Source organism: Talpa europaea (assembly GCF_964194135.1).
Source record: "Talpa europaea genome assembly, chromosome: 7".
NCBI lineage: Eukaryota > Metazoa > Chordata > Mammalia > Eulipotyphla > Talpidae > Talpa > Talpa europaea.
The window spans coordinates 83,744,497-83,885,830 of NC_140074.1; the positions used below are offsets into that span (position 1 = coordinate 83,744,497).

The 141,334-nt window shown below is 48.2% G+C and overlaps 8 protein-coding genes and 1 pseudogene across 13 annotated transcripts; 5 read left to right on the top strand and 4 right to left on the bottom strand.

The window, feature by feature from the left end:
* Positions 1-9,908: 9,908 nt before the first annotated feature.
* Positions 9,909-35,023, top strand: SUPT6H (SPT6 homolog, histone chaperone and transcription elongation factor; the record flags this gene model as incomplete). Its single annotated transcript, XM_084239055.1, has 36 exons — positions 9,909-10,017; positions 10,779-10,937; positions 11,026-11,102; positions 11,423-11,615; positions 11,857-11,941; positions 12,555-12,828; positions 13,208-13,309; positions 13,548-13,664; positions 14,002-14,091; positions 14,280-14,422; positions 16,139-16,287; positions 16,436-16,534; positions 17,024-17,153; positions 17,239-17,389; positions 17,567-17,721; positions 17,911-18,106; positions 18,524-18,663; positions 18,763-18,880; positions 20,915-20,991; positions 21,196-21,331; positions 21,618-21,755; positions 21,834-22,001; positions 23,473-23,600; positions 24,721-24,928; positions 25,418-25,565; positions 25,921-26,063; positions 26,892-27,032; positions 29,468-29,663; positions 30,055-30,293; positions 31,125-31,238; positions 31,398-31,522; positions 33,182-33,294; positions 33,548-33,625; positions 33,718-33,884; positions 34,340-34,527; positions 34,837-35,023. 36 exons carry the CDS (start codon positions 9,909-9,911, stop codon positions 35,021-35,023), a joined length of 5,181 nt encoding a protein of 1,726 aa, XP_084095181.1.
* A 1,880-nt stretch (positions 35,024-36,903) lies between these two features.
* PROCA1 (protein interacting with cyclin A1) lies at positions 36,904-45,469 on the bottom strand (the record flags this gene model as incomplete). Its single annotated transcript, XM_084236406.1, has 5 exons — positions 36,904-37,633; positions 37,746-37,904; positions 38,179-38,314; positions 40,807-40,890; positions 45,382-45,469. 5 exons carry the CDS (start codon positions 45,467-45,469, stop codon positions 36,904-36,906), a joined length of 1,197 nt encoding a protein of 398 aa, XP_084092532.1.
* A 1,773-nt stretch (positions 45,470-47,242) lies between these two features.
* Positions 47,243-50,781, bottom strand: RAB34 (RAB34, member RAS oncogene family; the record flags this gene model as incomplete). 4 transcript variants are annotated; one of them, XM_084236816.1, is made up of 11 exons in its annotated part: positions 47,243-47,310; positions 47,392-47,499; positions 47,621-47,711; positions 47,814-47,871; positions 48,061-48,112; positions 48,199-48,263; positions 48,363-48,464; positions 48,568-48,633; positions 49,450-49,541; positions 49,765-49,843; positions 50,636-50,781. In XM_084236816.1, 11 exons carry the CDS (start codon positions 50,779-50,781, stop codon positions 47,243-47,245), a joined length of 927 nt encoding a protein of 308 aa, XP_084092942.1. The 4 variants fall into 4 exon arrangements, with proteins under 4 accessions (XP_084092942.1, XP_084092941.1, XP_084092940.1 ...); XM_084236815.1 differs by having other exon boundaries at positions 47,790-47,871; XM_084236814.1 differs by having other exon boundaries at positions 47,790-47,871; positions 48,568-48,636.
* A 1,286-nt stretch (positions 50,782-52,067) lies between these two features.
* RPL23A (ribosomal protein L23a) lies at positions 52,068-54,960 on the top strand (the record flags this gene model as incomplete). 2 transcript variants are annotated; one of them, XM_084236987.1, is made up of 5 exons in its annotated part: positions 52,068-52,092; positions 52,609-52,792; positions 53,956-54,132; positions 54,616-54,685; positions 54,909-54,960. In XM_084236987.1, 5 exons carry the CDS (start codon positions 52,068-52,070, stop codon positions 54,921-54,923), a joined length of 471 nt encoding a protein of 156 aa, XP_084093113.1. The 2 variants fall into 2 exon arrangements, with proteins under 2 accessions (XP_084093113.1, XP_084093112.1); XM_084236986.1 differs by lacking the exon at positions 54,909-54,960 and having other exon boundaries at positions 54,616-54,703.
* Positions 54,961-55,495: 535 nt separating this feature from the next.
* TLCD1 (TLC domain containing 1) lies at positions 55,496-57,037 on the bottom strand (the record flags this gene model as incomplete). Its single annotated transcript, XM_084237185.1, has 4 exons — positions 55,496-55,879; positions 56,270-56,352; positions 56,436-56,518; positions 56,844-57,037. The coding sequence occupies 4 exons, from the start codon at positions 57,035-57,037 to the stop codon at positions 55,496-55,498; spliced, it is 744 nt and encodes a 247-aa protein (XP_084093311.1).
* A 2,738-nt stretch (positions 57,038-59,775) lies between these two features.
* NEK8 (NIMA related kinase 8) lies at positions 59,776-70,270 on the top strand (the record flags this gene model as incomplete). Its single annotated transcript, XM_084238502.1, has 15 exons — positions 59,776-59,822; positions 61,479-61,684; positions 63,265-63,497; positions 63,788-63,919; positions 64,438-64,646; positions 64,816-64,892; positions 64,975-65,156; positions 65,252-65,402; positions 65,774-65,850; positions 66,159-66,276; positions 68,740-68,890; positions 69,111-69,274; positions 69,371-69,529; positions 69,698-69,856; positions 70,242-70,270. The coding sequence occupies 15 exons, from the start codon at positions 59,776-59,778 to the stop codon at positions 70,268-70,270; spliced, it is 2,094 nt and encodes a 697-aa protein (XP_084094628.1).
* Positions 70,271-71,674: 1,404 nt separating this feature from the next.
* TRAF4 (TNF receptor associated factor 4) lies at positions 71,675-77,009 on the top strand (the record flags this gene model as incomplete). Its single annotated transcript, XM_084239250.1, has 7 exons — positions 71,675-71,817; positions 74,740-74,791; positions 75,360-75,464; positions 75,530-75,691; positions 75,779-75,940; positions 76,019-76,174; positions 76,377-77,009. The coding sequence occupies 7 exons, from the start codon at positions 71,675-71,677 to the stop codon at positions 77,007-77,009; spliced, it is 1,413 nt and encodes a 470-aa protein (XP_084095376.1).
* A 4,828-nt stretch (positions 77,010-81,837) lies between these two features.
* Positions 81,838-90,218, bottom strand: FAM222B (family with sequence similarity 222 member B; the record flags this gene model as incomplete). The annotated part of the gene is made up of 2 exons (XM_084236818.1): positions 81,838-83,444; positions 90,137-90,218. 2 exons carry the CDS (start codon positions 90,216-90,218, stop codon positions 81,838-81,840), a joined length of 1,689 nt encoding a protein of 562 aa, XP_084092944.1.
* Positions 90,219-104,740: 14,522 nt separating this feature from the next.
* LOC311172869 (midkine-like) lies at positions 104,741-105,170 on the top strand (annotated as a pseudogene). The gene has a single exon. The product of its transcript is annotated as a midkine-like (transcript).
* Positions 105,171-141,334: the final 36,164 nt, after the last annotated feature.

Here is a 141,334-nt window from a genome sequence, read left to right on the forward strand (position 1 = left end):
GTCAAATTCGAACTTTTTGTAGATTGCTACATCCATCAAACGCCTACCACAAACATCAGAATAGGCCATTAAGTCAAAACTATATTCTTCCAATTTCTGCCTTTCCTAGCACTCCCCTGAACCAGCTGGAACTCTTCATTTACCTGGGTTGTTGCAAGAAGTAATATTTTTCTTTACGAGGAGGCCTAAGCGCTCTGAAAATATATCCATGGAAATTCACTATAATATCCAAAGTAGTAAGGAAATAGTAAATTGTACCTGTGCCATTAATGAACACGGAGAGTATAAACAATATTGAATTTGATTTCTTCAGAAAACTTAGTTCTGTTGCTTATCTTAGAGTTAACATTTTTTAAGTTACCAGTGTATTGTTTACAAAAGTGCGATTGCTATCCCATCAACATTGAATTTAGAGTCATTTTCTATGACTTATGTCTCTTCAGCCAGTTTAAGTCCATTCTTACCCAGTTTTGCTTGTGTGACTACCAGGTTAGATTAGCTTGGTATTGTTACTCCCTAAAAGATTTAAACCTCTTCAAGAGATTAAACACATCAGGAAATGGTGGAACCTAGAGAGGCTCAGTTGCATTTTACAGTTCTCACTCAGTAGACCTTCCCATGAAGGAAATTTACCTAGTCTGGTGGAAATATGGTTTTTGGAGACAAATTTGCCCTAACAACTGTTGATGGTTTCGGTAAGATTGTACAGTCAGAATCCTGTGTATAATCCTCAGATTCTTTGTCTCCATTGTCCCCCAGTAATATCAGTCACCAAATCCTGTTTTGTCTCCTTAAAAATCTATTCTCATCAACATACAAGTTATGTTCTGGTATCTTCCAAATCCCCCTTCCTTAGGTTCTACTTTCTAGAAAAATTTTTTTCCCATAGATTTCTTTTTTTTTTTTTTTAAAGATTTATTTATTTATTTACACAAGCACCGGGCACAGTCAGAAGCGCGGGAGGGTGAGAGGATTCACCAGAGCCAGAGCGGGGAGCAGAGCCGGCAGAAGGACCAAAGGACACTGCTGAGGGCAGCAGCGGGCGGCAGGAGAGGTCTGCGCGCCATGCGGGACCCTCCTCCGGTGGCCGGGGAGCAGCCGGGGATCGAACCGGCGCTGCAGAGGCTGCGGGCAGCTTCGCAACCCAGTGCTCAACCGCTGCGCCACCGGGGAGGCCCTCCCATAGATTTCTAACTGTGCCAACTCAGCTTTCTCAACTTTGATTCATTCTTTAGGCTGCACCAGTTTGTTGCCTCTGTTCTGATCACTTTGATAATGCTTTTGTCAAGTCCATTCCTGTGGATACTTTGTTCTCATCTTCCTCAGCCTCTGCAATATTTAGCAGTTTACTCCTTCCTTTGAAACTCTCTTTTGACTTCATTGATACCTCCTGGATTTTCTTCATATCTCTGTTCCTTGGTCACCTTTGCTAGTATTTTGCTCTCTACCTTCATCTAAAGGTTGAATTACTTTTGGGATGTAATCCTTGGTTTTCTGCATGTTCCCTTTATATTTTTTTTGAAGATTTGTTTCTTGTTTATGCATAGAAGAACTGGGGTACAGGCCAGAGGTGCGGGGGGGTGAGAGGATTCACCAGAGACAGAGTGGGGAACAGAACAGGAGGATTGACAGAAATACACTGCTGAGGGGAGAAGCAGGCAAGACCGGAGAGGTCTGCTGAGCCATGTGGGTAGCTCCCTGGCTGGGGATCGAACTCGTTCTGCAGAGGCTGCAGATAGCTTCATAGTTTGCGTCTTAACCCCTTGAGCCTCCAGGGAGGCCCTGCATGTTTCCTTTAAGTGATCCAGTCCATGGCTTTAAAATACCATCAGTAAATGGTCAACTCCCAAATTTAAATTTATAGCCCGGCCTCCTCTTGTCTGTGTTCCAGAATCAAACATCAGAATACCTGTTCAGTAGCTTCTTTTGGATGTCTTGGACACCCTAAAACCAACATAACAAATTTTGGGTTTTCCCATCGTCCAAATCTGGTCTTGTCCATCTCACTAACTGGTACTGTCATCAACTTGGTTATCAAAGTCTGACCTCTGAGAATCATCTTGCAGTATTCTCCCTTACTACTCTCTCTCCCAAATCTTTCAGTAAGTTCTGTCACTCAAGTATATTTTAGATCTGTCTTATCTCAGTCTCCACTGCTTCCACCTTGTCCTAAGCCACCATTACCTTTGACCTAGGCTACCACAGTATAGTAGCCTGTGTTTTCCGTGCTTCCAGTCAGATTCTCCTCGTGTCCATTTTCCATGTAGCAAGATCAAATCAAATCAGATTGTGTCATTTTCCTTCCTTAAATGCTCTAGTTACCTTCCATGGCCCTTGTGGCCCAATTTGAATGCACCTTTCCTCCCTCTCACATTCTGCTACCTTTACCACTCCCTGGTCACACTGACTTTAGGACATCACCTACCTTATGCCAAATTTCTACCTAGCTTTCTACCAGCAACCCCTTTCCCTTGCTTTGCATACCATATCCTACCTATCTCATACCAGGCCATTCTTGTCAGTCTAAACTCACTCTCTGAGAGGTAGGGATGTTTATTTCCTTCTTAGCACTATAGCAAGGTTTGTTTTGTTTATGGCCTGTATCCAGTACCAGTATTCAGGTATCCTCGGAGCAAGGACTTTGTTCATACATGCCTAGCATGTAGTAGGCACTCATTAAATATTTATTGAATTAGCAAGTAAATGAAGTCAATTCTATGTTTAAAACCCTGCAATGGCAGTGGCTTCCCAGCACCTTTGGGATGGAGTTCAAATCCTTAACTTGTCCTACAAAGATTCGTATGACTTCACCTCCAACTCATCATGAACACCTCTCTCTTCCCCAGTCAAACTAACCCTTGCTGTTTTCTGCCACAGAGCTCCCTGGCCTTTGTGCTGGGAGTGCTCGTCTCTAAGATCACCACTCCCCATGCCAGCTCTTCCGCTTAGCTGATTCCTCTTCTCTCTTAATATCTTTAAGGTCAGTGCCTCAAAACCAAATGAGATCTCCTATGGCAGGCTCCCGTGGTACCTTTGTCATCTTCAAAGACCTTCTGTACTTCTAAATCAGAGATCACCAAACTAAGGCTCCTGGGCCAAATTAGACTACTCCCATTCACTAATATATTGTCTATGTCTGCTTTTGTGCTACAGTGGTATATCTGGCCCTCTGCTAGAGCAGAACTATATATTGCTAAAGCAGGAACTATATATTGCCCATTGAATATGGCACAATATTCAATAACGGTTACTCCCTCCCTGTGTTGCGGATGCTAGATCTGGTTGCATAGAGTAAGTCATTGATGTTGATAGGTTATTGCAACTTTGAGTGAAAACAGAATATAATGATGCCAGATCTTGAAAACGTCTTTATTTCTAAGTTGACTGGGATTTCTTTTTCTCATCAATGTTATAATGAAACATTGAGATATGTTATATAACAACCAGCTGTGTTTCCGTTGCTTCCTTTTTTGTCTTAGCACCTTACTGTAAGTGCTAAGAAGGAAATAAACATCCTTATCTCTCAGAGAATGTAGTAAGTACTTTAGAAGTACTTATTATATTAACCATTATTAATAATAATGCTTTTTATACCCTGGCATTAAGATTCTAAGACTTAGTTCTTGTTATATATTTTGCATGTTAAAGTGATTGGTAAAATAATTAACTTTTTCTATATTTCTAGCATCTTGATTTCTTGTGATTAGGATTTTTCAATAAGACCTCTTAATCCCAGATTTAAAAGAAATTATCTTAAGTGGATGCTGAGTACTTCTATTTATTTAACTTTTTTAGTTTTGGGATTCCAAATTGGGTAGTCGCTCCTGAACACCTTTGGATAGTTCTAGGCTCATAGAGTACCAAATGTCTTGTAATTAAACTCCACATTAGATTCTGGGGCAATTCCCCAAACGACTAGGTCCTTTCAAACCTAAGCCTTTGCTCATGCTGCCTTTTTCCAGACTGTTGTTTAACTCTTCTCAACTGAGGCATAACCTTTTATGAGGCATTCTGTAGCTTCTCTTCATATTGTTCCCATAGTCCTGGTATGTAACTGTAATAGAACATTTATTGTGCTTTGCCATACTTTATAAGTTTTTTGAGATGGGTTGTGAACTTCACCAGGGTAAAAAGCATGTCATTCATTTTTGTGTACCCAAATCCCACACAGCTTGACCCTTGAAAAACAACAGCAAAACAGTACATGTTAATTGAAGCTACCAGTGGAGGGAATTAACAGACTTTACTTTTTTTGCTCTGGTCTCCTTTTAATTGCCTCCTACATCATTTTGTTCAAAGGGAGGGACTGCGAAGCACCTCCCCTGTGGCAATCTGATCCCAGTTCCATTCCTCTTCTGGAGAATGTCATGGTAACCGCCAGCCTCTTCCTTTGAACCACATCTTGCGCAGCAGCTGTGTTTCTGCCTGAAGAACTTTCTCCATTCACCAGCCCACTCCCTTTCTAGACCTGTTCACTAGCAAATTTAACTTAAAGTCTGAATATGGGGAAACTTTTTAAAAATAAGTACTAAAAACACTTTATCAGGCTCATCTCAGATTTCATGTGTTAATAATAATCTTGTAAACAATGGTTTTGTTCTGGAATAGTTGGGTTTGCCAACCTCAGCAACAGCCTCTCTACATCTAGCTCCCACAGGTTACAGCAAGTCAGAATTGCTTCTGGCGTACATCTTTTTAACTTGTAGTTTTGGCAGGCTTGAGCTGGATTGGAGGCATTCCCCAGCTATAACACAGTGTGCATTTTATTGCTAACCCAGGGAATGAGAGGCGAGCTACATACAGCACAGAGCACCAGCTGCCCCTGGGACAGAAGAAAGCTGTTGTTCCCATCAGGTAGGCTGGCTGTTTCTTTGTAAAGTAGGCTGTTGGGCATCTGGTCTGCAAGAGCTGGCATTTCTGTGAAGATGTTGAGGCCTTAAAAGACCGAATTTGTGGGTCTGATAGCCTAATTAAAGCAGGCTATATGTGGGGGTTGCTGTACCCAAATGCATTTTTAATGGCTTAGTTCAAAGGTGGGAAGAGCAGTATCAACATTAAAATTAGAACTCCTCATTTAATTGACAGAAGTTTTAAATACTCACTTTTGGCAAAGCTAAATGGCCTTGAGGATATCGATCTTGAGGGGCGGGCATCACTATAACCCCAAGAGAGACATAGTAGAGTTGCTTTCAAACTTCTTGATTTCTGGGCCCTTTTACACTTTAAAAATAATGATTCCAGATATTTCCTTTATGTGAGTTATGTTTATACAAGTTTATCAGATTTATACATTTTTTTTAAGAATTATTTATGCATACAAGAACTGGGGTACAGGCCAAAAGTGCAGGGTAAGATTCACCAGAGACAGAGTGGGGAACAGGAAAGGCAGATCTACTGAAATACACTGCTGAGGGGAGTAGCAGGTGAGACAGGAGAGGTCTGCTGCGCCATGTGGGTCAGCTCCCTGGCTGGAGATCGAACTCATGCTAGAGTGGCTGCCAATAGCTTGATAGTGCTGAGATGTAATCCCTTGTGCCACCAGGGAGATCCCAGGCCCACGACATTTTAATATAAATAAAATTAACTTTTTATGAAAAGTAACTACAGTCTTCAAGAAAAACTAGTGGGGCCTATCTTGTGACGCAGGGGTTAAAGACACAGCTCTGTCAAGCTATTGCTGGCCCACATGGCACAGCAGACCTCTCCTGTCTCACCCACTGCTCCCCTCAGCAGTGTATTTCAGTGGATCCACCTGTTCTGCTCCCCACTCTGTCTGGCGAATCCTTTCACCTCCTGCACCTCTGGCCTACACCCCAGTTCTTGTTTGCATAAATGAATAAATCTTAAAAAAAAAAACTAGTGAGAAGAGTAGCATATTTTACTTTGTTGTTGGCAAATCTTGTTTTTGGTTTGGTTTGTTTGGCAAATCTCAACCTTACAAGATTCTCATCTGCTTCTGCATTCATATTGTTGTGATGCAACATACAGCATAATCTCTGGAAAACACCTCTGTACAGCCGTGAGAGAAAGGAGGAATGGCCCCTGGACCGTGCTTTGAGAAGTATTGCTGTAGTAGAAGCAGTTGTGACTTTGGAATCAGACAGACCGTAACTCAGATCTCAGCTCGTGCAGTTGTCAGTTGTCTCTTTCAACAAGTGGCTTCATCTGTTTTTCCTCCTTTGTTGATGGAGCGAGAACTGTGCTGTAGCTCAGGATAGTGTGGAGGTTTGTAGGCTATTTAAGTGAAATTTGATAGGTGCACAATATATTATACATTATTCCTTTTCTTTTTCTCTCTTTTTTTAAAAAGATTTATTTATTTATTTTATATAAGAACCTGGGTACAGGCCAGATGCGTGGGAGGGTGAGAGGATTCACCAGAGACAGAGCGGGGAACAGAACAGGCAGACTGATGAAATACACTGCTGAGGGGAGCAGCAGGCAAGACAGGAGAGGTCTGCCACACCGTGTGGGACCCTCGCCGGCCGGCCGGGATCAAACCAGTGCTGCAGAGGCTGCGGACAGCTTCACAGCGCAGCGCCCAACCGCCTGCGCCACCAGGGGAGGCCCTATACGTTATTCCTTAGGGTACTTTTTTTTTTTTAAGACTTGTTTATTTATGCATACAAGAGCTGGGGTGCAGGCCAGAGGTGTGGTGGGTGAGAGGATTCACCAGAGACAGAGTGGGGAGCAGAACAGGCGGATGTACTGAAATACACTGCTGGGGGGGAGCAGCAGGCAAGACAGGAGAGGTCTGCACTATGTGGGTTAGCTTCCTGGGCGGGGATCTAATTTGTGCTGCAGTGGCTGCAAATAGCTTCACAGTGCTGCGTAACCCCTTGCACCACCAGGGAGGTCCCCAGGGTACTTTTTTTTTTTTAATTGCTTAAACTACCCAGTTTGGTTTTAGTTAGGTTTTGTGTAAATGTTGCTTCTAGTTCTCTTCCTGCTCTGTACATAAAATACAGAAATTTATTTTGTAATCCTTGTTTTCATCTTTCCCTGTGCTAAACGGTCAACTCCTTGAAAGTAAATAATCTGCTGTTCTTCAGATCTCCAGGTCCTAAGAGTGTGATGCCTACATGGTAGGCGTTTAATAAACTTTGAAAAGATTGGCTTCTGAAACCTCAGCCTAAAATTGAACATAAAACCACATCAGAGCACCACTCTTTCCACCAAAACTCAGTACCTTCATTTTTTTCTTCGAGTTCAGTGTTTGTGTTGTCAGTTGACATCAGTAAGGTAATTTTCAGGAGAATCAGAATCACAGATACCTTCTAGAGCTTACCTCATTTTAGGTAGCCATTAGCCATCCTCTTCTCTCCTGTCCCATGTTTAACTGGGAAATGGCAACAAAATGAAAATGTACATAATGTATTTAACATACACTTAACAACTCCTGTTTTGTACAGAGCACCTAAAAGGAGGTAGCTTATCTGGTACAGAATCACAGAGTGCCTTGTAATAGCTCTCATACTGCCATTTATGTTTTCATGGTTTTTATTAGCCTTTTGATTGGATGTGGTCTCTGTCTTCCAGAAATTTATCTCTAAGTGGGGAAAATGGGCATTATACACAGCAGACAATAACTCAGGGTGAAGAGTGATACTTGAGTCAGCAGCCAACTTCAGGATTCTAGAATAGGATTTTGATGTTATGATTTGTGTGCTGTGTGCTGTTTTCTTAAATCCTGCTTGAGGCCCAGGAAAATATTGCATATAGCGTAACCTCTGGAAAACGCCTGTGTACAGCTGTGAGAGAAAAGAGGGATGGCTCTCCTTCTGGTTCTGGGCATCCCACTGCCATTTCCAGATTTTTTTTTAAAGATTTGTTTATTTATGCATACAAGAACTGGGGTACAAGCCAGAGGTGCGGGGGTGAGCGGATTCACCAGAGACAGAGTGGGGAGCAGAACAGGCAGATTCACTGAAATACACTGCTGACGGGAGCAGCGGGCAAGCCAGGAGAGGTCTGCTGTGCCATCTGGGTAGCTCCCTGGCCAGCTGAGGGGGTCAAACTCATGCTGCAGAGGCTGCAGACAGCTTCATAGTGCTATGCTTGACCCCTTGCACCACCAGGGAGGCCCCATTTCTAGATTTTTGATGGGTCTGAAAAGCAGGGAAGTCGAAGATAATGTTGGGTTGCTAGGTGTATAAAATTGCAGAATGCTAAGGAAAATTAGAATTCAAATTCAAACTCAGTTAACACATATTAAAACAGTAAATGAGGTTCTTTTTACTTTGTCTTGTAATGTTTTCAAGATAGGAAGTGCTGTTACTGCTTTTCAAATGAAGAAAGAAACTGATACTCCGCTACATTCAATAATTTTAGTTTATATACCTCCTAGATTATGGGAGCAGGATTTGATCTCTACTCTCAAGCTGAGCAATCTTTACGTTTGATTTTCAAGGTTATCTATTTTTACCTGGAAGTTAAATGATAGAGTTGTTTAATCTGTTGAAAAAGAATTTTCACTCTCCTAGTAGCTTAGTGTATGTGAAAATACCTATCATTAAGTTGGCACTTACTATTTCCCACACTTCCTAGCAATGAGTCACATAATCTCACTGTTACAATATTGCCGTCTATATAATTATTCCTACACTAATTTTTCCCTTTATATGCCATTCCTGTCTCCAAATGGTGAGATAAAACTCTCTGGGAAAGAGAGATGATATAGATAGAGAAGTCAAATGTAATTGCCTTTTTTTTTTCTTTTTTTTTTTTTAAGATTTATTTATTTATACAAGCACTGGGTACAGTCAGAAGCACGGAGGGTGAGAGAATTAACCAGAGCCAGAGCAGGGAACAGAACAGGCAGACTGACGAAGTACACTGCTAAGGGGAGCAGCGGGCGCAGCAGGAGAGGTCTGCATGCCATGTGGAACCTTCACTGGCGGCCAGGGATCCAACTGGCGCTGCAGAGGCTGCAGGCAGCTTCGCAGCCCATCGCTCAACTGCTGCACCACCAGGGGAGGCCTATATTTTTTCATTCTTGTTTCAACCTGTTTATTCTAGTTCAGGGTTGAAGGTAACCAGAACCTATTCCAGCAGTTCAGGGTGCAAGACAGGATCCAACTTTGAACAGGACACCCATCCATCACAAGGTACACTGTCACACTCTCTGACTGAGACAACTGACACATTCCAGGGAACCTCACATGCACATCTTTGAAATGTGGGAGGAAATTAGAGTACTGGAAGACCTGGGGAGAATGTGCAAACTCCACGCACGATTCTCCCACAGATATCGATTTTTTTTCTCATTAACATAATGAAATGATAATAAAAATATAATCAAGGATCTGCTGTATCCTGCCTCCAAAAATTAAGCAGTCCCACCAAGTCTCTTTCTTAGTGACTGGAAGTCTAAGTGCAGTAACCTTTTTTATTTTAGAGAATGCCCTGCAATGCCACAGTCCATTGGATCCCTAAAACATCATCCGTGTAGCAGGACCCTCTTCCTCACCGTTTTCTCTCCCACCCTGTGGCATAGACTTGTCCTGCTAGGGCTTACAAGATACCTTAGTTCAAAATTTCCTTGGGGGAGTTCTTTGACTCCCTAGCTAGGACGGGGCATCGGGATCTTCCTATGAGTAAATACTTCTTTTGATTGTTTTTAAGGGAGAGGGTGGTGCAACCTCTCTGTTCTGCCATGTAGTAGGTGGAGCCCTAATCGCCTTTTTTAAAGATAGACATGAGAGGAGCAACCTGGGAGGAATAGCAAATGGAAGAAATGGAGCCATCTGATTCTTAACTCTCTCCTTTCCATGTGGAAATGACTGAGTGGACAGAGCAGTGTCTGAAAGACTGTTGTGGGAAAGTTTAAATTATGTATGTCATTTTGATCCTCATCCCTTTTCCTTCCCTAGTAGTGGTCTTCAGACAGACTGTGAGAAGCTGCAGCAATGTCTGATTTTGTGGAAAGTGAGGCAGAGGAATCTGAGGAAGAATACAACGATGACGGCGAGGTGGTGCCCCGAGTCACCAAGAAATTTGTGGAAGAGGAGGATGATGGTAAGGGGTTCCAGCCTCGAGCTTCTCCCTGCTGTTGCTAATCTTTGGATGGTTAGATTCTTGCTAATGAGAGGCTCAGACTGAGTCCAGGATTTAATCACACCTGAGGTACCAGCTTGAGAATTTTCAGTCATTCATAAAAAATATTTACTGAGCATGTGTCTGCTGTATGCTCTGTGCCTAGAATTAGAAATACAAAATAAAACCCAGCTATCATAGAGTTAACATTAGTGGGAGGGGAAGAGTCAGTAAACCAATGAGTAAGTACCTATGTAATCTTTTTGGTCTTTTAGAGATCTAAGAATGTTGGTATTTATAACGCTAGTTTCATATTTCTCTGGCCAAACCCAACCATTGTCAACAGAATAGAGCCATGAAATAGCCTTAAAAGCAGGAGGGGAAATAGAAGTTTTATCAAAACAACAATTATGGGTGAAAGAAGGAATATAGCTGCTGAGTTTATAAACTCAGAGGAAAACAACAGTTATTGGTGGCTGTAAAGCCTCCGGTAATGATGGTAAAGAGCCAAAGGAAAATCATCCTAAAGACAGATTGTTATTATAAAAGAAGACCTTCCTCTCCACATACAGCTGCTCTATGTCAGTGATCATGTTTTTGCACATTTAGGTGAGGCAGAGGAGTTAACATAGCAGCCAGGTTGCTAGGCTCAGAACAAAAAGGAAATCTCAGTTCATCTAGTGACCCTGCCCTAACCCCAGTTTGTTTCCCAACTCCATGCCTCAGACATGTTTGCTTTCCAGATGAGGAGGAAGAGGAGGAGAACCTAGATGATCAGGATGAGCAAGGCAACCTGAAAGGCTTTATCAATGACGACGATGACGAAGATGAAGGGGAGGAGGATGAGGGTAGTGATTCTGGCGATTCGGAAGATGACGTTGGCCATAAGAAGAGAAAACGCAGTGAGTGGTGTCTCCTCAGGTCAAGTGAGACTGGGGTGGAAGTTGCAGTGGAGAAGGATAACCATGGGTAACATTTTTATTTCTCTAGCATCTTTTGACGACCGCCTGGAGGATGATGATTTTGACCTCATTGAAGAGAATTTGGGTGTCAAAGTGAAAAGAGGAGTAAGTGTCATTCATTATTGCTGTCACTGGAGGTGAAGAAAAAAGTCCTTGAAATTCAGAACAGTTTGAGGGACATCAGAGAAAAGAAAGTTGCTCAGTTTCACTGTTCTGTCCAAGCTAGCTTTAGATCCCAAATCTGGGTACCTATTAGAGAAAGACCAGAGTATCATTGGTGGGACTTGAGGCTGAAGCTTCACTCCACATGCTCTTTCCCTTATTCCTTGATCGGGGTAACTGGTAGGAAGGTGGGAGAGTGGAAAGCAGGTGTCCTAATGCCTGTCCCCTCAGGCCCTGACAAGGTAAGTTTTTCGCACCCTTAGCAAAAGTATCGTCGTGTCAAAAAAATGTCAGATGACGAGGACGATGATGAGGAGGAATATGGCAAGGAGGAACATGAAAAAGAGGCTATTGCAGAGGAAATCTTTCAAGATGGGGAAGGGGAAGAAGGGCAAGAGGCTGTGGAAGCTCCCCTGGCTCCTCCAGAGGAGGAGGAGGAAGATGATGAAGAGTCAGGTATGTGGCATCAGACAGGGAAGCCAGTGTTTGGGTGAGTGTGAGAATATCCCGGTAACTAGATGTAGGGTGGGAAACCATTCTTCAGTTGCAGCTCCTGGCATTTGACATAGGAAGTTCCTTTTGGGGAATCTCCCTACTTTTTTTTTAATCACTGGCCACTCACACAGTAGAAACTGAATTTATTTAGTCTTGGCTCATCCACTGCTTCTGAACACTGACCCCTCCCTTCCCTACTCAGACATTGACGACTTCATTGTGGATGATGATGGACAGCCTCTGAAAAAACCTAAGTGGCGGAAAAAACTTCCCGGATACACAGATGCGTGAGTGGGGTCTGAAATAGGGTGGTGCTAAAGACTGAGTGGAGTTAGTCAGGAAGAAGAAGGAGGTCAGAGAGCTCTGCCAAAAATGGGATATTCCCAACTCTCAACCATTTTGCCTCCCTGCCTCAAATAACCTTTATGAGGCAGTGGTTTCAGACTGCTCCTAGAAGCCCTGAAAGCACTCTCTGCAGGCTAGTTCCTCTGTTGGTGTGAGGTGGAGTCATACTTCGACAAACTTCCAGCCTTCCTCTCCTACCTGTAGTTCCCTATTTATTCACTTACATATTCTGAGTATAATTTTGTTAGAAGAAAGCTTTTGCTCTAAGGGAATATTAAAATGTGGAAGATGGATCCACCAAGCAGGATATGAACCCATCTGCTCTGTGCTGTTTGATCCCTGTCACTGAATGTGCCAAAATGGACTTTTTATCCTCTAATAAATAAGTTTTCCCACAACAATCCCCCAGCTAAGTCCTTATTCCATGGTGAATACATTTCCTTTATTTACCTTCCTCTTAACCTTAGTTCCCTTGAGTCAAGTAAAGGATATGTAGGGGCTGTATTTCTTTTCTCACCAGAATCTGAGCCCACTGCACCTTGCTCTCACCCACAGGGCACTGCAAGAAGCCCAGGAGATTTTTGGTGTAGACTTTGACTATGACGAATTTGAGAAGTACAATGAGTATGATGAAGAACTGGAGGAAGAATATGAGTATGAGGATGATGAAGCTGAGGGTGAAATCCGAGTGCGCCCCAAGAAGACCACCAAGAAACGTGTGAGTCGTAGGAGCATCTTTGAGATGTATGAGCCCAGTGAGCTGGAAAGCAGCCACCTCACAGATCAGGACAATGAAATCCGAGCCACTGACCTGCCTGAGAGGTTCCAGGTAAGAAACCAGCAACCCATCTGCCATCACCTGCCCTCAGCACCCTTACTACTGGGGTTATAGTGGGGAAACAGTATAGCAACAATCTGACAAAAAGCATATCTAGGAAGTTGGCTTTGAACCCCATCTGACCGTGGTTACAAGGCATCCAGCTCATCAAGGAGGAAAGATTGCCTCTAGCACTGCTTATGGGTATTGAAATGTCTCTTTAGAAAGTCTGTGATATGCCCATTTCTAGCCAGGAGGATGCTCTGGATGCTGTTCTGATGAATGTTAAGATACTGTGCCTGGGAAACACATTTTTGTCCAGAAGTATTGTATGTGTTTTCCTATATGTGATATGAAACAAAGTCTCATTCTATTTTCCTGTCCCCCACAGCTTCGCTCCATCCCAGTCAAGGGGGCTGAAGATGATGAACTAGAAGAAGAAGCTGACTGGATCTACAGGAATGCCTTTGCTACACCAACCATTTCTTTGCAGGTACCTAAAAGATCTTTATGTTTCGACATGAAACAGAAGCTACGTCATCAAAATGAGAAGTTGCTTGACCCTGCCCTAAGTATCTGTATGTTTAGTACAGAACTGTATGTGGGCAAGTGTGTGACAAAAATCTTTCTAGATTTCAGCTGAAAGTATATCCTGTAACATGAAGCAGTGTTGTGTGTAAGACAAAACAAGTAACAGTGGTGTTGCTGTTTCTTTTTTCTATTTACCATAGGAAAGTTGTGATTACCTGGACCGAGGGCAGCCAAGCAGTAGCTTCAGCCGAAAAGGGCCCAGCACAATTCAGAAGATCAAAGAGGCCCTGGGCTTCATGCGAAATCAGCATTTTGAGGTAGCTCCTCAAGTTCCAGTGGCCCATTGGTTAAAATTCAGCGAGGGGACAAAGAAAAGGCTAGCTACCTAAGTCAGGTGGGGAGCCCCCTTCTGTCCTCAGCAGTGCTCACTTGACTTGAAGTGTAAGACCAAAAGAGAGACACTAGTGATCAAGAGAACAATGCTAACTTGTCTGCAGCAGTATCTTCCCCTGTAGGGGACAGCATATATCCTAGATGGGCCTATGAGGAAGGCTAAGCTTCTGACTATTGAATTTCCTGGAGCTGCTTACCCCTCCGGCAAAGTGGATCCTTGCATCTTTTCTCTGGTTGACTACAATCTCCTTGCCACCCTAGGTGCCTTTTATTGCCTTCTACCGAAAAGAATACGTCGAGCCTGAGTTACACATCAATGACCTGTGGAGGGTGTGGCAGTGGGATGAAAAGGTAATGTGGATCCATGTTCCCAAGAACAGTGGGCTGGATTGGGCGCCACCACTACCAGGCCATCCTATACATACCAAGTGGCAGTGCAACACCCTCAATCCTTTCAAGCTTTCCCAGGGTAAGGAACAGACAGCCTTGGATCTCTAAGGCTGAATACCAGTCCTCTCTCCTATCCTGCCCTGTCCTAGTGGACCCAGCTGAGGATCCGCAAAGAGAACCTAACACGACTATTTGAGAAGATGCAGGCTTATCAGTATGAACAAATTTCTGCTGACCCTGATAAACCTCTCGCTGATGGCATCCGTGCTCTGGACACCACTGACATGGAGAGGTAAGGATATCAGGGTTTATTCCAAAAGAGTGAGCCCTCAGATCAAAACTAACCCACTTGGCGCAGCAGACCTCTCCTGTCTGGCCTGCTGCTCCCCTCAGCAGTGTATTTCAGTCAATCCACCTGTTCTGCTCCCCACACTGTCTCTGGTGAATCCTCTCACCCTACCCCACCCCGCATCTCTTTCCTACACCCCACTTCTTGTATGCATAAATAAATAAAAGTAGGACCTCGCCAGTGATGCAGCAGGTTGAGCACAGCGCTGTAAAGCTGTCCACAGCCTCTGCAGTGTGTGTTTGATTCCTGCCCGGTCAGGGAGATTCCCACATGGCACAGCAGACCTCTCCTGTCATGCCCGCTGCTCCCCTCAGCAATGCATTTTGGTCGCCTGCCTGTTCTACTCTCCGCTCTGTCTCTGGTGAATCCTCTCACCCTCCCATGCCGCTGGCCTGTGCCCCAGCTCTTGTATAAAAATAAATAAATAAATAAATAAGCTCGAAGCTATTAAAAAAAAAAACAATAATGATAAGTTTAAAAAAAAGTCTCTTCTGGGCCTCCCCGTTGGCGCAGCGGTTGAGCGCTGGGTTGCGAAGCTGCCCACAGCCTCTGCAGCACCGGTTCTATCCCGGGCTGCTTCCCGGCCACCGGAGGAGGGTCCCACATGGCATGCAGACCTCTCCTGCAGCCCGCTGCTCCCCTCAGCAGTGTGCTTTGGTCCTTCTGCCTGCTCTGCTCCCCGCTCTGGCTCTGGTGAATTCTCTCACCCTCCCACGCTTCTGACTGTACCCAGTGTGTGTGTGTGTGTGTGTGTGTACAAATAAATAAATAAATAAATAAATAAAAATCTTAAAAAAAAAAGTCTCTTCTGATGTGACCTGAAAGGCCTACAGCTGGACGGTGTTATCTGTGCAGGACTGATGTATATTGTTGGAATCACTTTAACAAAAGTGAGTAACAAAAGCAAATGCAAAAACAAACAGAACAGCCCCTTGCCTGAGAAAGCTGTTCACTCATCACTCCAGGCTCTCCCAGTACCTGCTGAGTGCAGGACAAGCATCATGCCACTCTCTGTGCTTACTCACACTGTTCTCTCACCATTGAGGGCCTTACCCTCCATGAAGGCCTTTCTTTCCAAGGGTGGGCCCATAGACCCCTTCTCATGGGCTGTTCCAAAACTTATTTGTAAATAAAATTGGTCTCACCTCCCCCCATCCCCCGAAAAAAAACAATTTGTTAATACATCCAATGGGATTTTTCTGACAAATTCATGATATCTGTTTCGGTATATAAAAGACACTGATTTATTTGCCAATAAGCCAAGAGGACTGAATGTTCTTGTTTGCTGATTTGTACATTTATTCCATGTAGATAAGGCTACAATTATGAGAAAGTAGCTGGTAAGCCTAGAATCAGGGTGGGGTGTGGAAAGAGGAGCAGGAGGAACACGACCTGTGTCAAGGACTTGGAACTTTGCTAGAGATATGCTGCCTCAGTTGCATCTCCCTTTTTGTTTTCACTTCTAACAAATGTCGACCGCCATTTCTGTTTAGAGGATAATCAAGTCATGGTCTGGGCCGTTCTATGTGTCTAATAATTGCGGGGTACATCTACCCATTCTAGTTGGGATCTCGCCTTGTGAGAATTGGTTTTCTTATAGCAGAACTAGGTTACACTCTTCTCTGGTGACATTTGAGGTCTTATATTCCTTCCCTCCAGGCTCAAGGATGTACAGTCAATGGATGAGCTGAAAGATGTCTACAACCATTTCTTGCTTTATTATGGTCGTGATATCCCCAAGATGCAAAATGCTGCCAAGGCCAGTCGAAAGAAGCTGAAGCGTGTCAGGGAAGAGGGAGATGAGGAAGGTGAGTGCTGGAAGAGAAAACTAAGGAGACTTGATGTTTGTGGCACCTCCAGGGATGCCCCGGGATATGCCCTTTGGGGCTTCTCCATATATCAGATCTAAATCAGAGTGACTAGAAACTAGAGCACTAACTTGTGTTTTCTTCTCAGGTGAAGGTGAGGAGGCAGAAGATGAGGAGCAGAGGGGGCCAGAGCTCAAGCAGGCTTCACGGCGAGACATGTACACCATCTGCCAGAGTGCTGGGCTAGGTAACAACTGGCTTTCTAATGACCAGGGCATTCTAACCTTGAGCAAAGGGAGTTGCCTGGTAGTCCCTTGTGGGCGGGAAGAGGACTTAAAGGACAGCTGAGTAAATTGCCAGTACCATTCTAACCACGTTCTTATGACCCACACCCTCCCACAATAGTGGGCTAGCTTATCCCTAAATTCCTAAAGGAACAGGAAAGTCACATGATTGAAAAAAGAGAATCTAGCCTATCTTGGCAAAGTTCTTTTATTATGCTGTGGTTTTCACCATAATTTTTGAGCACAGAAATTACATGGAAAATATCTGAATCATCTGACTCATAATAGCCCACCAGGTATTTAAGGTAATTTCGTTGTTCTATAGGACATCTTGGTCCTGCTCCTCCATGACCCCCTTAAAGTATAGTACCCTGATTACTGCTTCAGACTTGGAGCTGAGAGATTTGTTGGCCCAGCTGTTGCCTTACCTTTCACTCTCCGGTTTCCTTTAGATGGCCTGGCCAAAAAGTTTGGGCTTACTCCTGAGCAATTTGGGGAAAATCTCCGGGACAGCTACCAGCGGCATGAAACAGAGCAGTTTCCTGCAGAGCCATTGGAATTGGCCAAGGATTATATTTGCAGGTAGGACTGCAGTTGGTGGTTGGCAGGAGGAGGATCCTGAAGGCAAAGACACCCTCATCCTGCAGCTCCCCCATTTTCCCCACAGCCAGTTCCCTACACCAGAAGCTGTGCTAGAAGGTGCCCGCTACATGGTAGCCTTGCAGATTGCCCGAGAACCCCTTGTCCGGCAGGTGCTGAGGCAGACTTTTCAAGAGAGAGCCAAGCTAAATATAATCCCCACCAAGAAAGGTAGAAAGGTGAGCTGGGTGATGGGCTTTCATCCAACATGTGGCCCATTTCTCTATCTGATTCAACTGAGTTTCTTGCCTGTATGCCTAGCTGAATTATCTGCCTCAGAGCAGAGCAGTGGACTTTTCTCCTAGAATCAAGCCCCACCTCTGTGTAAGCTGATGATTCCTTCTTGGTGTGTACAGGATGTGGACGAAGCCCACTACGCTTATTCTTTCAAGTACTTAAAGAATAAGCCTGTCAAAGAACTAAGGGATGACCAGTTTCTCAAGATATGCCTGGCTGAAGATGAAGGGCTGCTCACCATTGACATCAGCATAGATATGAAGGGAGTAGAAGGGTAAGCAAAGCTCTGGGCTGGGGGCTCTTTTGGGAGGACCTGATGCGGCGTCTGCTGGAGGCAAAAGTCTCACAAGAATATGAACCACATTTCACAATTGAGCAAGCCATTGTCCCTGCTTCCCCCACAGTAGTCACATCTAGGTGTCACCTTTTCTCCATCCCTGACACTAGTGTTGTCTCTCCTCAGCTATGGCAATGATCAGACATATTTTGAAGAGATCAAACAGTTTTACTACCGAGATGAGTTCAGCCACCAGGTGCAAGAGTGGAACCGGCAGCGCACCATGGCCATTGAGCGAGCGTTGCAGCAGTTCCTCTATGTGCAGATGGCCAAGGAACTCAAGCACAAGCTGATGGCTGAAGCCAAAGAGTATGTGATAAAGGTGAGGACAACCTCATGATTTCAGTCCTGTTGCTTACCCCAACTAGACTGAGAATGAAGGAACCCACTCTTATTGGGGTTTTTTGAGTAATCTGATTCTCAGTGGAGAAGCACCGGGGGCAGCAGAGCACGTTCTGAAAAGGCACGAGACATGGCCTTGGTGATACCAAGACCTCCCCACTTTTCTGTGCCTCTTCCCTCCCACTCCACACCACCCCAGTCTATATACCTTTTCTTTAATTGCTATCCTCTGTGTACTCTTCTGATTCCAAAACCAAAGTACACCTTCAGGTTGTAAGCCTGCCAGGGCTTACAGTGTGCACATGTGAATACAACCTTTTCACATACGTGTGCCTGTGTCTGTTTCCTTAACACACTAGGTGAGTCTGATGGTCATAGAGTGCTATTTCCTCCCCAGGCCTGTAGTCGAAAGCTCTACTACTGGCTGAGGGTGGCACCGTACCGGCCAGATCAACAAGTAGAGGAAGATGATGATTTTATGGATGAGAACCAAGGGAAGGGCATCCGAGTCCTTGGCATCGCTTTCTCCTCTGCCAGGTAATTACCTGTTTCTGCCTGCCTGTCTTCCTAATCTAATCTCATCAATATCCTCTCATTGCTGATTATTGTACTATTCTTTTTCTGTACGACTGTCAGAGATCACCCTGTGTTCTGTGCCCTGGTCAACGGTGAAGGAGAAGTGACAGACTTCCTCCGGCTGCCCCATTTTACCAAACGGCGTACTGCATGGAGAGAGGAAGAACGAGAAAAGAAGGCAAGCAGCTGTGACGGGCTACTGGGCATACATCTTATAGTTCAAGGGGATGGGGCGAGTGATATGTTTATGATCTCAACAAGACCCTTATTATCTCTGACCTAGTTACTAACCCCCCTAGTCTCACTTCCAGGGGCAGTAGATGGCACTCAAGTTCTGGTGCAGAACTGACATCTGGCTTGGGGTCAGTTCCTAAGCCTGTGTGCTTCTGGGAAGTGCCATTACTGCCTCTGTTCTTACCAGCATTTGGGTCAGCCTGTTCCAGGAGCTGAAAGCCACAGAGGCATTAAGCCAATCTTTTCTGTGGTAGCCTTTCAGTGTCTCTCTCTCTGAGGAAAGAGGAATTTGGATTCATCTCATGTATAATTCTGATTTTTTTAATGGAATCTCCCAATTTTGTTGTGAGAGCCCCATTCCAAAAAGTATTTTTTAACAACTACTAAAAAACAAAACGCATGAAACTATGTCCTAAATTACATTTAGTGTCATAAACCAATGTTACCTGAGTTTTAAAAATTGCTTTTTTGCTTTTTTTTTTTTTTTTTTTTTTAAGAAAGATAAATCTCAAAATGGAGATCAGGATTATCCTAACTACTAGGCAGTGGCTTATATAAAAAGTGACACAAGTATGTTTAGTAAACCATAACCAAGTATGATCTTTGAAATATTAACAGATGTGTAATATTCAAACATTGTCCCTTTGTTTAGTATTTTTTTTAGCCTGATGCTTTTTTTTTAAAGATTTATTTATTTATGCATACAAGAACTGGGGTACAGGCCAGAGGTGTGGAGGGTGAGAGGATTCACCAGAGACAGAAAGGGAAACAACAGGCTGATTGACTGAAATACACTTTTGAGGGGAGCAGCGGGCAAGTCAGGAGAGGTCTGCTACACCATGTGGGTTGCTCCCTGGCCGGGATCGAACTTGCGCAGTAATGGCAGCGGACAGCTTCATAGGTTGTGTCTTAACCCCGTGTGCCACCAGGAAGGCCCCCCCTTGGTTAGTATTTATTTAGACAAAGTGTGATGATCATGTCTAACTCAGAGGATCCTGTTTAAAGACGGGCTCTACGAGGCATTTTTATGCAGAAGGCCACCTTTACATAACCCTGCTGGATTTGGGGGAGCACAGAGGGATAGAATCCTACTTATGAAATTACCAAGGGAGTGACATGCAGAATTTCTAGGAAGGAGGAAAGTGACAGCATAATGTGGAGGTTCAGGAACTTAATGGGATGTCACCAGTGAGAACTTTCCTGTGACCTCAATAAGGCAAATGACTTATCTTAATTATGTGCCATGCTCTGTTCTTTTGTAACACTATTGTCTCCCTCACTTTATTATACTCTAGTTTTCAGCAGACGTTAACACCAGAAATGAAATAGACATCAACAAACTATAGAAGAACATCCAGTTGTGTGAAGCACTGGAAATTGTGTCATAAAGAATATAGTAAGGGGCCTCCGCACTGGCGCAGGGGCTGTCCATAGCCTCTGCAGCACTGGTTCAATTCCTGGCCAGCCAGGGAGATGCCCACAGGGCACGGCAGACCTCTCCTATCTCGCTCACTGCTCCCCTCAGCAGTGTTTTCGGTCCGTCTGCCTGTTTTGCTCCCTGCTATATATCTGGTAGTTCTCTTGCCCTCCCGCGCCTCTGACCTACACCCCAGTTCTTGTATAAATTTAAAAAAAAAAAAAAAAAGAATTGTAGTAAAACCTAATTAAGCATCTTTAAGCTAAAGAAGTCTTTGGCTACGTTAGCCTTTTTGAAGGACCCTCGCTGAAAAGAGCATAGGGACCATTTTTTTGTTTTACATGATCAAACCAGAACCAGTGGCTATTACAGGCAGACCAATCTTGATTCACAATAAAAAAAAGAATGTTTTCCTTAAGAGTTCTTTCTTCAGATCTGGCTACAAGTATTACTTGGACCAGATACCCTAACTTTTATTAGTCTCCGGTCTCATCAGTCATCAGGTCTCGAGCTACTTAGGGAGCAACAGACCCATTCAACTTCAGTTTTCTTTCAACCCAGACTCAAGACATGGATACCCTAAAGAAATTTCTTCTGAACAAAAAGCCTCATGTGGTGACAATTGCAGGAGAAAACAGGTAGGAACACCAGGGCATTGCACGAGGCCTGTTTTTAAGTCATCATCCCTTATTGTTCAGCTGGTGTTTGTAACAGCGGGCATGTCCCTGTGTGAAGCCTCAATAATACCCCTATCCCCAGTCCCCATCCCAGCCATGAGACTGTACATCCCTGAGAAGCTATCCCGAAATAGCCCTGACCACCATGACCCCTCATCCCTCCAGGGACGCCCAGATGTTGATTGAGGATGTGAAGCGCATTGTGCATGATCTGGACCAAGGCCAACAGCTTTCCTCTATTGGCGTGGAGCTAGTTGACAATGAGTTGGCCATTCTCTACATGAACAGCAAGAAATCGGAGGTAATGCTGGAGCCCCACCTTCCACTAGGAGAGCTATCAATCCTAGGGAAAAATCCTAGGGGAAAAGGGTTAACAGGGGCACAGGACTGCACCTGTGCACTTACCTTGCCCAGGTTCTCCATTTTGCCAGTCATGGTTCAGATTGGGAGCCCCAGAGATTTTATTATTCCCAGAAAAAGGGACCCACAGGAGACCAGAAGGTGACTTAAGCTTAAAGAGTTGGGTTTCCTCCTGATGTTGGAGCTGAGGAGACTTTATGGCCCTGTTGACCCTTGTTTGACCCTAGGCAGAGTTCCGGGATTACCCTCCAGTGTTGAGACAGGCCGTCTCCCTGGCCCGACGTATACAGGATCCTTTGATTGAGTTTGCCCAGGTGTGCAGCTCTGATGAAGACATCCTGTGTCTCAAGTTTCACCCCTTGCAGGTAAGTAGTATTTGACTGGCAGTCCTAAGTGGGCATAATGGCACAGTAACCTTATCCCTGCCTGCTATATGTTAACAGGAACACGTGGTGAAAGAGGAGCTGCTCAACGCCTTGTACTGTGAATTTATCAACCGAGTCAATGAAGTTGGGGTTGATGTCAATCGTGCCATTGCCCACCCTTACAGCCAGGCCTTAATCCAATATGTCTGTGGTCTAGGACCTCGAAAAGGGACCCATCTCTTGAAGGTAGGATCGGGTTGAATCAGAAATAAGAAAAATTTTCATTTCATTGAGCCTTTACATTATGTCAGTGTGATTTGACAAAATGTCCAGGGTCAGAGAGGTAAAGTGGCTTGTGCAGAGTCATCCAGCCAGTGAGAGTTAAAGTTAGACTTCAGACTCAGGTTGTGGCAGCTATGCTTTTCACTACTGTACTGTCTGAGGCTCATGGTAAAGATAGCCTTACGCCATGATTTAAACAGATGAAGAAGAATGAGAGGATGCTAGACAGAAACTTCAGGAAGAGAAAGGATTCCAATCAGAGAGGGGTCATACAAGGATTGTCAAAAGTATCGATAATACTTTTTCCTTTTTTTTTTAGTTTTTATTTATGCATACAAGAACTGGGGTGTACGGGGTGGGGAGGGGTGAGAGGATTCACCAGAGACAGAGTGGGGAGCAAAACAGGCAGATAGACTGAAATACACTGATGAGGGGAGCAGGCAGCGGGCGAGACAGGAGAGGCCCGCTGTGCCATGTGGGTAGCTCCCTAGCTGGGGATCGAACTCATGCTGCAGTGACTGCAGATTGCTTCATAGTGCTGCTTAACCCCTTGCGCCACCAGGGAGGCCCCAATATTCTTTTTTTTTTTTTTTTAATAGAGGCTTTTTTTTTACTTATTTATTTGTTTGTTTGTTTGTTTATACATGCACTGGGTACAGTCAGAAGCGCGGGAGGGTGAGAGAAGTCACCAGAGCCAGAGCAGGGAGCAGAGCAGGCAGAAGGACCGAAGCACACTGCTGAGGGGAGCAGCGGGCGGCAGGAGAGGTCTGCGCGCCATGTGGGACCCTCCTCCGGTGGCTGGGGAGCAGCCGGGGATCGAACCGGTGCTGCAGAGGCCGCGGGCAGCTTTGCAACCCAGCGCTCAACCGCTGCGCCACCAGGGAGGCCCCCAATATTCTTTTTCTTAGCATGTATGGTGGGTACTTCAATGTCCATTTTATCATTAACTTTTAAGCTCAGTATTAGGTATAGTTATTTTTGGTAAACATGTATAGTTTATTAAAAATAATTTTTAGGGCCTCCCCGGTGGCGCAGTGGTTGAGCACTGGGTTGCAAAGCTGCCCGCAGCCTCTGCAGCACTGGTTCGATCCCCGGCCGCCAGGAGAGGGTCCCACATGGCGCGCAGACCTCTCCTGCTGCCCGCTGCTCCCCTCAGCAGTGTACCTCATCAGTCTGCCTGTTCTCTTCTCTGCTCTGGTTCTGGTGAATTCTCTCATCCTCCCACACTTCTGACTGTACCCAGTGTTTGTATAAATAAATAAATAAATCTTTAATAATAATAATTTTTAGATCCAGAAAGTATGGTGTAGTACTCAATTAGATATTGGGGCCTGGTACCAGAGTTTCCATCATGGAAGGCTTTCCAGAAATCTGAAAGCAGGCTGGAATGTGGGGACTTCCTACTGCTTTGACTCACTCCAGGCCTCTCCCCTAGATCCTGAAGCAGAACAACACCAGACTCGAGAGCCGGACCCAGCTGGTCACCATGTGCCACATGGGTCCCAAAGTCTTCATGAATTGTGCTGGCTTCCTTAAGATCGACACTGCCTCCCTGGGGGACAGGTGATACCCTCTGCCTGGGTGGGCCAAGAGGAATTTTCCTTAGGTTTCACTTTGGGATTCAGGGGATTAGGGCTGTCTCAAAGGGCCACAAACTATTTAAATTAGGAAATGTTTTAAAGTAAAATGCAGGAACCTTTATTTGGTCAAGAGCCTCTGACCTATGGAAAAGATCAGTTCAACTCTGCAAAGCTTTTTTTGTGTGAGAAAAAGAACCAACTTAGTTTAAACATTTAGGGCAGAAAACACAAGACTTCATTCAATAAGAAAAAACTTTTCTGTTACTTTGGTTTGTTGTGGCAAGGTAAGGGTGGGAATAGTGGGAGTAATGAGAAAAGAAATGTGGGGTATAAGGAGATAGGAAGGGGGAAAGATTTTTAATATGTTTTGAGATGATGTTATTGAGAGAAAGTTATATTCACTTCAACTTTGCACTTCACTATTGACCTCTTCCTCTCCAGAAGTTATCAACTCAGTCTTTGGAGGATCTTTTCCACGGGCACATAGCTGCTCATTCAGTAATGGAAATCAGTGGGGAAATAGGCTTCAAGTTCTAAAACTTCATTTTCCACCCAGCTTTGCTGTAACACTCCACGAATAACATAGGTCCATGTGAGTGCACGGGCAAGACCAGCCTGGGAAGGCTTTATGGGGGAAAATAGCTGTCAGCAAATTCTCAAAGGTCTTTTTCCCCCTGCTTGTTTTATTATAAGACTCATACATTCATGATATAAAATTCAACATACAGAAATATTATGCAGAAAGTGGAAGTGTCCCCCATAATCCCACCCCCCAGAGATAACTACCATAACAATTTGATGTATACTACAACTTTTTTAAATTTTATTTTTTGCTATGCATTTACTAACTACCCATTTACTACAAAAAATGGGATCATATGATTCATAGTGTTTTGCAGTGCATTTTTCACTTATCAATATATCGTGGCCATCTTTCCATGTCAGCACACGTAGATCTACGTCATTCTTTTTAATTGACTGTATGGTATTCCATTGTATGGAAGTACCCTAATTTATTTAACTAGTTCCCCATTGGTGAACAGTTGGGTTGTTACCAGAAGTATCTCGTTCTATATCCTGCCCCTTTTCTGCCTTTCCTCTAGCACTGACTCATACATTGAAGTCCTTGATGGCTCCCGAGTCCATCCAGAGACCTACGAATGGGCCAGGAAAATGGCAGTGGATGCTCTGGAATATGATGAATCAGCTGAGGATGCCAACCCTGCAGGAGCCCTTGAAGAGATCTTAGAAAACCCAGAGAGACTCAAGGACCTAGACCTTGATGCCTTTGCAGAAGAACTGGAGAGGCAGGTGGGTGACAGTGTAAAAGGCCTGACACAGAAGCCATCCCTAGTGGCTTAGTAGGGAGAAGACACAGGCAGCATGTCTCTAGAGAAAGCCCCAATACTGCTGGTGTGGGAGATCTGAGCCTCTCTTTTCCTGTCCATGCTGTGCCAGGTTTCTCAAGGAAGTTTTCCATCTGCTTAAGAGGCCAAGGAGTCTGAGAGACTACTCTAGTTATTGCAAGCAGCGGGAGGGCATAGGAGGGTCAGTAGCAGAGTTTCCTTCTGGGCCCTTTTTCCTCCTTTCCAACAGTGTGTTTTACAAATTGGAGTTCTATGATGCATTTTTGTTATAGAAGAGTGTTACATGCAAAGAAGTTTGAAAATTTCCTTTAGTAAATATTTAGGGGGAAAATAGCCCTGACAGGAGCCAGCGGACCTACTCCTTTTATTGAAACACCTCATGACTCGGGCTGGGGAGAGGTTTCAAGGCTCTTCTAATGGGCTTCTTCCCCAGGGCTATGGTGACAAACACATCACCCTGTACGACATCCGGGCGGAGCTGAGCTGTCGGTATAAAGACCTCCGGACGGCCTACCGCTCTCCCAACACAGAGGAAATTTTCAATATGTTAACCAAAGAAACACCAGAGACCTTCTACATTGGTAAATTCTGAATCTGTTTTTAAGTTGGTGGAGGATATGTAGAGGTGGAGGGTACATTTACTGTAACAGTCACACCAGGCAGTAATTGCAACAGAATGAGTCAGGTTTGTATTGGGAGTTTTTTTGAAAAGATAATAGAGCTCTGGACTGGAAGTCAAAGCTGAATTCAAGGTGAAATTATTTGTTGAACCTGCTGCAGAATCCTCTTGTATGTCTCTTTTCCCCATCATTAAATCAGAGGAAAAGCTCCCTTCCCAATGATGTGAAGGAAATCAGTGGAGAGTCACATCTCCAATACTTGTAGCTTCTTCCTCATTCTTTTCCCTGCTCTGTCCTCCTCTCGCCCTTCTTCCAGGAAAACTCATCATCTGCAACGTCACTGGCATTGCTCACAGGCGTCCACAGGGTGAGAGCTATGATCAGGCAATCCGCAATGACGAGACAGGGCTATGGCAATGCCCCTTCTGTCAGCAGGACAATTTCCCTGAACTCAGTGAGGTATGTGCTACAGTGTTACCATGGTCGGTAATCTTTTTAATCGATGGTCTCAGTGCCCTAGAAAAGAGTTAGGTCATGCTCTTACACAAAGAAGGTAAATACACAAAGAAGGAAGAGGGCTAAAACACGTATAGGTCTAAAGTGAAGTCCATCTGTATGTCTGTCAGGAATTATCTGCATGCTTGCTTTTATTCTGGCTCATTCCCTGGTGATCGAGCTCAAACGTTTTAGAGACATGCGGACATACATTTCTCACCTAGGGAGTCGGAACAGGGTCCCTATATATTCTAGTTAGAAGATATCTATAGGCTCCCTTTTTCATTCTCACATTTTAATTTTTCCCACATTCTAGACATCGTCCTTTCTGATGGTCAGAAATCATTAAAGCTACCCTTTAAGATTTTTCTTGGTTTTCCAAATGTTGTTATGAAGACTGAAAGAAACCCTTTTTCCACTTTACCCACTAAAAGAAGCTGATGCTATTTGTTCAGAATATAAGAAAGCTTGAGGGGCTCCCAGATCATTGAAATGAGTTATTCCAAGGAGAGTGACACAGATATACCCACTGGTCAGAACAAAACGATAGTGTGGAGCCTCATTTGCTGCTGGAGGGACACACAGATTAAATTAACATAAAAGATGGTATCGATGACCTGTGGTGTTATCAGTTATGAGTCAAGGAACGTTGGGAATGTTCAAATTCAGTGTTGTTGGGTGACTGAGTCATTGGGTTTTCACACATCATACCAGATGTCTGTGGTAAGATAAATTGCATGTGTGATCTCCATAATCTTAATGATCAAGCTCCTCTCTTAATGCTCTCTTCAGGTCTGGAACCACTTTGATAGTGGTTCATGCCCAGGCCAGGCCATCGGTGTCAAAACACGGCTAGACAATGGTGTCACCGGCTTCATCCCCACCAAATTCCTCAGTGACAAAGTGGTAAAGCGGCCAGAGGAACGAGTGAAGGTAGTTGAATAACTGGACTAAAGGATTGAGAGCAGTTTTTAGCTGCCCAAGTCCAACTCTCTTCAATTTTGAATTTTCCCCAGTTAGGGCCAGTTCCCAGTGACTGCTGGTGGGGAGAATTTCAGGGAGGATTTATAATCAGTGAAAGAAGCCGGGATGAGAAGCATCTAAATGAGTAGCAGCTTTTGTTCACTGCCTTTGTGAAATTTCATCACGGTATCAGCCCTTTGCTAGAGGGCTCTCTTCCTGTGTGGTAAGCTGTGGTTCAGCCCAGCAGGCAGGAAGCAGAGCCCAGCATTACATGCTGTGAACCAGAAAAGCTAAGCTCCCTTTCTGTTCTAGTGTTGTGCTGTAGCTACCATTTATCATGAAGCCTGTAGATACCAACACTTGGCATTTATGATATATTGTTTCCAATCTCACAACCTGATAGGAAAAGAAACCTTACCTTCGTATTTTCAGGGAAATCCAGGTGCCTTTTCAAGGTATCATTTAGTGAATGCCAGCTCTGCCAAATTTTCTGGGTTTTTTTTTTTTTGTTTGTTTGTTTTTAAGATTTATTTAATTAGGACCTCCCAGGTGGCATAAGGATTAAGACACAACCTGTATGAAACTGTCCACAGCCTCTGCAGCATGAGTTTGATCCCTGGCAGCCAGGGAGCAACCCACATGGCACAGTAGACTTCTGACTCACCAGCTGCTCCCCTCAGCCGTGCACTTCGGTCGATCTGCCTGTTCTGTTCCCCGCTCTGTCTCTGGTGAACCTCTCACACACACACCCCCAACACACACACACACACACCCCTCTGGTCTGTACCCCAGCTCTTGTATGTATAATAAATCTTTAAAAAAAAAAAGATTTATTTATGCATACAAGAACTGGGGTACAGGCCAGAGGTGCGGGGGATGAGAGGATTCACCAGAGACAGTGGGGAGCAGAACAGGTGGATTTATCGAATATACTGCTGAGGGGAGCAGCGGGCAAGCCAGGAGAGGTCTGCTGTGCCATGTGGGTAGCTCCCTGGCTGGGGATCAAACTCATACTGTGGCTAGCTTCATAGGTTGTCTCTCAACCCCTTGTGCCACCAGGGAGGCCCGCTCTGATTTTTTTTTTTTTTTTAAAGATTTATTTTTATTTGTTTATGGGGTGTAGACCAGAGAGGTGCGGGGGGCGGAAGTGTCAAAGGATTCACCAGAGACAGAGTGGGGAGCAGAACAGGCAGATTTTTTTTTTTTTTTAAGATTCATTTATTTATACAAGAGCTGGGGGTACAGGCCAGTGGTGTGGGAAGGTGAGAGGATTCACCAAAGTGGGGAAGCAGAACAGGCAGACGGGCCAAAAACATTGCTGAGGGGAGCAGCGGGAGAGGCAGGAGAGGTCTGCCGCACCATGTGGGTCTCTCCCTGGCCGGCCTAGAATCAAACCCACGCTACCAAGGCTGCAGACAGCTTCACAGTGCTATGCTCAACCTGCTGCGCCACTGGGGAGGCCCAGAACAGGCAGATCTACTGAAACATACTGCTGAGGGGAGCAGCAGGCGAGACAGGAGAGGTCTGCTACACCATGTGGGTCACCTCCCTGGCCGGAGATCATGCTGCAGTGGCTGGTGATGGTTTGATAGCGCTGCAACTTTAATCCCTGTGCCACCAGGGAGGCCCCAAATTCTCTGATTTTTTTTTTTTTTTGTAAGACTTTATGCATACAAGAGCTGTGGTGCAGGCCAGAGATGTGGGAGGTTGGTGGACTCACCAGAGACAGAGTGGGGAGCAGAACAGGCTGATGTGCTAAAATACACTGCTGAGGGTAGCAGCGGGCAAGATATGAGAGGTCTGCTGGGCCAAGGCCAGGGATTAAACTCATGCTGCTTTGGCTGTGGCTAGCTTCATAGTGTGGTGTATTAACCCCTTGCGCCACCAGAGAGGCCCCTTTGAATCTTAAGTGCTGTGAACCCCTGAGAACTGTGGACTCAGGAAGGCTAGGGAAAGACATCTTGTTAAGTGAAGCAAGGAGATTTTCTAAAGGAAAGTCATGGGAGTAACTAACTAACTATTGCCACTGTTTAGACAGAAGGGTTTGCATCAGGGGTGAGTTCAAAAAATTACTATTTTGCTTTCCCTCCAAACCTCCAGAAAGAGCAGCCAGATGCTGATTGCTCCCTGGGGGCAGTTATCAGGCAACTTTATAGAAAAGAGTAGTGCCGATGGTAGGGTAAGTCCCAGTAGACTATAGTTGGTTTTCATGCCTAGGGTGGGAGACATCAGTGGGGGTGCCACCTGCAGTCTGTAGGTAAGTCTCAAGTCCGAATTTCTAATCGGCTGGCTGACTTTGGGCAAGTGACTCCACCTTTCTGCCTGGACTTTGGTTTCTCATATAAAATAGGGCATCGGGCTAGATCATCTTTGTCCCTTCCAGCTCAAATGTTCTGTGGATCTAGGTGGGAATGACTGTTCACTGCCGTATCATGAAGATTGACATCGAGAAGTTTAGCGCAGATCTGACCTGCCGCACCTCAGATCTCATGGACAGGAACAATGAGTGGAAGCTGCCCAAGGATACCTACTATGATTTTGATGCCGAAGCAGCAGACCACAAGCAGGAGGAGGACATGAAGCGGAAGCAGCAGCGGACCAGTGAGTCTGCCCACCTCCATGCCTGTGCACCCCAACCTTGCCAGCTCTCCCTCTGTAGAATGTGTGTGCTCAAGGCTGTATCCCTGCTCAGCCTCTTGGTGGAGGCACATACTCTTTTTTGAGGTGCTGAGGCCCATAGACATCATGAAAGGGAATCATTGGCAGAACTGAAAGCCAGGGTGTCCTTGGGTCACATTTTCTTGACTAAAGAACTTGTGACTCTCAACACCCTAGGAAACCAGGTTACCACATTCTTCACATCAGAGAATCCAGCCCCAGAGAGGGTGAAAGAGTCGCAGGATTTGATAGAGGGTCAGAAATTAAGCCATGGTTTATGTCATTGCCGTCAGCTCCTATCACCTAACCTGTACTTCTTTCCTGCCCTTTTCAGCATACATCAAGCGAGTGATCGCACACCCATCCTTCCATAATATAAATTTCAAGCAAGCAGAAAAGATGATGGAGACCATGGACCAGGGTGATGTGATCATTCGACCGAGCAGCAAGGGGGAGAATCACCTAACCGTGACCTGGAAGGTCAGTGACGGTATCTACCAGCATGTGGACGTACGGGAAGAGGGCAAGGAAAATGCCTTCAGCCTGGGAGCCACCCTATGGATCAACAGTGAGGTGAGAGGCAGCCCCTGCCCACTTTCCATCCTCAGGCCTTCCAGAAACAAGCCATTTCTGACTGCTTTCACCTGACGGTAGTAACTTGTATGCATTGCATATGTTTTAGCTACACTAGCAAGGAAGCTGGAAGTTATTTATGAAATGAGTCGTTTGATAACAATTTTGTTTATTTTGCCCCTCTTTGCTTCTCCTCCAAATTTTAAAATACACTCCTTAGAGCCAGTTAAGGAAGAGGAGAAATGCACACACAGGTACACATGAAGCACATCAAGTTTTTCTGGCCTGTTTCCAGTGGGCATAAATTTGGGAAGTTCCCTACTGTTCTCAGCACCAAGGAAGAATTGAGGTTATAATTTAAAGTATTTTGTTCCCTATAAGATAATAAATTAGGGGAGCCTCCCTGATGGCGCGAGGGGTTAAGTCGCAGCACTATCAAGCTGTCGGCAGCCACTGCAGCAGGAGTTCGATTCCCGGCCAGGGAGCCAATCCACATGGTGCAGCAGACCTCTGCTGTCTCACCTGCTGCTCCTCTCAGCAGTGTATTTCAGTAGATCTGCCTGCTCTGCTCCCCACTCTGTCTCTGGTTAATCTTCTCACCCCCTACACCTATGGCCTGCACCCTAGTTCTTATATGCATAAATAAATACATCTTTTTTATAAAAAAAAAAGGTAATAAATTAGAACATAATTCAAACAGATCAATCAGTTGGGGGGACTTTGCAATGGAGTGAGGCTACAGCAGGATTCTATTTCAGGTAAATTTTAAGTCATATCCAGGAATCTCAGCTCTGGACAAGACGTGGGTCTTTACCTTACTTACTCCCATAGGAATTTGAAGACTTGGATGAGATTGTTGCCCGATATGTCCAACCCATGGCATCCTTTGCCCGGGACCTTCTGAACCACAAGTATTATCAGGACTGCAGTGGTGGGGACCGTAAGGTAAGCCCAGGGCCCTGCAAGGAAGGACATCTCTTGGTCACTTAGGGGTGTATGGTTTTGGATGCTAAGCTGGTGAAGCAAGTGCACGTCATGTGTGCCCCAGACATTGTCTACCAAGCATGCTACTATCCCAATCTTTCCCCATTATTCTACCCCCAGAAATTAGAGGAGCTGCTCATCAAAACTAAGAAGGAGAAACCCACCTTCATCCCTTATTTCATCTGTGCCTGCAAGGAACTGCCCGGCAAGTTCCTGCTGGGATACCAGCCCCGGGGTAAGCCCAGGTGAGCACTAGTGCTGAAAAAGTGCTGGATTCCACAGAGATGGTAGCAGGGGCGTTAGAGGTCCCCGGAACAATACTCTCTCTGGGTCTGCTTGACTGCTCTTGTCTGTTTAGAACAGAAGTGGAGATTGGAGATGTGGGAAAGAGTGATAATTCAGAGGCAAAAGGCAGAGATTTACTAAGAAAGGCGCTGTCGTCAATCCTGTGAAAAGGAGTTCCCCGCACCTCTTCTCTCCTCCAGGGAGTGGTGGAAATCACCAGACACTCTCATCATGTGGGCGGAGATGGGGCCAGCACTCCAGTGTCTCCTCTCCCCTCTGCTTCGCCCTCACGGGGGCTTTCAGCACATGGAGGGGCACTGTTATGTAGCATGCTGGCTTCTGCCTGTGAGTTAGGGCTGGGCCAGGACAGCATCTCTTCTACCTCCATCATCCTGATCTACTATTTTCTATGTACGACCGGCCTTCCTATGTCCTCCTTTATCTGGGTCTCTGCAATGCTCACAAATTCCAGTTTCCTTAGACTTGCTTTCTTTGTGCCTGTCACCCAGGCTGATAACCATCCCTATCTCTCTGCCCCCGTTCTCTCTCTGGCCCTTGGCCAAGGCCTTTGTATTTCTGCTCTTATCCCAATGCTGCCTGCATATGATGGCATCTCTTAGACTATATTAGGACCCATTGGCCAGATGACAAGCAGCGCTAGACTCTGCACCCCACACCATCTTGGGCACATCTAGAATATTGTGCTCATTTCTGAGAATCCTTTTCTGACTCACCAATATGTATCCAGAAGATGGCAGTCAGGGCAGGGGTGGAGAGTTGTCCCCTGAGGAACAATTGACAATTGAGCAAACGGGAAGACCTTTAACCAGGAGCTGAGCAACACAATACAGCTTCCCTTTGAAAAAGGGGTACAGACTCCTTGTGTTGCAGAATATATAACATTTGAGAAGATTTAAGAAGCAGGTGTAATATAAATGAGAATTTTGCCATATTTAGTATTGTTTGTAGGCTGTTGTTAGCTGTCCTTTACTGAGCACAGCCTTGTTTTAGGCGTTGCTGTGTTCTGTGTGTACTTAATTTCTCACATCCATCTATAGACTTGAGTTCTGTTATCCTCATTTTACCTGTGAAGCTGAGATTCAGGTTTAGTGATTTGGCACAGTGTCACATAGTGGTGAGTGGCAAAGCCAAGAGGAACTAGAACTGGGTCTGAACTCAGGCCATCCTCTTAGCCACTCTCTGTTCTGCAGTGTTGAATAGGGTAGACTAACACCTTCCAGGGGCACTTCCCAATTCTAGCTCAAGGGGCCTTATGTTTTGCTGCCCCCGGGAGACCCTTTAACCCTGATATTGTATGACCTCAGTCTCACATGTACCTGTAGTGTGTTCCCATCGTGAAGAGCCCAGAATGGTAGCCCAGCACCAGTAAGCCTTCCTCCAGCAGCCTGTACATGGCACGGCAGGAGCTGCTGACTCCTGGCGTTGGCTGGGGACACTCAGTCAGAGAGCATCTTCCTTTTCTGAGTCAGGGACTGGCTGGCTCCTCGCCTTTCCCCAGGCACCCTATATGGCTACTGCATAGAGTGAAGCTCTGTTCTAGTCACTCTCACAGCTAGACCCACAGGGTATCTGATGCCCATTTCCTTCCAAAATCTCAGGATAGAATATGTAACGGTGACTCCTGAAGGATTCCGGTACCGGGGCCAAATCTTCCCAACTGTAAATGGACTTTTCAGATGGTTTAAGGATCATTACCAGGATCCTGTACCAGGTAAGTGCTGCTCTCCCTGACTTCTGGGGTATAGTTGGGAAGACACCAAAAGGCCCAAGGCAAGGTAATCCCAGGCCTTCTGTGGGAGGCAGTTGCCACAGCTGGCTCACTCATTCTCTTAAATTCTCAGCATTAGGGAGCTTGTGCAGTTTCCCTTCCTCAGTATCCATCTCATTACTTCCTTCAACCTCCTAATTGGAAACCCAAAGTAGGCTTCTGGTGGGACATAACCAACTCTGGCCATTTCGTACAGGCATCACCCCCAGTAGCAGCAGCAGAACCAGGACACCTGCTTCTATCAATGCTACTCCAGCCAACATCAATCTTGCTGGTGAGGAGCTCATACCAGGGACTGTTGTTCAGAGGGTGGAACTAGAAAGACCGTCTCCTTTAATGTGCCCATCCTTCCCTGTGTGCTTACAGACCTGACACGGGCTGTGAACGCTTTGCCCCAGAACATGACCTCGCAGATGTTCAGTGCCATTGCTGCTGTGACAGGCCAAGGACAGAACCCTAACACCACCCCAGCCCAGTGGGCCTCCAGCCAGTATGGCTATGGCGGCAGTGGAGGGGGTAGCAGTGCTTACCACGTACGTTGCTTGTCGGGGCAGGGTGGGAGGCGGCGGGAGGTAAAAAGGGAACAGTCCTCTCTTCCCAGCCCATGTCCACCCCACTATGCTCTGGCAGTGCCCACCACAGAGGACTTCACATACACAATCAGGGCTGCCATGCCCTTGGGCACCATCTCCCACAGATGTTCCTTTCCCTTGGACCTGCCTGAGGGGGCAGGGAATAAGACCTTTCTACAGAGTCTTTTGGGGTCTTTGGAGCCCTAACCCACTAAAATCCTCGAGTGGACAGGGCTAGTAGGCTCTGTTGTGCCAGGTCTCATCCCACTGGCCTCCCTTTATGCTCAGAACCACACACTGTCAGGGAGTTCAGCCAGAAAACTCTGCTGGACCCAAATTTTGAATTTGCCAGAAATTCACATCATGGCCAGATAAGCCCAGAAGCAATCCCCATTTAACTGTTCACCCATCTCCAGGTGTTCCCAACGCCAGCCCAGCAGCCAGTGGCCACCCCACTAATGACTCCCAGCTACTCCTACACCACCCCAAGCCAACCCATCACCACACCCCAGTACCACCAGCTCCAGGCCAGCACCACCCCGCAATCTGCCCAGGCCCAGCCCCAACCCTCCTCCAGCTCCCGGCAACGGCAGCAACAGCCAAAGTAAGTATATTTATGGGGCTCAAAACAGGTTCTTAGTGGGCGCAAGTTGTCAGAAGACCACGGGGCTTAGCATAGGTGGGGGCTCTGGATCTTCTGAGAGTCACAATCCAGGGGCTGTCCCTAGGACGAATGCTTTCTGGGGGAAGATGGAAGACAGCAGTGTGGCAGCAGGCCCACCCAGCGAGAGGGGCTGCTGCCCATAGGTGTGAGGGCCACTGCTACAGGGGTGGGTACTTAACAATTACTGGTGGGAAGGCTTTCTTCTGGTAAACCCCTGGAGAGTCCCTATCTCAAAGACCTCCCTTCCAGGTCCAACAGCCACGCAGCCATCGACTGGGGGAAAATGGCAGAACAGTGGCTGCAGGAGAAGGAGGCAGAACGGCGGAAACAGAAGCAGCGGCTGACGCCTCGGCCCTCCCCCAGCCCCATGATCGAGAGCACCCCCATGTCCATTGCTGGCGATGCCACCCCACTCCTGGACGAGATGGATCGGTAGGGGTCTTGCTTCTAGGACTCTGGTCACCTCTGTGGCTGGGAGAGGCCCGGCCACCCACTGCCTCACTCCCTGCCCCTCCCTTTCTGTCCATAAAGTGGAGTGAATTGACGTTCTCTGGTAGTCGGCCTGGATGGGTGACAGGCTAGATGGCCTTTCGAACTCAAGCTCAGTTTACACTAGGCGACAATTCTCCCGCTCTGGGTCCTCACCGGCTGCCTGTCCTGGGACCAGGCTGAGAGGGGAGTGTGACAGGGAGGAAGGAGAGAGAAATGAAAATGAGAGTGGAACTGTTTTGTATTTTACTCCCTACAAGCCATTTTGAGCTTCTGCCCTCACCTGACTTTGGGCTGTAACAGGGGCACCAAGCTCAGCACAATGAGTCTCCCCCGACTCCTGTGGGGAGAGGGATGCTATTTATTCAGTTAGGGGCAGGAGGGAGAGGAGGGAAAGTATTTCTGATCCTGATGCCAACAGCTTGGGTGGCTGTCAAAGCAGGACAAAGGGGACAAAGGGGAGCAGTGCTAACCTGCCCAGCCCCCATCTGACCACTCTTCACCCACCTGCAGCCACCGCTTCCTGCCTGTCATTTGAATAAACAGTGTTTCCTACAGAGCACTTGGCAAAGCCTCTCTGTTCAACTCTCTGGCTCTTAGGGGTGGCTTTCAAGGCGGTATTTGAATGGAGGGCTCCCCTGGCTCCCTTTCCAGACCAATGTGAAGCAGTGACTCGGAAGAAATGGTTTCTGCAAGATATAGCGGGTTGCGTGCCTGCTCCATTCCCCAGCCCTGTGACCCTGAGCAAGCCCCTGTTGTCTCTCAGCCAGCTGCTGAACTGTGGAAGGGAGCTGGTGATACCTACCCCGTCGGGCTGCTGTGAGGACTCAGATTGAGTGTGTGAAGTGCTTAGTAAATGCTAGCCGTTTCTGTCACACAGCACCCCCACCCCCTCTGCCTACTTGTCTTTCTCCACCATGTTGGAGAAAGACCACAAGTAAACCGGGGTTTCGCAACTTCAGCCCCTGTAACTCCCCACTTGGTGCGGCCTGGGCCTTGGTCTCTGACGATACCTCTACGCTTATCTAGTGCATCTAGCTCAGGACAGACCCCTTGCTTGCCTGCTTCCACACAAACACTGGCCTCGTAAAGGGAAGCTGGGATGTTGCAGGGAAGTCCTCTGCCCTGGTCCCTTTCCCCAGCCCATTTGTATCTTTTGTTCTGGACTCCTGCTCTCCCAACGTCTCATCTGAGCTTTGCAAATCTGCCAGGAAAGTGAGGCTATCCCCCTTTTCTTCATTCAAGATCTCTGGCTATTTGTTGGCAAGAGTTAGGGGAGAGGGGTTGGCCTTATGCCAGGAATTTGGTTCCATTCCCTTCAGCACACACAAGTCTAGAAGGGCCGAGCAGGAGCCACGCCACACCAGTTGGGACAATCATACTCCCTTTGCTGCCACCAGCACCTTCCCCAGGGCTGGCCACCAGAAGAGGAAAGGCCAGGCACAGTGGCACAAAGTGGGTTAAAAGGTTCAGTTTATTAGGGGTATCACTGCAGACGTACTGCCCGTCCCGGGGTGGATATCACACGGACCAGTCTCCCAGCAGATGGGAAGCCGCCTTCCTACCCCACCCTCTTCTGCCCCAGGCCTAGGATGTTACAGAGAAATAGGCTGTGCCTCACCCCTGCCATCCACCTACCTTCCCACCTACTTCTCTTGGAAGACAGATTGCCCTTCAGGAACCCCCGCAGCCCCCAGCGCCTTGGCTCCAGCAATACCCAGAGCAACCACCCACCCCCAGAGGGGGCAGATAAGAGGGAGAGAGAACAGCAGCAGGGGTTCAGCTACAGACTTGATTGAATTTATTCTTCACCTGCTCCCCCTGGCCTCAACTGAGATTGGGGTTTGATCCTGGGGGAGATTTCCTCTTGTTGACCTTCTTGATTGGTGAGGGCTTCGCCCCAGGCTTCTTGGCCTGGATCATGTTCTTCTCTCTCTTCCTGGGTGATGAAGATTCCACAATTTCCTCACTGGAGGGGGGCTCCTCACGCTTGGGGTCACTGTAACTGTCCTCGCTCTCCAGTTCTCCCCGGCTCTCTGGGCTGGACTCTGACATCCTAGTCAGCTCTCTTGGGCTTAGTGTTCGAATCAAGTCTGGGGGTGACGATTCCGATTTAACCGGGCTTTTCTTTTTCGTCAACTTGGTCTTCTTGACTTTTTTCTTTAGCTTTGTCTTCTCATCTGTCTCCTCATCCTTTTCTTTTTCCTTTTTCTTCTTGACCTTCTTGCTCACCTTGCTGCCCTGGGACTTCCCAGTGGGACTCTCAGAGCGCCAGATGGTGATGGGAGCTGCTGAGTCAGGGGCGCCTGTGACAGGACCCACGCCTGGGCCTGTGTCAGTGGGTGTGGGTGTGGGTGTGGCGGTCGGCCCCACCTGGGCTGGGATGAGGGGCTTGCTTTCCTCCTCTTCCTCCTCCTCTTCCTCCTCCTCCTCCTCCTCCTCCTCCTCTTCCTCCTCCTCCTCCTCTGCCTCGTCTTCATTTAGGTCATCTGCCCTACACTCGTGGTGGATGGGATGGTGGATCACTGCCACAGAGACAGGCCTGTAGCTTTTGCACCTCAGAGGGAGAGGAACAGGATAAGAAAGTTGTCAGGGAATGGGGGCCAGTGACTCACAGAGAAGAGCCTCCTGTTCCCTCCCAGCCACCCCGTCAGCCTGCTGGCACTCACCAGCCATACCAGAAGCGCTCTACACACTCTTCCTCTGGGATGAACTCAAAGCACGGGGTCTGAATGATGTTGTAACAGGTTGAGCCCCCATCTCTGGAGCAGGTTGGGCCACCATTTCGGGAGGTGATGCTATTTGTCTTCTCTGAGCAGTCCTTCAGCCTGACACAGAGGGGACTCAGCCTAGCTCCTCCATGGCCCCCCAGCGGCCCAGAGCAAGAAGGCTGAGGGACAGTAGGCTTGCACGGGGCCCAGCCCAGGCTTCCAAAAGACCTCCCCATTGCGCTCGGAGCACAGCCAGGTTTACAAAGCAGGGCAGGGCTGGCAGTGCCTGGTCAAAGGTTGGAGGGGGACCACAGTGACGTTTAGACCTAGTTCAGCTCAGGGAGACCCCCTAGGGCTTGCGCTGCCGCACCCCCGTGAAGTGTACCCTTACCTACAGTCACAGTCACAGCAGCTGATGGTGTGCACGTGCAAGTTGTGGTGGCCGTAGTCAGAAGGGAAGGGGCGGATGATGTGCCCGCTGCATGGCTTATGTTGCCAGCAGCATCTGTCAGTGTCCTTGAGTTCACCTGAGGAGGTAGGTCAGGGTCTAGGTCACACTGCTGGCCACAACCGCAGCCCTCTGGTCTCAGTCTAAAAGCCTCACCAACTGCCACGCCACTGGCACTCCTGCAGTCAGCAGCAGTAACTCAGCCCCGTAGGAACTCCAGACCCAGCACTCTATCCACGGCATGAACCTCCTGCCCACCCCCGGGCTTCCAGGAAAATGTCAGATGCAGGTTCTTTCCTCAGCAAGTCCCCCTTGCTGTCCTGTGACACCAGCCTCTTCTCTTCCCTCCCTTCTGCGGGGGCCGGCCCTCCACTGATGCCCGCTGCCCCTCACCCAGCTGTTCCAAATGACAACTACCCCACTCTACAGGGTGCCTGGAGGGGAAGGCCCTCCTTGCTGTGGCACATTGCTGAGCTGCTTGGAGACCGGCACACCACTGCAGTCCCAGCGATTAGAGCTGGCAGGTGCCGCACCCTCAGTTTCCATGGCTGCCCGCACGGGCCTGGGAGACCCGCGTCAGACCCTCACAGAGGCCAATCTAGCACCAAGGTCTGCTATGGGCATCCGTGGCTCAAGCCTTTCCCTTTTCCCTTCCTCTCTTCTCCAAGCCCTGTTATCTCCCACCTGCCCCCCCACTTTCTCACGTCTCTCTCTCCCCATACTCTTTCAATTCTTTCCCAGCTCTACTCACCTAGTTCTTTGAGTCACAGTTAAGCCACCCCAACCCAAGCCCTCCACCCCTGTCGGCAGAACAGATACCAACGAAATACACTGCTGAGGGGAGCAGCGGGGGTGGCAGGAGAGGTCTGCACGCCATGTGGGATCCTAGCCCGGCGGCCGGGGATCGAACCGGTGGCGCTGCAGAGGCTGTAGGCAGCTTCGCAGCCCAGCACTCAACAGCTGCGCCACCAGGGAGGCTCTCCCACTTCTTTTGTTCAGCTAAACGCAAGCCCTGGACAGAACACTGAAGTCTCCCAGCTTCCACCCCCACTGCCTCGCCACTAGTAGTGCTGGAATCACCAATCTACCAATGGCTCTGCCTAGGGGCACTGTCGTCTAAAAGATAAACCCATGAAGTGAGTCCAGGTGCCCAAGGACTCACACCAGGGCTGAGGACAAGACACCTTCCTGAAGCTCTCCCCTTCACTCTAGTTCTGCTCACCCCCACTTCCTTGGCAGTCTAGCATGGGTTGCTATGACTCCACTCCAAATAGGCTGGGTGCGGAGGGGCCGCAGAGATTAAGTGTCAGCTCTATCACCACAATGGCCCACCTCTACTGCCTGGGTTCAGTCCCCAGCCAGGGAGCTGAGCCACATGGCGCAGTCTTGCCCACTGCTCCCCTCAGCAGTGTATTTCAGTGGATCTACCTGCTCTGCTCCCCACTCTGTCTCTGGTGAATCCTCTCACCCCCTGTACCTCTAGTCTAAACCCCAGTTCTTCTATGCATAAAGAAATCTTTAAAAAAAAAATAGTCTGGGAGGACTGTGCCTTTATCTGGCCCCATGAGATGTAGAACGGGGCAAGAGGGCCTCCCCTGGTGGCGCAAGCAGTTAAGTGCAGCACTGTGAAGCTGTCTGCAGCCTCTGCAGCGCTGGTGAGAATCCCACATGGTGCGGCAGACCTCTCCTGTCTCGCCCCACTGCTCCCCTCAGCAGTGTATTTCATCAGTCTGCCTGTTGTGTTCCCCACTCTGTCTCTGGTGGATACTCTCACCCTCCTGTGCATCTGGCCTGTACCCTGGTTCTTGTATAATAAATAAATATTAAAAAAAAAAGGGGGGGCCTCCCTAGTGGCGCAGCGGTTGAGTGCTGGGTTGCGAAGCAGCCCGCAGCCTCTGCAGCGCTGGTTCAATCCCCGGCTGCTCCCCGGCCACCGGAGGAGGGTCCCACATGGCGCGCAGACCTCTCCGCCCGCTGCTCCCCTCAGCAGTGTACTTTGTCAGTCTGCCTATTCTTCTCCCCACTCTGGCTCTGGTGAATTCTCTCACCCTCCGTGCTTCTGACTGTACCCAGTGCTTGTATAAATAAATAAAAAAAATTTTTAAAAAAGTTACTGCCAGCCACTGCAGCACTTTTGAGTTCAGAGCTCCCCAGCTGGCCAGGGAGCAACCCACCTGGCACAGCAGACCTCTCCTGCCTCACCGGCTGCTCCCCTCAGCAATGTGTTTCAGTACATCTGCCTGTTCTCCCCACTCTCTGGTAAATCCTCTCATCACCTCCACCTGCCCCCCCCCAACACACACACCTCTGGCTTACACCCCAGTTCTTGTATGCATAAATAAATAAATCTTTTAAAAAAATAAAGTGCTACGCAGAAGAAAAAGGGTGATTGTGGCCACTAGGAAAGGGCCCCTCCCTGTGTAGCCTGATTAGGGGACGGGTGAGAGTGAGGGGACTCAAACACTGTCCTCCCTCCTGCCTGCCACCAGGGGTCCACTTCCCAAGGAGGGATGAGAAGATGGGAGTGGGGGTTGGGGGGAGCCCTGGGGCGGGAGATTCCCCGGAACCCACCTTCAGAGAAGATAGAGGTATCGGTGCTAGAAGCCACGCTAGCCAGCAGATGTCCTCGCTCCCAGCTGGGTAACCTGTTTATATCTGAGAGAGGACAGAGTAGCAGCAGCAGCCCCCTCCCCATGCCATTCATTCACCAAACAACTCCTGAGAAGCTCCAGGTGTCAGGCCCCAGCTGCACCTGCACCCCAAGATGCAGAGATTAAAAAACAGCACAGCTAGCCCTCCCCCTGGGGGAGGTAGGGAGGGGAGGTATGTGAACAGGTCACCACAGGGTGTGAGGCAGACATGACAGGAAGGGAAAGGGTGGGGAGGAAGGCTGTGAGAGAGCACACAAGGACACCCACTGAGATGGTGGGGGTGAGGGCGAAGTCTGGAAACAAGCTCAGCAGAAACTGACTCTGGGGTAATGAAGAGGAGTGAGCCCGACTCTAGGCAAAGAGGGCCTGTGCCAGGAACTGTCCCAGGGCTGCGGAGTCTGGTCAGAGGGTGTCCGCGAGCACAATTCCAACTGGGTCACAGCTCCATCAGCAACCAGGGTAGAGCCTGCCCTTTTCCTTTCCCACAATTAGTTTCGTCCTTTGGGCACTGGAACTGAAGTTAGGAAGGGAAGCCGGTTGCTTAGGGACTTCAGCTGCGCCTTCAGTGGCACTTGGCCCTAGTCAGTTCCTTCTGTTTTCCACAGCACAGAAAGTACTCCAAATGTATTGAATGAATGAAAATTCAAGCACTTCCTGGAAACTCCTCTCCTGCTACTGTTCCTCGCAGCAGATCATTTCAGCAGCATTTTCTGTGGCTGCTCCCACCCTCATCAACTCACCTCCAGCCTTCCAAAGTATTCCTCCTCCTGCCCAAAACACCTGAACTCCAGGTTCTAGCCCGAATTTTCACCTTCTACAGCTTTAATTTTTTTTTTTTGCATAGAAGAATTGGGGTGTAGGCCAGAGGTGCAGTGGGTGAGAGGATTCACCAGAGAGTGGGGAGCAGAACAGGCAGACTGACTGAAATACACTGCTGAGGGGAGCAGCAGGCAAGACAGGAGAGGTCTGCTGCGCCATGTGGGTAGCTCCCTGGCCGGGGACAGAACTCAGCCTGTAGAGGTGGGTGATTGCGGTGATAGCGCTGAGACTTAACCACTAGGCCACCAGGGAGGCCCCCCTCTCCCTTTAATGGCTTTTTCTCTCTACAAAAGTTTGAAAAGCCCACCCCTTTCCCTCTTCAAGTTTCTTCATTCACATTTCTAACAGACATGGGATAGCTTCACTAGGTATCAGTGAAGGAGGCCCAGCACGGAGCTCAGTTTCCCCCTCTCTCCTTCTCCAGCCACTTGCAACATAGCAGTAATCTGGGTCCCTCTATTAGAAAAGCCCAGGGAAAGACCACCGATGATTTTCCCAAGAGCCAAATCCGATAGCTTTATTTCACCTCATTTGACCCTATTGACCTATCACTCTCTTCTGCAAGTTCTGTGCCTCTGGCTCCTATGACAGACTTCTCTCATCTTTCTTCTCTGAGTAGTCCTTTAGTTCTTTCCTGACTCCTTTGCTATCTCCTCTTCCTCTGCCTTAAACTGACGATTACCAGGGTTCTGCTTTGGCTTCTTCAGAACATACTAAAGGCTATCTTGGATAATGATATCTACTTACGGGCCTCCCTGGTGGCACAAGGGGTTAAGACACAACCTGTGAAGCTGCCCACAGCCACCACAGCACAAGTTCTATCCCCAGCCAGGGAGCTACCCACATGGCACAGGAGACCTCTCCTGACTGGCCTGCTGCCCCCCCTCAGCAGTATATTTACAGCAGTGTATTTCAGTAAATACAGCAGTGTATTTCAGTCACTCTGCCTGTTCTTTCCCCACTCTGTCTCTGGTGAATCCTCTCACCTCCAATGTCTCTGGCCTGTACCCCAGTTCTTGTATGCATAAATAAAGAAATCTTTAAAAATGATATCTACTTCCATGGTTTCAACATTCACCAGTAAAATGACATACATCTGGGTCATTAATCCAGACCGCTTTCCTGAACACATAGCCAGTATCTTCTTTTGTGTCCGCAAAACATCTTAGACCAGCAAATCCCACATAAACCCCCCAGCTTGTCCCTACCCTACATCTTCCACTTCAGAGCACCCAACACCTCAGCTAGAAATCTAGGGATCATTCTTTCCCTCACTTCTGCACCAACTTGATGACCAAGTTTCTTGCCAAGCCTACCTGACCCTTCACTTGCCTGTCTTGTTTTGGATCTTCATTATCTCTGACCAAGAGAGTCCCAGCAGCCCCTTCCTGTCTTAACCCACTTGGCTCCAGTCTCACTACCTTGGTCCAATCCTCTCCAATCCTCGCTTAAGCCAGACTTAAGTTTTCCAGAAAGAATGCCAGCCACTCCTTCACATTCCTCTTCTTTAATAGCACTCCACTGCCCTTACGGTGAGATGTCACAATGTAACTGACCTCCCCCCACCCCCCCACATACCAGGAACAAGGTTCTGGTTCCTTCCTCCATTACAGGTTCTTCCTTGCACCCCTCCTTCCTCCACTCTTCTTTTCCTGCCTCTCACGCCCCACAAACACCTGCTCATCTTGGAAAGAACAATGCTGATTAAGTAGAATTGGTCACATAAATCTTCTGGTCCTTTACTATGCCAGCTTACTTCATATATTTACTCTGTAGTAACTTGAGAATAGGCCTGTATTTTATCTGCCTACCTATATATCCAGGGATGTGGAAATTGCTCAGTAAATGCTGACTGAATACATGAATAGAGCAGAATAAAGCCACTGCTGGAAACAGAGTTTATGACATTGGAGATTATGCCCAGGGTTCAAACATGGAGACTTTCTAGGAAAAGAGAGTTGGCCAAGGATGAGTATCTTCCCGATGTCAGGCACTGCTCTGAGCTTTTAAAATCTGATTATTCTACATCCTTGCCCCAGCCCATTTTATGGCTGGGGTCACAGAGATTCACAATAAGTAACTTGCCCAAAGACACAAGTTAATAGATGGCAGATGCAGGACTCAAAACCAGACTTCTGGCCTCCATAGCCTGTGTTCTTTCAGATGTGTCTACTTAGGGTTCCTGTCCCAAACTTGCCCTGCCTAGCACACCAGCTTTTCAACTCAAGCACAGCCAATTTCTCGTCTGGTTTTACATAGTCCTGACTTCACAGCCTTCCTTATCCTGCCTGGACTCAAGGTCAGGCCAGAGGGGCCTGAGTGAGGGTCAGAATTCAAACTCTAGGGGCCTCCCTGGTGGCACAAGGGGTTGAGCACAGCGGTGTGGGACTGTCTGCAGCCTCTGCAGTTCAATCCTGGGCCCTCCAGGGAGCAACCCATATGGCGCAGCAGACCTCTCCTGTCTCCCCCGCTGCTCCCCTCAGCAGTGTGTTTCAGTCAGCCTGCCTGTTCTGTTCCCCACTCTGTCTCTTGTGAATCCTCTCACCCCCTGCACCACTGGCCTGTACCCCAGTTCTTGTATGCATAAATAATTAAATCTTTAAAAAAAAAAAAAAAAGGATTCAAACTCTGCTTTGTCTGACTCCACAGTCCTTGCTCTCTCCGGAGTTACCATAAAAGAAGCCCATATGCAGGGTGCACTGACTATCTCCCCCAAGCCCCTAAGTAGCCCTAACAATCACAACTCTGCCAAGGAGACGATTTAATAACTCTCTTCAGATCTGAGGAAGAAAATCTGCTCTCTAGTTTCACAGAAGCCCCGTCCAGAGCTCCTGCCGCAGAAGTGACTGGGGTTAGATTTAGGGGAACATAATGAATGAGGATGAAAGTTTGAAAGGAAGAGGGTCTCTGGTCTCTCACTAGGTTAGGCAGTAATCAGGGCAGAGGCCTAATTTGAAACTCACAGGTGATGCTCATTTGTACAGAATCCTCCCGGTCCTGCGGGCTGAGCTGCTCAAGCCGCCCTTGAGGCACGGGGGATGGGGTCCAAGCTGAGCGAGAGCAGCTGGATGCGGAGGGAGAGGAGAGGTAGGAGCGCGGGAGGGAAGGAGGAGGGGAGGACGGGGGAAGGAGGGGAGAGGGCGCTGGGCGGGCGTCTCCAGGGAAATGCCGCCCCAGCCCCGCCCCACGTGGAGGCGGCTGTGATTGTGATGTCACACGTGGAACCGCCAGAATTCTTGCCCGCAGAGTGATGGAACCTGCCGCCCCAGCCCAGGCGACGGGGTGGGCCCTGGACCATGGGCTCGGGTCAGGCCCCGCACTTCTTGGTGAGCGCCCAGCGCTCCCCCTGCCCCCTGCCCCCCTCCCTCCCCCCGCCTCCCCGCGGCGGCACAACACAGCCTTCCGGCCCTAAATCCTGTCGTTTGCAGCTCTGGCACCAGCCAGACTGCCAGGCCCGGCCCGACCCGCAAACGATTCTCCAGGTCCCCGGACCCCTGTCCTCCATCCCTGCTCACGGCTCGAGGTGAGCCCGCCCCAGGCCCTGACTCCGCCCCCGCCGGCACCCGGCCCCGCCCCCGGCAGGCGCCCCTCGGGCTACACCCTCGGGCACCCCGCGGCCAGCCCGTGCCACGCCCCCAGCTCGAAGCCCACCCCTCCGCCGCCCCGCCCCCCTCACCAGGGTCGCTCTCATCCCAGCTGCTGGCATCATCCTCGGCCTTTTCCTTAGTCCACCTTTCGATCCTTAGAGTCGTCCTGACCCACATTGCTCAGCCCAGCTCTCGTCCCTTAGACTCTTCCTCACACAAGCCTAGCCCTGAGCCTCCACCAGTTGTAGACTGCACAGCCTCAGCCAGTTGTGGACCCCAATCTCTGCTTGGCCCCAGTTCAGTCCTTAACTCCGCCTCATGCTTGCCCGAACCCGCCACCCGCCTCCCCCGCTCTAGGCTGCGTGGTCTTATCAGCCCAAGTCTAAGCTTCGGTCGCGCTTTTCATCCGGGCCTCCCGGCTTCCTCCAGGCCACTCGAGCAACACCCCTTTTATCTCAGGCCTAAATCTTAGCTTGGCCGCTCAGGCCCAGCCCGCAGTCCCATCCCTAGCTCCTCTCCAGACCCCCCTCCCAGCTCAGTCCACCCCCAGGCCCTGGCCCCGCCCCCGTTCTTAGCCCCGCCCCAACCATTCACACTTCGGGGCGCTGTGCGCCTCGCAACCCTTCCGAACCCGGCCGCGTGGCCCTAGCCCCGCCCCCAATCTACACTCGCTCGCGGGAGAAGGGAAACCAGAAGAGGAAGTGTAAAAAAAGTCAGCCCTTCCAGGACAAAGTGACAGGATAAGATCGGATAAGCACGGAACCAGGCATGGAATGGACAGAGAGCACTTGCTCCTGGGAGCCAGGACCTGTGTTTTAATCTCGGGCCTCCATGACCTGCCAGGATGGCACCCGGCCACCTGTCCCTCTGTTCCGAGATACTTCCTATAGCACTGAGCTACAATCTATGGCTGTAGGACAGATGTCAACAGTGGCCAAGTTCTTGGTCACTCTTTTCTTTTATATAAATTAAGGTTTTGAACGTTTCCTACTTAGTGTGACTTCGTGTTTTATCTTATTTCATCCATGATATCGCATCATGTATTTTATAGATGAGGAAACTGAGGCAGAGAAGATAAATGATCTGCCTTAGTGCCCCAGGATGAACAGTAAGAATTCAAAAACAGATCCTCTTAATTCAGAACACATCTTTTTTTCTTTGTAGAGGGAAAATATTTTACTTTTTACTCAATTTAGTTCTTTAGTCATGTTTTAAAATGCAAAAAGATACTACTCAATTTTATGTTTACATTACTAATACGGTTTGATGTTAATAGCACAGATGGTAAGAGCTTGGTTCATGCCCACCCTGAGCCTTTCAATTAGCCCAAAAAGCATCCAAAACTCAGTCATTTCTCAATATATTCCCCTCACAGAAGCATATTTTAAGGGAAGGCAAAGAAAAGGTAAAAAAAGAAAAAGAAATACCCAATTTTTTGATGAAGGGACAAAAGGACTTTCAAAGTCAATGTTCAGTTGTCACCGAGTGTCCAGTGCAGCCCCCCGCGCCCCAAAAAAAACCCTGGTCCCAAGCTGCCCTACCCAGGATGGTCAGAATTCCAGTTGGAGACTCCAATTCCAAGACAATCAGGTAGCACTACCCATTCTATATCCCACATCTCCAACAAAGGACTCTAGCCTCCAAACTGCTAATAACAGATTTTAATGCATAAGGCACAGTGTGAGGCTGGAATCATTAAGTATCCTCATACCCAAAGAGCCTCCTCAATGAAGGGCACCTTGGAGGAGGGGGGCATCCAGTCTCTAGCAGGGTACCTGGGAACAAGAAATGACTAGCATGGTCCTGTGACCCCTCTGGGGTACTGCCACAAGGGGCAGCTCTTTGGTCTGAAAAAAGACTCAGTGCAAATGTCCAAGGGTTGAGCTCTGGGGGAGTCAAGGCAGCTCAGTAGCCTAGGGCTGGGGAATCTCTGGACAGTCCTCTCAGGTCTCACGGGCAACACGTGGGTTTCTTCTTGTTGGCAGTTAGATAGAGGTTGCTGTCATCACTGTTGATGCCTGAAGAAGGGTGGGAAACATGTGAAGAGGGACTGGAGGTTCCCTGTGCTCTCTGCCACCCTCATCCAGGTGGGCACTCACGGACAACATCTCCAATGCGCCGAGCCCCCGATTTCTCCAGCTCAGCCAGCACATTAGCCTCAAAGGTCAGTGCTGCCACACGGAAGAAGAATTCCCGGACATTTTCACCTGGCACAGAGAGCAGATGGGTGCTAGGGCAGTGTCAGGCCTGGGGTCACTGTGCACAGTTGGAGGTACAGCAGCGGGAGGCAAGGTAGGCCGGAATGCCACAGCAGAAGGCCTGACTCACCAGTGAGAGATGAGACTGCCCAGTACTCAGCCTTCATCTCTTGGGCCACTTTGAGCGCATCTTTCTCCATTAGTACATACTGAGCGGGAGTCTGAGGGAAAGTCAGTCAGGTTGGAAGGGGGAGGGGTTCCCCTCACCCAGTTGGAAGTCTCCCTACTGACACACTCACACTCAGGTCCTTCTTGGCACCCACAAGGAAGAGAAGCACACTGGAAGGGTCATTCTCCTTGAGCGCATCAGCTAGCCACTGCCTGTCATAGACGGTGGACAGCGAGGGATCAGCAAGCTGGGCAGGCTGCTCCTAGTGATACTCATTTGCCCGAATATCCTGTCTCTGTTCCTAGGCGTAGTCTTCTCCTCTCCTCCCGTGCCCCTGACTACCCCTTTTTTCTGAGCCCTTGTTCTCAGAGTGCCCATTACATTTCAGCATCCCCACATACTTGGTATGTTCCAGGGAGGCCACATCATTCAGGTTGAAGACAATAATGATGGCTGGCGGAAGGCAGAAAAAAAAACCGAGGTTGACTCTACTATCTCATTTCAGATACACCCACCTACCCATTCACCCGGCCTCTTACCTTGAGCTCCTCGGTAGTAGGTGGAGGCAATGCATTTGAACCTCTCCTGTCCAGCAGTATCCCAGCTGGAAGTAGTGAAACATAGGTGTGGGGGTGGGGGGAGAGCAAGGTGTGGTATAGGTGCTGGGAGAAGGAAAGGCGGGAGGGGTGGTGGAAGCACTCACAGTTGCAGACTGAAGGGGACACCCAGCACCTCAAATCGTTCCATCTCAAAGTCCACGCCAATGGTGGCCTTATAATTCTTATCAAAGGTATCTTTGCAGAACCTGAGGGTGTCACCAGATGCTCTCACCTTGAGCCCGTCCAGCTGGCTAGGTGTGTCCCACCCTGCCCAGCTCAACAACCAGCTCGGCTCCAGCACCCTCTTACCTATTAATGAGACAAGTCTTCCCCACCGACAGGTCCCCAACCACAATGACCTTGGAGATCTTAAATCTGCTAGATACAAAAATAGACAAGAGGAGTGGGCACTTTCACCCTCCAGAGTCCCAATGTGTGTGTGTGTGTGTGTGTTTAGGCTCAGAAAAGGTAGCTGCACCTAGGCTGAGGTTACCATAGACACCAGGCTTCCCAGGCAGCTTGGGAAGGAGTGTATTGTCCTTCAGTGTCAGGAAGACATGAATTTGAATTCCAGTACTCATACTTACTAGCTGTGTGACTCTGGAGAAGTTACTTAGCTTCTCAGTACCTCAGTTTGAAGAGCTTCTAAGTGTAGGCTTAGTACATATTTTACTGGGTAGTAGGAAAGTTTTATGAGAGAAATGTCCTCTATTCTGAGGCCTATTCCTCCCCCCCACATCTATTTTAACATCTCTGAAATGAGAATACATCTCAAAGAGATGGTGTTTTCCATTTAATTAAGGACTCTTGAGTGTAATCAACACACAGTATATGCTCAGTTACTAATGGCAATGGTTATCAATATTACCTTTTTTTTATCCACAAAGGGACCTATCCCTGTAGGCACGGTCTAGGGTTCACATAGCTGGTCCGTGGGAAGCAGAGCTAGTGGCCACCTCTTCATGTTAGACAACTTCTCTGTGTCAAGAATTCAACTGCCACCTTTCTAACCCACCCCGTCTCACAGTGCTCGCCACAACATTGCAGTTAAGAAAGGGGGAAACACAGGCGCATACAAAGCCACAGCTGGCAGAGGCTGAAAAGGAGCTCCAAGGAGGGTGCTTGTGCACCCTTGTTTTGATTAGAGGGGTTTCCTGGGATTCCCTTTCTTTGTTATTGCCTCTAACTCACCCCACGGTGCCTGTCCGGTGCTCCAGGCAAGCGCAGGTGACCCGGGGGTGGAAGTCTTTGTGCACGTGCAAAGCGGCCTCCTTCCTCAGGCACTAAGAGGGAGGCAAGAGACTGGGACTCACCCATTCCCGGACCTACTCGCGGACCTAGTCGCGCAGCCAAGCAGCCTGGGGCTGGGGTGCACCGGGGAAGGGGACCACCCAAAGCGGCAGGCCTAGCTGGGAGGCAGGGCTGGGCCCTGCTGCAGATTAAAGCCGCCTCCTTCCCGCCCACAGCCCACCGCTGCCAGAAACCCGACGTGGCCTTGGCGCCTACCTGGGGCAGCTCCGCCAGGACGCGGTCCCTCCGCACCGGCGCCAGAATGTTCATCTTGCCTGCGGCCTTGCGGAGCGCCCTGAGAAGGCGCGGAGGCCTGATCCGTCCCAACGACCCGAGCCCGTGGAGACCCAACAATCACCCGCGACCGAGATGTTCCGACTATAACTCGGGGCCACGGGGAACCTGAGGGAGCCCGCGGCCTCGAAGATCCTACGACCACCGCGGGCCACGGGGATGAGACTATCACCCGGGGCCGGGGCGAACCCACAATCACCCGGGCCCGGGGCGCCCCGAAGACTACTCGAGGTCGAGGAGATCCCTCCCGCGCCAGATGGGGGCGAGGGATCCCGTCCCGGGGGGCTCGGGTCCGCGCAGACCCTACAATAACGCGCGGCCGGATAGTTCCTACAATAACTCGGGGCCGCGGAGACCCGACGACAGCTCGAGGTTGAGGCGGCCCGACCATAACAGAGCGGCCCAGGGGCGCGGAGCGGCCCGGCCACACGGGGTCAGTGTGGGCAGCGACGGCGCCGCAAGGCCAGCGGACTGCTGGAGAGGGCGAGGGGCCCAGTCAGCTGCAGGGCCTCTCGTCCCTCTGGGCTCTACTTCGGCAAGCGCTGTAACTTGATCCCCGGAAATTCCAGAAGAAGGGCCGCCCCCCGCCCCTCTCCAGGCAGCTCCGGCCTCGCTGCTCGCCCCGGCCTCCCCTCCTCTCCTCCCCTCTGTGCGGCTCCTGCTGGGGCTCCCCAGACGCCTCACTCGGCATCTGCACCGCCCCCACCCAGGCTGGAATCTTCCCAGACCCGCATTCCCCAGGTCGCTCTCCTCCACACCTCTGTCGGGGCTGCACCGCCGCAGAGACCCTTACCACGCCGAATTGGTGATGGGGAATCGGTGATTGCTGCGCAGCATCTGGCTGCGCCAGGAACCGGTCGGGAGGGGAAAGGGGGAGAGAAGGGGCCCAAGAAGAGGCGGCGCTATCCTCCTCAACTCCAGGCCCAGATCGTGACTCATAGATTCTGCCCCCGCTCGCCCTCTGGCCTGGGAGGTGGGGGGGGATGAGGAAGGTGGTGGTGGGAGAAATGTAGAGGGGATGCCAGGCTCGGGACGGTGCCCACCGAAGGGAGAGACGCCGGACGTCTGTTCTTTTCTTCCAAGACTGCAGTATAGACGAGGGGAGGGGGGGCGAGGGTTAGGGGCTGAAAATCAAGATGCCTCCTTCAAAGGAGCATAAAGGAGGGGGTAATGGATCGGGAACTCCACCCTTTGGGGAGGATACTGTCGCGAGATGGGGGGACTCCCCTCGGGTAGGGACGCGCTCCTCTCTTTTTCTCCCAAGGACTTTTCCTTTTTGCAGTTCTCTGAGAAATAGATGAGGGGGTCGTGTTACAGGGCAACCCCGATATTGCGTTCCCCCTAATAGTAGCATGTAACAAATCCCACCGTCAAAGGGGAAATCGGGTTTCAAGAGGAGAGGGATGACAGGGCGAGGTGGAGGGCGAGTAGAGAGACCCTCAGAGAACAAACCTGAGATATTTAATAAATTTTGCGTGTCAGGAACTGAGTTTGAGAACGCAAAGGTGACTGGGGCAAAGATGACTTAAAGAGAGGAGGCCGTAATTATTCACAACCAGTGAATCCTGGAGAAACCTGCGTGCTGCGTGTTTGGAATACTGGGAGATTCCGCAAGCGCCTTACCGGGAACACGCATGAAACCTGCCACAGGTAAAGGGCAGATGTGGCCATCCCCTACCTCTCCTGACACTATGCCCCGCCCCTCTACACGACTTTTTCTGCCACCAAATCACTCTGTTACGGATAAGCCACGTCTCCTCTCTGGACCTCAATTATCACTTCTGTGGTCTGAGGAGGTGAGCCCGGACACATTGCTCAGACGTTCTAGAGCTTTGTTTGCTTCACTCTCCCTGAGTCGGTCTGGTTGATTAATTCCAATACGTAGCGTTACTGTTTCCCTGAACTGCGATCCTGTTGCCTGAGACTGGAAGTCGCTCAGACAGAGAGCGCTTGGGACCAGCCCAGAGCTGCAGGCAGCCGCACCACCCGCCCGCTACCGCGAATAAACACGTGTCGCCACGAAAACTACAAGCCCCGACATCCGTGCGCGTCCTAGGAGGAGGGGTGGCGCATGCGCGCGAGGTGAGCGCGTCTAACTACTATTCCCGGCGGCCGCCACGTTACAGATGGTCCAATCAACTTTCAGCAGAAAACATCGCGAGACTTAGGTGGGCCTTGACGCTATAAGCCCGTGAGACCGGGCTTCGGAAACCCTTTTCACGAAGATGGCGCCGAAAGCTAAGAAGGAAGGTGTGTGCCGAGCCAGGGGAGCACGGCTGACTGGCCTGAGGTCCCCGCCGCGTTAACGAGCTGGGGGGACGGTTGCTGGCCTAAGCCCTGGGGTGTTTGCTCCGCGGAGCTGCTTTTCGCGCCTCGGTCACGATGCGGCGCGCGTGGGCCTAACCGCATGGGCTGGGTTGCAGGGAAGGGGGTTGGGGAGCCCGGACCGGCAGGCGCGGGCATAGTCAGGTAATTGGCCCTGGGAATTTAACATTTAAGTACAGAGCGAAAGGTTACAGACATGTCTTCAGACCTCTAAAGGCTCTGTGCCTAGAACTTTATCTTCTTTAACTTTAAAATGTAAGGCAGCAGTGTCTATCTCTGCCTTAGCGTGCATATGATGGAAAAATTTTAATAGCCTGAGACTTGTGATGTCTCCAAAGGAACCGCTGATGCACGTGTAGCACAGTGCGCCCACTGCTGGTCTTCAGGCAGGAAATGATGCATTTCTGTATTCTGTACTCTAAATTTCTTTATTTCTCTAAGCCCCTGCCCCTCCCAAAGCCGAGGCCAAGGCAAAAGCTTTGAAGGCCAAGAAAGCAGTGCTGAAAGGCGTCCACAGCCATAAGAAAAAGAAGATCCGCACTTCACCCACTTTTCGGAGGCCCAAGACATTGCGACTCCGAAGGCAACCCAAATATCCGCGGAAGAGTGCTCCCAGGAGAAACAAGTTAGTACTGCCCCATACCCTTGAAAAGGTTCGCTAATTGTAGTGTGAGGTTAATTTTCTGTTAAGAGTATTGGCAGGAATTATTTAGGCCAGACCAGTCACTGTCAAGGTTAATGGGTTAATTTTTACTTTATGTGTGGTCAGTTTTGTAGTTAACTTTCTTTGGGGGTATAACATGGGCTTAGATATTCTTTGTCTTGCATTGTCAAACTTAGTTGATTCCTCATTGCACCGTTGCTATAGGGAAGTTGAAGATAAGGCATGAATCTAGATTGATCAGGAGATTTGTTGCACCAGTGTGTGGAAATTTCATTCTCAAATTTTTATACTCAAGGAATAATTAGAGGGAAATTGATAAAATGTTGGATTCTTGAGTATTTAGGTATCACACTACTGGTAATACTGACTTTAGGGACCACTGATTAAAGCTGGTGTAAGTCAGCAATGGGTTTCTGCTAATCCTACCGCTAACCAAGAAAAAGGCCAGGATTGTGAGTTTTGTCTATGAAGGAAAGCACTTGACAGACTTTGTGCCCCCATTTGCTCCAAGAATATAGTGTGATTGAGAACTGGCCTCTAGCTTCAAAATCAGAAAAATTTTGAACAGAACCATGCTTTGAATATTAGGAAGAAAGCTATATTGTAGGTATGTTAAAGCCATTGGTAAGTTAGCCTGAGCTGTAGATAACATGAGTTAAACAGGGCATCAAGCCAGTTTGAGCAACCCAAGGGGACAGAAATAGTTCACCCAACCCCATAGTAAAATGACAATCTTTGTAACCTTAGCCTAGGTTTCAGGTTTTCATTGTCTAGCTTTGTGCTCTTGGGGTGAAGTCAAGCTTCTTCCAGAAATAGGCTCTTCCAAAAGGTTGAGGTAAAATAAAAATAGAGGGGGCTGGAACTCAAGGATGATTGAATCATTTAAGGGATAAATGCTGTTTGTGTGAATGTGCCCAAGTGTAAGGGTTCAGCCCCCAGACTGAGAGACTTCAGGTCCTTAGTTTCAGGGTGCAGATGATGACACTGTTAAGCGACCAAAGTCTGACACTAAAATGATTTGCTACCTAATTGTCTGATGCACCTGGACCTTAAGCTCCAAAAGAGGGCTTATCCTTTGTTCTGCTGGGTCAAGACCAGGAGACCCCAATTTGCCTCTCCCCTAGGCTTGACCACTATGCCATCATCAAGTTCCCTCTTACCACTGAGTCAGCCATGAAGAAAATAGAAGACAACAACACACTTGTGTTCATTGTGGATGTCAAGGCCAACAAGCACCAGATCAAACAGGCTGTGAAGAAGCTCTATGACATTGATGTGGCAAAGGTCAATACCCTGATCAGGTGAGTGGGGCCTTGGGAGGTAGGAAACCTGACTGGCGTAAAATTCCTTAGTGCCACTTTTGGTAACAGAAGTGGGTGTTGCAGTGTACAAGGCTTGAGAGATGAGCAGCCCCTGCTGGAACTACAGTTTTTTGTATTAAGTATGGAATTTTGAGGGAACATGGGTTGTCCTGCCTATGGGACTTGATTTACATGGGGTGGTGCTTATGCTCTTGATTGCTGCCTTTAGATTGAGGCAGGCCCCGAAATAAAATAAAAATTATCTCAGACTATCCGGATTTACGTCTCTGTGGTATTTCCTATAAGAGAATTGACTTTGTGGGTAAATGGCTTCCATACTCCCTTCTGTGCACAAATGATCGAAAAATCACTATTTGGAAAAGAATGACATGAACAAAGGAACCACTGATGTGCAGTAAGATGGGAGAAAGGACATGGGGGCAATGAGGACAGCAGTGACTAAGGCTTCCTTCTCCTCCCTAGACCTGATGGAGAAAAGAAGGCCTATGTTCGACTGGCTCCTGACTATGATGCTTTGGATGTTGCCAACAAAGTAAGCTTCCTCTGCTAGGAATTTCTTAACCCTTAGCCCCTGGGTGTAAATGATGTGTGTGTTAGTGACCAAAGCCTGACTTGCTGATTAGTCTTAACTCACTGATTGCACCCTAGTCATTAGGCTCAATCTACCATGTACCTAGTTTCTGCTTTTTAACCATTATTTCAGCTTAATAGTCCCATTTCAGCTCCCAGTAACCAAGCCCCCTTTTGTTTTTCAGATTGGGATCATCTAAACTGACTCCAGCTGGCTAATTCTAAATACAATTTTTCACCATATATATGCTTCTTGTCTTTATGTCAATTTCTGCTTGAGCTGGTGGGAGTTGATACTGTGAGGCTTTACACACTTAAATAACAGGGCTTGGGCAGAACTTTTGGTCTACTTACCCGGTTGGAATACACATCCCTATCACCTCACCATACTTGTTATAATCCTCAGGGGGTGGAGCTTGGGTAGTAGAGATAATTGTGGCCCAGGCTAGAGTTTTAGTTGTCCTATGAGAAGCAGAACATGCCTTCAACATACCAATACCAGTTTTCATTAGCATCCATTACAGGGCAGTGTGGGTTGGCTGGCTTTCCAGAAGCACCTCTTCTCCCCACACCCATCTACCATGTCCAACCGGTCCGTCTGCTTCCCGTACCTCTTGCCCAAGAAAGGACAAGGACTTCAGAGGAATGCTTTCATTAGTGTTTTCAATTGTGGGTGCAGACTTGAAAGATGGAGAGGATGCCCCAGGCTTGGGCCAAGTCTCCTTCCATTGTTTGCTGTCCTTGCTGAGTCCTATTCCAGGCTCTGTGCCTCTCACTCCGTTAAGAATTTGTCTTTGTGTTGCCGGCGGCCAGAGCGCCCGGGGCAGAAGTCCGAGCGGAGGAGACGGGAAAAGTAGATGAGGATCATGACATCCAGCATTAACAGAATACTCAGCAGGAAGGTGCCCAGGGTCCTCTGGCCAGCATAACGCAGGAAGAAATGGGTGAGGTAGGCCTGAGGGGCCAGGCGGAAAAGAAAGTACATGACCAAGTTGACATACTTGTTGATGTGGTAGAGGAGGAGATCCTGGGCATTGTTGATCTTCATCATCATGCGAATGGTGAGGAAGATGTTGCTCACCTCCACCAGTAATGTGAGGACTCCCCCACCAACAAAGCGGCTATAAAATATGCCTGAAAAGAATGCACCCATGGCCTTGAAAGCAAGGGAGAGAAAAAAGGTTAGGGAAACCAAGGCTTTTCTAAAAGTTAGTGGGAGTGTCAAGGCTACCAGATAGAGGGCCAGAAAATCCTCCCTTGTTTGCTTCCTGATAAGAGTATGTGTATTTCAACACCTTTAAATTTTAATCCCTGACCACTCTATTTGAAGCATACTGAGTGAGGCCATGGATTAGTGTGGCCTCAGTCAACTAAGGGCACAGAGGGTGCCAGCTCCCAGCACCCTAGTATGTATGAGAGGTAGGACTGGACGTGACTAGGGTTAAGAAAGGAGTCCTCCCCCTATAAGTTTGAGGGAGACAGTCAGGGTTGCTGGCCCCAAGCCTACACCACATCCCAGCCCCACACCACATCCCCTGACGCTCACCATGACGTGATGGACCAGGTACTCCCAAGAAGCACGAGCCTGATGGCTAACCACGATGTCTACCGTGTCGTGGATGAAATACCCTAGTGGAGGAGGGAGAAGGGGGAGAAGTCACGAGGTGGGCTATACAGTAAGAACCAACAATGTTTTTCTGGGCAAGACCTACCAGCGGAAAAGCAAACGAGCAAGTAGCCAGAAAGCGACCACGCCGTCTCAATCTCCACCAGCATCTCGGGGGTCTGCCACAGGCTGGAAGGGAGGGAAGAAGTCGCGATCTCGTGTCAGCTTCCGCGAGGACCCTCAACTCCCTCACCACCCTGGTCAGCCCCAGAGGAGTCTGGGCTCGCGCTATTGGCTCGCTGGGGACTGAGGAGGGGCTTGGCGGAAACCCAGGTGTCTCCCGTTTCCCCGATGAGCTCCCCCTCTCCAGGGGCCGCTGCCGCTCCGGGCTGAACAGCGTTCCAAACAGGGAATCAGGTGAGACAGCTTGGCCTCAGTCGGCCCGCGAGTAATGGGCAAAGCAAGTAATGAGGGATCCCCTGGTCATCTTCGCAACCCCCAGTCCTTCACTCACCACAGCAGCGCCCAGATCCCTGACACAATGGAATGGGCGAAGGAGACGAGCAAGTTGTGCCAGCGCCAGGTGCGCAGGGGGTCGGCGCGCACGTGCGCGGGCAGGGGCAGGCGACTGAGCGCGCGCCGGAGCGCCCGGAAGGTCAGCGTGGCGCCCAGGAGCAGCGGCAGGGCGGGGTGCAACAGTGGGGGCATGCTGGCCCTCCCGGCCGTCTGTTTGTCCGCCCTCTAGGCGGCCTCTTCGGGCTGTTCAGGGAACGGGGCTCCCTCTCGGACCACTCCGCCCCGGACGCCTCTCCCGCCGACGCCAGCCTCACACAGTTTTCGCGGAGCCCTCTAGGCCCCTTCGCTCCTCCCGTCCCCTCCCCGCCGGCTTCTGCCCCCGCCCCTAGCCGCCCGCGCCCCGGCCCCGCCCCGGCCGCCAGCCCCCGCCTCTCCGGCGCCTCTGCCGCTCCGAGGGCGCGGGCTCCATGTCCCGCGGGCCTCCCCGCCCCGCCTGGTTCCCGCCGACTTCGGGAGAAAAGGCCGTCCTGGGGGCGCCGCCGCCGAGACCCCCTCGCTGGCGCCTCCCGACTGCCGACGGAGTGCCGCCTCGCGCGCTTGGTCTCTTTACCCCGCGTCCCCACATTCTCCGCGGCCCACGGCTCCCCCGCCTGGGCGGGTACTCCGAGATCGCACTCTCCGCCCTCAACTCCTTTCTGGTCAGAGCTGGGCGGGACCAGTCACACACCCACGTCCTTTCAGCCAGGCCGGCTGGGGGTGTCGGAGCCCGCCGCGGACCCTGCTCTCCGCCTGGGCGCTGTCCACCGAGCGCCGGCGTCGGGCCAGGCGAGGACACCAGGACCTGTTTACCTGCCCGTGCCGTGCCCCGCGCGGGGTCCGCGCCCGGAAACTGCTGACTAACCTCTCCCCACCCCGCCTCCCTGCCCGCTCCAGGGTTCCTGGGGCCAAGCGGTTGTCACAGTCCTCCCTCAGACAGTCCCCGCTCTCTTCTCCCGGCTCCCTGGAGACTGGGGCGGGGAGACGGCCGATTTGCCCGAGCGGCTGGGGTGACCCTCGCGCCTCAGGCGGCAGCCCGGAGCAGTTCAAGCTCGCGGCCACTAGGTGTCAGCCTGTCCTCACCGTGGCGCGGCATCCCCTCCCGCCCCCGGAGCAGAGGGTTACTTTTCGCGGAGAGTTAGGTAGCCCGGCGCCTGGACGAGGAGAGGCGATGAGAGCGGGAGAGGAGCTTGCGAGGACTGGGGAAGGGTGGGGAGTGAGCGGGTGTGCGAGTGGCGAGGAGCGGTGGCGTGCCTAGGCAAATGGTCCAGCGAGTGGGAGAAAAGGCCAGAAGCCTGAGGCGCCAGCGACCCAGGGACCAAGTCGTGTGGATGTTTGCTCTGCCTCCTCTGATGGCACCAAGGTTACATATTAACCCCTGTGGGGCTCCCGGGTCAACGAAGGCCCGGTTGGTTTCTAGGCGAGAGCACGAATGTCCCGGGTGAGCGGCTCTCCACACCCACCCTCCCGCCCCTGCTCCCCTTAGCTCACAGGGCAGCTTTGAACGCCAGCCAACTCGGGCCTGAGCCAGAGACCAGGCTGAGCCCGGGCCCTCGAGGGGTCCGTCCAGGGGTCATTCCAAGAGGGCAGGTTCGGGTACTTTTCCAAGGATCTGGCTGGGAGTAGAAGATTAACACCCTTTCCTTACCTTCTCACCCGCTCAGAAATAGGGACACGAACCCTGTTAATCACCACTCTTCCCCCCACTTTTCTTTCTCCCCCCCCCCACCCTTTTATGGAATTCCATAGAGCAGGAGGCTCTAGGGACACAACTGGAATTCAAACTCCCTCTGGGGGCCTCCCCAATGGCGCAAGGGGTTAAGACGCAGCACTATGAAGCTATCTGCAGCCACTCCAGGAAGAGTTCAAGCCCCAGCCGGGAGCTACCCACATGGCACAGCAGACCTCTCCTGACTCGCCCGCTGCTCCCCTCAGCAGTGTATTTCAGTAGATCAGCCTGTTCTGTTCCCCGCTGTCTCTGGTGAATCTTCTCACCCGCCACCCCCTCTCTGGCCTGCACCCCAGCTTTTAAATGCATAAATAAATAAATCTTTAAAGAAAAAAAACCTCACTTCTGGTCGAGACACAGACGATCCTACAAACCAGCTCGCTACCTCTGGGCAGAAGCCTTGAATTCATATCTGACAAACGGCTGTCTGTCCTCCTAGCCCTGGCACTTTCAGATAATGGCCTACTTCCCGCTCATCTTCCCCCAAGGAGGTTCTCCATAGTTGAACATTGGAGGCAGATTAGCCTGCGGTAGTGTCGTGTGTGCAAGACACACGTGGGGAGTTGAGTGTTGACGAACGCAGTGCTCACTGTCTGACAGTCTGGAGATCGGGTCACGTCCTCCTCACGTGAATCAACGTGCGCAGATCGGGGTTTCCCCGGCCCCTCCCTAGGCAAACACGAAACTAACCTTGCTCCTGCCCCACAGATAAAGTGCTCAGACCCTGAGTTCAGTTTTGGTAGTGCTGATCACTGCTCTCTCCTTTCTAAATCGCGTCACCAGTATGCCAAAGGGCGGGGGCAGAGAGAAATGGGTTTCCCTTCCCGCCCTCGCTGGGCTTGCGCGCCCCACACCCCCAGCCTAAGGGAGCTTTTCTAAGGACCAGATGCGGCCACATGTGTGGGAAGTAACTGGTATAGTGCTGGCCACTGCGGAGCCCGCCAAGAAACGGCATAACGCCCTATTCCTTGGGCGCCTGAAGACGCCACGGCAGGTCGGGGCTGCAGGGGCGGTGGAAACCCGCCGACAGACGCGAGCTGCACCCACACTCAGCGCCCCGGGCCCCGCCCCGCGGGCCCTGCGGGGGGCGTGGCTCCGGGGGGCGGGGCCGCGCAAGCGCCGCTTCTGCCTACACGGCGTTCCGGACGCGTGACTGAGAAACGGGATGGAGAAGTACGAGCGGATTCGAGTGGTGGGCAGAGGTGCCTTCGGGTGAGCCAGGGCTCTGGGGGGGAAACCACGCGGGGAAAGGGAAAATCAGCCTCAACTCCGATCGTGAAACCCCGCCCGGCTCGCCACTCCCCGAAGCGCGAGCGCCCGCTCTGGGCAGCCCCGCCCCGTTTCCGGTCCCAGCCCCGGTCCCGGCGGCAGGCCCCGCCCCCAGGGAGGCCCCGCCCCCAGGGAGGCCCCGCCCCGGCCCGCCCCGCGCCCCGGCCCGCTCTGCGCTTTCGTCTGACTCGTTCATTGAGCAAATACTGCGCGCCCGCTGGGGTGTGTAGTCGGGCTCCGCGCGCTGGGTGTGCAGCTCAGAGCGCAGACAGGCGCGACCCTGCCCCTCTCCGGCTGCACAGACCGTTGGAAAATTATACAATAAATAAGACACTGTTAAAATAGTTTTTGACAACCTGCAAAAATAGAATACAGCACCAGGGAGCACTTATTTGAGGTGGTCAAGGAAAATTTCTCTGAGAGGTGAAATTTAAAGCCGAAGCTTGAGGAATGAGGACCTACAGTAGTTTGAAGGTGAAGGCAGAGGAAACAAGATATGCAGAGGGAAAGAGTTCAGAGTATTCAAGGGAAATGAGAAAAAGACTAGTGGAGTTGGAAGGTAGTGGGCAAGAATGGCATAAAATATGATCGTTAGGGAGGGCGGGACCAGATTATGGCTTTATAGGCTGAAGTAAAGGGGCTGAATTACTTGCAGTGTAAGGGAAAGAGGAATCGTCTTGATATGCATTTTTTAAATGCCAGAGTGCTGGCTGTTGTGTGGAATTTAGATTTGGGGGTGATCAGAGTGAAAGGGACTGTTTGAGATACTTGGGCAGCAAAGAAAGGAACAGGAAATATTCTGGCATGATTTTCAGATCTCTGACTTTAGTAACTGAGGTGTCATTTACCCAAGTGGAAGAGACTAAGGAAGGAAAGATTTCCAGCACAAGCATCAAATTTTATTTCCAACTTGCTGAAATTTCAGATGCTTGCACACCAGTCGGGTAGCGATGCAAAGATGGTAGATGGATTTGTAAGTCTGGGGCTCAGAGAGATCTGAGCTGGAGATACACACTTGAGACTTAGATGATCATTTCAGAGTCCATTCATCAGCAGATATGTGTTGAGGGGCTAAATACTGAGCTCGGAACTGGGGATAGAGTGGTGAGCAAGAAAGAACAAGACATTGACCTGAAATACAACAATAATGTGAATAGCTTCCACTCACTATTTGCAGTGCACCAGTTGCTGTACTATGTTACATGCATTTTTCTCATTTGATCTTTTCAACAACTGTGAAATCAATTTCATTTCCATATAATGAAGCCACATAATCCCACACTAGATAACTATTAAGAGAAGGACCCAAGATTTGAACCCAGTTAACTCCAGAGTCTGGAAACTTAGAGACATGAAGATTGACTATCTCGTTGTGTTTTGGTGAAACTGAGTCTCATGATAGATTAAATGACTTGCCCAAAGTCTGGCAGAGTTGTAATCAGTTCTCCTCATTCCTAAACTCTGTCTTCTGTGGACTAGTTAGATGATCTCTTGCTCTGAGTGCTCATTTCCCTCTTCTAAGGAACATCTGGTCACCAGGTCCTGCCAGCCTGAGATGTGGCTGGGGCCTCAGTTGGTGCCCACCTTTGTACTGTCCAGGATTGTGCACCTGTGCCTACGCAAGGCTGACCAGAAACTGGTGATCATCAAACAGATCCCAGTGGAGCAGATGACCAAGGAAGAGCGGCAGGCAGCCCAAAATGAGTGCCAGGTACTCAAGCTGCTTAACCATCCCAATGTCATTGAGTACTATGAGAACTTCCTAGAAGACAAGGCCCTCATGATTGCCATGGAATATGCACCAGGTGGGCCAGCCTCTTTGCATTGCCTGGTTCTTTTGTTTGTTTGTTTGTTTGTTTGTTTGTTTGTTTTTAGAGATTTATGTATGCATACAAGAGCTGTGGTACAGGCCAGAGGTGCTGGGGTGAAAGGATTCACCAGAGACAGAGTGGGGAACAGGTCAGATCCCCTGAACACACTACTGAGGGAGCAGTGGGTGAGACAGGAGAGGTCTTCTGTGCCATGTAGGTATCTCCTTGGCTGGTTGGGGATTGAACTCATGCCACAGTGGCTGTGGATAGCTTTAAGTTGCTGTGCTTAACTCCTTGCACCACCAGGAAGACCCAGATTCTTTTTTTTTTTTTTAAGATTTTATTTATTGTATAGAAGAACTGGGGTGTAAGACAGAGGTGCCGGGTGGGTGAGAGGATTCACCAAAGATAGAGTGGGGAGCAGAACAGGCAGATTTACTGGACTACACTGACTGCTAAGGAGAACAGTGAGAGAGACAGGAGAGGTCTCCTGTGCCATATGTGGGTTAGCTTCCTGGCTGGGGTTCGAACCCAGGCTGTAGTAGTGATAATGCTGAGATTTAACCCCTGGGCCACCAGGGAGGCCCTGGCCTAATTCTTTTTTTTTTTTTTTTTTTAAGATTTATTTATTATTTATTTATTTACTTATTTTTAAGATTTATTTTATTTACTCATACAAGCACTGGGTACATTCATAAGCACGGGAGGGTGAGAGAATTCACCAGAGCCAGAGCAGAGAGCAGAACAGGCAGACCGACGAAACACACTGCTAAGGGGAGCAGCGGGTGCGGCAGGAGAGAGGTCTGAGCGCCATGTGGGACCCTTGCCTGGCAGCCGGGGATCAAACTGGAGCTGCAGAGGCTGCAGGCAGCTTCGCAACCCAGCTGTGCCACCAGGGAGGCCCAAGATTTGTTTATTTATGCATACAAGAGCTGGGGTACAGGCAGGAGGTGTGTGTGGGGGTGAGAGGATTCACCACAGACAGAGTGGGGAGTAGAGAGGCAGATCTACTGAAATACACTGCTGAGGGGAGTAGCAGGCAAAGCAGGAGAGGCCTGCTGTCCCTGGCCTGATTCTTTTTTTTTTTTTTAAAGATTTATTTATTTTATTTATGCATACAAGAACTGGGATACAGGCCAGATGTGCAGGAGGGTGAGAGGATTCACCAGAGACAGAGCGGGGAACAGAACAGGCAGACTGACTGAAATACACTGCTGAGGGGAGCAGTGGGTGAAACAGGAGAGGTCTGCAGTGCCATGTGGGCATCTCCCAGCCGGCTGGGATCGAATTTGCACTGCAGAGGCTGCACAGCTTCATAGCGCCGCGCTCAACTGCCTGCACCACCAGGCAGGCTCCCTGGCCTGATTCTTAAGGGCCTTTCATCTCTAGGATACAGATCAATAGATTTCCTTCCTTGGAAAGGCCATGGATGAGGGTCATGGATGAGTGAGGATGTGGAGTTCTGACCCCGATTGTGACACTCTGGCTCGCTCTTGCCTTGTCTTAACCTTTAGTTTTATAAAAGGAGGGAGGTTGTTCCGGCCAGGATCCTGACTTGTCCCTTGTGGCTGCAGGAGGCACTCTGGCTGAGTTCATCCAAAAACGCTGTAATTCCCTGCTGGAGGAAGAGACCATCCTGCACTTCTTTGTGCAGATCCTGCTTGCACTGCATCACGTGCACACCCACCTCATCCTGCACCGAGACCTCAAGACCCAAAACATTCTTCTTGATAAACACCGAATGGTTGTCAAGATCGGTGACTTTGGCATCTCCAAGATCCTTAGCAGCAAGAGCAAGGCCTACACGGTGCCTGGGGAGGGAGAGGGTGGAAGGGACCTCAAGGGTGCTGGAGATTTTGGAGGCCAAGGTCCACTGTGCATCTATTTTCACATCTGACCCCCCCTACACACACACTCACACACGCACCCATACACCCACACACACCATGGTCCCTTTTCGCCTTCCTGGCTGAGCAGTCCTGCATGAGGGAGCACTTTGACCGGCGCTGGGGGGAAGCAGCTATCTTCACTTGGGCCTGGGGTAGAACCCTTGCTCTTCACTCCTCCAGGACTATAATATCAGCAACCCTCCTGCAGGTGGTGGGTACTCCATGCTACATCTCCCCTGAACTGTGTGAGGGCAAGCCCTACAACCAGAAGAGTGACATCTGGGCCCTGGGGTGTGTCCTCTATGAGCTGGCTAGCCTCAAGAGGGCCTTTGAGGCTGCAGTGAGTATAAACACCCCCAAAGGACAACTGGGGATAAACAGGAAATCTCTATACTCCCCTGACCCCACCTCCCACCCCAGTCCTTGGTCCCAACAACCTTTCTGTTTTTCCTCTTGTGACTAAGTCATGTCTCCCTCATTAGACTGGTAGATTACCCCAGGTCAGGGCTGTGGCTGCTTTCAGACTGTATGTTTCTGAGAATAGAGGTTGGGTCCCCCCACTAAAACGAGAGCTCCTGATGGCAGGACTCCCTTATCAGATTATGTACTGCCATAAGGACAAGACCTGATTTTCACCAACAACTCAGGATTTCTGAGAACAGAGCTGCTCCCCTGTTAGACTAGGGGCTCTTGAAAGCAGAGTTTAGCTCCCCTGTCATGCTGGGACTCCCCTCATCAGTCTGAAGACCCCAAAGGGCAGGCCTGTTACCACCCCCATCAGACCAGGGCGTGTGTGCTTTACCACCTAAGAACGCCACCTGAGGTTTTAACCAACCCCACAACTTGGTGCCTTCACAGAATCTGCCAGCCTTGGTGCTGAAGATTATGAGCGGCACCTTTGCACCCATCTCTGACCGATACAGCCCCGAGCTGCGCCAGCTCGTCCTGAGTCTGCTCAGCCTGGAGCCCACGCAGCGGCCACCGCTTAGTCACATCATGGCACAGCCCCTCTGCATCCGTGCCCTCCTCAACCTACACACAGACTTGGGCAGCGTCCGCATGCGAAGGCCTGTGCAGGGAGTAGGGGAGGGGGCCTGGGCCGCATGGGGAGCAGCCTGTGGGAGCACAGTTAAGTCTGGGGCAGAGGGGCACTCAAGGCGAGTCCTCCATTCCTGTATGTCAGAATGCTGTGGGATGCTGGGGTGTCCATGAACTAAGGCCCCCATCTGTCCTCAGAGCAGAGAAGCCCCTGGCCACTGGGCCACCCATGGTCCCCGGCAGCACAGGGAACAGGATCACTGGGCGCTGCAGGGGTAAGTCGGGGCAGGGCATCAGGTCCCAGGGACGCCATTCCATTCCCATCAGTCTAATAGGTCTGATGCACTGTCCCCACAGGCATCCCCCGGGCGCCTGTGCGACCTGCCATCCCACCTCCACTGTCGTCGGTGTATACATGGGGTGGTGGGCTCAGCGCCCCGCTGCGGCTGCCCATGCTCAACACAGAAGTGGTCCAGGTGGCAGCTGGGCGCACGCAGAAGGCCGGCGTCACGCGGTCTGGGCGCCTCATCTTGTGGGAGGTGAGCAGCAGGGTGCAGGGCTTGGAACCTAGGGCGCTGTGGGGGTGTCAGCAAGGAGGGTGTGGGGTACTCAGGCCCCTCCCGGTCCCCTACAGGCCCCACCCCTAGGTGCAGGAGGTGGCGCCCTCCTCCCCGGGGCTGTGGAGCAGCAGCAGCCCCAGTTTGTCTCCAGGTTCCTGGAGGGCCAGTCCGGTGTGACCATCAAGCATGTAGCCTGCGGGGACCTCTTCACAGCTTGCCTGACCGGTGAGCCAGTGGGGTTACCCTGTGAACAACTATGAGAAGGCCCCCCTGGAGCAAATCCCCTCATTCCCTGTTATTTGCAAACTGCTCAATGAATGCTTCTAGTTTCTCCTTACTGTGTACCCAGTGCTTTCCTCCCCCAGTCTCCTTACTCTTCATCACAGGCCTGGCAAGGTCGTTCTCTGACAGATCTAGAAACTAAAGCTCAGATGCTAGGTCACCAGTCCAGAGTCACATGCCTGAAAGAGAGCCCCGTCCTTTTTCTACCCTGTCCCATTTTTCCAGCCCTGGCCGCCAACCCTAGATGGGACTGGCCCATCTGAAAGAACAGCCTAGCTTTTCTCACTTCCCTTTTCTCACTACCCCCTCACCAGACCGAGGCATCATCATGACCTTTGGCAGTGGGAGCAACGGCTGCCTGGGCCACGGGAGCCTCAATGACATCAGCCAGGTGGGTGTCGGCGTATATTGAGAAAGGAAGTAGGGAGCTGGCCAGGAGCCCACAACTGAGAGCTGATACCCAAGTTGGGGCCAGGGGGATCTCCAGCAGCCACAGGTCCCTCCAGCTTCCAGGCTGCACCTGTTCTGGGCCGCTTCAGGGCACGTATGGAAAGACCAGCCTTCCCCAGTGATTATGGTGTGGGTTGGGGGAGTTAAAGAGAGCAGCCTCATGAGAATTCATAGTGTGCAACTTCGTCCCTAGGCCAGGCGGCAAGTTCCAGGTCCCTTGCCCACTGCCTCCCCTTGCTTCCTCTCTAGCCCACCATTGTAGAGGCCCTGCTGGGGTATGAGATGGTGCAGGTGGCCTGCGGGGCCTCTCATGTGCTGGCCCTGTCTACTGAGCGAGAACTATTTGCCTGGGGCCGCGGCGATGGTGGTAAGTGCTCTAGCCTGTTCCAGCCTCTGGGATCCCTTCTCACAGCACTCCCAGCCCTGGTGATTGGTTTCCCTTCATACCCACATTGCACCATGGCCTATTTTCCTTTCTTTCTTTCTTTTTTTAAAGATTTATTTATTTATGCATACAAGACCTGGGGTATAAGCCAGAGGTGCGGAGGTGGGGGGGGGGAGGGGGTGAGAGGATTTACCAGAGACAGAGTGGGGAGCAGAACAGTCAGACTGACTGAAATACACTGCTGAGGGGAGCAGTGGGCCAAACAGGAGAGGTCTGCTGCGCCATGTGTGTAGCTCCCTGTCCGGGGATTGAACTTGTGCTGCAGCGGCTGTGGATAGCTTCATAAGGTTGTGTCTTAACCCCTTGCACCACCAGGGAGGCCCCATGGCCCGTTTTTCTTGCTCTCCTCTCTCTAATTTCATTCATTTATTCACTTAGCAAACCTTTATGTATACCCACTGTATTTGTCCACTCTGCTGGGTGCTGTGAAAAGATGAACATGATATCACTTCCTTCAGGTACTTTGGATATAATGAGGGAGATTAGATTTTATTCATTCAATAGTATTTCTTCTGGCCTTTTCCGGGTCAGGGATCAGGCTGGGCATTAAATTTAGAGATAGCTGGGCCTCCCCAGAGGTACAGCAGGTTGAGTGCTGCTCTGTGAAGCTGTCCACAGCCTCTGCAGTGTGGGTTCGATCCCGGCCGGCTGGTGAGAATCCCACATGGTGCCGCAGACCTGTCCTGCCATGCCTGCTGCTCCCCTCAGCAGTGTATTTCTGTCGTCTGCCTGTTCTGTTCCCTGCTCTGTCTCTGGTAAATCCTCTCACCCTCCTGTACCCCAGCTCTTGTATGAAAATAAATAAATCTTAAAAAAAAAATTAGAGATAGCTTACACAGCTCTCCTGCCCATTTTGCCTATGTAGGCATTTCTTCTCACAAACCTTTTCCTGAGGGCCTTCCTGGTGGCCTAGGGGTTAAGTCGCAGTGTGTAACCACCTATGGCCTGAATTCGACCCCTAGCCAGGGAGTTAACCCACATAAGGCCCAGCAGACCTCTCCTGACTTGCTCACAGCTCGCCTCAGCAGTGTAAATAAGTAGATCTGCGTGTTCTGCATCCCACTCTGTCTCTGGTGAGTCCTCTCACCCCTGTACCTCTGGCCTACACCCTAGTTCTTCTATGCAAAAAAAAAAAAAACCCTTTTCCCTTTGTAAAGCAGCAGCAGCAGCTCACTGCCCACCTAAGATGATGCAGATGCCTGTTTTTTCCCTTTCTCCTTTTCCTAATAAACCTATACTTCTAAAATGAAAAAGAAAGAAAGAAAGAGAGAGAGAGAGAGAGAGAGAGAGAGAGAGAGAGAGAGAGAGAGAGAGAGAGAGAAAGAAAGAAAGAAAGAAAGAAAGAAAGAAAGAAAGAGGAAGGAAGGAAGGAAGGAAGGAAGGAAGGAAGGAAGGAAGGAAGGAAGGAAGGAAGGAAGGAAGGAAGGAAGGAAGGAAGGAAGGAAGGAAGGAAGGAAGGAAGGAAGGAAGGAAGGAAGGAAGGAAGGAAGGAAGGAAGGAAGGAAGGAAGGAAACAATAACTTATATGAAGTTCTTGTCCTCTTGCAGAGCTCAGTTTAGTTGGGGGAGGGAAGACACCTCCAGAGTGATAGAGGACTGACAGCAATGGGGTTCCACACAGGTTCAGAGTTGTGGGAGTCCAAGGAATGGCAAGGGACACCATCTGGGGGAGACAAAGGTGGCATCTGAACAGGATCCTAAAGAAGGAGTAGGATTTTTTTTTCTTAAAGATTTTTTTAGTTATTTATACAAGAACCGGGGTACAGGCCAGGTGCGCAGAAGGGTGAGAGGATTCACCAGAGACAGAGTGGGGAACAGAACAGGCAGAATGACTGAAATACACTCTTTTCTTTTTTCATATATTTTTTTTAAGATTTATTTATTTATTTATACAAGAACCATGGTACAGGCCAGATGCACAGGAAGGTGAGGGGATTTACCAGAGACAGAGCGGGGAACAGAACAGGCAGACTGACGAAATACACTACTGAGGGGAGCAGCGGGCACAGCAGGAGAGGTCTACTGGGACATGTGGGATCCTAGCCTGCCGGCCGGGTTCGAACCACCACTGCAGAGGCTGCGGACAGTTTCACAGCGCGGCGCTCAACCGCCTGCGCCACCAGGGGAGGCCCTGAAATACACTCTTGAGGGGAGCAGCGGGTGAGACAGGAGAGGTCTGCTGCGCCAGGTGGGTTTTTTCTTGGCCAGCCAGGGATCGAACTCCCGCAGTAGCTGCAGACAGCTTCACAGGTTGGGTCTTAACCCCTTGCACCACCAGGGAGGCCCTTCCCTCATGCTCTTTTACCTGTTTTCTGTGGGCCCTCCTCATCCTGGCATCACCAACTCTAAATCTCAAATTAGGCCCATCTTGGCTTCTCCTTGTAGGCCGGCTGGGACTGGGCACGAGGGAGTCCCACAGCTGTCCCCAGCAGGTATCCATACCTTCAGGACAGGAAGCCCAGCGGGTTGTATGTGGCATTGACTCTTCCATGATCCTCACTGTGCCTGGCCAAGCCCTGGCCTGTGGGAGTAACAGGTAAATAGGAGTGCCAGGATGACTAACCTGTCCCTCACCCTCCCTGGCTGTTAATGCTGCATCTGTCACTCTCTACCTCCCGCCGAGGACCGGAAATAAAGGGGGTTGAGGGTGCTGCTATGTTCAGCCCAGTGTGGGAGCTGCCCCCTTGGGCACCAGCTCCTGTCCACACCAGTGGGGGCAGGGCAGTCTGTACAAACTGTCACTGGTTCCGCTTCAGGTTCAACAAGCTAGGCCTGGACCACCTTTCCCTGGGGGAGGAGCCTGGCCCCCTTCAGCAAGTGGAGGAGGCCCTGAACTTCACACCTCTAGGTTCTGCACCACTGGACCAGGAGCCCCTGCTGAGTGTGGACCTGGGTACTGCTCATTCAGCTGCTGTGACTGGTAAGTAGGACCCGAGTACAGGAGGCCAGAGGTGAACTCTCCTGCCCCCTTGGGACCTCAGTTGAGGTCCTTGCTTTCCTCTCTCCTTCCCTGTAGCCTCTGGTGACTGCTACACTTTCGGTAGCAATCAACATGGACAGTTGGGTACCAACGCTCGCCGGGTCAGCCGGGCACCTTGTCAAGTCCAAGGCCTTCAGGGCATCAAGATCACGATGGTAGCCTGTGGGGATGCCTTCACTGTGGCCATTGGGGCAGGTGATTAGTGGGCACTATGGGGGCAAGTAGGGGCACGGGCAGGTCCATGGGCAGTGAGGGCTTATCACACTCACAACTGCTGGGCTTAGCAACTTCACGTTGGGGCCAGTCAGGGAGTAGTGCTCCTTGCTAACCCCAGGAATCCTTCCTTGGGATTCTCTTTGGCAGAGGGCGAGGTGTACTCTTGGGGCAAAGGGGCCCGAGGGCGACTAGGAAGGAGGGATGAGGATGCTGGGCTCCCCCGGCCAGTGCAGCTGGAGGAGACACACCCCTACACTGTGACGTCTGTGTCCTGTTGCCATGGAAATACTCTCCTGGCTGTTCGACGTGAGTATGATTTTTCCCTCCTCACCCACACAAGGATTAACCCAGCTGGTCCCTGCTGACACTTTCATTCCCGTGTTCATGGCCCAAATCACTGAAAGCGTCTTTAGGCCCCAGATAAATGAAAGCAGAAGTTGGGGGGTGAAACGGTGTTTCCTGCCTGGGGTGGGTAAGGGTGGGTGCTCCTTTGGCCTCATTGAAGGGTTGCTTCCACTGTTCCCCAGGGCCCAGATACATTCTTCTCCTACTCTAGAGAACAGTTACGTGTGAACCTCTGTTTCTCACCTGGCCAGGTCTAGAGTCCTAGGCCCTGTGAGTGGAGCTAGTTGGTGGTTGCTGGAGGCACTGCCCTCTGGGAAGTTACAGTGGTTTCTCTTGTACTCTCCAGCTGTCACAGATGAGCCCGTCCCCCCGTGAGGCACCTGGATACCTCTGGACCACTCTGATACTGCTTCTCTGAATGTTCTTGAAAAGTACAAGTGCCTGTGGCTTAACTGTCTCCACCAGACCCCTGGATTGTGTCATTAGTGGGGTGTAAGAGCCAGCAAAGCCCCTGTAGTGCTTTTGGCCCTGGATAAACTTCAATCTACTCTGTCTCCCCAGCATAGGTCTTTTCCTTCCCCACCCCATCTTCTCTTAAGTCAGTGTTTCCAGGGTCCAGCCTGGCTAGATTTGGAAGCCAGACTTAACCTTCAGAGCCTTGGAAAAAAAAAGCTGGAGGTGATTGTGACAATACCCATACTCTGCCTCCTTCCCCCAGCCCAGTTAGAAAGTAAGTCTCTGGTGCCCACTGGGAGAGCCACTCAGTGTTGGGGGTGGGGTGGGGGTGCAAGCCAGGACCTGCCTGGACTGGCCATTCTGGCTGCCTAGCCTCTCTGCATTGCCTGGGGCTGGGAGATGCCAGGGAGCTGTCACCCGCCCCATATCTATATCCTGAAGCAAGGATTTGCACCACCTCTGAGGCCTCCCATTCCCTGAGGGAGTGCATCAGCCCTTTCTGCAACATATTTCGACAATGACAATGGGGATCCCTGCTGAAGGATGCCCCTCACCCCAAGTCATTCCCAGCAAAGCAGGTAGGAGGAAAGTATAGCTGGACCAAACCAGTTTCTCAGTTGACTGGGAAAGTAGCGCCAATAAAAACATCAGCTGCCTGCCTAGAGTGTGGTCTCTTCAGGGTGGGGGTGGTGGCCCGACACCCAAGGGTTGGGCCAGGCCTGATCTCGGCTGCAAGGCCGCGGTCGAGGAAGGAATGTGGGCGCACCCTGAGGCTGGGGCCGAGGTTTCTTTGGCCCAGCGCCCAGCCCGGCCTCCCGGCCCCAGCCGTGCTCCCCGGATCTGGTTGCCAGGCTTCGGCTGCCTAGCACCTGGAAGCTGGAGCCCCAGGCCCCTAGGCGACTAGAGCCCCGGAGACCCGGGCTGTTGACTCCGGAGAAGCGGACCTTTGTGGCGCGGTTCAGCCCGGCCCCCAGGGCCCTCCGCCCCAGCCAGCGTAAGGACCTCCCCGGTTTGGAGGAGAAGCGGAGCTACAGCCTCCCTTCCCAAGGGGACTGCGGAGTCCCTGCCCTGTGCCGGGGGCGCGCCTGGTCATGTGCCGCCCCCGAAACCGTGCGCTCGCGGGGCGGGGGGGCAGCCCGGGGGCGGCGGGCGCTAGGACCGCGCGGGCGCGGCGCCGCCCCCTCTTCCGGGGGGCGGGCCGTGGGGCCGGGCGCGGGGCTCGGCCGCCAGTCGGCGCCGCCGGGAGCCGGGAGCGCGGCCGGAGCGAGGCGCGGGCTGTGGGGCCGCCGCGTGCCCGGCCCCGCTCGCCCGGGCCCGCCCGCCATGCCCGGCTTCGACTACAAGTTCCTGGAGAAGCCCAAGCGGCGCCTGCTCTGCCCGCTGTGCGGGAAGCCCATGCGCGAGCCCGTGCAAGTCTCCACCTGCGGCCACCGCTTCTGCGACACCTGCCTGCAGGAGTTTCTCAGGTGCGGGCCGGGCGGCGGGGCGCGGGGCCGGGGGGCTCCGCGCGGGGGGCCGGGCCCGAGGCCCGCCGCGCCTTTGTCTGCGCCGCGGCCGGTGACCTCAGGGGTGCCCGCCCTGACGTCACGGGGCGACAGTGACGTCAGACTGCGAGGGAGGACCCCACGTACTAATCCCGAGGGTCCGGGGTCCCGCTGGCGCCCGCGCTGGGGCCCGAGAATTCGGCTCCTTCTCGCCGGGCGGCGGCGGGGAGGGCGCCCTGCCCGACCTCGGCCGCCTGCCCTCACCTGAGGCGGCCTCGGGCTTGAACTTTGCGTCCTGCGGGGAGACCCGCCGGCCCCGGCCCCGGCCCGCTCGCCTCCGGAGTGTGCGCGCGAGAGGCCTCTGGTGCCGCCAGCACGGCGGGGCCCGCGGCTATTGTTCTCCCATTTCGCAGATGATGGAGCACGCGGCTCCGAGCTGGGCTGCGCGCCGGTGCGCACAGGTCCTCACGGGCTCCCCGCGACCGCGCCGGGCTGGGCAGCACAATGGCGGGGGGCTGTGCGCGGCCCGGCTCCCGCCCCAAGCCGAGCCTTGAGGTGTCTCTCCCTTCCCCTGGGGGTCTCGAGTACTGCGGGTGGTCTGGACACCGTTAGGGAGGTGGGGGGTCGCACCCGGAGTGTTTCTGAACCCCTGTCCACTCAGGCCCAGGTCACCCTTTCACTCGGGGCTAGCCTGGAATTCGGGGCGCCCCGCGGTGTCTTGAATCTCCTGCCTGTGCTGGGAACTGCTCGGCTGGTGTGGGGAGGCCAGATGCGGGACCCCCACGCTCGGCGGGGTCGTGGCCCACGAGCACAGGGGAAGGCAGGGTCCCCCACCGTCCTGTCCGGAGGCTGGCTGCTGAGGGGCGAGGGCACGGGCGGGGAGCGCACCTTCCGGGCTCCTGTCCCCAGTGCTCCTTCCCTCCCTCTGTCCCCCGCAGCCCCTGGCTGGCGGAAATCTCAGCAGGCCCTTTGTCTTCTGTTGCCTCCCAGCCTGGGCCGGCTCCTGCCCTCACATATGCTCCTGCACGAGCTGCCGTGCTGCCCCCTCCTCCTTTTCCCTTTCCCTCCTCCCCCTCCCCGCAGAGTACACACACACTCCCCTGCAGACACACGGCCCATTGTCTTCTCTGCTGCCCTTCCTCGGCCCTCTGGTTTCCAGATGAGGCCAGCTGAGGCCTCCCCCACCCCCCAGCTGACCCACCCCGAGTGCCTGGGGGAAGAAGGGGGGCTGTCAGGCCCAGTTCCTTGCAACTCCTCTGCCCCTCCCCCTCCCGGAAATCCCCTCTTCCTCCCCCCCACCCCCATCCTGTCTTCTCCCCTGGGCCTGGGCCTCCACTGCACAGCCTGGAGCAGTCTCTGCCCCTGCCCCCCACCCCCCTTCTCTGGGCGCCTGAGCTTGCTGCTGAGGCCCTTGGGAGGGGCGAGTAGATTGGACAGACTTTCCACCACCCTCTACCCTGCGAGCCAGGGGTATCCATACCTCTGGGGGAACCTTTGCCCCGGCTGGGCCCCAAGCTGCCCAGACTAATCTGCCTGAAGCTTGGGGACTGGCTTCAGTCCCCTCCCTGTCTCCAAAGCCACAAGTCAGCGCATTCCTGAAGCAGCCAGGCAGACCCCTCCTCCCCCTTGGCCCACCCCTCTTTCCCCACTCCGCCTAGGGCCATTATTCAGGTTGGTCCAGGAAGACTGGTTGCCCTGTGGGTATGGACACACCCCTTCAGTGCCTGGGCATGTATTCTTGGTCTTGGCAGCATGGCCCACGGTAACTGTAGGGTCAGGGGGAAGAAATAGTGTAAGAAATCCTTTGGATACTTGAGGCATGAACTCTCCAGGCCCTGGAAAGGGCCATCCTGGCCAGGGCTGCTGTGTGGCATCTGCTTCTGCCTTGCTCCCTGCCTGCCTCCCACCTACCTGACTCAGATCTGACAGAAATGCTGTGCCCTAGGGCCTTCAGTCCTGCTTAGTGAGCCCTTACCCTACCTAGGTCATGCCGAGCATGTGTGACTGGTCTTGCTGAGGTCAGCAAGGCCGTGTTGGTGTCAGGAAGGAGGCATGCCAGCATGTCTCTTAAGTGCTAGCAACCTGGTGGGGATTGGTGGAGCCTGAGGGCAGCTGGCAGGGTCAGCAGGCTTCGGGTGCCTGCCGTGTAGCGGCCAGAGCCCTGGCTCTGTTTGCTTGGGGACAGTTTTCCTTGCCGCCGCCTGTCTTCTGGGTGCCGTACAGTACAGTGTACAGTAGTGTGGAATCAGATGTATCCAGATGCTACTTCACCTGTGCGCCTCAGCTCTTTCATCTGCAGAATGGGGGCAGTCAGCCTCTCCCCGGTGGCAGTTAGGAGGACGGCATGGGAGTGTAGACATGGTGCCTTGCAGTGAGCCCAGCCTTCTCTTTACCTAGGAGACACGCCCTCTTAGGAGGAGGGATGGGATGGACAGAGTGACGTGGCCCCAAACTGACCTTTGCTCTGGGTTTTTGGCCTGGCATTTTCCTGGGGGCTGGGCAACCCTGGTGCTTAATTTCTGCCCTCCCCGTTTACCCTACCCATCAGCTTTCAGCCAATGAAAGCTAACCTGGGGGGAGGGCTTGGCTGGGGAGCCTATTCCTCTCCCAGTCCAGCTGCACTCCTGGGGGGAGGGGTGCAGCTGCCACCTGTTGGCCAAATGCTGTCTCAGGCAGCTGTTGCTGCCTCCACTGGGCCCTGAACCCTCCTTTCAGGAGATGAGCTGAGATCTGGGGTCCTGGGGAGGTGGGTACCTTCGTGTCTCTGCCTGCCCGCTCAGCTGGAGCTGGTTGGGAAACGATCTGGTGAGGAAGGGAGGCTGCCCTGGTTGAGGGGGTGAGGCCTGAAGTTCTTCCTTCCCATAGACTGGAGCCTTGACCCATTCATTCCCTCCCCCTTCACAGTGAAGGAGTCTTCAAATGCCCTGAGGACCAGCTTCCTCTGGACTATGCCAAGGTGAGTCCGCAGTGCCAGGCACAGAGGTCCAGGTATAGGCTGTTGCCCTTAGTGGAGGCTGGCGCTGCTGGCAGCCACTGGGCTCAGGGCCAATGTCAACACAGTGCGGTGGAATCATGCGCCCCCACAAAGGTGGCCTGTTCCCTCCCACCAGGCCAGTTTGCAAATTAGGCCTGTGTTTGCCCTGGAGGGCAGGCACAATGCCCAGCCTGTGGGGGTGCACAGAGCTGCTCTGTGCCCATAAGAAGTGTTCCCCTCCCCTTTGGGTGGGCAACCAGACTATGGCTGAGGGCCAGGGTCCCTCTACCAGGGGGGAGGAAGCAGAGGGTGTGGGGCTGCTGGGAATGAGCAGGCTGGTTGGCTTCCACTCCAGAGGCACGTGAGGGACCCTGGGATCCAGTGTTGGAGCAGATACCACCTGTGCCCTTCACCACTGGGTACAGAGGGATGAATAGCCCAAGAGACTGTTACTGGATCTAAGGCTGAGCCAGCCTACTTGGAAGCGGATGGGTTGAGAGGCGGGAGCAATAGCGCAGGCTCTGACTGGTATCCCCCTCCTTGTCCCCAGATCTATCCAGACCCAGAGCTGGAGGTTCTGGTGTTGAGCCTGTCCATTCGCTGCATCCACAGTGAGGAAGGCTGCCGCTGGAGTGGGGCGCTGTGCCACCTACAGGTGAGTCTGATGGGGGTGGGCACTACGCCTCCCTTGCAGGGACTAACGGCAGCCTTCTTCCCCAGAGCCACCTGAACACCTGCAGCTTCAATGTCGTCCCCTGCCCCAATCGCTGCCCCACCAAGCTGAGCCGCAGGGACCTCCCTGCACACCTGCAGCACGACTGTCCCAAGCGGCGTCTCAAGTGCGAGTTCTGTGGCTGTGACTTCAGCGGGGAGGCCTTTGAGGTGAGTGGAGCCTAACTGAGGGTGGAGGGAGACTGGGACACCTGGTGGCGTGGGGAGCCCTTCACAGGGCCCCTCTGGCATTTTCAGAGCCACGAGGGCGTGTGCCCCCAAGAGAGTGTGTACTGTGAGAACAAGTGTGGTGCTCGCATGATGCGCCGGCTGCTTGCCCAGCATGCCACCTCCGAGTGCCCCAAGCGCACGCAGCCCTGTGCCTACTGCACCAAGGAGTTCGTTTTCGACACCATCCAGGTGAGGCCCTTCCTCCACTGTGGACTGTGGGGCAGGTAGCAGGGAGGCAGGCTACTGACTGCTCTCTTTCGGCCCTAGAGCCACCAGTACCAGTGTCCAAGGCTGCCTGTGCCCTGCCCCAACCAGTGTGGTGTGGGAACTGTGGCTCGGGAGGATCTGCCGGGCCACCTGAAGGACAGCTGTAGCACTGCCCTGGTGCTGTGCCCATTCAAAGACTCCGGCTGCAAGCACAGGGTGAGCTGCCCCTCCTCCTCTGTCAGCCCCCCTTGGTCCTTGAAGCCTCAGGTGTAGATAGGCCTTTGGTGGTCCCTGGTATGCCGTTTTGAAGCCTTCGGTCCCCCTGCTGCCAGCCTGTACCCACTCCTCCCCTCTCTCCTGGGCCTGCCTGTACTGATAACTCTCCTTCTTCCCCCGTGGCCTGGGGCTTTGCCAACAGTGCCCTAAGCTGGCAATGGCACGACATGTGGAGGAGAGTGTGAAGCCACATCTGGCCATGATGTGCGCCCTGGTGAGCCGGCAACGGCAGGAGCTGCAGGAGCTGCGGCGAGAGCTGGAAGAACTGTCGGTGGGCAGTGACGGCGTGCTCATCTGGAAGATTGGCAGCTATGGACGGCGACTACAGGAGGCCAAAGCCAAGCCCAACCTTGAGTGCTTCAGCCCAGCCTTCTACACCCACAAGTACGGCTACAAGCTGCAGGTGTCAGCATTCCTCAATGGCAACGGCAGTGGTGAGGGCACACACCTCTCTCTCTACATCCGCGTGCTGCCGGGTGCCTTTGACAATCTCCTTGAGTGGCCCTTTGCTCGCCGTGTCACCTTCTCCCTGCTGGATCAGAGCGACCCTGGGCTGGCCAAGCCACAACATGTCACTGAGACCTTTCACCCTGACCCAAACTGGAAGAATTTCCAAAAACCAGGCACTTGGCGGGGCTCCCTGGATGAGAGTTCTCTGGGCTTTGGTTACCCCAAGTTCATCTCCCACCAGGACATCCGCAAGCGCAACTACGTGCGGGATGATGCAGTCTTCATCCGTGCCTCTGTTGAACTGCCCCGGAAGATCCTCAGCTGAGGGCAGACGCGCGGCTCCAGGAGAAAGGGTTGGGGGGTGGGGGACATGACCTCAGTCGGGCACTGGCTGAGCCTGGAGAGGGGGCCGGAACCCCTTTCAGCTGCCTGTGCTGTCCAGGTTCTGTTACCCTGTTTCTCCCTCCCACTCTCCGCCTCCCTGCCACCCTCAGGTGCCTCCTGCCTCCTATTGGTGCTTCAATCCTGACCCTGGCGGGGGAGCAGGCCTTGGGGTCATCAAGGGCTTGGAAACAAGTGATCCCAGCGTCTGTCTCCTCTTCTGAGCAGGGCAGACATGCCTTGGTGCCGGCCACTCTCTACCCAGGACTGAGGTGCCTGCTGGTGCTACGTCCCAAGAGCCATAGGGGGTGGGAGGGCTTGGGAAAGTGAAGGGTAGTTAAAGAATCTGTTTCGAGATCTTACTTCTCTTCCCCTCTCCCCAGCTGTGCCCCTCTGGTTATTTATTTACTTAGTGCCAGGAGAGCACAGCAGGGGAGCCCTGATTTTTAATAAATCCTGAATTGTATTTATTAACTTCGTGCCAGTCTGACTTTTCTGGGTCGGTTAGGGCCCGGGAAAGCTGGGCCCAACTGTGAAGGCAAAGGCCCACTCAAGAGATTGGCTGCCGCCACTCCCGCCCCTGGGATCATCCCAGGCAGAAACCACATCAGGCTGTGTGCGGAACAGGCGCCTGCCGATGCCCTCTGGCGGCTAATGAGAGTGGTGCAGGGGCTGGACCATTTAGAACCCTGTTTCAAGCCCTGCCAGGCTAGTGCTGCTGCCCTGGATGGTTCTGGCTTTAATGAGACTAGCTGTCACTTATCGCATACTTCCATGTGGCAGATACTGCTAAGCACATATGCATTATTTCATTTAATACGACTCATTTCACTTGACAAAGGTCCCACCTTAGCGAAGATTTAATGAGACAATGCATGTTCCCGCTACAAAATAAATACTTGATGAAGGTTTCTCTGACTCCAAAGCCCAGCCCACACCCAGGACTAAAATGAGCAAAAGGGCCTTCAAGGTATCTAAGACTCTTGGATTTTCATAATAAGCCTCAGTGGGTTGGTGCCTTATCCACATTTAACCAATGAAAGGAACAGAATGAACTGACTTCTCAGTGATCTTTAAGCTGGTGTAGGGTAGGGGCTGGATTGTTTTCTAAACTCCTCCAACAATCCCTACAAAGTATCTTTAATTTTTGCAGATTGGGGTTTGGACCCTTACTGTACTTTCTTTTTTGGGCAAGTTAGATACTGGGGGCAGTTAATCGTTGCTAAAATGAGTGATCCTGCTCACCTCTGCACTTACTGTAAAGATTAGTAAGCCTTAAGTGTTATACAACTTAGCCCTGAGGAAAGACAAGAGGCCCAAGGCATGAGAACTATTACCTTGTAAGGAGAAGGTGCTAGGGCTTTAGTTCTTGCCATATCCACTCTGCCACACGCGGAAGTGCCGAGTTCTCACGAAGGTTGATAGGAAAGGACTGACCCTGAAATTAAACCGAGGACCAAGGAAGAGCAGAGCCCTCAAAAGGTGAAAGTCGCTGTTCTAGGGGTAGATGGGCCCCTGGCTGCCTGCTAAGTAATGACAGTACCCTTGGCCAGGAACGCCGTCTTGGCATATTAAGCCCAGAAAGCTTCCGGCTCTCGCAGAAGCACCTTCACTCACGCTCTTGCTTCCTGTGGGTCGGCCAACAGAAGGGTCCAGCTCACGCTCCCCGTTGGCAGGACTATGCCACTGCATGCATTTCCAGACCAGTGCCTTGTAGACTTGCAGAGCACCTTCACAAAATGCCCCCTCCCCCTCAGAAAAGGGCATGCCTGGGAGAGAAGAGTGCTTTCCACGCCAGCACCGCCCAGATTCCACCCCCACTGAACCCCGCCGCCTGTGGAATCCATCCTTCCTTCCTTCCACCACATCTTCCGTCCAACGCAAAGTCAACAGAAAGGGAGGGGATAAATGGGAACCGGCTCTTGTGGATTTGCCTCCCTGCAGACAAAAAAGGGGCAAGTTCTCCACTACACATTAGATTCAGATTGCAAGAGGGCCAGTGTTCATGTCAATAGCACCTATTACCTTCAAGGTCTCTGTCAGAGGTCTTCATAAATTCCGAAGTGTTACCAGAGGGAGAAGGGGAAGCTTAATTTTGTTAGGAAACCATTCCTCAATAGCGGTCCTTAGAATCAAAGTGGCAGTTCACTCTGGGCCTCCAGTGACCAGCAGCAAGCCATACTTACCCACCAAATCCCAACCAAGCTTGGAGCAGCTCCAGGGCGGGCCAGTTGGGGCCCCCACAGGGACTGATGAACTATCTACTCCATGCTCTGCAATCACAACAGCAGCCTCGTCTAAAGAACGGGCTAAGGCTTCTGAGTGGGATATATTGGGGTCATCCTCTTTAAAATGAGGAACTACTTCCCTTCTAGTAAATGACACCTGTTAGAAACCATTGTAAGAAAAATCGCCTCAGACATTCACAGCATTAAACGAATAGGACAAGGTCAAAAGGTGTTTTTTCTTTTTACTGGTTTATAATAATTTTAAAAACCCCATCACACCCAGAAACCACCACAGGTGAGGAGGTGAGGGAGATGGAGAATGGATGCTACAGTATGTGGACAGTGTGGGGAATCCAGGTATTCCCTAGGGGCAGTGTGGGATGGAGACAGGGAGTGTGGATAGGAGGCCCTGGCTTGGACCCTTATTGCTGGTTGGGGGTTGGCTGGCAGAGGGGATCAGGGTGAACAAGGAAACATCTCACCGAGGTGAGGGGAGCTGGGGATTAAGGAAGGGGGGGGGTCACAGTACATTTTCCATGCAGACTAGGGGTGGGAGTGAGAGCTTCAGAGACTTACACCCCTACACAGGAAGAGATGGGTTTGAGGTTGTTTGATTTAAAGCCCCCAAGTTGGTGTCTGGTCCAATTTCTTAAAAATGGTAGCTCACCTTCTGGGGAGAGGCAATGGAAAAAATGATCTGGTTTGGAGATCAAGCAAGGGGTAAGGGGAGACAGTGGTCCTCTTAAATTTAACTCAGAGAAGTAAGAACTGGAAGGAGGCCTGGGTGAGCTGGTGACCAACACCTTGGGAGAAGGCATGGCACCAGAAGCTGCAGGTGCTCCTGAGGGCTCCAGGACAGGGAGGTACCAGTGTTCACAGGAAAACAATCAGGAACAATAAATTAGAACTTCATGTTGCTATCATTTGGCATAACACAATCAGGCTTTTTTTTTTTTTCTTTTTTTCTTTTCTTTTTTCTCTTTAAATATAAGGCAACTTGCCAACACATAATTTAAAAACTGGTCTTCAGTCACATTGCTTCAGATGACTAGAGAATTTCTGGCTAAAGAACAGTGGATAGTATAGTAAACAAAACCCAAAAGTTTAAATAAGAACATCAGCTCACATTCCCCAGAGACAAGAGGAAAGGTAAGGGCTTATTTGGTTTGGAAGGAAAAAAAAAAAAAATCAGAGCCCAACTATGCGTCTTTAACAGAAGATGGGTGTAAAACATCACAACAGAACATAATCTAAGTTTAAAATTACAGAAAGGTTTTACATTTCTAGCCAACTAATTGTTACTTGCGAATGAGACACACCGAGCACGGAGCGGATGGGCGTCTGTGCAGAGAAGAGGCACAGGAGGGGCTGTTCCCGATGGAGGCCCATCTCCAGCTACCAGAACCATGCTCATTTGGTAAAGGAAGAATTCAAAGAGCTTAAGGCTTTGTGTTTTTTTTTTCTTCTTTCTTTCTTCATTAAACTGAGGGGCTATGAAAGGAGGTGACTAGGGGGTGAATGCACCTGTGGGGCCACTCACACACAATGCTACTCAAACCCACGCTACATTCATACGGAAACATGACATTTAAAACTTACAGTGTAGAGCAATATTCTTAGCCAGTGTAGAGAGAACCAAATGTATTTTTTTCTTTTTTTCTTTTTTTTGGTGTTTTTAATTCCAAACTCCAATGTGATCATCCCTTACCTACCTAATGGCTCAAGTGAAGAGCTTTTTTTGTTTTTTCTTTTTCTTTTTTAAGGAGTGAGGGATGAGGGCAGCAGATGAGTCAGGAAAGAGGCAACAGTCAGAAAGAGATCTTGGGTATACTAGGTGGTCACTGCATTTCTCTACGTCTGGAAAGGGGACTTAGAGACCAAGAGACCAATACAAAGACAGATTCTTCCCCCCATCTCAAGGCTATGGTCAAGTGCCTGCAGATGCCCTTAAGGAAGGTGGCAAGGACAAGTGCAGTGGCTCTGGGATCAATGTAGATATAAAACAAAGCCTTGAGGAATGGAGAGATGAAGACTGGGCCAGTTTTGATTTGAGGTCTTTGGGTAAAGGAGGATTTCCAGAGCACTTAGAAAGTCTGGCTTTTTAGTCCCAAAGCGAGACACACACAGACAGACAGAGGCCTAAGCCAGGCGGTGGGCACCTACAGCCACCTCACCTAGGGCCTTCCTTTAGCCCACACCTTAGTCCTAAAGGAAGCAGGCAGAGATGCCAGACAGACAGGGGGCTGGTGAAAAATGGCCACGGTGGAGGGACTGACAGAGAAGCAGGCAGCAGAATGAAAAGCCTGACATTGGGGCTAGGTCCCAACATAGACCCCAAAGTTGCTGGGGCTGGTGGAGGGGAGGACGAGGGCACAGAGGACATCCTTCTGTCTTCAATTAGATCCCACCAAATCCCTTTCTTAGACATCTAAGAATGATCACATTGGAGCAGTGAAACTTTGAAACTATCCAATTCCTCAAAGTAAGACTAAACCTAGGAGGGTGATGTATGATGTAGCTTGCGGAGGGGGGCACCGGAGCTACCTATCTATACCCAGGGTGCTGAATATGAAGACTTCGACTATCTGTGGGATCAGGGGCTCGATTGCCAGGGGCTCGATGGGCCTTGCTCAGCATGGCCAGGCTCTGTTCACGGAAGCAGGCCTGCTGGAAATCCCCACTTAGGTAATCCACTGTTTGCATCAAGCTGTTTTGGCTGGCCACTGGACCGCCCCCGGTTCCTGCTCGGTAGTGGGCCCCAGCAGCCGCCGCACAGTCGAGGGGTGCACCTGTGGACTGCCCTCCGTGGAACGGCATGGCGAGGTCCTGAGACCCCGAGCTGTCGCTATTGGGAGTGGGCAGAATGTTGTTCCAGAGGGGCTGGAAGTAGTGACCATTGGGGTAGGCCAGTGGGGCTGCCAAGCCGTTGACTGGTGGGGATGGGGTTGGTTTCTCCAGGGGTGGTTTCAGATGGAAGGACTGTGCCAGGCAGAGTTCCTGCGGGTAGGCAGGGGCCTTGCCCACAAAGCCAGGCCCTGCCAACTCGCGTCCCACCGCATGCTTGCCTGTCAGGCCAGGGGCTGGCGTCCCACCAGCCTCACTGCACATCTGTTGTAGGTGGGCCAGCTGGTGCTGGTTCCAGGCGACTGGTTTGAGGTCGCTAGGGTAGCCAGTGGGGGCTCGAGAGATGCCTGTGGGCAGGTTGACAGGCCCAGCAGCAGGCAAAGCGGCTGTGGCCGCATGGGTGTGCTCCATGGGATTGACCACACAAGAAGGCATTGGTGTGGGGACGCTGTGGGTCGACACCCGGGTGCTTGCATTGATGAGCAGACTGCGACTAATGGGGCTGGGGTTGGCGATCTGGCCCTCACACACTGAGGTAGTGCTGATGCCTGCCCTCGTCTGGCAAAACTGGTTGATCTGGTGCACGATGCTGCTCAGGTCCGGGGGCTGGCTGTGCTGCAGGGTGGCCGCCATTGAAAGGGGGATAGTTGAGGTAGACACGGTCACATTCGGGGGGGCATCTGAGTCTGGCATCTTCCGGCCTCCGTGCAGCAAGGGATTGGGCGGGTGCTGGAGACCCTGGTGAGACAGGGCCTGAGGATGGACCAAGCCCTGGGTTTGGGCTATCGGCTGAGGGTGGCCCAGGCCCTGAGACTGCTGGAGGCTCTGAGGGTGGGACAGTGCCTGGGGTGGCGGGATACCCTGAGGGTGCTGCAGCGTCTGGGGAGGGGCATGGGCCAGGGTCTGTGCATGCTGCAGGGCCTGCTGGCGGGCCAGAGCCTGGGCCTGGGGATGGGTTAAAGTGCTGGGTGCCACAGTAGCATAGGGTGCCACTGGGGGGTTCATGATGGCCTCAGGGAGCAACCGGGCTCGGGTGCCGTCAAAGTCCTTGAGTATGCTTTTGGCTGGCACTTTGACAATGGCAAGCAGGCCTGCCTTGGTGGCAGCCTGAGTCGGGTAGGGGCTGTAGCGCTGGGCTGATGTGTCGAGGCCGTTCACAGTACGACGAACGTGTTTCCGCTGGGGAACCTTCACACTGTTGGGGAAGATTTTTATAGTCAGTGGGTTGTTTGCGACCTTCTTAGCATACGCGTCCAATTCGGCTGGGGTGGGATAGTGAGCAGTTCTCATTTTCTGTGTAGTGTCCCCTAGAGAGAGAGAGAGAAGGGGAAGGAGAGCAAAGAAGGAGAGGGAGCTCATCAGTGCCAAGGCAACCAGCCCTTCTAGATTCCTCTTTTGAGGGCCTAGGCTAGTGCAGGGGTTGGGGGAGTAACTCGGTTGTCACTCCTAGTCTTCACTTTAGACCTAGCCTCGGCCCCCAAATAACAAGCACTACTAACATTTAGTGGGTGCTTGTAATGGGCCAGACCTTGTGCTAAGCACAATCTCAGTGAATCCTCCTTCAGGAGGCAGGTACTATTGTGATTCCCACTTTGCGGAATGAGGTCCCTAAAGATCAAACAGCAGGGCAACTTTCCAAGCCCTGTATCTATAAGAGCTGAGCTCAGTCAATTCTCAGAGATAATCAAGAGCTCTTCTTCCTCTGCATGGAACAGTTTCTCCAAGTTTCTATCAGATCGTGTTGGCCTGGGGGTTGAGGGATCTAAGCAGAAGTGCTTGTCATGGCCCTCTGGTAAAGAGGGTACCCAGAGTTGACCACTCTGCAGTCTGCAGGGGCAGTGACACTTTCTATTTTGCCTTGGCAGCTGGGGCACCATGCCTATTGGGTGGGCACCCTGGCACAGTAGACAAGGTGCTTTTTTTTCAGGAGCACAGGATTAAGATGCTAATATCACTCCCCATGTCACAAGTTCACTTTTATTTATCGCTTACTTTATGCCTGACTGGGTGAAGATCAAAAGGCTTTATTTATTGCCATGTGAGGGTGACAATAATGACAGGGCAGCAGGGAGGGAATTAAGAAGAAAGGATTCAGAGAATCTTTAAGTCCCCGAGAGCCAAAAATAGTCTGTATTTGGCCCTTGTCAGCTGTCAACTTTCCGAAATGAAAGAGGAAAAACCTGTCTTCCTTTGGAGACTACGGAAATACCCACTCAATGTGCCTCATTAATGTTAACAGTTTCTTTGTTCCCATCTCCAGTTGCCTCCCATCAGGGGGCTCCAGCGGATGTCGCGTTTCCAGTCAAAGAGGAAAAGGTTCAGAGAACAAGAGCTCTTTAAGGATGCCAGGCTCCTGAAAGGGGTCTCTGCTCTGTTTTCCCTTTCTCTGAGGAAGGCTCTCCCCTAAGTATACACAGAAGGTGCTTAATAAAGGCTTGCTGACTAAGTACACATGAACTTCCCAAAGCAGAAGGAAAGGGGCTTGGTTCGGAGCCCAGGCTCAGCTAGCAGACTCCCTCCCTACTTCCTCCCTGTGCAGAAGGCAGCCGGGACAGACCAAGGACTAATCTGAACTGAATGCCAGGCTTGTGGCCTCAGCTGGCTTGGCCCAAAGGGGACCCCATTCAAAGTCATGTCACTGGGCATCAACTGGAACAGAAGTGGCCTAATGAGTGTACTAGAAGGAAAAGGGCACAGCTGCCTTCATTTTGCTGTTTAGCTGGCATCAACTCCTTAGAGACAGCTACTCTTGGAAGCAGTAATGAAAGCTCAAGTCAGGAGGGGCAGCGAGATTGGTCCCACGCTCAACATAGAGCTTAGCTAGAGAAAAAAAGGAAAGGGGTTTGTGGTTTCAAATACTGGTACAGTGCCTTGAACTTCGTAGGGCTCCATCATATTTAAGGATCTGCTTCATTTACTGAGTATAGAACAGATGCTCCACCCATATATGAAATGTTTATAAGATGCCTGATTCCAGGAAGATACTGAAAGGATAAAATCTATATAAAGTGGGGTAATCTTCTGACCTTTTTTCTTTTTAAGATTTATTTATTTATGCATACGAGAACTGGGGTGTAAGTCAGAGATGTGGGGAGTGAGAGGATTCACCAGAGAGTGGGGAGCAGAACAGGCAGATTTACTGAAACACAATGCTGAGGGGAGCAGTGGGCAAAGTCGGAGAGGTCTGCTGAGCCATGTGGGTTGCTCCCTGCTAGCCCGGGGGATAGAACTCATGCTGCAGTGGCTGGCAATAGCTTGATAGCGCTGTCTTTAACCCCTGTGCCACCAGAGAGGCCCCAACCTTTTTTTTTTTAAAAAAGATTTATTTATTTATGCATACAAGAACTGGGGTATAGGCCAGAAGTGCAGGGGTGTGTGTGTGTGTGTGTGTGTGTGTGTGTGAGAGAGAGAGAGAGAGAGAGAGAGAGAGAGAGAGAGAGAGAGAGAGAGAAGATTCACTAGAGACAGAGTGGGGAGAACAGGTGAGACAGTGGGCAAGACAGGAGAGGTCTGCTGAGCCATGTGGGTAGCTACCCGGCCAGGGATCGAACTCATGCTGCAGTGGCTGCTGATAGCTTCATAGTGCTGAGACTTAACCCCTTGCACCACCAGGAAAGCCCCATTTTCTGACCCTTTTTACATTCTCCTAAACAAGGAAAAAACACAAGCAAATCCTGGGATCACTGAGAAACAGTCCCTAAACTCAAAGCACTAGAATTCCTGCTAGAAGTTGCTCTGGTCAGTCACTGTACTTAGGTGTATGTGATTGGTCAAAATCATGTTAACGCTCCTAACATAGGCCAGCGCCTTGCCTAGAACAGATTAGTAGTGAATACTCGGTATCTACTCAGTATAGGTACCAAGTCCAAAGCTATTGGTTTTAGTTCAGATAGGAAATCAGGTCTGACCCTGGGATTTCCCCCATACTGGTGGGCTTCTCTACTTGAAGGCCAAACAAGAACAATAAAGTGGTATGCTGAGTAACAAGTTTCTTTGTTCCAAGTCAACACCAACTATCACATTGGTTTTTCTTCCAAAGCAAGAGTAGTAGCTTGGCCTCATTCTGGATTATGGAAGGGACACTCCACCGACACTGACATGAGGGCAGTCAAAGGAATCATAATCAAAGGGAGGTGACAGTGGACACAAGGCTACAGTATATTTGTTAAGGAAGAATCCCAAGGATGAGATGAGTATACCAGACAAAAGATCACATTCTGGGAATCTAACACCACCCACCTCACATACCAGAGTTAAGTCCAACCCTTAAAAAACAGCTATGTTTTTCTCACACTTTCATACCTCAATCCCTTATTTCTGAGTTTATCCAGTGAGCGGGCCAATTCACCATTTCCAGGCCCTTCCACTAGGGGGCAGATAGTTATACAAAGAAGCAGTAAAAGAAGTTAATTTTTTTTTTTTTTTGAACAGGCATAATTTACTTTCTTTTCTGGTATAAAAATTATGTGGTGGCCATGGCTGAAGCCTAGGCTCTCTGCACAGAGACTGTTTTTTGGGTCTTCACCAGGTGGTCAGTGACCTGGCAGGGAAACTTGGTGAACATGGCCTAAAAGAGGGTAATTTTGACACTTGTCCCAGGCCCTGAGACTCTATCATGAAGCAAGTCAAAATTATTATGTGAAAGATGGTTTGAAGACCAAGGATGTTTGGTAATTTCAGTCACTCACCCAGAAATATTCACTACTATATACCTGACAACGAACTAGGGAAATAGGAACAGAAGGCTTGGGGCTAATGAAGAAAAAAATATTCAAAAATACATTTTCTGGGGGATTGTGAGATGAAGGGTCAGAGGAAAATTGATTTTGCAAGTACAGAGTTCCAAAATAACTGAGGATGATGTCTCAAAACAAGTGACGCTGGAATATACAATCTACAAATCTGGCTTCAGAAGGGGACCCACCTAACGTCACCTGTGGATGCGCAGGACCCACCCAAAGCCAAGATGCTCTCTAGTCCAGGCTGCCTTGTGGCGAATGATATACCAAGAAGCTGCACAACTATCTCCTGACTTCCCCTCCTTCCTCTTAAAATATAGAGCAAATTAAGCTATAAACATCTCTGCACTCTTCTCATGCCTACCAGATAACAAGCTTTGCACTTCCAGTAACCTGTAAGACACCTCTGAGGATGACCCCTTAGTAGGTAAAGGCTGAATAGCAGTCACAAAACTGGTTTTAAGGTCTATATTGGCCTGGGCCCTCCCAAAGGAAACTGCTTATACTCCACCTCACCTCAACTATAAATTATGACAATACCTATGAGTCACGTGACAGTATTTTTTCCTTCCTTATCACATTCTGGAAGAGCAGAAAAGCAAGCAAGCTTAAAAACATAAGTGGGTAGTTTCTCCTCCAAAAAGGTTGGGTGTAGTTAAGAATGGCAGTAAGAGTGGAAGGGATTCAAATATAGCGTCCCCCAAACAGACAGGAGGGTCTGAAACTAGGGAAGACAAATTCTTTTTTTTTTTTTTGATTGATTGATTTATGCATACAAGAAGTTGGGTACAGGCCAGAGGTGTAGGGGAGTGACAGGATTCACCAGAGACAGAGTGAGGAACAGAACAGGCAAATTGACTGAAATACACTGTTGAGCGAAGCAGCGGGTGAGTGAGAAGAGGTCTGCTACGCCATGTGGGTCACCCCCCTGGCCGGGGATCAAACCTGTGCTGCAGTGGCTACAGAGAGCTTCAGAGGTTGCATCTTAAACCCCTTGTGCCACCAGGGAGGCCCCAGATTCTAATTCTTGAACACAGATTTGAGACAGTGGTAGCAGAGGATACTTGGGGGCTGCTTTGGGGAGAAAGGAGTGGAGACCCAAAGTCAGAAGCCAAGATAAAGCTGTGAAAAATTTCCCTTTCCTCTGCCCTTGAGAGTCCATCTTAGGTAAAGCTGTCAGCTTATGTTAAGGAGACTGTGTTAGAAAAAAGTGAGCTGCTTTATGTCAGCTTATTGTATGCTTCCAAGTATACTTCCTCTTGAGTATACTCAGAAGCTTACAGTAACCTGGAAGTCCAGAACCAGTCAGAATGCAGTTAGCGTGTAGATTTGGGTGGCTAGGGAGCACATACAACTTCACCAAGCCACCACCATTTATTAAGGGAAAGGCTGTGGAGAAAGCTGATATACCCAGCTTGCCTATTTGCACCAAGCAGCTACAGAAAGATTGCTGTCAGCTTTATCATTATGCAAGTTGGAATCACTGGCCAAATTTAGAACTAGTCATCTCTGAGTCTTACTCTCATTCAAAGAAAGCCAAGAGGTTAGACCATTTTTAGTTTCTGAAGAAATGTGAAAGAACAGGGGTCAGCAGACTACAGCCTGTGGGACAAAATTCAGCTGCTGGGTTTTTGTGAAAAGTTTTACTGGAACACAGCTACACTCCCATGTTTACTTATGGCCTAATCTCTCTTTGTCCAACTACAGCAGAGCTGAGTCAATGTAACAGACCATATGGCTAAAAAAGCTTAAAATATTTGCCATCTGGGGCCTCCCTGGTGGCCTAGGGGTTAAGTCTCTGCGCTATCACTGCCATAGACTGAGTTCCAACCCAGGCCAAGGAGCTAACCCACACACGGTGCAACAGACCTTTCCTGCCTCGCCCACTGCTCCCCTCAGCAGTGTATTTCAGTCAATCTACCTGTTCTGCTCCCCACCCTGTCTCTGGTGAATCCTCTCACCCCCTGCACCTCTGGCCTACACCCCTGTTCTTTTACAAAATAAATAAATAAATATTTGCTATCTGGCACTTTACAGAAAAGTTTGTCAACCCCTGTCTCAAAGGTTTTGGGCAAGGTGCTAAAGCACCACTTCTATTGAGGGGTAAGCTTACATGCCTCATTGAATTCCCCTTTTTGCTCTGAAGGGAAGATCTATTCCAAATTTAGTACTATTCTTACATGTGAAGATGTGTATATGGTAATGAGCCAACAACCAGATCTTTTCCTTACACAAGATGTAGTACAGGGACAGAAGGTAGGAATTTGGGAAAACATGAAGCATAAAGTCTCAGTTCCAGCAGTTGACGACAGGGATCTATCCATTCTCAAAAGCTCAATCTTGGGCATCCCCTGGTGGCACAGCAGTTGAGTGCTGGGCTGCGAAGCTGTCCGCAGCCTCTGAAGCGCCAGTTCAATACCCGGCCACCAGCGAGGGTCCTACGCGGCGCAGATGACCTCTCCCTGTCTCGCCTGCTGCTCCCCTCAGCAGTGTATTTTGTTGGTCTGCCTGTTCTGTTCCCTGCTCTGGTGAATTCTCTCACCCTCCCACGGTTCTGACTGTACCTAGTGCTTGTATGTATGTATGTATGTATGTATGTATGTATGTATGTATGTATAAATAAATAAATAAATAAATAAATCTATCTATCTTTAAAAAAAAAAAAAAGCTCGCTCTTGTGGAAAATATATTAATGGGAATATACCCAGAGGCTGAGAAGGCTAGCTCTCCATCCATTTTGGAGGCGGAAGCTTCTTTACTGTCTATGAACTCAAGTCACTGGCTTAGAAGGCAGACAGCAAAGCCAAAGGGAACTGTCTGTTTCCATGGTAGAGAGTGCTCAGAGAGTTCAAAACAACAAAACAGTGTAAATAGTTTGTTTGAGATACAGTATGTAATCTAGACTGAGTTTTCATTCAATTCCTCATGGGGCTTCAAACACACACTTTTCAAAAGGATATGTATATCCTGTAAAGCTCTTTATAGCTTTGTTACCGTCAGTAACAATTAAAACTGTTGCTGTCAGTAACAATTAAAATTAAGATGATACACTCTGGGGAATTCTACAATTTAAGAGGATCTCTCTGATTACAAGATCCCATTGCTAGCAGGTTTTGCAGTTGCTTTCTTGCTGTACTGAAAAATATCTTAGAAGTACCAAAGCTCACAGTCAATGTACCCCAGACCTGCCTCTGGAGTAGCCCAAAAGTAGGTATGAAATAAGAGATAGATCACCCTTCCCTGGGATTCAGATTACTTACATTTCTGAAGTCCAGTGTTCATCTGCGTGTGAGAAAGAAGCTGAAAGGACAGGTCACCTGGCCCTGGCAGACAGGCTAGCATGGCAGACCGGCATCAACACAACATGGGGCAGTCACTCACACTGTAATGAACCAAGGAAAGGAAAAAAATAAAGGTCATGGAACACAAGACAACTCACTCCATCAAGGAAGATACCAGGCACTTCAGATTATGAAAAATATAGGTGCAGGGCCTCCCCTGGTGGCGCAGGCAGTTGAGCACCGCACTGTGAAGCTGTCTGCAGCCTCTGCAGCATGGGTTCGATCCCAGTCAGCGAGGGTCCCACATGGCGCAGCAGACCTCTCCTGTCTCGCCTGCTGCCCCCCCTCAGCAGTGTATTTCATCAGTCTGCCTGTTCTGTTCCCTGCTCTGTCTCTGGTGGATCCTCTCACCCTCCCGCGCATCTGGCCTGTACCCCGGTTCTTGTATAAATAAATAAATCTTTAAAAAAAAAAAGATAAAGAAAAATATAGGTGCATCCGCAAAGTTTTTAATGCTCCAACTAAGAAAGGCACTCATCTGGCATTTGTGCTTCCTGCAGATGACCTCTCCCTACTGCTTCTGGGTGAGGCCAACGCTCCTGCCAGAGAAACGCAATGCTGGCTCTCATATCTGCTCCAGCTAAGGCAGAAGCAGAAAGGCTAGAGCACGTTCTAACTGAGGTAAAAGGAAAGATGATTTCTCTTTGAAAATAGAACAGTGTTCCTAAAGAGAGCTGGCCCTCACAGAGTCTGGCTCATTCTATATATTTACAGCCCTGGTTGGGGGTGGGGGCAGTCCAACAAGTACAAGAAGAACCGTACATGAATTGCAAAGACACCCAAGTCCAATTTGTGACCCAGTAATCTGAACTTTTACAAGGAAGAAGGAACAAAGCAAAGGTGGCACAATTAATCACTATTAAAGCAAATTCTGCCTGTAAGTCTCTGGGACTCACCTTTCCTATTGCCTATCACACAATTAGAACTCCTGCCCCCCCCCCCCAAGGGAAAAATATACTGTACTGCTCCCAGAGCAAATCAAGAAGGCAGTGGGCTACTGCAGCTCTCTTTGAGCAGGCAATTCTGCCTGACATTACGGCAAGGTGCCATGGTTTCATCAGTGATGTTTACCAACAAGACATGTATAGCCCAAGCAAGCTGACATTGATGTAACCTTCTGGAGGGAAGAAAACCATTGTCAACAATGCAGTTTCTTGTGTACCAAGGACCAAGCTTTTCTCAAACAAGAATGATGTAGTAAAATATATAAAATTTTTTCACCATACTGCAAAAGCCAGAAATCACCATTCTGCATAAATCAACAGAATGCTTTTGATCACAGCAAAAGAATAAGGAAAAAGCTCAAATGTTAAAGACCACAAAACCTCTTTATTTCTCTTAGAGGGCCCTCTCAGGTATGTGAAACTACCTTGTCAAGATGAGTATCAGGGAGCTAACTCCAGCTTGCAAGGCCAGGTAGCTGAAAAGATACTTTGTAAAAGAGGCTGCTCAAACTGTGTCTAAGACAGCAACTACAGAAAGAAAGAAGATTGAATGCCTCAATGAGAACAGAGCTGCCCAAGAGGCCTGGCACAGATTCAGTCCTTTTAGTTCTCTGGTGGGTGGGATAACAGAATGGACACAGTGTGCCAACTGCAGTGCCTCAAGAAATAAAAAGTCTTCTGTTGGGGTCAAATGGCTGAGATACGATTGCTCGATTGCTCACAACCGGTGTCCCTGTAAGTGTTGATCTCTGTTCTATAACCTCTCCCTTAGGGCTGAGAGCAAACTCCAAGGGAAGAATGGGAATTAACAAATACTGGAGCCTAATATGAAGTTGCCTATATGAGGGCATTTAGCAATGTTTTCTTAATTAGGTCTTCTAGCCTTTCTTGGAGATAGGTAATAATTTCATTTGTCATCTCATCATCTCTACCCTGAATTATAACAACAGTTTTCTAAATGGTCCCTCTGTCTCTCCTTTGTCCCTATCACACAATCTATTTATTCACCACACAGCAGCCAGAGTAATTTTTTTAAGTTGGGAGTTGTATCAGCTCAAAAATCTGCAATGACTTACTATTTCACTTGGAATAAAATACAAAACCTTAACATGCCCTGTAGGTCTTCTGTGATCTGTTAGTATTATCTCTCTGACCTCACCTTCTAACCTCCCCTGCCCTTCTAGCTGACTCTATTTCCAGTCACAATGGCTTCCTTGCAGCTCCTTCAATGAGCAAAGCACATTCCCACCTCAGGGCCTTTACTCCATGTGGACCGCTGAGATGCTGTGGTGACAGCTATACAAAGAACACAGTCACTCCGCAGTCTTGCAGAAACCTCTTGCAGAAACCCTCCCTTTGCGCTTACGGGAAGTAACCAGTCTATGAATGGTCACTTTAATCTCTGATAAACCTATTACACCTTGATATCTGCAACAAAGAAGAGGGGGGTGGGAGTGGGGCTTGAGTGCTAAGCATGGATTATTAACAAACTGCCGCTCAAACCAGACTACGAATTTCAATAGGAAGAACAGAAGAGAATCAAACCAGTTAAGCTGTGGTGGCAAAGAGACATTAATGGATTTATTCACAGTGTACAAAAGAACAAAAATAAAGGTGACTTCTGTAGAGATTCCAAAAAGTCAGTTTTTAGTTTGTGCTGGAATGGGCAACAGAGATACATGGGGTCCTCCATGATTATGTCCCCAATAATAACTACTCAGCAAGTCTTAAATACTCACTGGCATCATCTGGGCTGCTAAGAGCACAGCCTCTTAATTTGTGACCCTTTCTTTAAGAGTTGAGGGATCCCATCTGCCTTCCTTTCTAAAAGACTGCCTCCAGTAACAAGGACCATTTCGAGTCCTTTTATCAGTTTCACTGAAGTCAAGAATCAGATTCTGTTAGCATAGTGATGGCATGGAATGGACTTGGACTATCCCAAGGTCACAGGGGTTGTGATGAAAAAAGAAGGAAGCAACTACCCTCCACAACCCATTCTAGAAAGCAGAGATGCACAGTAGAAAGCACTCCAGACTCAGGCCTGGCAGCTGAGCATAGATAGGCCTTTTATTTAAAAATTTCCAAACCACCCACACATTTTGATCACCATCTGGCTTTTTCTTAAACATAAATTCCAATATAATTCATAGCTGATATTTTCAGAAGCACAATTACACTCAGAAATCAACACTAGTACTACTTTCTGAAAGGGCTGACTTCTGAACAGAACCAAGGAACCTGGAGCTCAGGCCAAGTGAGCTGCAGTCATCACAGAAAAAGAAAGAAAAAAAAAAAAAATCTCCTTGGCAGAGCCTCTCTGTGAGCTCTCAGCCAGCTTTCCTACCACCAGTTGGTTTGCTCCCTAAGAAAGGGGACTACAGTATCATAGTAGTCACAGAACTAAGGTGTTCAATGCTGCTGGGGCATTCTCACAAGTGCTAGCATTTCCCAGACTACCTCTAATTAGGGAACAAAACCCTTGTCTCTAGTGGGAAAATTCAGAAGTACCTTCATCTGTGTGTGGGGGTGGGGGGAGCAGGGGAGCCTCTAAGACTGACAGGGGCTTTATTAGAGTTGTGATGTCACACTCTGCTGTCCTGGATGGCATAGGTAAAAGAACTATCTCTGCCTTAGGGAAGATTTGCACCAGTAAGACCTCAGATGTGTTTGGGCTGCTTGTCTCTGCTTATGCTTAAGGCCACCGAAAAGGAAAAAGGAAAAGAGGAAGACTCCTTTTGGTGGGAAAAAGAGAGGGAGGGAAGTGCAAGCAAAGGAATTTTTTCTTGGAGGGCGGGGGTGGGATAATGTGATCCAAGCAGAGTCTCACCACCCACAATCTAGTAGTACCTTCCAGTACTTGGCCAGTTTCTCTCCTGCTCTGTTCTCCTTTCCTGGTCTTCAACCCCCTACCTTCAAAAAAGAAAACATTTGGGTCTCCCCTGGTGGCGCAGGAGGTTGAGCGCAGTGCTGTGAAGCTGTCCAGTGTGGTGAAGCTGTCCGCAGCCTCAACATCACTGGTTTGATCCCAGCTGGCCGGCTGGCGAGGGTCCCACATGGCATGGCAGACCATTCCTGTGTCACCCACGGCTCCCCTCAGCAGTGTATTTCATCAGTCTGCCTGTTCTGGTCCCTGCTCTATCTCTGGTGAGTCCTCTCACCCTCTCGCACATCTGGCCTGTACCCCAGTTCTTGTATAAATAAATAGATAGATAGATAGATAGATAGATAGATAGATAGATAGATAGAAAGATAGATAAATCTTAAAAAAAAAAAAAAAAGGAGAAAACATTCAACCCACCCCCACCCAAAAAAAGACTGACTAGTTCAATTTCAGATTCATGCTCTGGTTGAAAAAAAGTATTATTTTTAAAGATTTATTTATTTATTTTTGCATAGAAGAACTGGGGTATAGGCCAGAGGTGCTGGGGGTGTTTGTGGGGGGAGGGGGGATTCACCAGAGACAGAGTGGGGAACAGAACAGGCAGATCTACTTAAATACACTGCTGAGGGGAGCAGTGGGTGAGACAGGAGAGGTCTGCTGCACCCTGTAGGTTAGCTCACCAAGGAGGGCCTTCCCAGTGGTAGTACTGAAGCTTAATCCCTAGGCCACCAGGGAGGATTCTATGGTTCGAAATTTTAAATCTTCCATTTTATGGACTTCAATTAACAAGAGAAATTGAGAGCAATGTCATGTCTGACATGAGGTAGAGAAAATGTTATAACCCCTGTTATTTGACTCTATTTTCTAAAATACATTCAACAATGAAAACCCTGAGTATGTGCATCTATAAAGAATATGATTAACAGTGAGAAAATGCATTAATTACGAGTCATCATGATCTCTGATTAAGCCTTTTCATCCATGAACTAAAGGCCATTCTAAAGACTGCTTTTTGATAAGAGGGGGTGATATCCTATTGCTCCCTGTTCCTTTACCTTTGGGGTCCAACAAATTAGCTTAAAACCTAAGGGAAACACAAAATACTGCTCTGAGAAAAATAAACAGGGACAAAGATGATAGAAACTACATGTTTATCAGACTGCAAAATCAGTCAACTTTCTGGTCTGTTACAATGAGACAATCTATTCAACAGGTAAATTTGTCGGTCTAGATAACTATGAACCTTCAACTAAATTTTATTTCCTTTTTTTTTAATTTTTTTTTTTAAATAGAGGCATGTTTTATTTATTTATTTGTTTGTTTGTTTTGTTTATACATGCACTGGATATAGTCAGAAGCGCGGGAGGGTGAGAGAATTCACCAGAGCCAGAGCGGGGAGCAGAGCAGGCAGAAGGACCGAAGTACACTGCTGAGGGGAGCAGCGGGCGGCAGGAGAGGTCTGCGCGCCATGTGGGACCCTCCTCCGGTGGCCGGGGAGCAGCCGGGATCGAACCGGCGCCACAGAGGCCGCGGGCAGCTTCGCAACCCAGCGCTCAACCGCTGCGCCACCAGGGAGGCCCTAAATTTTATTTCTCACTATTTACCCAACCTGAATAAAGTTCAGTCATTGCATAAAAGCATCTTTCTTCTCTTTAATCCAGCGGAGAACAAAAAGTCACTTGCAATTGTAACCTCACAACTCTAGACTGGGAGAAAGAGCAGGAGATAAGAGATGATGTTCACTCCGGATTGACTTTGTTGAAAGCCCAGAACCATCTATGCTGTAAATACTTTCTCTGCCAGTGCTTTCTTTAGCAAAGACAGTTTTTCCCAAACCTTCCCTCCACCTGGACAATCTAACCTTTCAAGTTGGGTGTGAACTTCCTAAGACTAGAGTCTGTCTTTTATTTATCCTTCCAAGTTACAGAGTCAAGAACAAGATTATTCACAATAGATATTCAATAAATATTACTTGTTTGCATTTCTGAAGAATAGAGACTTTAATCCCAGGCTCTGGAACTTATGTCCTTGAAAAAGGGCTAACACAGGTGCCCAAAAATGCTTGTGCACGTTAAGTGTACAGGTATCTTCACTTTAAGAGTGAGAAGACAGAGATTTTCTTTCTCACTTTTTATTTAATATTTAATTTCTATATGTGTAGAAGAACTGAGGTATAAGCCAGAGGTGCGGGGTAAGAAGATTCACCAGAGACAGAATGGGGAGTGGAGCAGGCAGATCTACTGAAATACACCATTGAGGGGAACAGCGGCAAGACAGGAGAGGTCTGCTGTGCCACATGGGTAAGCTCCCTGGCTGGGCATCGAAGTCAGGCCACAGTGGCTGGCAATAGCTTGACAGCGCTGAGACCTTACCCCTGCACCATCAGGGAGGCCCTATTTATTTTTTTCTTATATCATTGTAGTACCCATAGTTCTGCCACCACTGTATCACCCATAAACCATCACCATATTCCTTTGTGTTCACCACTCCTGTTTTGCCCCCCTACCCTGCTCCCAGAGGAGATTTAAAAAATGACTGGGTGCTTAAAAAAAAGAAGTCTAGATACTTTTGCACTGTATTGAAAGTATCATTTGATTTCTGTACTTTAATCCTCATTAAGCAGAATCAGTGCTTCTAAAAATGTAAAAATGTAGACTGTGTTTGCTGTATGAAGCTAAACAGAACTTGAAATTTTTCATTACGGTATGTGACAGATTTGTGTTTGCAAAGTACTATCAGGATAGATCACTCTAACTTAAGAAGCTGAACCATCTTCCATCTTAAGTAGATAAGCTGACCTCTGTATTTAACCACATTTATAATCAAAAGCAGAGCTATCAGACTGGGCAGTTTTACTCCTTAGTACCCAGGACTGTACCCAGCAAGACAGTGAGAACAAGAAACAAGAAGAAACTGCTTCCTTTAGATGAAGCACAGATATTAGATCTTTACCACCTTTTGTGATACCCTTTGTAAACTAGCAGTGAATCAGAAAGTTTCAAATTATCCAGATTAATTAAAATTTAACAAATGTGCTAGAATTTTTTAAAAATTTATTTATGCATACAAGAGCTGGGGTACAGGCCAGAGGTGTGTGTGTGTGGGGAGCGGTGAGAGGACCCACCAGAGACAGAGTAGGGAACAGAACAGGCAGACTGACTGAAATACACTGCTGAGGGGAGCAGCAGGTGAGTAAGGAGGGGTCCGCTGCGACATGTAGGTAGCTCCCTGGCCAACGGGGGGATCAAATTCGTGCTGCAGTGGCTGCTGACAGCTTCATAGGCTGTGTCTTAACCCCTTGCGCCACCAGGGAGGCCCCCCATGTGCTAGAATTATTTATGTCCAATTTTTAATCTCCAAAGTACTCACTCCACATGAGTCTATGAAAAGCTGCCGGATGACAAAGCGCTGATCTCACATCCAAATGGGGAAACTGAGGGAAGAGAGTGCAACTGTTTAAACAGAAAATCTTGGGCTTTTCCGGTGGCGCAGCGGATGGGCGCCGGGTTGCGAAGCTGCCCACAGCCTCTGCGGCACTGGTTCGATCCCCGGCTGCTCCCCGGCCACCGGAGGAGGGTCCCACATGGCGCACAGACCTCTCCTGCCGCCCACCGCCCGCCGCTCCCCTCAGCAGTGTACTTGGGTCCTTCTGCCTGCTCTGCTCACCGCTCTGCCTCTGGTGCATTCTCTCACCCTCCCACGCTTCTGACTGTACCCAGTGCTTGTATAAATATATAAATCTTTAAATAAATAAATAAATAAATAAATAAATGAATGAATGAATAAATAAATAGAAAGAAAGAAAATCTTGCAGAAAAGATATCAAAGTTATGTGCAATTTTTAGTTTCACAGTCTCCAGGAAGTCTTTTAATAGTTCCTGCTGAGCTCCCAATAAGTCAGATGATAGCAGGTATTCACCCTGTAAAAGGTAGTTTTGTAATCTTATAGTTTATAGACACAACATGGAAAAAAGAATCTTAAAATTTTAACAAGTTGTTAAATTTTTAAAAAAGATTTATTTATTTACTCATACAAGAACTGGGGTGTAGGCCAGAGGTACAGGGTGTGAAAGGATTCACCAGAGACAGAGTGGGGAGCAGAACAGGTGGATCGACTGAAATACACTGCTGAGGGGAGCAGCGGGCAAGACAGGACAGGTCTGCTGTGCCATGTGGATCAGTGCCCTGGCCAGGGATCAAACTCAGGCCACAGTGGCTGGCTATAGCTTGACAGCACTGAGACTTAACCCCTACATCACCAGGGAGGTCCACAGGTTGATAAATTTTTGCCAAATATGTGTTCAGAGAATAGTTAAATAGCCCCACGTCAAGTGCAGGAGGAACAACAGAGGCCGGACTTCTCTGACGCCTCTCTGGACTTAGATTCACTCACCAGGCAATAGGTCCTCTAACCCGATACAGAAGCTTGACTTTCTTTTTTTTTTTTTTTTTTCTATAGAGGCATGCTTTATTCATTTGTTTGCTGGTTTGTTTGTTTTGTTTATACATGCACTGGGTACAGTCAGAAGCGCGGGAGGGTGAGAGAATTCACCAGAGCCAGAGCGGGGAGCAGAGCAGGCAGAAGGACCGAAGTACACTGCTGAGGGGAGCAGCGGGCGGCAGGAGAGGTCTGCACGCCATGTGGGACCCTCCTCTGGTGGCCGGGGAGCAGCCGCGGATCGAACCGGCGCCGCAGAGGCCGCGCGCAGTTTCGCAACCCAGCGCTCAACCGCTGCGCCACCGGGGAGGCCCAGAAGCTTGACTTTCAAGTTTGAAGAACACCAGATACTTAGGAGACAAGGTCATTTAGAATGTGCATGCCATTCTAGGTACACAACTACAAGGTGTTATTCTGAAACAAGTCTAGATGAGAGTGCTGAGTTTGTTTCCTGACCCTGGTTGCTTAATCACATGCTTTGCTGATGTACTGGTTCACAGACTTATTTATTTGCTTGTTTATTTATTTATTTATTTGGCTCTAAAGTGCCTCAAAGTTTACTGCTGGGTTTAAACATTAAGACATTTATATTCTTGCTATATAATGAGAAGACTGATTTACATTAGAGAGTAGTAAAAACTGTAGAGAAGACTTATATGAAACATGGAGCAGGCACTTAAAAGTTATGAATGCAAATAATGAAAGGCCTCCCTGGTGACCTAGGAGTTCAGTCTCCAGTGCTATCACCGCTGTGGACTGAGTTTGATCACCAGAGAGAGAGGGGAGCAGAACAGGCAGATCTACTGAAATACACTGCTAAGGGGAGCAGCAGGCAAGACAGGAGAGGTCTGCTGCACCTGCTGTGGGTCAGCTACCTGGCAGGGGATTGAACTCGTGCTGCAGTGGCTGTGGATTGCCTCATAGTGCTGTGTCTTAACTCCTTGTGCCACCAGGGAGGCCCAGCAAAAATATTTGAAAGTCACTGCATGATACCATAGTTGCCTCTCAACTCAATACTTAACGATCAACTATCATATCCCTCTCCTTACACTATGATATACAACAAAATGTGTAAGTCTGAGTAGTTTTGTTTAAAGTGTGAATGTAGGGCCTTCCTGGTGGCGCAAGGGGTTAAGATGCAACCTATGAAGCTATCCACAGCCACTGCAGCACAAGTTCGATCCTGGGTGGCGGTGAGGGAACAAACAACCCACATGGCGCAGCAGATCTCTCCTGCCTCACCTGCTGCTCCCCTCAGCAGTCTATTTCAGTCAATCTGCCTGTTCTGCTCCCCACTCTGTCTCTGGTGAATCCTCTCACCCACCACACCACTGGCCTGTACCCCAGTTCTTGTATGCATAAATTAAAAAAAAATCTTTTAAAAAAGTGAGAATGTAATTATTGGCTTTTCTATGGATTTGGGGAATTACCTGTCCCAGATCAGCACTTTGCACTATACTCTATTATACTTTGTGAGCCTAACACTTTGGAATCCATCAGCATTTAGTGAAACTCTTTTCAAGGTGAACTATAAGCCAGCAACTATAATCAAGGTAAAAATGCATTTGCAGGGCCTCCCTACTGGTACAGGGGTTAAAGTCTTAGCACTGTCAACCTAGCGCCAGCCACGGCAGCATGAATTTGATCCAGGCCAGGGAGCTAACCCACATGACACAGCAGACCTCTCCTGTCTTGCCCGCGGCTCCCCTCAGCAGCATATTCCAGTAGACCTGCCTATTCTGCTCCCCACTCTGTCTCTGGTGAATCCTCTCAACCCCCGTACCTTTGGTCTACACCCCAGGTCTTGTATGCATAAGTTTAAAAAAATTAAAAGAAAGAGTGCATTGGGAAAAGAGTGCATGGGGAAAAAGCCTTGAATTCAAGTGGTCAAACTTTTTCGGAGAAAACTATCATTCACATTAAGGGACTACTGAGATAATAGAGAATAATCAATATAAACAAAAGAGGGAACAAAGTTGTCTCTCATTCTCAAGCAATCTCAGCACAGAAAACCCTTTCCCTCCTATCCTCATGGTCTTCCTCGAACATGAACCTGACTGTGAACCTACTTTTCTTTTCTTTTCTTTTTTTTAAAGATTTATTTATTTATTTATGCAAGCACTGGGTACAGTCAGAGGTGCGGGAGGGTGAGAGAATTCACCAGAGCCAGAGCGGGGAGCAGAGCAGGCAGAAGGACCGAAGTACACTGCTGAGGGGAGCAGCGGGCGGCAGGAGAGGTCTGCGCGCCATGTGGGACCCCGGGGAGCAGCCGGGGATCGAACCGGCGCTGCAGAGGCTGCGGGCAGCTTCGCAACCCAGCGCTCAACCGCTGCGCCACCGGGGAGACCCGTGAACCTACTTTTCAATGCACAACTTTTATAAGTCAGTTTCCATTTGGATAGTTGTACCATGAAAGTCTTTTGGAAGCTGATCACCACAGAGCACAGCTGACAGGAAGCATCTCCCTGATTTCTAAGGTGTCTTAAATTGATGGAAGAAGAAGGGGGGCAGGAGGAAGGAGAAAGAGAATCACACTTTTCCTTGGCCACACATGACTATATCCACCACCATATAACCACTTGGTCTATTATCTTCTTAGAACTAGTTCTCTGTACTCAATGCCTTGTGCCTTACAGTTCTAGCAGAGTTTAGGAAGGTGAGTGAATTCAGTGTAGGGAGGGACTGAGATTTTTTACTTATAGTTTTTTTTTTTTTAAAGATTTATATATTTATTTATACAAGCACTGGGTACAGTCAGAAGCGCAGGAGGGTGAGAAAATTCACCAGAGCCAGAGCGGGGGAAGAGCAGGCAGAAGGACCGAAGTACACTGCTGAGGGGAGCAGCGGGCGGCAGGAGAGATCTGCGCGCTATGTGGGACCCTCGCCCGGCGCCCAGGGATCAAACCGGCGCTGCAGAGGCTGCGGGCAGCCTCGCAACTCAGCGCTCAACCAATGTGCCACCGGGGAGGCCCCTTACTTATAGTTAACATACAACTCTTTCACTGCATCTTCTTATCTGCTGCCATGCAGGGTTAATTATATAATAAGCAGATTTTAAGGTATTAGGGTAAGATATGATTATTAACAGACTGTTTAATTAGGCCCCTTTTTCTTTTCTTCCTTCAGAATGGCCAGAGGACCATAAAGAATCCTGGTATATAAAATACATTCTGGTGAGGACTTCTATAGACTCAGTGCAAATCAAAAGATCTTACTTTGCCACCTCACTGAAACAACATGAAATTTTATTTACATTCCATATGTCTAAGGAATTACTGGGTTTTTGAAGCTAATGGGTCTCTGAAAGCAGCTGAGGTTGCTAAGCCTTAAGAGAACCCAGGAACTGAAAATCTATCAAGAAAAAGAAGCCCCCCCCCCCCAACCACTACAGCTAGCTAGAAATTCAGAAAACTGGTTCAAACCACAGGAGTGAACAGATAGACTGTCCCTGTTTCAGGAAGCTCCTCAAAACAAAAACAAAGTAGTCCTTCACATCCCTTAAGGATTCAGAGTACCACAGCTCACCATCAGCCAAATTCTTTTGCTCCCTTCAGTGGCCCTGAGAAATTCCAGAATCATTCAGCACTGTTTTAATCAATGTCTGATTGGTCAAATATGCATCTGATACCACATACTAAGTTCCACCCAAACAAAGCAATTAACTCTGGATTACTTTAGCATTAAATAGATGGGGGGGGGGGAGGTGAATTATACAAACACATGTTTAACCTTATAGATGTCCAAAAGGTTTGCCTTCCTTATCTCAAAGATACAGCAAAGGCAACAAACCTTCGCAATTCTTTTATTCCCGGAACATGCTTCCTTTGCTTGGTCTACCCATTCTCTATCCCCTCTAATTTCTCTTCTGCAAACCCCTTTCTCTGGGACCTCAAGTTGTCCTTACCAACTTTTAGCAAGTTCCCTGTTAAATCACTTTGAATAGTAATAGACAGTACCCACACAGGCTCAGGATGGCATCAAAAAGGAACAAGTAGGGATGTGGTGGTGTGTGCGTTCGAGCCAGAGTGGTGTGAAAAGGGCACATCCCCAAAGAGGTGACAGTGAAGACTTTCCATCCACAAGCAAGCAAAGAGTCTCAGTAGAGCCTACTCAGATCTTGGTTTCTAAATACTAAATTCTCCACTTATAGGAGTCAAGGGACACAGAAGCATAGGATGCTCAATTAGTGAAGGAAAGCCGAGAAAGGTAAGTTTACATAGCAGAAATGAGAGCACAAACAGGCACAGTGAGTGAAGGAGGCATGTACCATGAAGAGAAGAAGTACTATGTTTTTGTTTTCTACCACTGTTCATAAGATGTGAATTTGAGTAGTATCAGTCAATTCTTTGACATAAAAGGACAGCAAGTCATTTGGGAATCTTTAAAAAAAAAAAAAAATTTATTTATTTGTTTATTTTTAAAGATTTATTTATTCATGCATACAAGAACCAGGGTACAGGCCAGACGAACGGGAAGGTGAGAGGATTCACCAGAGACAGAGCGGGGAACAGAACAGGCAGACTGACTGAAATACACTGCTGAGGGGAGCAGCAAGTGAGACAGGAGAGGTCTGATGTGCCATGTGTGTCAGCTCCCTGGCCGGGGATCGAACTCATGCTGCCCCCAACTTTTTAATGCCTGAGACATTAGCACTGCACTCAATCGCTGCGCCACTAGGGGAGGCCCATAAATATTTATTTATGCATACAAGAACTGGGGTACAGGCCAGAGGTATGGGGGGGTGAGACAATTCACCAGAGACAGAGTGGGGAACAGAACAGGCAGGCTGATTGAAATACACTGCTGAGGGGAGCAGTAGGCAAGTCAGGAGAGGTCTGCTGTGCCATGTGGGTCACCTCCCTGGGCAGGGATTGAACTCATGCCGCAGTAGCTGGGGATTGCTTCATAGTACAGACGCTTAACCACTTGCGCCATCAAGGAGGTCCCCATTTGGGAACCTTTAAGATTAAACTTGCAGCATACAGACCTCTCCTGCCGCCTGCTGCTCCCCTCAGCAGTGTACTTCATCAGTCTGCCTGTTCTGCTCTCCACTCTGGCTCTGGTGCATTGTCTCACCCTCCCGTGCTTCTGACTGTACCCAGTGCTTGTATAAATAAATAAATAAATCTTTAAAAATAAAAAAAAAAAAAGATTAAACTTGCAGTTAAATAATTTTTCTTGATTTACTGGCAAAATATGGGATAATTTGAACATTAAGACAATAGTGTTACAGCCTAAAGAATAAAAAAATAGATTGCTTCTCGACCTTTTGGCTAAGATCAAATGTAGAATAAAAAAATAGGAAATGAGTCTATATTAATGTAAATGAACTAATAAATTTAAAGATAGAAGAGGAACAGGATGTCTGCACAGTTCCCCCCAAAGTATATCCCCCCAAAACATTTAATAATTACAAAGGGGCAGGGCCTCCCTGGTGACGCAAGGGGTTAAGACGCAAACTATGAAGCTATCAGCAGTCACTGCAGCACGAGTTCTATCCCTGTCCAGGGAGATCCCCACATGGCACAGCAGACCTCTCCTGTCTCGCCGGCTGCTCCCCTCAGCAGTGTATTTCAGTCAGTCTGCCTGTTCTGTTCCCCACTCTGTCTCTGGTGAATCCTCTCACCCCCCCTACACCCCTGGCCTGTACCCCAGTTCTTTTATGCATAAATAAATCTTTTTTAAAAAGGGGGGGCAAAGATGCTCTGCTCCCCGCTCTGGCTCTGGTGAATTCTCTCACCCTCCCGCGCTTCTGACTGTACCCAGTGCATGTATAAACAAACAAACAAACAAACAAACAAACAAATAAATAAATAAAAAACATGCCTCTATAAAAAAAAATAATAATAAAAAAGGGGGGGCAAAGAGTAACTTTACTCTGGAGATGTCTTGCAAGAAGCACTTAATCAGGGGCTTCCTGGTAGCGCAAGGGTTAAGTCTCAGCGCTATCAAGCTATAGACAGCCACTGCAGCATGAGTTTGATCCCCAATTCCCAGCCAGGGGGGAGAAAAAGTGGGGAACAGAATAGGCAGATCTACTGAAATACGCTGCTGAGGGGAGCAGTGGGCAAGACAGGGGAGGTCTGCTGCTCCATATGTGGGTTAGCTCCCGGGCTGGGGATTGAACTCAGGCCACCACAGTGGTAGTGCTGAGACTTAACCCCTTATGCCACCAGGGAGTCCCCTAAAAAATTATTTTAAAAACAAGACAGCAGGGGCCCAGTGCGGGAGGTAGCGGAGCACCGAGGGCAGCGAGCGAGATGCAGCACCAAGGTGTCCTCCTCCTCGACCTCCCCCTGCTGGCGCTCATCTCTGCTGTGGCCAAAAAGAAAGACAAAGTGAAGAAGGGCGGCCTGGGGGGCCGAGTGTGCAGAGTGGACCTGGGGACCCTGCAAACCCAGCAGCAAGGACCGTGGCGTGGGTTTCGGCGAGGGTACCTGCAGGGCCCAGACTCAGTGCATCCGCTGCAGAGTGCCCTGCAACTGTTAGAAGGAGTTTGGAGGCAACTGCAAGTACAAGTTTGAGAGCTGGGGAGTGGGTGATGGGGGCACTGGCACCAAAGCACACCAAGGCACCCTGAAGAAGGTGCAATACAATGCCCAGTGCCAGGAGACCATCCGTGTGTCCAAGCCCTGCACCCCCAAAACCAAAGCCAAGGCCAAAGCCAAGAAAGGGAAGGGGAAGGACTAGCTCCAGCTGGACGCCTGGAGCCCAGGCCCACCCACCCTTGACCCAGGGAAAGCCCACCAGTGCCTTTTGTCTGCTCATGTAGCTTTATCAATCATGCCCTGCTGCTTCCCTCTCACTTCCTGCCCCAGTGCCCAGAGTAGGGAGGGACAAGGGATTCTGGGAAGCTTGGGCCTCCCCACAAAGGGATTTGATTCCCCCACCCCCTTTTGCTCTTCCCCACAATGATGCCATTACTAAGAAACAAATAAACTGAACTGTGTTTCTTTTTTCCCAATAAAAGCTTTTCTTTTAATATAAAAAAACAACAAGAAGACAACAATGTTGAAGTATGGAACAGGTGGGAGGCTGGAGATCACAAAGAGGAGTTGGAGAAAATGGTCTGTAGTAACCATTCTTGTTTTATTTTCTTTTAAGATACTAAAACTCAGGGTTAATTACTTTTTATAATTTTTTTGTTATATCCAAAAGAGCTTTTACATAAAAAAGGAAAGGACACTTTCCTTGACACTTGCACAGACACAAGTGGGCAGGAAGAGCTGCCCATTTTTGGCAACTATAATAGCAAAGTTTAAATGTTTATTTCTTACTCAGCAAAAATGTACTTCTATATCACTGGTCTGTTACAATTTTGTTATACAAGACAGCTGTTGGTCATTCTCATTTTATCTTTTTTTTTTTTTTTTTTTTTTATAGAGGCATGCTTTATTTATTTGTTTGCTGGTTTGTTTGTTTGTTTGTTTTTACATGCACTGGGTACAGTCAGAAGCGCGGGAGGGTGAGAGAATTCACCAGAGCCAGAGCGGGGAGCAGAGCAGGCAGAAGGACCGAAGTACACTGCCGAGGGGAGCAGCGGGCGGCAGGAGAGGTCTGCACGCCATGTGGGACCCTCCTCTGGTGGCCGGGGAGCAGCCGGGGATCGAACCGGCGCCGCAGAGGCCGCGCGCAGTTTCGCAATCCAGCGCTCAACCGCTGCGCCACCGGGGAGGCCCATTCTTTCTCATTTTATCTTAAAGCAGATGACTTAACTCTGAATTGGTGAATGCTGACATGGGGATTCTTGCCATCTGGAATAGGCTGCCTGTATCTTTCTGCCTCATCACCCTCACAATTTCTTTTTAAAATTTATCTGAGGGGCCTCCCTGGAGGCTCAAGGGATTATGTCACAGCACTATGAAGCTATTTATCTGCAGTCACTGCAGCACGAGTTCAATCCCCAGCCAGGGAGCTATCCATAAGGTGCAGCAGACCTCTCCTGTCTCGCCTGCTGCTCCCCTCAGCAGTGTACTTCAGTCTATCTGCCTGTTCAGTTGCCCACTCTGTCTCTGGTGAATCCTCTCACCTTCTGTACTTCAGGCCTGTACCCCAGTTCTTGCATGCATAAATAAATCTTTAAAAAAAATTATCTGAGTAACATTTTCTCCCCTGTCTATACTTCAAATTCCCTCCAACCTGCACCCTGTTCTGGCAATGCTTCCATTGTGAGGCATTCACACAAAACTCTTACCCTAAAGATGGAGAATTTCACCTTTGGAAAGGATCTAAAAAAAATGGCGATGGTGAAGGAGCATCATTAATGACCCTCCTTTTTTCAGGACTGGCATTCACTAATGTCTCTTTACCTGCTATATTCACATTTCAAAAAGAGCCTTTAAAAGGCGCTTTCCTCTAAACAAATATCCTGAACCTCAGCACAACTCCCTGAATGGTGTAAGCTAAAGCCTTGTTAAATCTTTTGGCTTATAACAGTTTTAACACTCTTTCCTTTCACTATACAAAAAGTTTCAAATGACATAGTAAGCTTTACCTCCAAACTTTCTGACAAGCACCACTTTAACTAGGCTTCTCCACTTTCACACCAACAGCAGCTGGTGGGCAGGGTCTTGGTTATTCTGCAGCAGAGAGGTTTTCAGTGACAATCAATGAAGAACTTTGAAGTAGCACAAAGATGATGTTTATCATTCACTCTTTCCTATCGGGTGTGATCAGGGAAGTTCTCAAAGAGAAATGAATGTTGGAGAAGGACTGGCCCTAATCCAAGCAGTTATGCCCTTTGTTCCCATACTTGAGACAAACACTAATAAAAACAGGCTCTTTAAGAAGCAACAAGTCAGGCCTCCTTGGTGGCACAGGCGGTTGAGCGCGCACTGTGAAGCTGTCCGTAGCCTCGGTAGAGTGGGTTTGATCCTTGCCGGCCTGCAAGAATCCCACATGGTGCAACAGACCTCTTCTGTCTCGCCTGCTGCTCCCCTTAGCAGTGTATTTCATCAGTCTGCCTTTTCTGTTCCCTGCTCTGTCTCTGGTGAATCCTCTCACCCTCCCGCACATCTGGCCTGTACCCGGGTTCTTGTATAAATAAATAAATCTGGCCTCCTTGGTGGCGCAAGCAGTTAAGACACAACCTATGAGGCTGTCCTGCAGCCACTGAAGCAGTTCGATCCCCTGCCAGGGAGCCGCCACATGGCGCAGCTGACCTCTTCTGACTCGCCCACTACTCCCCTCAGCAGAGTATTTCAATCAGCCTGTTCTGTTCCCCACTCTGTCTCTGATGAATCCTCTTACTCCCAACACCTCTGGCCTGTACCCAGTTCCTGTACGCATAAATAAACAAATCTTTAAAATAAATAAATAAATAAATCTAAAAAAAAAAAAAAAAAAAAAGGCAGCAGCAGCAGCAGCAGCAGTAAGTCACCTGAAGATCTGTTAATAGCTCCAGCTGGAATCAACCTCAGGCTTTTGCATGTAAAGGAATAAGATTTTGGTTACGGCTCCATTTATTTTTCAGGGTAACCATGAAACAGTATCACTGGAGGGAGAATTTGAAGAGAAAAAGCTAAGGAACTGAGTCATCTCAGAGAAAGACAAGCAGTTTCCCTATCCCTCTTCCTCCATCTAGCAAAGACTGTTTACAAAGGTATTACTGCAAATTTTCTATCTAGATAATAGTTCTAAAAAACAAAAATTTAAAAAACCTTATTAACATACTTAAACATCCCGGGGAGCTAAAGAAGTGTCTGTAGTATCCTACAGACTTAGAAAGTGCTCCAAACATAATTTCTTTTGCAATTTGGGTGAAATATAAAATGCAAGGAAGAGACTAAACTCCTCCCTACCAATTACTATAATCTTACAATAAGCACAAACCACTATAAATGACATTTAGTTCCACTTTAGTCTATTCTCCTATGATGAGCAGCAGTGAACACAAGGGTATGATCTCAGAATATAAAAAGCCATTAAGACTGTTCCTAATAAGATTTTTTAAAAATATGATCCTCTTCAATTCTTCAGAAGAAGGACAATGTTTTAATTGTGAGATGGATTTTTACAATGCTTTGACCTCCTGTCTAAAAAGAGCTCTGGAAAAAGAAATAACTGAAGTGAAGGGAGGGAGTGAAATGCATCATTCTGGTTATTAAAATCCATCAAGTTCATACCTCAAGCCTTGGGATAACTGCAGCCAAAAAACTGACTTGCAAGTAATTATCACCACTATCTGCAATAAAAGCTAATTGGACATAATTGAACTAACACCCTAATCGGAGGGAAGCTGCAACTGGCGAAAAGCCCACTCCTTCTGCTCCTTCAATCTGCAAATGAAACTGCTAATGATAATTTGTGGACAAACAAGAAATTGCTCTCATGGTTTCCCCCACTGCAAATCATTCAGCAATTTCAGCAAATGCCCAACATGTTGGGCGAGCAGAAAAATCATTAACTAGTACTTTGATAAAGATGAATTTTAACAATAACTAAGCACATTAAGGCTGAGGGTAGCTGAGAAATGTTAAATTTTCCCTGGACACCCTAAGTAAGAAACTGTGGCCTGAACCCCACACCCTAGTTCTTTGCAATATATCCACCCTGCGCCACTAGCATATAATAGTAAGACAGGACATTACGCAACTATGGGAGCTACTACTATACTTGGAATTTATTTTTGTAAGAGAATCCTGAGGAATGTCATTTTTGGAAAGTCAATGGCACTGTTGATCTGCTTCAACAGCAAAGATTAAATTATGTCTGAATGGACTTTGGAGTTGACAGATTCTTGCTGTCTTCAATGCTAGACAATATGCGTTCTCTTTCCCCTGGACTTTTATAACAAACTCTCTGCATTTAAACTGCACTGTGTCTACAGTCCTAAGTCTTAAGAAGCCATTCTGTTTTAGAAAAGGGGAAAGTTGTGGTCTTCATTCAACAGTGGCCTATAAAGCAGCCAAGAGACAGGGATCTTGGTGAAGTGACAGGAGGTAAAAAGGAAAGGCAGGTACAAAGTGCTACCTTTGCTTACTTTTTTCTTAGGTGATTTGGGCTCTGTTCTGACAAGGAAATGGCCACAAATTAATGCAAACAAAACTATTCCTAAAGAAGTAGGTGGACCAGGGCTTCCCCGGTGGCACAGCAGACCTCTCCTGTCGCACCCGCTATTCCCCTCAGCAGTGTTTTTCAGTCCTTCTGCCTGTTCTGCTCCCCACTCTGTCTCTGGTGAATCCTCTCATCCTCCTGTGCCTCTGGCCTGTACTCCAGCTCTTGTATAAAAATAAATAAATCTTTAAAAAAGAAAAAAAAAAAAAGAAGTAGGTGGACCATCTGTCCATTTGGTACACTTTTCAGTAAAAGGTATTCTGGAAGGTTGCAGTTCTGCAGTTCACTTTTTCTTTCTTTTCTTTTTTTTTAAAAACATTTATTTATTTATGCCAGAGGTACGGGTGTGTGTGTGTGTGTGTGTGTGTGTGTACACCAGAGAGAGTGGGGAGCAGAACAGGCAGACAGATCTACTGAAATACACTGCTGAGGGGAACAGCAGGCCAACACGCAAGAGGTCTGCTGTGCCATGTGGGTTGCTCCCTGACCTGCCAGGATGGAACTCAAGCTGCAGTGGCTGGCTATAGTTTGATAGCGCTGTCTTTAATCCCTGTGCCACCAGACAGGCCCCTGAAGTTCACTTTCTCGAATTATTAAAATAATACTTTCTAATGTGAAATGTGGAAAAGTCTACAAATATCACAGCTGGGATATAAAAAATAGAGGGATCTAGAAACTATACTATGAATACTAAAGGGAAATGAGTTTAACCTGAGATATCATTTATTCCTTCACTGGGAACTTATGATGTATCAGGTACTATGACATTGTAGTGGGAAAGCAAATATGACAATTCTTGGTGAGAATATGAATAAAATTGTTTGAAAGCCCAAATAAACAAATACTTCCAGGGAATAGTGAGGAAGAATGAAGAATAGCAATACGGGTCAATAAGGTCAAGTAAATATTTATTAGATTGAGAAGATTGGGCACAGAAAGTAGCATAATGAAAGGCATGCAGTGGCAAAACTAAATGGCGTGTTTGGAGAACCACAAGTGGTCTGGTATGGAGGGTAGCGAATGATGTATGTGCTAAATCTAGAGATGAACCTAATGTGCCAAATTATAAAAAGTCTATGTTTCATTAATAGAGAGCTACAATAGGAGATTAACAATTAAGCTGGGTTGGAGAGTCACAGGTCAATGTTTTTACCATCAAATCAGCATAAAAGTAGACCCAACATCTTTCAGAACAATTGTGATGATTATATGAGATTATATTTATGAAGTGCTCAGTACAGTGCATGTCCTCAATTATGACACAGTTGTTAACTATTAGCTAATGTCAGACTTTATCCTGCAACTCATGGGGAAATAAGGACAAGTTTAATAAGAGTTAACATGGTCAGAAGTTTATTTTAAATAAAACTGCTAGAAGTATGAAAGACTAATGGGAGATGTCAGAAATCAGTTAAGTGGCTATCATGATTTTGAAATGAGAAATGATGAAGATCTAAATAAGAATGTCACAGGAGATGTCAGACAAAGGAGGGAGCAGCTTTTCTCTGAGTACCAGAGATCAAAAAGAGGTTAATAAATTAAAATCTGAAGAAAAGCAAACAAACAGTTTGAGCTTGTCAATAGTGGCACAGCACTAGAAATGATGAAGCAAAGCAATAATCATTCATCAGAAATGATGATAAAGAATTTATTTTCACTAGCTAAGAATTCAGACCAGATGATCACTAAATCCAACTTCTAGATTACACTTAAATTACTTAACAAAGGTGATTTTATAAAGTCATTAACAACTGCTTATATTTGTAGAGAGCTTTATGACATCAAAGCACTCTCACTTGATTTTCTCAAATGCCCTATGATAGTCTGGGCATTTTCTTTTCTTTTTATATTTGTTTATAATCGAGTAATATTTTTTTAAAGATTTATTTATTCATGCATACAAGAGCTGGGGTACAGGCCAGAGACACAGGAGGGTGAGAGGATTCACCAGAGACAGAGTGTGGAGCAGAACAGGCAGACAGACCGAAAGCACTGCTGAGGGGAGCAGCAGGCGCAACAGGAGAGGTCTGCCACGCCATGAGTGTCTTTACTGAGAAACTGTAGATAAGTAGCCTCTCTGCCAGTTTAAATGCAAGACGGCAGGCACAGCTTTTAAATACATAATAGATTTTTATTTATTTATTTATTTTTATTTTTTAATTTTTTTTTTTATAGAGGCATGCTTTATTTATTTGTTTGCTGGTTTGTTTGTTTGTTTTTTGTTTATACATGCACTGGGTACAGTCAGAAGCGCGGGAGGGTGAGAGAATTCACCAGAGCCAGAGCGGGGAGCAGAGCAGGCAGAAGGACCGAAGTACACTGCTGAGGGGAGCAGCGGGTGGCAGGAGAGGTCTGCGCGCCATGTGGGACCCTCCTCTGGTGGCCGGGGAGCAGCCGGGGATCGAACCGGCGCCGCAGAGGCCGCGCGCAGTTTCGCAACCCAGCGCTCAACCGCTGCGCCATCGGGGAGGCCCCATAATAGATTTTTTTTTAAAACTTTACGACTATAATAGGTTTTTTCTTCTCATTTCAAGTTTAACTCTTAGGCACTTGCACATTTAATATAAAGTAATTTATCTCCTCGTTTTGAAGAGTGGAATCTTGTTTCTGGAATGTAGAAATACTCTTCAAGCAAGAATGCAACGAAATATCACACACACACACACACACACACACACAGCTGTTGGATGCAAATCTGATGGGGAGATTAGTATTTCCCTGGTTGAGCAATGGTATTTTCAGTAACTAGTTGTTGGGAGCTGAGAGATTAGCAGATGTGGACAGAGAAGGGGAATGAAAGAGATGGTAGGAACACAAATTTAGACAGCTGCAAAATTGGTGTGTAGGCTTATGTGGCATCTGACTCTCACTTCTAGGTGCACTAAGGAATACTCTCTCCAAAACATACTATAAATTAGTAAGACATACACATTTCAGTTGGGATCTTTGTTCAGTTCAGGCAAAAATAAAAATATACACCTTGCTGAAAACACAACTTGTTCCAATTTAATTTTGTCATCAACTATAGAAATAGGCAAAAGGTTCCTTTTGTCTCTCTAGAGGATGTTAAGTAATACTTGGAAGGACAAGTTAAAATCAAAATATGGATTCTTCATTAATCCAGTGGTTCCAATTTTTTTTTAAGATTTATTTATTTATTTATACAAGAACCAGGGTACAGGTCAGATGTGCGGGAGGGTGAGAGAGTTCACCCGAGACAGAGCAGGGAACAGAACAGGCAGACTGACTGAAACAAACTGCTTAGGGGAGCAGCGGGCGAGACAGGAGAGGTCTACCCTGTCATGTGGGTATCTCCGTGGCTAGTGGGGATCAAAACAGCACTGCAGAGGCTGCAGACAGCGTCATAGCGCTGCACTCAACCTGCTGCACCACCAGGGAGGCCCTGGTTCTTTCTGTTGAATGAAAGTGGCTTTGGGAGAATAAGATAAGCAAAGGTAAAACCAGCACCTTCACAGCCACAAAATTACATGTCTTCACACTAGTAAAACCTCTTCTAGATGAATAGCTAGGTAATACAGAAGGCCTATTCCTAAGCCCAGAAAATGCAACTTTTATTCTGATATACTGTGACCTGGGATAAGCTGCCTTTAACTTCTTATCACCTTAATAACCCTTTCCTTTGAAAAACAGATCAAGGGCCTCCCTGGTGGCGCAAGGGGTTAAGACACAGCACTTTGAAGCTATCTGCAGCCACTGCAGCACAAGTTTGAGCCCCACCCGGGGAGCTACCCACATGGCACAGCAGACCTTCCCTGACTCACCAACTGCCCTCCTCAGCAGTGTATTTCAGTCAATCCGCCTGTTCTCTTCCCCACTCTGTCTCTGGTGAATCCTCTCACCCCCCACACCTCTGGCCTGTACCTCAGTTCTTATATGCATAAATAAGTAAATCTTTAAAAAAATAAAATAGGGCCTCCCCTGGTGGCTCAGGCGGTTGAACGCCGCACTGTGAAGCTGTCCGCAGTCTCTGCAGCGCTGGTTCGATCCCGGCCGGCCAGCGAGGTTTCCACATGGCGCAGCAGACCTCTCCTGTCGTGCCCGCTGCTCCCCTCAGCAGTGTATTTCATCAGTCTGCCTGTTCTATTCCCTACTCTGTCTCTGGTGAATTCTCTCACTGTCCCACACATCTGGCCTATACCCTAGTTCTTGTATAATAAATTTTTTTTAATTTTAAAAATAAATAAAAAAAATAGATCAAGTCCTGTCTTTTACACAGTGAGAACTAAAATGCCAAAGGTAGAGGTATTTTAGTTTTTGGAAGAAAAAAGAAATTTAAATTATCACTAGCAATGTTTATGCTTCTCCCCTGAAGCAACTGGGGATGTTGTCTACATCATTCCAATTAATTCTGCAAAAGGCATAAAATCTGATTTTCACTGAGGTCAGCAAATGATTATCAACACCACTTTCTGAATGGGAAGAGTTAGGAATTGGTCATAGAAATTTATCTTTTATTTTTTAAAAGATTTATTTATTTTTATACAAGAACTGGGGTACAGACCAGAGGTGTGGGAGGGCGAGAATATTCACCAGAGACAGAGCAGGGAGCAGAACAGGTAGACAGAAGGAAATACACTGCCAAGGGGAGCAGCAGGTGAGACAGAGAGGTCTTCCACACCATATAGGTTTCTCCGTGGCCAATCGGGAATTGAACCCGTGCTGTAGAGGCTGCAGACAGCCCCACAGCACTGTGCTCAACCCGCTGCACCACCGGAGAGGCCCTGAAACTTATCTTTTAAACTGCTGTAATATTCAGTTGCTCTTCCACAGGAGGAAGGATAGGGAGAGGTAGGTACATTTCCCTACCAAACAGAATTTTGTGTGTGTGTGGAAGAACTGGAGTATAAGCCAGAGTTGGGGGCAGGAGGGTGTTAGAGGATTCACCAGAGAGAAAGCGGAAAGCAGAACAGGTGGATTTATTGAAATACACTGACAGGGGGAACAGCGAGCAACACAGGAGAGGTTTGCTGCACCGTATATGGGTTAGCTCCCTGGTGGAGGATCGAACTGAGATGGTGATAGTGCTGAGACTTAACCCCTAGGCCAGGGAATCTCCAAATAGGATTTAAAGAAATCGTCAACTTTAGGTCTATAATTTACAGTACACTTCTTTTATCACAACCGGACTTCAAAATTTAATTTTGGCCAACAGCTTTCTCTCATCATTATACACAGAGCCTAGGGCCTCCCTGTTAGTGCACGGGTTTAAGTCTCAGCGCTATCAAGCTATCTGGCACCAGTCTGGGGAGCTAACCCACATGGCGCAACAGACCTCTCCTGTTTTATCCGCTGCTCGCCTCAGCAATGTATTTCAGTAGATCCGCCTGTTCTGCTCCCTACTCTCTCTCTGGTGAATCCTCTCACACATACACCCCCGCCCCCGCCCCTCTGGCCTACACCCCAGTTCTTGTATGCATAAATAAAAATAAATATTTTTTTAAAAAAACACATATACAGCCTAGTGTTAGAAGAGGGAACTGCTTTGGTGTAATAGTGTTTTGGTTTGGCTAGCTATAGCTTGCCCACATGTGATGAGTGATCTGTGCATACTATGGAGCCAGATTATGCTAACAAAGGAGACATGTCAGTATCAAGAGCTAGTTTATAATTTCCCTGGAAGAGTTCAATTCTCCAAAGGACCTATTGGTAACAGAGTTAAATCTTAAAATATTAAAACAAGGGCCTCCCTGGTGGCACAAGGGGTTAAGCACCTCACTTTAAAGCAATCCGAAGCCTCTGCAGCACGAGTTCAATCCCCGGCCGGCCAGGGAGCAACCCACATGGCACAGCAGACCTCTCCTGTCTCACCAGCTGCTCCCCTCAGCAGTTTATTTCAGTCAGTCTGCCTGTTCTGTTCCCCACTCTGTCTCTGGTGAATCCTCTCACTCCCCACATTTCTGACCTGTACCCCAGCTCTTGTATGCATAAATAAATAAATCTTAAAAAAATATTAAAACAAACTGTCTCAAGGCCATTAAAATGAGCTGGACTTTTCTAGGTCCAGTACTGATTTATAAACTACTTTTGATGACTCAGAAACTAAGTATAATTCTAGCTGGTGACTATCTTGCCCGCTGGTCTTTTGAAAGACCAGAGAAAGATAATATATATTTTTTAAAGATTTATTTATTTATGTACAGGCCAGAGGTGGGGGTGGGTGGGTGAGAGGATTCACCAGAGAAAGAGTGGGGAACAGAACAGGCAGACAGACTGAAATACACTGCTGAGGGGAGCAGAGGGCAAGTCAGGAGAGGTCTGCTGCACCATGTAGGTATCTCCCTGGCCTGGGATCGAACTCGTGCTGCAGTAGCTGTGGATATCTTCATAGGTTGCATCTTAACCCCTTGTGCCACCAGGGAGGCCCTGAGAAAGATAATATTGATAAAGCTAATAATGATAAATTTTAATCATTTTGTTCAACTAGAAAGCCCCATTTAAAAAGTAGAGGAAATTAAAGCTATTTCTTAAAAATGTGCCTTGCCAATACCTTGGGATTTTACCCATCTACATATTTTACCTATTTGCCCTTCTGCATGAATAATCAAATACTGATATTCTATGATCAGGAATGAACCCTCAACTAAAGTTATGCTCATATGTTGAATAAAGATGCCCTCTGCCCTTTTCAGCTAGCTGAAACGTAACAAACTTATGACTGAATTTGATCTATGATTAGATGCCCACTGCTCCCTCCCTGAGATTCATCTGAAGCCTCTAACTGGCCTTTCTTTTACATCTTTTATCCCTCCAACACCTCATTTGAACCTTCTTGACTAATAAAACCATCGTAGTCTTCACTGCTACAGAAAAACAACTCGGAACAGAGATTGGAAATTTGTAAATTATTTCTAATAGGGACCCTGAAATGCATTCTAGGAGAAAAAAAAATAAATGTATTAAAAATCCAGAGGTGGGAAGAATTCCGAGACCTGGGTTCTGGGACTAGCTTCACTACCAAATCACTAGGTCATCAAAATATTCTCAGGCAGTTGGTCTTCCCTTCCCCAGAGAAATGCCTGGAACCACTGTAAGAGACCACACTAGATGCAAACTAATCCAAAAGTAAAAATATTTATGTCAATACTGGAAATGATTCTTGGCTTAACCTTTTGTGACTTGTTATACAATCATACCCTACAATTCCTCATTTATTTATGCACACAAGAACTGGGGTACAAGCCAGAGGTGCAGGGGTCAGGGGTGGTGAGAGGATTGACCAGAGACAGAGTGGGGAGTAGCACAGGCAGACTGACTGAAATATGCTGCTGAGGGGAGCAGTGGGGAGACAGGAGAGGTCTGCTGCACCTTGTGGGTAGGCTCTCTGGCCAGCCGGGGATCACACTTGTGCTATGCTGCAGGGGCTGTGTATAGCTTCGTAGTGCTGCGACTCAACCCCTTGTGCCAGCAGGAAGGCCCCCAATTTTTCATTTAATTTCAAAGCTTAATATATACTCAAGGTACTAAAAGTTCCTTTGAACCAGGCTCAGGCTTTCAAGTCTCCCCTTTCTCCCCCTGTACAGTATATACATTTACAGACAACATGTCCAGATAAGCAAAATTCTAAGATCCATCCAAACAGAAGGGCTGATCAGTGTTCACAGAATGCTGACACAGAGAAAAAAGTTGGGAAAGGAAGCAAAGCCCTGGATTCTAAAATAAAATAAATGAACAAAATAAATGTTTGTTTTAAAACAAAACCAAACAAACAAAAAGATGGGCTTAAAGTTTATATCTAAAAGGCAACTCTGCTCTAAATGGCTGTGACAATCCCTTAAATACAGTATCAGACAGAGTCAAGGTAATTAATTCAGGGGACTCTTCCCCTTTCACTGGCAGATTGAACAGCTCTGAAGATAATCTCCTTCACTCTCCCAGGGCTCAGTTGGAAGATTCATTATTTATGCCCTTGATTGTTTACTCTGTCCTATTTTTCCATCCATCCAGGCCCAAGGGCAGTATTATCACTGGCCTGATTCCAAAAATGCATATGTTAGTTCACTGCCTTACTAGTTACAAGACCAAAGATAACCAAACACAATGGTATCTTAATATTAAAGAATCCCACACATCACTCAATCCAAGAAAAAGTTAATGACAATGTTTTGGTAACCCAGGTTACCAGAAGCTAAATTATTTTAGATGAAGTAAAATATATACATCATTCTAATTTTTTTTTTAGGCCACTTAACAGCATACGTGCACATCCAACAAGGGTTCTTGAAGGGCAGTATCATTATAAAGGCAGCTCTGGTCCACAACTAGAGGAGACCTATAAACTATCGAGGATTAAACTGATTGAGATGCACTTTGCCTAGCAACCATTCATTAGGAAGAGTTCAGTAACTCACAAGTAATCAATTCCACAATCTTTATCTGAGCTGTACACAGATAAGAGACTCTGCAAAGTCTTCTACCCTCAGGATTCAGGCTCACTGCAAACAACTTCCTCAAAAGACTCAGTTTCCTAGAGTCAAACCCTGAGGGAGTGGATGGTGCTTAAACACACAAACTATTGTCTCAGACACCTGGCTGACAAAGCTGAAAAGCTAAAAACTACCACCAGACACATCTCCATGTGAATGTATTCATTGTCTCTAAGTAAGTCTTTCATATTGAGAACAGCATTCCCCAGTCTTTTGCCTCTAGTTATTTTCTCACCTTTGGGCAAGCTTTTTTCAATTCCAAACCTTACAACACTCAAGTTGATTATTAGGAGAACCAAACAATGCCAAGGGTCCAATCTTTTCCTTCATCTCCTCAAGGGGATCATTTTATACTTTCTAATGTGAATGGGGGATTGGGCTTGAGTCTCCCTTTAGAGAGAACATAGGGCCCTTTTTCTTAACACATTTCAAGCTGTGACTCACAAAAACAAGCAGGATGGATAAAAACAGATTGCTAAAGAAAATTAAATCGGTTACTTTAACCTCAGCAGCACTCACTTCAATCTAAGAGATAATGGGAAGTCATGGCTTCATATAATTGTTTCCTTGCAGAGGACCAAATCTGAGGATTTCCATCCCCCTTAAACGATATTTGGAGATCAGTGTAAATACACCAATGATTAGTTCTATACATAGCCTTTTGTCTCCTGGGGAAAATTCTTTGGGGAAATCACCGCACCATGCAAAATATTGATTATACAAATCAGTTCAGATTTTCATAGAAATATTAAAAATTAAGTGAACAAAGTCTAAGAAAACTTCACAAAGCTGAATTAAGTCACCCATGGCAGACAAAAAAACCACCTAGTCAGGATACCAAACAGAAGGGCAACTTGTATTTTGTAGCAGCAGTTGAAGTAGTATATGCTTTAATATGGCCTCCAAGTGTTTTCCTTTGATTTGGTTTTGGTCTGTTCCTCAGGTTGCCATATTTTGTACATCAAAGTACAACTCTGTTTTCTACGCTAGCTAAAACAACCTTTCATACAACGATTTTTAATAGTTCCTAACTTCATGAGAAGTTAGGTTAAGACAAAATCTGGGCAATCCTCTTTACATTTCAATTTAAACATTATTTATGGACTCTTAAAGGACAAATGGATAACAAATTGAAACCCCAAATCCAACACAGGTTTACTGTGAAATTACTCTTGCACAATTCTAAGGTTACTTGAGGTTGGAAAAAAAAAAAAAAACAGTATGATCTCTATAAATTTTCAACAACTGAGATTATTTCCTGTTCTATCATTCCTATTCTTCAGATTACTTGCTGTCACCCCAAACTGCTCCTTATTTGTTAGGGAGCCAATAAATCAATGCAACGAAAAAACACGAATCCATCAATAACTGAAAGACAGCTTCACATATCAATTCTGTCTTCAAAATTGGACTCCAGTCAGAACTACTAGAAACAACCTGGATAATAAGAATGAATTCCCAATCATTTCAATGAAATATTTACCATAGTGCTGCCCAAAAAATTATATTCTCTTTCCTTGTGCATTCGAGCTCTGTGCTGATCAACATCAAAGTAAATGTGGTCCAAACACCTTAGTTGACAATGCTCAGTATATCATGAATACTGCCACTCAACACACAGACACACCTTTGATTTCTACCATCACCAGTTTTGGGTTTTCTATCTTCAATTGATAACTTCCCCCAATCAATTAAAAATCTATAAAGAGATTCTTGATTTTGGCTGAAGATGAGTTCTGTGTCCTTTAGGAAGAAGGGATCCACCCCTAAGTTGTAGAAGCTAAAGAACTCAAAAGAGATAAATTTACATTGTAATGCTATAGACACCCAAGTTCATAAAGTCAGGGGGTGGGAACTGTTAAAGGTAAACAAATTAAAGTTCATCTGGACTATTTTTAATTTGGTTTTGGTTTTTGACCACGGAAACAAAATCCCTGGGAGACCCTAGGGATATAAGAAATACACTGAGAAACAGATAAGACTTCTAAGTTTCAGTCACGGCAAGGTAAGTTTGCCAAGACTCCTCCATAACTGGGGTTTCTCCAAAAGGGCTGAGCAGTACACAAAGATGGTGACAATGTACTCGAGAAGACTTTAGCAGAGTTAACCGCTAATAACTATCAGGATTTCATTTAATTACCACTTAACGGGGGCTGCTCCCTCTTTCCTTTTAACATTGTTTTTGCTGATTAAGGCAGTCCCAAGTAGGAAAATGGTAAAGTCTTAATGGACACGGATGCAGCACAGTTTCAAAAACCCGCTCCTAGCTTGCAGTCACCCCACCCCCGCTTTTTCTTTTCTTTTTTCTTTCTTTTTTTTTTTTTATTTTGCGGTTTACTGCATCAGATGCCACACAAGAAAGAGCTCTTTTCTTCTGTTCTTTTTACTAAGCGACCGACATTGACACATCAGTAAAAAGGTAAGAGTCCTGAGTCTCCTTACCCTGCGTCAGGGTGAGAAGGCAGGGAAAGAAGAATGAAGGCTAGAATTAGAAATATCAACATAAACTGATGGGATGGGGTCCTCTTACTTCCCAATCCATTGCCTCTTTTCTCACAAGGTTAAGTCGGCTGAAGTCGGGGTTGCTTTGGAAAAAGCACACACACACCTTGAGCCCGGGAAGGGAGGTGAGGTTCGCTCCGCAGCGCTCCGTGGGGCTCCGGGTTCCTCCCCGCCCGCCCGGGGCAGGCCAGCCCTCCTCGCCCCGCCCGGGAGCAGGACGGGAAGGTTCCGAGCAGGGGGAGGAGGCAGCGGCTGCTGGGGGCCAGGCTGGGAGCGCAGCACTCGCCGGCGCCGACACCCCCTCCCCCAGCCGGCGCGCTCACGCTCCGAGCCGCCGGAAGCCAGCCCCGCCCCCAACCCCAACCCGGCCCCCTGGAGCCCCCGCCCGCCCGCACAGCCAATGGCGAGCCAGGGAGCCATCAGAGCGACTCGCCGAACAGCCAACTGGCGAGGCCCACTGGGAGGTCAGCCGCCGGGGATAGGCCAGCTACCCGCGGCCTCGGCCCCGGCGCGGCTCCTCTTTGTTAGAGCTGCCCCCAGCTCTCCTGGCCCCCGCCCCAAAGCCGGGAGCCAGGCATCCCGCGGCCGTGCCAGGTGATGCCACCTCCTTTCTCCTGCTCCCCTGCCCACTCGCTGCCTGGGCACAAGGAGCGGCTCCCATCCAGGGGGGACAAGCCTGAGTGCCCCACACTTCCACAGTAGTAACCACCAGGAGACTCGCGACAGTAAAGAAATGCGCCCCAGATCCCTGCCTCGCCCTTATCTTCTGATTAATCAACTGTCTCCCTCATAATCTTGTATAGATTTAAGTTTGCATATGAAATCCGCTGCACATATCAATGCATGCAGGCTGTCTGAAACTCCTGCTTTCCGGGACGCAGAAATTATGAGCTGGGGACGGCGCGGGGGAGAGCGTGAGGAGCTTACCGGGAAGGTATGTATGTACCTGGGCGGGAGTGGAGTGGAGGGGGCAGGGGTAAGGAGGAAGGGGATAAATCAAACCACTTGCAAAAAAACACAGCTCCAACCACGCTCAGATACAAGATACCTACATCCAACTAAATCCAAGCCAACCATCCGTTCCCCTTTGCAGGTTTCAGTAACAATCAGGAGGCGAACGTCTAGGTCTTGTGCAAGTCATATACTTACTATTTGAAAAAACTCGTCAACTGCCAGGGCATCGCACTGACAAGTTGCATCAACTAATGCCACCATTTGGGACATAATACTCTTAAGAATAGAATAAATACACTTTGTAGGATATTTTCTTAGCTACAGTGGTGCAGTACGTGGGGCATTAAAAAAATAAAATGGGGGGTGGGAAAGGTAAGCTATTACCTATGTTGTCATTTTAGTCCATAAAGTTTTTGTAGTTGATGTTAAATATCTATACCAAATTCTATAATCCCATTTAGTTCCCCAAATACAACTATGATTTAAAAAAAAATACTTTAAGTTTTCTTTTGTGCTCAAAGCATTTATATATATATAAACCTTGGTCTTCTAGGAAGATGGAAAAAGAGCTGTGTCACAGGCCCATTTGTTTTACATAAAACCAGATCATTTTCCTAACCCAAATTATAAGACACCGGACTAAACAGATTTATAGAGGGACTTCAGTGGTGTTCCACAGTCTAGTGTTTAGTATGTTCCACATGAAAGGAACAAAATGTGAAAAAAATATTTATTTTAAATTCTACCCACAAAAGTCTTCCCATTATCTAATAGATGAGTCCAGTACTTCCCCGTCTTGTCCTGATCCAAAACAAATATTCTCAAGCACACAAATGCAGCTACAACTCTCTTCTACATCATTTAGCAATTTTCTGGCAATTTCCACATTAAAATAACTAAACAATACTTCAAGAAGCTGTTATATTAAAATAGCTGACCTAAAAAATACTCTTGTGTAAGAGACATTTCTGTGTCAGTAGCTTCCTTCAGACTCTAGCTTTCTTTTTCTTTCTTTTTTTTAAAAGATTTATTTATTTATTTATTTATTTATTTATTTATACAAGCACTGGGTACAGTCAGAAGCACGGGAGGGTGAGAGAATTCACCAGAGCCAGAGCGGGGAACAGAACTGGCAGACTGTCTGAAATGCACTGCTGAGGGGAGCTGTCTCGCCATATGGGACCCTCTCCCAGCTGCTAGGGATGGAACTGGTGCTGCAGAGGTTGCGGGCAGCTTTGCAACCCAGTGCTCAACTGCTGCACCACTGGGGAGGCCCCAGACTCTAGCCTTCTTGATAATGGCAGTTTTTTCCTTATAAAGCATTAAACAGAAACTAAAAAATTAAATCCTTCCAAGATGACTCCTGTACCAATTAATTTGCTAAGATATCAAAAACAAACATATCAGGGGCCTCTCCGGTGGCGCAGTGGTTGAGCGCTGGGTTGCGAAGCTGCCGGCGACCTTTGCGGCGCCGGTTCGATCCCCGGCTGCTCCCCTGTCACCTGAGGAGGGTCCCACATGGCGCGCAGACCTCTCCTGCCGCCCGCTGCTCCCCTCAGCAGTGTACTTCGGTCCTTCTGCCTGCTCTGCTCCCCGCTCTGGCTCTGGTGAATTCTCTCACCCTCCCGCGCTTCTGACTGTACCCAGTGCATGTATAAACAAAAACAAACAAACAAACAAATAAATAAATAAACATGCCTCTATTAAAAAAAAAATTAAAAAATAATAAAAAAAAACCAAACATATCAGGCCTACCATTATCACAAATGTTCTTGACAACTGGATAATTCAGACAAACCATCTAATATCCACTTCTAAAATATAAATGAGGATCTCTCAGGAGACTTCAAATACCTTAGCTGAAATTAAAAAGTCAAATTCATCTTGCCTAAAGTATCTATACAGTCAAAGAAACTACAAAGGAATTTTATCTGTTTGATAAAAGATCAAAGGAAAGGCCAAACATTTCTTCCTAAATAGGAATTCAAGTCTAATTTCTCTTCATGTCCCTCAAATGTCCTTATTACCACTACCCTTACAGAGACCCTTAACATGTTTGATAACTGTAATTTTGTAGACTCCCTCATTCTTTCTGTATACTACTGCTTTTGTCCTTTGTTCTTCTCAAGAACAACAGAAGCAATTCAATCTATTGCTCATTTTCTTGGTACAAAGACCTGTGTCAGGACCAGTGGATGGATGGATAGGTACATATCATCACAATATGTGAAACTGATTATTTCTCCCATTTTTGCAAATTAAAGAAACTGAGGTTCAGAGATGGTCTGTCCTAGGTCACATAATTGGTAAACTGGTAAACAGAAGTCAGTATCAGAACTTGAAGTATTCTGGGGGCCTTCCTGGTGGTGCAAAGAGTTAAGTCTCAGCACTACCAACCTATGGCCAGCCACCGCAGCAAGAGTTCGATCCCTGGCCAGCCAGGGAGCTGACCCACATGGCACAGCAGACCTCTCCTGTCTTGCCCGCTGCTCCCCTCAGCAGTGTATTTCAGTCAATCCGCCTGTTCTATTCCTCATTCTGTCTCTGGTGAATCCTCTCACCCCCGCCCCTGCAGCTCTGGCCTACCCCCTAGTTCTTGTATGCATAAATAAATAAAGTAAATCTTTGGAGAAAAAAAAAAGAACTTGAAATATTCTTGGCTCCAAGTCTAATCCACTAAGCTTTATGGTGGCTCTCTAGTACCTATGAGATCCAGTCAAGTTTCCACTCCAAGGTTATGATATACCCTGTAATTTGGTACCATCTTATGTTATCAAATTTACTCCCTTTCCTTAACAAGCTTTCTCCACCACAGACAGGCTGATCTGTTTTATCACTGACTGTGTGTCATAATCATCTACTTCTACTTTCTTGCCATGCTTTGTGCTGCTACAACCATTTCATTTAAATCCTACCCATTCTTCAAAGTGCAGCTCAAATCCACCTCCCTTGAGGAGTCTTCTTTGAGGCTATCAAAATTGTTCCTTTTCTGAATCACTATTACACAATTTAGTATTTAGGTGTTCTGTTTTCTAATAAATAATGTTTTTCTAATTTATTTTTTTTTATTTTTTTTTTAATAGAGGCATGCTTTATTTATTTGTTTGCTGGTTTGTTTGCTTGTTTTGTTTATACATGCACTGGGTACAGTCAGAAGTGCGGGAGGGAGGGTGAGAGAATTCACCAGAGCCAGAGCGGGGAGCAGAGCAGGCAGAAGGACCGAAGTACACTGCTGAGGGGAGCAGCGGGCGGCAGGAGAGGTCTGCGCGCCATGTGGGACCCTCCTCCGTTGGCCGGGGAGCAGCCGGGGATTGAACCGGCGCCGCAGAGGCCGCGCGCAGTTTCGCAACCCAGCGCTCAACCGCTGCGCCACCGGGGAGGCCCTGTTTTTCTAATTTAGACTGTAAATCTCTGTACTGTGTTTATCTTTGTATCTTCTTCCTTTCCAATTTTGTACAGTAAGGTATATATAGTTCAATTCAGCCTTCACTAAATATTTAGCCCAGTAAAGCTTATAGCAGAAGAATCCTCCAAGTGACCCACATTCTTACAACCGGAACCAAACCTGAAATTAGTAACCTGCTTCATTCATTTTCATCACAGAACAAATAACCAAGTTTGAACTCTGCCACTAAGTACTCATTCATTCTATGGACACACTGATAGAAGGAGTTTCAAGAAACCTGGTAATATTTCTTATCTAGGTATCAGTTATAATTTGGGAAAAATTACTGAGCTGCACATTTAGGTGCACTTTTATATATGTATATTATATCTCAATGAAAAGTTTTAAAATGACAAATTTTCAATTATATTATAATCACATTAATTTTAAGCAATATGAGTATTACTTTTTTATGTTTATGTTTATTTATTAATGCACACAAGAACTGGGCCAGAAGGGGGGGATTTCCCAGAGACAGAGTGAGGTGCAGAACAGACAGAGCTACTAAAATACACTGCTGAGGGGAGTACTGGGTGAGACAGGAGAGGTCTGCTGCGCCATGTGGGTTAGTTTCATGGCCAGGGATGGAACTCAGGGTTCAGTGGCTGGCGATAGCTAACAGCACTGAGACTTTAATCCCTGTGTCACCAGGGAGACCCTACATATCCCTTTTTTAAAAATAGTTTTTAGACTTTCTAAGTTGATGTCTTACTTCTGTAATTAGTAAACAACATTAAAGCATAAACACAACATAAAACACAACATTAAAACATAAAACAGAGATAAAAGGAAAATATGAATGGTTTAAGTAACATCCATCTAGCCTGATCATTGTTCCTCCTCCATATTTCTTGGATAGTCTATCATGCAAATTTCCCATATATTTTTAACAAGCAAAAAAAAAATAATTTACTCCTATCAGAACAAACATACAGGCCTCCCTGGTGGCGCAGCAGTTGAGCGCTGGGCTGCGAAGCTGCCCACAGCCTCTGCAGCGCCGGTTTGATCCCCGGCCGTCAGCGAGGGTTCCACATGGCACGTAGACCTCTCTTGCCACCCGCTGCTCCCCTCTGTAGTGTATTTCGTCATTCTGTCTGTTCTGTTCCCCATTCTGGCTCTGGTGAATTCTCTCACCCTCCTGTGCTTCTGACTGTACCCAGTGCTTGTATAAAATAAATAAATAAATCTTTAAAAACAAACAAACAAAAAAACCAAACATACACTTTCAGAAGAATTCAGTAACAAAGACAAAACAATATGAATGCTCTATCTTGAACACTCTTAAAAGGGCATTTCCCCCATAAAGACCAGCTAACTGACATTTTACAGACCTCAAACACCCACAAGGCAGAACACTTTGTAAGAAATCCTATTCACTAGATTCAAAGATCTGAAGAAAAAGTGTGAAAGTTGGGCCTCCATGAGGCGGCCTAGGGGTTAAGTCTCAGTGTTATCACTGCAAGGGCCTGAGTTCCATCCCAGGCCAAGGAGCTAACCCACATGGGCAGCAGACCTCGCCTGTCTAACCCATTGCTGTTCCCCTTAGCAGTGTATTTTCAGTAAATCCACCTACTCTGCTTTCCACTCTGTCTCTAGTACATCTTCTCATCCCCCATCCTTCCCCCCAACCCCGACACCTCTGGCCTATACCCCAATTCTTCTATATAAAAATAAATATGTAAAATCTTTTTTTAAAAAGTGTGAAAGTTAATAACAAAACAAACAAAAAAGGGCAATGCCTGGAACTATTATTTCAATGTAAAGAGATATTCTGTAACAGTTGATTTTTTAAGCTGGATGCACTTTCTCTGTCACACACTAGAGGGAAGTATAAAATCCAATCACAGTATCTGGGAATTCAATTTATTCTTTCACTCACATCACCACAAACTTACTGTGTTCTTAGAGAGTAGCACCACTATTAGACCCCAGAGACAAAAAGATAAGCTACATTCTAAGTCTTTAAGTTGCTAAGTCCAGTTACAGGAGACAGTCAAGTTTAAAAAAAGGGAGGAGGGAAGCAGGCTGCAACAAAGAATGTAAAGGGAATGAAATCTCAGCCTTTGCAAGACTGAGTTTAGGATAGAAGAGAAGGAAGAAAATTTCTGGCAGAGGGAGATGTGTGTCTTTATAATAATTCACACTAGAAGCCAGCCTATTCCAACTATTAACAATCTTCATCTTAATCTAAATGGAAATAACCTATACCTAAGTTTTCTTCAAACCGTTATACACAGAAAGTATAGGCAATGGGCCTCCCTGGTGGCACAAGGGGTTAAGCACTGCACTACGAAGCAATTCGCAGCCTCTGCAGCATGGATTTGATCCCCCTCCAGCCAAAGAGCAACCCACATGGTGCAGCAGACCTCTTCTGACTTGCCCGCTGCTCCCCTCAGCAGAGTACTTTGGTGGATCTGCCTGTTCTGTTCCTCACTCTGTCTCTTGTGAATCCTCTCACCTCCTGCATCTCTGGCCTGTACCCCAGCTCTTGTATGCATAAATAAATAAACCTTAAAAAAAAAAAAGTACAGGCATTAACATGTGGGGAAGATGTGCTAAAAGATCTATTGTTTCAAAATCAATTGTACATTAAGGTATGAAGGTAACAAAAAAAGCATGAAGGTAACAAATACAATTGGAGTTAAGAGTACTTAAATGAGGGCCTCCCCTGGTGGCCCAGCAGTTGAGGGCTAGGTTGCGAAGCTGCCCACAGCCTCTGCAGCGCTGGTTTGATCCCTGCCTGCAGGCGAGGGTCCCACATGGCGCAGACCTCTCCTGCCGCCCACCCGCTGCTCCCCTCAGCAGTGTACTTTTGTCCTTCTGCCTGCTCTGCTCCCCGCTCTGGCTCTGGTGAATTCTCTCACCCTCCCGCGCTTCTGACTGTACCCAATGCTTGTATAAATAAATATATCTTTAAAAAAAGAAAAAACAGGGCCTCCCTGGTGGCGCAGTGGTTGAGCGCTGGGTTGCGAAGCTGCTCCCCGGCCACCGTGCTTCTGACTGTACCCAGTGCTTGTATACATAAATAAATAAATAAATCAAAAAAAAAAGAAAAAACAAACAAACAAAAAAGACTACTTACATGATAATAAAATTTCTCATTTGAAAGCAGGACAAATTGTTCTTTCATTTTGGCTGCAGATATGCCATCCAAACTGAGGAAGACCTGAAAAGTGTGGGGCCACGTGAGCCACAGTCAAAGCCACATCAGCAAGAAACAGAAACACTCAGGAGGTTGTAGTAACGCTGGTGTCCTGCAGCATCAAATTCAACACTTATCACCCAGGCTACTCTGGGAAAACTGGTACAAGGCATTACCTTAACAGTTTACCTTGGTGAGTGAACAGACACCAGAAAATGCTGCCAAAACACAAAACTGGAACTGCTCCTATCATCAATGTGCTGCAGGGAAGGAAAAATTCGTTGAAAGCAGCCAGTCATCAAGAAGGTCAAATTCTTCAGCAGAAAAGCTGAGGAGAAGATGGGGGGACCTCCCTGGTGGGGTGGAGAGAAGGGCAAGGAAGGGGATGGGGGCTTGTGTCCTGGCAGTGTGAAGCCACATGGAGGAAGGTACTTTAAATGCTTAAAAAGAAAGAAATCAAATAAATCATGCTACATCCCATTGAAAGTGTGCACCAAGTGTACATAAGTAAAGCTTTCCTATATGTGCTCTTATACAGATTAAGAAATGGCATACTCTGACACTTAGCTTTCTCTGATGCTTTTGAAATGCCTCTATAAAGACATATCTTGGTTGATAAATTATTTCCACATCTAAATAATCAGGGCAGGCCTCCCTGGTGGCGCAAGGGGTTAGATGCAACCTATGAAGCTATCCGCAGCCACTGCAGCACAAGTTCGATGCCCTGCCAGGGAGATACCCACACAGTGTAACAGACCTCTCCGGACTTGCCCACTGCTCCCCTCAGCATCGTATATTTCAGTCATTCTGCCTGTTGTGTTCCCGACTCTGTCTCTGGTGAATCCTCTCACCCTCCACACCTCTCACCTGTACCCTACTTCTTGTATGCATAAATAAATAAATCTTTAAAAAATAATCACACCTACATAGGAAACTAAGAATTTAACTGATAAACCAGAACTGAAGCTCACAGTCACTCATAAGGGCAACAGAAACATCTGTGCATTATATTTTTCCCTCATCCTTAAAATGACTATTGCATGTGGTTTTTGCTGTGGTTTCCATGGTGTTGGGGGTGAGGAGTTAGAGAGAGGCACAAGTTGTTCATTTCTCATGCTGATAAGGTAGCACATGGGAGAAAAAGTAAAAGCCAACATCCTGAAAAAGTTTCACAGACATCACAAAATGAGAGAGCAAACTTGTGAATCAAGCGTGATTTGGCATCTTTAAATGCAGAGCCAATTCTCTTCTAGTGCCAAAGCCAATGGCTTCTCCTGTAGATAAAATGGCACAGTTCCTGAAAAAGCCCTGGACGCTGTTTCCCCACAATCCTATAATCTGTCAAAAGAAAGAAAACAAAAAGGAGGCTTTGCCAGCCAGAAAAAGCAAATTATAACCAACACAGAGCCAACACTTTACTTTAGACAGCAGGAGTTTTTTTCTATGCATCTTTGGAAGGAGCAAGACAAAAGAAGTTTCACCATTGCTCAAATAACCAAGGCAAACATTTTAAACAAATGTCATCTCAGATAAGCAATTGATGTAACAGTCTGCTTCCTCACTTTTTTTTTAAAGATTTATTTATGATTACAAGAACTGGGGTACAGGCCAGAGGTGTGAGGATTCACCAGTGACAGAGTGGGGAACAGAACAGGCAGACTGACTGAACTACACTGCTGAGGGGAGCAGCAGGCAAGTCAGGAGAGGTCTGCTGCGCCATGTGGGTAGCTCCCTGGCCAGGGATCGAACTCGCACCACAGAGGCTAAGGCCAGCTTCACAGCGCTACACTCAACCACTTGTGCCACCAGGGAGGCCCCTGCTTCCTCACTTCTTATTTATAGCCTTCAAAAATATTTGCAACATTTATTAAGAAGAGTTGATGGTGGGGCCTCCCAGGTGGAGCAGCAGGTTGAGCACAGTGCTGTGAAGCTATCCACAGCCTCTGCAGCGCGGGTTCAATTCCTAGCTGGCCAGGGAGATACCCATCTGGCACGGCAGACCTCTCCTGACTTGCCCGCTGCTCCCCTCAGCAGTGTTTTCAGTACATCTGCCTGTTGTGTTCCCCACTCTATCTCTGGTGAATTCTCTTACCCTCCCACGCCTCTGGCCTGTACCCCAGTTCTTGTATAAATAAAATCTTAAAAAAAAAAAAAAGAGTTAATGGTGACAACATACAAAGAACTTTTTACAAGTTAGTAAGAAAAAGACAAATAACCGAAGAGGGACATTTCAAAGGGCATGAACTAACCAGTCACAGAAGAAAAATAAGATCAAATATTACATATATTCCATATTGTTAGGAAGTGGTAGGAAGTACCTCCTTCTTAAGGTCTTATTCTTTCTTAATTTTTTTTTAAAGATTTATTGGGCCTCCCTGGTGGCGCAAGGGGTTAAGCACAGCACTGTGAAGCTATCCACAATCTCTGCAGCATGAGTGTGATCCCCGGCCAGCTAGGGAGCTACCCACATGGTACAACAGACCTCTCCTGTCTCACCTGTTGCTCCCCTCAGCAATGCATTTCAGTCAGTTTGCCTGTTGTGTTCTCCACTCTGGTGAATCCTTTCACCCTCCCCGCACCTCTGGTCTGTACCCCAGTTCTTGTATGCATAAAAAAATAAATCTTTAAAAAAACAAAGAACTAGGATATAGGCCAGAGGTGTGGGAGGGAGTGGGGGGTGAGAGGATTCACCAGAGACAGAGTGGGGAGCAGAACAGGTGGATCTATGAACTACACTACTGAGGGAAGCAGCAGGCGAGACAGAAGAGGTCAGCCTCACCATGTGGGTTAGCTCCCTGACCAGGGACGGAACTCATGCTTTAATGGCTGCCGATAGCTTGATACTGTGCCTCTAGGGAGGCCCTTTTTTCTTCACAGACTCTTAAAGGTATTGTAACTTAACAGTACTGCCAACTGCAAGCTTCCAGAGAAACCTTGACTACTGAGGGGGGGCAGGGGGACAACTTGGTACACTTTAAATATCTTATAATTTTGTCAATTATACTGCAATAAAACTGGGAAGGACATTATTAAGGACTCTGGGAAGACATTATTAAGTAGAATAGATACAGGAAACAGGAAATTAAATCCAAAGAAACTGAAACAGGAATATAAGGTGAACCTTTCCCGATAAACATAAAACAGTTGAAACCAACTGCTGAGTCTACACTGAACAAAGTAGCTATAATGAATAAAGCAAATGATGAAAGCAAATAACACAATCTTAATAAACCATGAAGGTAGAAAGTCTTAATAAAACCACAGAGGTAAAGCATCTCCAAGAAAATAAGCTTACTCAACTGTCTTTGCTATGGATGCAGGGCATTCTGAGATCTCTCCTCCACTCACTAAATGCAAAAGAAAAGTAAGTAATATCTGGGTGTGCAAAAGCAAAAAGTCTTCCCATCAAAGAGGAAAAGAAACCTCTAAGCCTTACAGTTGTCCTTGATATGAAGAGGCAAAGGACTGTGAGAATTGAACTTCAAAAAAAGATTCAATTCCAACCTATGTGAAACTAAGAACTTCAAGTGGCTTTGTCCTAAAATTAGCAATACACAGGTCCCTATTGAAAACAAACAAACAAAACAATATACATGGTCCCAACTGAGCTGTCAGCAAACTATCCTTAATCTTTTCAGTTTTCCCTTATCAGTATTAGACATCAAAAGAAGCACATCCTGGCCTCCCTAGTGACATAGGGGTTTAAGTCTCAGCACTATCAAGCTATTGCCAGCCACTGCAGCATGAGTTCAATCAGCCAGGGAGCTAACGCACATTCCACATGGCTCAGCAGACCTCTCCTGTCTCACCCTGTTAGCAGGATATTTCAGTAGATCTGCCTGTTCTGTTCCCCACTGTCTCTGGTGAATCTTCTTACCCACCATGCCTCTGGCCTATACCCCAGTTCTTATATACATTAAAAAAAGAACAAACAAACCCAGAACCACACCCTAATTTTTCTCCATTGTTAATGCTACTGTAGAAGCTGAGAAAAGTTTATTTCAACAGATTCAAATTTCAAGCATATTATAAGTACATTACAGGTAATGATGCCACCAATTCTATATCAGAATCAGGTGTGGAACAAGGTGTGCTAGTTTTGCCTGACACGGCACCAAGTCCCTCCTTCAAGCCTAACTGTAACCACCATCTAAGTCTGTATTCAAGTATCTATAAGGTTTCACCTAAAATAAACTAAAGGGGCCTCCTTGGTGGTGCAAGGGGTTAAGTCTCAGCTCTATGAATCTATTGGCAGCCACTGCACCATGAGTTGGATCCCCAGTCTGGGAGCTGACCCACATGTTGCAGCAGACCTCTCCTGTTTCACGTAATGCTCCCCTCAGCAGTGTATTTCAGTCAGCCTGCCTGTTCTGCTCCCCATTCTGTCTCTGGTGAATCCTCTCTCACACACACCCTACCCCATACCTCTGGCCTACAACCCAGCTCTTGTATGCATAAATAGATAAAATAAATCTTTAAAATAAAAAATTTTTCCAACACTTTTTTGTGAGTGGTTCTATTTTTTGGTTGTGAGGCTTTAAATATAGACAATAAATCCACAAACCATTCCTTTAAACATTCAGCATTGGGGGCCTCTCTGGTGGCGCAAGGAGTTAAGCACAGCACTGTGAAGCTATCAGCAGCCCCTGAAGCATAAGCTCAATCCTCAGCCTGTCACAGAGCTACCTACATGGCACAGCAGACTTCTGTCTTGCCTGCTGCTCCACTCGGCAGTGTATTTCAGAAGATCTGCCTGTTCTGTTCTCCACTCTGTCTCTGGTGAATCCTCTCACCCTCCCCACACCTCTGGCCTATACCGCAGTTCTTGTATGCATAAAATAAATAAGGTCTTTAAAAACTAAATAAATAAACACTCAGCATTGTAACTGCCACAGGGTGGCATTCATACCCTCCCCTGAAATAGAAAGCCAGGTTGGTACAAATTTTTGTGATTCAAATCCTCTAATCTTCTAGAAATATTCTTTGATAAAAAGTTGTTTCATTTTGTTTCCATAATTGTTACATCCTAGAAATTAGGGTAGCAATACCTTTTCCCAAAAACTGAGCTATTTTGTCTTCAAATAGTATTTATAAAAATATATCACCTTTCTCAAAAGGATCTTAAGGCCTCTAACAGACAATATGTTGCTAATTTTCACAACATCCCAATAAAGAACTACTATTTAGCATTTATATCACACTTTAACTTGCAAAAGTGTTTTACAATTATTTTCATTAGTAGTCATGCCTCACAACCACCCACTGAGCTAAACTGGTCTTGTTATCCTCATTTGACAGCTGAAAAAACATGATGTATTGTAAGGTCAAGGTCAAGTCAGTTTGCTTTTGCAAGACCAGGGGCCTAATCCTTAAAAGTCCTAATTGCCTGGCCTCCCCTGTGGCGCAGCGGTTGAGCGCTGGGTTGCGAAGCTGCCCGCAGCCTCTGCAGCGCCAGTTCGATCCCCGGCTGCTCCCCGGCCACCGGAGGAGGGTCCCACATGGCACTCAGACCTCTCCTGCCGCCCGCTGCTCCCCTCAGCAGTGTACTTCGGTCCTTCTGCCTGCTCTGCTCCCCGCTCTGGCTCTGGTGAATTCTCTCACCCTCCTGCGCTTCTGACTGTACCCAGTGCTTGTATAAATAAATAAATCTTAAAAAAAAAAAAAAGTCCTAATTGCCCACTAGTGCAAATGTTGCCCATGCCCCTAGCTAAAGTAGGTTTTCTGAGATCTCCACCTAAAAGATGCTATAAAAACAGGGCCTTCCTGGTGGCCCATGGGGTTAAGTCTCAGCACTACGAAGCTATTTGCAGCTCTAGTTCAATTCCCGGCCAGGGAGCTAACCCACATGGTTAATCAGACCACTCCTGTTTTGCAGCTGCTCCCCTCAGCAATGTTTTTCAGTCAATCTGCCTGGTCTGCTCCCCACTCTGTCTCGGGTGAATCCACTCACCCCCCACACCTCTGGCCTATACCCCAGTTCTTGTATGCGTAAATAAATAAAAATAAATCTTAAAAAAAAGGTACAAAACATTAAAATTGTAATACATTAAAATATATAACCATATTGGGATACAATATGGTAGGAATTTAGTAAATAAGACACAGGAAGTTTTCAGAAATTGTCCTCAAAAATCCTGCTGCATTCATGCAAAAACAAAAAAATATGATCAAATGTTCTCCATCTCATTTCTCCTCTCAATCCATTATTAATTACAACAAGGATTATATTCCCACCTCTCCAATGAATGGTTCTAGTCAAGGTCACCTATTATTTCTAGCTTGCTGATCTTTCTAGTCGGATCTAAGACAGCATTCAATAGTCAATAGTGGTCTACTCCCAGCTTGAAACATGTTCTTTAGAGTTGGCTTTGTAGGGTCAGGAATACCACAGTGCGGATTTTCTGATCCAGCAGACCAGGTAAAGAAGGAGTCAGAGTCCTAGGGCCCTCAGTGGCATTTTGCAGTCTTTTATTGGGGTTTACCAGGTACACAGCAGGCAGAGGTACTGGGGAGAGGGAGGCTGGCAGGCCTCCCAGCCCCCAGCAAGTCTTCACTCTATCTGGACTCTCTGGCGTTCTCTGCTTTTCTCTTGGCTTCTGCTGCTGCTGGCATCCCCGTGACGCCGCCCTTAAAAGTCCAGTCTCTCAGCCCAGGTGTACCCACTTCAGGTGCCCGCCATCAGGCATGCATTCAGGACCACAGGGTCCCTCATCTATCCGAATGGCGGGAGGGCAGAAAAGCCCGATACCTTTTCCTTACCCTATAGCTTCCATCACATCACTTTCTGGTTTTCCTCTTACCTCACTGAATGCCCCTCTTTCAGCCACAAACCATTCCTAGGTGACCTCTCCAAATTGAATTCCTGTACTTAAAATTCCATTTATACTGATTTCCAAGTCTACAATTCCAGTTCAGACTTTTCCCAGGAATGCCAGTTTTTTCTAACTATCTTATAGTCCCAGTTGGCTATCTACAAGTCATCTTATATTTGACATGATCCAAACAGAATTTTTAAAAAATATTATTTATTTATGCATATAAGAGCTGGGGTACAGGCCAGAGGTGTGGGGGGTGAGGGGATTCACCAGAGCACAAAGTGGGGACTAGAACAGGCAGATAGACCGAAGTACACTGCTAAGGGAAGCAGCAGGCGAGTCAGGAGAGGTCTGCTGCGCCACGTGGGTTGCTCCCTGGCTGGCGGAGGGCCGGGGATTGAACTTGTGCTGCAGAGGCTGCAAACAGCTACACAGGTTGCATCTTAACCTTTTGCGCCACCAGGAAGGCCTCCAAACAGAATTCTTAACAAATTATGTTCTATCACAGAACATAATTACCTATTATTACCTATCTCACTAACATCATTTACCTAAGGAGGATCTCCAGTCAATAATGTAGAAGTTGGGTCTCCCTAGTGGCGCAGTGCTATCAAGCTATCACCTGCACTGCAGCATGAGTTCGATCCCAAGCAGACCAGGGAGCAACCCACATTGCTCAGCAGGCCTCTCCTGCCTCGCCCACTGCTCCCCTCAGCAGTGTATTTCAGTAGATCCGCCTGTTCCGCTCCCCACTCTGTCTCTGGTGAATACTCTCAGCCTCCATACCTCTGGCCTGCAGACCAGTTCTTATATGCATAAATAAATCTTTAAAAAATAATTATATAGGGCCTCTCCTGGTGGCGCAGTGGTTGAGCGCTGGGCTGAGAAGCTGCCCGCAGCCTCTGCAGCGCCGGTTCGATCCCCGGCCGCCGGCGAGGGTCCCACATGGCACGCAGACCTCTCCTGCCGCCCGCTGCTCCCCTCAGCAGTGTACTTCATCAGTCCACCTGTTCTGCTCCCCGCTCCGGCTCTGGTGGATTCTCTCACCCTCCCGCGCTTCTGACTATACCCAATGCTTATATAAATAAATAAATCTTAAAAAAAAAGGGGGGGGGGCCTCCCCGGTGGCGCAGCAGTTGAGCTCTGGGTTGCAAAGCTGTCCGCATCCTCTGAAGCGCCGGTTCGATCCCCGGCTGCTCCCCGGCCACCGGAGGAGGGTCCCACATGGCACGCAGACCTCTCCTGCCGCCCGCTGCTCCCCTCAGCAGTGTACTTCGGTCCTTCTGCCTGCTCTGCTCCCTGCTCTGGCTCTGGTGAATTCTCTCACCCTCCCACGCTTCTGACTGTGCCCAGTGCTTGTATAAATAAATAAATTAATTTTTAAAAAAAAGGGGGGGGGAGAAATAACTAGAAGTCATCCATGACTCCTCCCTTTGCCTCATTCCCATGGCTGCTGAAAATCCTTGAGCAAAACGTATCAACTTCATTTCCAAAAGATATCCCAACTCTATCCACTCATCTACAGCTCCTCTACCATTACCCCAGACCAAGTCACCATCAGCTCTCATCTGTATTAGTATAAGAGCCTTGTAACTGGTCTCCTTTCACCCATTCTTGATCCCCCTACAATCCATTTTCACATAGTATCAAAATAGTCTTCCTAATCACAAATCAACTCAAATCATATCCCTTCTTAAAAATCTCCAAGGAAAACAGCTTACTCTAGCTTCCCAATATAATCCCAATATAATCTGGCCTTTGCCTTCCTCATCTTACATAATGCTTCCTCTCATTCACAATATTCTTGCCACAATGATCTTATATCTGTTCTTCCAACATACAGAGTTGATTCCTCTTTAGATGTACAATGGAATGTTTGATCTATTGATCACTGTATCCTCTAGATCTTATATACCATTCCCTCAGAGATGTATTCCCTATTCGCCCATTTAAAGTGGCTATCTAGGGCCTCCCTGGTGGCGCAAGGGGTTAAGCACCTCACTATGAAGCAATCCACAGCATCTGCAGCATGAGATCGATCCCCAGCCGGTCAGGGAGCAACCCACATGGTGAGGCAGACCTCTTCTGTCTCACCCGCTGCTCCCCTCAGCAGTGTATTTCAGTCTGCCTGTTCTGTTCCCCACTCTGTCTCTAGTGAATCCTCTCACCCCCCCCACATCTCTGGCCTGTACCTCAGCTCTCATGTGCATAAATAAATAAATATTAAACAAAATAAAGTAGCTATCTATTCTTTCTCTATCACTGCATTTTATTTTAATTATCTACATAGTATTTATCATTAACTTATTTTTAAAAGTTATTTGTTTTGTTTACTCTCACCAGACTGCAAACCCCATGAGAATAGGAACTCTGTCTTGTTTACCGGCATATTGCTAGTGCCCAACACATACTATAAACTAAGTAAATTTAGTAAGTTTGTTAGGTGCTTAAGTTAAAAAGAGAGAAAAAACCATAACCCCTACTCACAAAGAGCTCATAATTAAGCTGAGGAAACTAAACAACATTGAAATAATGAATGTCATGCTAGCAGAATAATAAAATGTCAGAGTAGCCCAGCAGCAGGAGTGATTAATCCTGTACTGGGAAGACTTCACAGAAGAAATGAGCCATTAGCTAAATCCTAAAATTAATTAGGAGAGTCACCAGATTATTAGCTATGTTTGTCTGTCTGTTTTGGAGGAGGTATCCTTGGAATGAAAGAAAATAGCTTGAGCAAAAACATAATAAAGCAAGGAGGAAAGAAAATGGACTGTGTATCGGGGACCATAGATAATGAAAGGTTTTAAAGGAAAAGGGTATAAATAAGGACTCTCATACCTCAGGAAGAGCACTCCTTTGTGATGGACAGATTGGAGGTATTATAAGACTTGAGTCATGAAGACCAGTTAGGATATTATTGCAACAGTGCAAGTGAGAAATTAATATGATCTAATCAAAAACTGTAGCAATATGGGCCTCCTGGTGGCGCAGCGGTTGAGCGCTGGGTTTCCAAGCTGCCCGCAGCCTCTGCAGCGCCGGTTCGATCCCCGGCTGCTCCCTGGCCACCGGAGGAGGGTCCCACATGACGAGCAGACCTCTCCTGCCGCCCGCTGCTCCCCTCAGCAGTGTACTTCGGTCCTTCTACCTGCTCTGCTCCCCGCTCTGGCTCTGGTGAATTCTCTCACCCTCCCGCTCTTCTGACTGTACCCAGTGCTTGTATAAATAAATAAATAAACAAACAAATAAATAAATCTTTAAAAAAAAAAAAACTGTAGCAATATGGTTGGAAAGGAAAGACGTAGGAGACCATCAAGGTTAAAATCAGACCCAGGGATCAACCAGGTAAAAGTGATTAAGACAAGAGGAAGAACCAAGGTCAAATACGAAAGTTTTTTATTTAAGCAACTGTGTGGCTATTGATAGCATTCAACTCGGCAGGTAGTTTAGAGGGTTTAAATTTTGTGGGGGGCCTCCCCGGTGGCGCAGCGGTTGAGCGCTGGGTTGCGAAGCTGCTCCGCGGCCTCTGCGGCGCCAGTTCGATCCCCGGCTGCTCCCCGGCCACAGGAGGAGGGTCCCACACGGCGCGCAGACCTCTCCTGCCGCCCGCTGCTCCCCTCAGCAGTGTACTTCGGTCCTTCTGCCTGCTCTGCTCCCTGCTCTGGCTCTGGTGAATTCTCTCACCCTCCCGCGCTTCTGACTGTACCCAGTGCATGCATAAACAAAACAAACAAACAAACCAGCAAACAAATAAATAAAGCATGCCTCTATAAAAAAAAATAAAAAAATAAAAAAAAAATAAATTTTGTGGGGAAGACAGTGACTTCTGAGTGCCTACAGAATGTCCAGGTAGGTTTTGAAATACAGACCTGGATCCTAGGAGAGAAAGATTTGAGTTAAATATAGAGATTTGTAGGATTTGTCTCTGTGTGCAGGTGAATTGCATCACCTGTGAAGACTAAAAAAAAATGTGGTGGCTAAGAGCAGAATTCTCAGGAACACCAACATGTAGAGACTGGATGGATGAAAAGAGAGTATGAAGGACACTAAGAAGGAAGAGGAAGTAAGAGAAAAACCAAGAGTAGACACTGTCAGTGTTTAAAGAAGCAGAGAAGAAAAATAAGGGCTGAAAAGCATCACCTGGGTTTGACAATTAGGTCATTGAGGAGAGCAATTTCAGCAGAGAGGTGGAGACAAAATCAAATTACATGCTTGAAGAATAAATAGGCTGTGAGAGAGTGAAGAGAGCAGGGAAGACTACCCACAGGAGAGACTGAGCAGCAGTGGGGACAGGGTAGGGACAAAATAGGGAAAAAGAAACACAGAAAAACTAAAGATTCCAATGAAAGAGAAACAGATCAGAGGGGTAACAGGATAGCACAGAAAGGAAATGCTAACATGAATATGAATATAGTAAACTCTGGGTGAGGATGAAAAAGGTGTGGGGAGAAAAACATGAAAGGACTAGACAAATTACCACAATCGGCCAACATTTAGGTGAGACGTAGGAGCCTAACCAGACAACCAACAATCCCCCTACTAAGGACAATAAGCTACATTATTTAAATAACAATCCTTACTTAGGAATTTGAGATCCAGTAGAAAATCAGAGTGTTGGGGGTGGCGTGGGGGGGTGGGGGGGGATGAGTAGAGACATGATCCAGAAACACTAGCAAGTAGTTCATATTGCCTCCCACAAGAAAGCAGTAGCAGGGCCTCCCTGGTGGTGCAAGGAGTTAAGTCTCAGCATTATGAGCATTATGAAGCTATAGGCAGCCACTGCAGCATGAGTCCCAGCCAGGAAGTTAACCCACATGGTGCAGCAGACCTCTCCTGTCTCACCCAATACTCCCCTCAGCAGTGTATTTCAGTAGATCTGCCTGTTTTGCTCCCCACTCTCTCTCTGGTGAATCCTCTCACCACCACCACCACCACCCCCTCCCCTCTGGCCTACACCGGCTCTTGCATGCTAAATAAGTCTTTGGGGGAAAAAAAAAAGATAGCAGTAGCAAAGTGAAGAGGGCAATACAGAACAGAGGAGGAAATCCTCCCTGGTGGCGCAAGGGGTTGAGCACACTGTGAAGCTGTCCGCAGGCTCTGCAATGAGAGTTCGATCCCCAGTTAGGGAACTACTCACATGGCGCAGGAGACCTCTCCTGACTCGCCCTCTGCTCACCTCAGCAGGGTACTTCATTCTATCCGCCTGTTCTGTTCCCTGCTCTGTCTCTGGTGAATCCTCTCACCTCCCACATCTCTCGCCTGTACCCCAGTTCTTGTAATCATAAATAAATATTTAAAAAAAAATCAATATTGGACATGGTCCAGCTGCCTAAAAATCATAACCAATTTTGGGCCTCCCCTGGTGGCGCAGCGGTTGAGCATTGGACTGCGAGGCTGTCCACGGCCTCTGCAGCGCCGGTTCGATCCCCGGCTGCTCCCTGGCCACCTGTGAGGGTCCCACATGGTGCGCGCAGACCTCTCCTGCCACCCGCTGCTCCCCTGAGCAGTGTATTTCGGTCCATCTGCTTGTTCTGTTCCCCACTCTGGCTCTGGTGAATTCTCTCACCCTCCCACGCTTCTGACTGTACCCAGTGCTTGTATAAATAAATAAATAAATCTTTTAAAAAAAAAAAATCATAACCAATTTTCTCAATGTCTTCCCAAATCACAAAATCCACACTCACCTGGAAGCTAAAACATAGAGCTTCCAGGAATATTAAGGATGTCTATTGCCACACTATTCTGTGTCTAAGCTTCAGTTCATTAAGCTATCACTGGGAGAAAGATAGCTTGGCTAAATGCTGGATGAAATCCACATATTCCCCAATTATCTTGATAAATCTCACTAGTGAATACTTTTTCGTGTGCTGCACTGAAATGAAAGATACATCTTTAGGTGACAAGGCAGGGTGCTAGGCTAGGAAAAGAGAGTGGAGAAGGAAAGCTAGTAGGATCGTTTTTGATAATAAGCAAACTCAACAAAGAAGTGTGAAACTGACTGGCAAGTACTCTTAAAGCCTTAGAATCAAGTACAAAACTATTTCAAAGTAAAATAAATTCTAAAGGATTTAAAATTTCCACTTGGAGATACTTCACTAAGTATCTTTTAAATTATTTAAAATATCTTCAAAAAATAGGGCCGCCCTGGTGGCACAGGGGTTAAGTCTCAGCACTATCAAGCTATTGCCAGCCACTGCAGCATGAGTTCAATCCCCAGCCAGCGGGCTACCTACATGGCACAGCAGATCTCTTCTGTCTCGACTGCTGCCCCCCTCAGCAGTGTATTTCAGTAGATCTGCCTGATCTGCTCCCCATTCTGTCACTGGGGAATATTCTCACTCCCCCCACCCCCACATCTCTGGCCTATCCCTAGTTATTATATGCAAAAATAAATAAAATAGATCTTTAAAAAAAATAATAACATTAAATTTTAAAAATCAGATATATTTAGGATATTACACTTTTGGAATTATTTTTTTTTAGGTTTCCCTCTTCTACCC